A 144,179-nucleotide genomic window follows, 5' to 3' on the forward strand; every position below is an offset into this window, starting at 1 on the left:
TATTTACACATCACACTTCCGTATATTCATAATGACTATATACATCACATACACATAACTACACACTGTAACGGAGTAATGCACACTTCACCTATGAATAAATTTCACTGTATCCGGATGGAATGACCAACGGAGACAGGGAGGAAGAGCTCAAACCACTCAAACCAGAAGGTAGAATAATATGGGGAGACGTGCGACGTGTTAGTTTCTATGAAGCCATGACCTTAGGCGTGAGACGTGGATAAGGCGAGTGAGGAAGCATTTCTTCCTGGAGGCACGAACTGAGGTAACACATAAATAAAAAATGTCCTAAGTTAAGGTGATATCGTATCAAGATATAATACCAAAATATACATATTTCTGGAACAGGTTAGTGTTGGAAGACATTCTACCCATACGAGTGCGTGTTGGTACAATGACTGCTAACATTACGACGTAAAATGTGGGCTGGAAGAAGTTTTATTACCAACATTAGGTACTGAAAGAAGCTCCACTTCTGACACTAAAGTACACGCCATTAAAAACATCCACGCCACAAGAACAGCGGTCTGGCCCGGCAGGCAACCCATTCCCGTACGAGAGTTCCATCAACAATAATAACAGTACCGAGATCCATCGCAAGAACAGAGTCAAGGCGGCCGGAGTGTGGTCTGAGCAACAGGTGTAGCCATTGGCACGCCAGGCAGAGACGGGAGGTGTACACACACACACACACACACACACACACTAGCTCCTAACATGACATACACGCTCAATAGAAGCATGACGCTCATGGCTGGCGGGTGTACAGAAACTTTCTCATGTCCGGCGGTGACTCAACCCATTACCCGCCACAGACGCCTAGCCACAATACATCTTAATCTTTCGCGTGTACAAGGCAGACGAAAACTTACAACTTTCCCCCGTGGGTCGGGCACATGACTGGTAAATACAAGACGATCTAAACTGAGAGCATTTGTCATTAAAGCCGGTGATGTAGCAATAACGAGACAGGATTACATGATTCCCTTACGGATAACAGGATGGGAATGCAATAGTGAGACAGGATACAATTCGGAGAGGTAGCGGCGTTTCTGTGAACCTAGCATTTAAACCAAACGATTGACCCCTCACACTCAAAGACTTGGAAAATGTGAGGAATTTAACTGATGAAACCCAGGACGAAGCCGGAGGAAGTGGGTGCATGGCACAGATAAGATCCTTCTGATGACTTCGTTTTCTTTTCAAACACTTCAACATCGCTCCAGCAAGGATATGACCGGGTTGTGAAATGGCGGTAATGGGGTGACCAACATTATTCTATCTTCCTTGAGAGTGTTTAGATTACGAAACAATTAACTGGACGCTCTTAACTTCTTGAACTATAATGCAGATTATTCTCACACCCGTATAACCAGTTCTAAGTCGAGAACTTTTGTTAACATAAATGAAATTATATATATTTATATGTTACAGCAAACTGGCATGGCTGGTAAAATTAATTGTAATTAATCTCACTGGTCACTAAAATCTGGGGCATGAGAAGCAAAACACTATTAAGATAAGGTCTTTGAAAAAAAACAATTCAAGGATCTTCTCTCGAGATAGATAAGACGGTATGTACTATAAAACTAAAGCTAAAAATGATAACAGAGCATGGGAAGATATTACAGCAAAAATGTAATGTAATTCTGAACGATGAAGTTCGCTTAGAAAATTAGGCTTAGAATAAAGATCCTATATATATATATATATATATATATATATATATATATATATATATATATATATATATATATATATATTTTTTTTTTTTTTTTATACTTTGTCGCTGTCTCCCGCGTTTGCGAGGTAGCGCAAGGAAACAGACGAAAGAAATGGCCCAACCCCCCCCATACACATGTACATACATACGTCCACACACGCAATATACATACCTACACAGCTTTCCATGGTTTACCCCAGACGCTTCACATGCCTTGATTCAATCCACTGACAGCACGTCAACCCCTGTATACCACATCGCTCCAATTCACTCTATTCCTTGCCCTCCTTTCACCCTCCTGCATGTTCAGGCCCCGATCACACAAAATCCTTTTCACTCCATCTTTCCACCTCCAATTTGGTCTCCCTCTTCTCCTCGTTCCCTCCACCTCCGACACATATATCCTCTTGGTCAATCTTTCCTCACTCATTCTCTCCATGTGCCCAAACCATTTCAAAACACCCTCTTCTGCTCTCTCAACCACGCTCTTTTTATTTCCACACATCCCTCTTACCCTTACGTTACTTACTCGATCAAACCACCTCACACCACACATTGTCCTCAAACATCTCATTTCCAGCACATCCATCCTCCTGCGCACAACTCTATCCATAGCCCACGCCTCGCAACCATACAACATTGTTGGAACCACTATTCCTTCAAACATACCCATTTTTGCTTTCCGGGATAATGTTCTCGACTTCCACACATTTTTCAAGGCTCCCAAAATTTTCGCCCCCTCCCCCACCCTATGATCCACTTCCGCTTCCATGGTTCCATCCGCTGACAGATCCACTCCCAGATATCTAAAACATTTCACTTCCTCCAGCCTCTCACCATTCAAACTCACCTCCCAATTGACTTGACCCTCAACCCTACTGTACCTAATAACCTTGCTCTTATTGACATTTACTCTTAACTTTCTTCTTCCACACACTTTACCAAACTCCGTCACCAGCTTCTGCAGTTTCTCACATGAATCCGCCACCAGCGCTGTATCATATATATATATATATATATATATATATATATATAAGCCTATAACAGGCAGCTAATTCACTGACCAGCCCTTAGGAGCAAATGAATAGCTGAGTTGACTTTGGGCACACAGCTGTATCCACGATTCGAACACTGGTGAATCAGACTCAGCAGCGACGCAAACCATAACACCACGGAAGCCTGTTAGGCCACTTGGCCATGTCCGAAATAGCGCAGTCAATTATTATTCATTATTTTTTTCTCTTTTTTTTGGGGGGGAGGGTAAGTTTTCGACAGAGAGTAACTGAGTCATTTAGAAGATTTGCCCACACAACATACAAGTATCAACAGGGCTTTTCAAAGGATCCATCCTTCGTCCCGCGGGCGAATACATTTCCATGGGTCACGTACACTGGAGAGGGTCAAACTCTCCTCACCCCCTGTGTGCGTGAGTGCGCCATGGAGACGTGGAATCCTTGAATGATAAGAGACAAATCTCTTGACATAATAGAAGTCAGAACTTTCGCTTTGAGGAGAAAAATATACAGAATTTGACGGAGCTTATTGTATGAAGTTAGCACGTCTAGTTTAACAGAGAAAATCACTTAGAGGTTATGTGAGAACAGAACAAGCTAAAAAAAGAAAAAAAAAGAACTTGAGTAGTGAGGTCAGTGTAGCAAGTAGAACAACCTGTTATCGTATATAACAAAGAGAACACGAAACTCTACAAAAGTAGCGGAATAATCTACAAATTGCCAGAGGTATGCGAACATCGCATTATACGATACTGGGAAGAAACTGCTACTTCGAGAGGGAGGGAAACCATTCATCCAATGCAGACGACATTAATGGGTCATCACCCACTTAACATTGTTAAGAATCTACGAGGGGCTACCCCTTTGTGCCGCGGGAGGGAATCCCTGTAACCTAAACACATCAACGACAGTAATCTCGTTAACAGTGTCCGGATCTAGAATGGCGGAAACCATCTACCTACGGGTTTCACAATGTATATATTTAGTTTTAACTCGCAAATCACATTGTGTCTGGTCACCAGGTGGCGGAACTACACGAAGAAGCCACACCCAACCTAATACCGACCCAAACGTACTATGGCTTCTTGGAGAGAGAGAGAGAGAGAGAGAGAGAGAGAGAGAGAGAGAGAGAGAGAGAGAGAGAGAGAGAGAGAGAGAGATACGGAATCATCTTAGACAAACAAGATAAACCAGTTTTTTTTTTCCATAAACCTTTCGTGTTCTTTTTTCGAGGGGGGGACTACATAAGGATAAGGAAGAAGAGCTGGGTAAGGAAGACCAGTTCTTGTTGCTTTCCTTCGCGTCAGCACAGCTCGTCTTGATGCACTGCTGCCGCTTCTCCTCCTCTTCCGCACTAGAATTACTTTAGTGCAAATCTTAAAATTTGCTTCGTCCAGTTGACGTTGGTCGTGAAGCCATGCGTCTGCCTCGAGAGATCGCTCTGGGATACCAAACTTCCTCCCTGATGTCTCCCTGATCAGTCAGGCTACTTTGAGCTGTCTGTGTAGGTGGGAGCGTAACTCTTCAGCAAAGTTAAATAAGTTCTGCAGGTCGTTAGCTGGTTAATATCATTTGGGCTTTAAGCCTATCGACTGCCTGGGTCAGGGAGGCCGTTTGGGCAAGTTATACACCTGTCTAAATATCATGAACATCTTCCTCAGGTGTTCATGATGATACTAAGCCCATACACGCTCTCTATATCTCTATATGGGCCTTCTTCTGTAGTACTTTTGTCCTAAAGCAGTGGTTCTCTGCCTTTGGGGAGCTGTGCCTCCCTACCATTCTAGAATCCATTGGTGCCTTAAAAAGCAGGATTTTTCAAGAGACCCAGTTTCATAGATTCTATTGCCCTTCTAGACTGGATAAATGAATATAAAAAATTTGCATTTGTGAGAACGTTCAATATTTTACTACAAAAAAGAATTATGAATTTGTATTAAAAAAATGTCACACAATTACATCATGTATACTTAAATTACCCTTTTCAAAAAACAAAAACAATGGATACTATTGAATCTTTTTTTTTTAAGATTGTCACTTAAAAACTTGACAGCACACGTTTATAGCGACCAAGTAATCAATGCATTTGCTATAGAAATAAAGAAAATACAAACCAAAATATAAACCTATAGCAAGCCTAATGATCTACCATACAAGAATAAACTCTAGAGTCTTAAAACTCCATTACGTGGTCCATATCAGTTCATAATTCTGGCAGCTCTCACTCCACGTATGCAAAGCACATATCAAATTCGGTGTTGATTAATCAGGTCCTGTTCAATGATGAGAAATGATTCCTGACTGGAAGGTTGAAACTCTACCTTCCACAACTCTCTGCAGATATCATATATCTCACACTTGTGCATTGGGGAATGTCAGAATGACAGGGAAAAAAATAAGAATAGAGCTAATAATGACATTCTTCAAGGTCATATTACTCTCCAGACTTGAATACTGTGCTAACGATATTTCTCAAGGTGAGAGAAAACGTCTTTCGAAAAAGGAAAAAGATAAATAAATCCAGCACTAAGTCTGTTGGTTGTTTCTGGGCTTTAGGCCCATCAAACTGCCAGGGCCATTAAGGCCGTCAACGTCAAGTTACTACATCCACCAACCGAAATATCTTCAACACCTTCTTTAGGTGTTAATGATACTTCTCATCACCACATACACTCTCACTACGCATGTGGCTCTGGGCTCACTTCGTCAAATTTCAGAATTACGGAGAACGACAGAAATCGCTCATAGCAAGCGAAACCCCTTAAGGTAAATAAACTTATAGATGGAAAATCACAGGAGGCATTATCTCCATTCTACTGCACACGAAATACATTTGATATTTTGAAACAAACAGAACGATGAAAAGTCAAACAAGAGTCCTGGGCCAGATGGTATTGATGCGAGGGTCTTGAAAGAATGTAAGGAGAACCAAATGTTCCGCTTTTAAATGTGCTTAAGCAGTCTCTGGAATCAGGTGTAGTTCCTAAGCATTGGAGGACAGCAAATGTCGTTCCCATTTTTTAAGAAAGGAGATAGAGCTACTGCCTCCAATTATCGTCCTATCAGCTTGATATCTATTGTGGAAAGATTTCTCGAGTCAATTATAGCGGACAAAATATGGGAACACTTGGAGAATCATGGTCTGATGAGTGACTCTTAACATGGGTTCACAAAAGGGAAATCATGTCTCAGTAACATTCTCTCTTTCTTTAATAAATTCTAAACTGTTGATCAGGGTTAAGGTTAATCAAGGCTTTTGACAGAGTACCTCATGAGCATCTGCTTGAAAAAATAGCGGCACACGGCATTGGGGTTTGTGTATTTAATTGGATTAGGTCGTGGCTCACTGACAGAAAACAGAGGGTCTTCATCAACGGAGTTACATCGGACTGGGGCAGTGTAGCCAGTGGTGTTCCTCAAGGGTCAGTCTTGGGACCGCTCTTGTTCATCATATATACTAACGATTTGGATATAGGAATAACCAGCGACATAAAAAGTAAACTTGCCGATGATATAAAAATAGGGACCGTATTTGACTCGGATGAAAATTCAGTGAATTTGTAGAGGGACTTAAATAGATTATCAGAATGGGCGGGTACATGGGAAAATGGAATTCAACATGGATAAATGCAAGGCACTTAATGTGGGTAAAGACAGGAACACTGATTACATATTGGGCAATATTGCTATTGGTAAAACACAATGCGAAAGAGATTTAGGAGTACTGGTGAGCAAGGACCTTAAGCCGCAGCAACAATGTATCATTGTGTAATAAGACTAATAGGATGTGAGGGTTCATTCATAGGACTGTTAGCAATAAAACTCTACGAGTATTATTGCAACTTTATCTTGCGTTGGTGAGACCATACGCGATAGTTTTGGGCTATATACTATGCAGTTGATATAGATCGTTTAAAGAGAACACAAAGGCGAATGACAAAAATGATCCCTGGAATTAGAAACCTCAGTTATGAAGAAAGTCTAAAAAGATTGAATTTACACTCACTTAAGAGGAGGAGGGCTAGAGGGGATATGATTTAAGTCTTTAAATAAACGAAGGGCGTTGACAAAGGTAACATGAATAAAGTCCTTAGAATGGCGCCACCAGATAGGACAAGAAATAATGGGTTTAAATTAGAAAAAAAATAGATTCAGGACGGACGAAGGTAACTACTAGTTCGGGAATAGGGTAGTAAATCTATGGAACAAGCTGTCAAGTACAGTCGTGGAAGTTAGGTCTTTAGGTACCTTTAAACGAAGGTTGGATGACGTGTTTATGGGTTCAAGCGGTTGGTGGACAGACTCAGGACCTGCCTAACATGGGCCAACAGGCCTCTTCCAGTGTCCTCACTTCTTGATGTTCTTATGAAACCATTACCTGCATGCACAACACTTATGGAAGACTTTATAATAACACAATTAAAATCAAAAAGGTGTCATAAACATCTGGGCTCCGAAACCATTACTCCCTCCTTAGGCCGGTGTGTGTGTGTGTGTGTGTGTGTGTGTGTGTGTGTGTGTGTGTGTGTGTGTCCCCGCATACATACATAGGAATAAAGACATGGTACATATACACATGGCTGAGACATGGGCAACACGACTGGAAAACTCTCTCTTTCCGTAACACAAATAGTAATCACTCCCCACAAGCATTAGAAATATCATGGACCACACCATACAGAATTACCTATGAAGCAACGAGACACTTCACAAGTCCACCTACAGGTTCCTCAAACTGCCTGAATGATAAACGAACACTACAGCTTGGTCCTAAACCTAGCCGATGTAGATAAGGATCCCTAAAATCAATGTAAGGTACATATTGACTGATAGATATGTAAATACATGTCATTACTAGCCACTTAGTATTCACAGCAGAGTTCCAGGCTCAACAGGACAGCAACAGGAACTATTTGATATCCAGGCCATCCGCCACAAAGTTAATCAACAAATATGCAAAATGAAATCTGGTTCACAGTATTATACAGGCGAGAGAAAGTTAAGCCTATGATTGTGACAAATAATCTATGAATCCAGCTAATCTACATATGCCTACCCAAAACTTATCGCAGTTCCGTATTAGTATTACAGCATCGATACGTCCATCTATATACAGGTAACATATTAGCCTATTCTACCCACATACAGACAGGGGCCATAAGCTAGCTGTCTGCTGTCCAACTCATGGTCAAGTGTTTGGTTTTATCTCAGAAGTACTGATAGTGTATTAGGGTTTGTATATTACTGCCTGTATGTCTTCAATCAGTGATTGGAAACAAAGACTAACTATATATATATATATATATATATATATATATATATATATATATATATATATATATATATATATATATATGGCTTTTTTCATACATATTCGCCATCTCCCGCGTCAGTGAGGTAGCGCAAAGGACAGAGGACTGAATCTTAGAGGGAATATCTTCCTTGGCCCCCTTCTCCGTTCCTTCTTTTGGAAATTAAACCAGGAAACTACTAAGGTGATAATTCAAACCCATGAGTGATTATTTTATGTACAATCAACCCTATTGGTGAGTTATATGGCGGTAAGACTCTGCTTCCTAAACCAGAACTCAGCTAACTCAACAAAATGCTCAGTTCTATGAATACACTTGTCAATCTGCCTAGTCAATGACATGAGAAGTGAACCTATGGTTTGCAGTAGGGTAGTCAAGAGGAATAACACGACAAACCCACTGTACATCGCCAAGTGGTTGTACACAAGACTAGCACCTTCAAGCCTGAGGGAAGCCAGCACATAAAGTAACACTTTAAGGCCACGCCCTTCATTTCCCGCATTGGTGATATTTAAAGGCTAGAACCCACACCCTTCACGTGACAATAACATTTAGAGGTCATGATATCCATGTCCAGTGTTGGTAATACCGAAAGTTTAAAGGTATAAACAAGTCGCATTAAACAATATTTCGAGAGTAAATCTTTAATACTGTATGTGAAGGATGTCAAAATATCATATGTAATCTGGCAAGCTGCCGGTATTCAACCAGCTGCAGTACTCACAGACAGACTGAGTCTTTTTATGGAGTGGTGACTGGGCTGGACCAACGACAAAGGACTATCTGTCTAAAATTCCATTTTTGGATAATAATAGCAAAAACTACTCTTTTTGGTGAGTTAACTACATCTTAATCATAATAAACGTACAGGATACAGCTATATCGAAGTCATCTTTTAGGGTTACTCGTATTTTGTAGTAAAAAGTTAAAACATGGAATCATTCATATACTTCGCGTTAATCCTTTTAAATGTGATTACCCACTAAGTTCAGTACGGGGAGGAGTATTATATTCCTAAAGCCCCATCTCTAATGTGTGATTATTATATTTGACAAGGGAGAGTCGTGTTTTCCCTCCTCTTAACCTTGCATATATGTACCAAGTCTTTAGTCTTAGGTGTTACTGTAGTCACACAGACAGCAGCCTCAGACAGGTGCGCGTGCCCAAATACGCCATGTACATGCAAAAAACGTATAAGGTCTACAGAAAGTCACTAGACACGATCAGGTAGGCTGCTCAAGTGCAGCACAAACCCTGGGAAACGATATTAACAACTTACCCATCGCTGTCGCCTCATAGTGAAATAGTTGTCGTCCGACTTCTTCCTGTCCGTCTTCCTTTCCAAGCTGCATGTCTCCAGCTTGTCTTTTCTTTTCCTCATGCTCACAAACAGATTTGATTTGATCCTCTCTTGTATATCACTCACTGCAGAAGACATCTTGAGTACCACTTAAACGTTACAAGAAATATAAGTACATTTAGCCCTAGCGATGTAACTACGCTTTTTCACTGACGAAACGCGGGAGGGAAAAGCTCGACGTCTCTCCTTCTACACCGACTACCCAATACTGGCAGGCGCTGGCTTGCGCTGGAGTAAGGTGCATTGGTCATACATAAACATTACAAAGTTTGGACATATCATGCCCTCAGCTGAAGAAGAGAGTATCCAAATGTCTTTTGAAATAATCTAAACATTCCTGGACTAGTCATATTGATGCATGATATCAGAAAACGACTATAAATAAGAGGGTTAAAAGAATATGTGGCACCATCGCCTCAGGTAATCCCACAGACACCTGCACCAATCGCGACGAAAACTTTACGACACCAACAGCTGGAGCGACCAATGTCTTTTCTGCTGCCCTGTCATCATTACGGAATCGTCGATGACACTTTGTGCTGACTAAGGTCAAATTCGAGAGTTTGTTAGCTCAAATATACGAGAATGCGGCTGCGCGTCCGTTGTTGCCATGACGCTAACAGCAGGCAGGATCTTTAAACAATCAATACGTACAGTTGCGCTCTATTATCTTCCGTTGTAAACCAAAGGTTCCAAAGATTATCGAGTCTATAATATTACCTCAGAATGCAGTCCATCATCTGTCCATGACAAGCAACAATATTCAAAGATTCAGCACCATGACTTATTTCCACATTACAATAATAGAAGTTTCAAAATCGCAGTCGGCCATATTCTACAACAATGATTTCCAAATTTTTTCGAGTCATTCCACTTCTTCACATGACTGCGATCATGGTACCAACTCCCTGAGACTCCAAAACAACGCTCCACTGTGGTCATCATCATCTCTCTCTCTCTCTCTCTCTCTCTCTCTCTCTCTCTCTCTCTCTCTCTCTCTCTCTCTCTCTCTCTCTCTCTCTCTCTCTCTGTCTCTCTCTCTGTCTCTCTCTCTCTCTCTCTCTCTCTCTCTCTCTCTCTCTCTCTCTCTCTCTCTCTCTCTCTCTCTCCAAGCAGTTCATTATTACATTATCACTTATAATTTCCAATACCTACAAAAATCAACGAGAGGACAATAACATTCATACACTTGAAAGTCTTTCAAAGTCGATGCAAAAGAAAACAAGGGTTTGTGAAATCGTTGGGGGTTGAATGGTACAGATTTTGGATTTTGTTCATCACCGAGGGGACATGGTAGATCACGCTGCAGAAAACTGTCTTTCCACAAACTCTCTTGGCATACTCAAGTAGATGAATACAATCATATCCTATTAAAAAAAAAAAAAAAATCCTCCAGCCTCTCTCAAGGAAATATTCCACATTTCGTCTGCAATACTGACGTTATGACGTCTCTGAAATTGCCAAATCCAACCCCGCCAAGGGGAGGCCATGACTCCAACCCCCCTACCCCACCCTTGGGAACCAATGCTCTAATATATATATATATATATATATATATATATATATATATATATATATATATATATATATATATATATATATATATATATATATATATATATCAGACCAGACATCTGATATATATATGTCTGATCATTATCTTGTGGAGGCTAAGGTGAAGATTAGTATGGGTTTTCAGAAAAGAGGAGTGAATGTTGGGGTGAAGAAGGTGGTGAGAGTAAGTGAGCTTGGGAAGGAGACCTGTGTGTGGAAGTACCAGGAGAGACTGTGTACAGAATGGAAAAAGGTGAGAACAATGGAAGTAAGGGGAGTGGGGGAGGAATGGGATGTATTTAGGGAATCAGTGATGGATTGCGCAAAAGATGCTTGTGGCATGAGAAGAGTGGGAGGTGGGATGTTTAGAAAGGGTAGTGAGTGGTGGGATGAAGAAGTAAGAGTATTAGTGAAAGAGAAGAGAGAGGCATTTGGACGATTTTTGCAGGGAAAAAATGCAATTGAGTGGGAGAAGTATAAAAGAAAGAGACAGGAGGTCAAGAGAAAGGTGCAAGAGGTGAAAAAAAGGGCAAATGAGAGTTGGGGTGAGAGAGTATCATTAAATTTTAGGGAGAATAAAAAGATGTTCTGGAAGGAGGTAAATAGGGTGCGTAAGACAAGGGAGCAAATGGGAACTTCAGTGAAGGGCGTAAATGGGGAGGTGATAACAAGTAGTGGTGATGTGAGAAGGAGATGGAATGAGTATTTTGAAGGTTTGTTGAATGTGTCTGATGACAGAGTGGCAGATATAGGGTGTTTTGGTCGAGGTGGTGTGCAAAGTGAGAGGGTTAGGGAAAATGATTTGGTAAACAGAGAAGAGGTAGTAAAAGCTTTGCGGAAGATGAAAGCCGGCAAGGCAGCAGGTTTGGATGGTATTGCAGTGGAATTTATTAAAAAAGGGGGTGACTGTATTGTTGACTGGTTGGTAAGGTTATTTAATGTATGTATGACTCATGGTGAGGTGCCTGAGGATTGGCGGAATGCGTGCATAGTGCCATTGTACAAAGGCAAAGGGGATAAGAGTGAGTGCTCAAATTACAGAGGTATAAGTTTGTTGAGTATTCCTGGTAAATTATATGGGAGGGTATTGATTGAGAGGGTGAAGGCATGTACAGAGCATCAGATTGGGGAAGAGCAGTGCGGTTTCAGAAGTGGTAGAGGATGTGTGGATCAGGTGTTTGCTTTGAAGAATGTATGTGAGAAATACTTAGAAAAGCAAATGGATTTGTATGTAGCATTTATGGATCTGGAGAAGGCATATGATAGAGTTGACAGAGATGCTCTGTGGAAGGTATTAAGAATATATGGTGTGGGAGGCAAGTTGTTAGAAGCAGTGAAAAGTTTTTATCGAGGATGTAAGGCATGTGTACGTGTAGGAAGAAAGGAAAGTGATTGGTTCTCAGCGAATGTAGGTTTGCGGCAGGGGTGTGTGATGTCTCCATGGTTGTTTAATTTGTTTATGGATGGGGTTGTTAGGGAGGTAAATGCAAGAGTCCTGGAAAGAGGGGCAAGTATGAAGTCTGTTGGGGATGAGAGAGCTTGGGAAGTGAGTCAGTTGTTGTTCGCTGATGATACAGCGCTGGTGGCTGATTCATGTGAGAAACTGCAGAAGCTGGTGACTGAGTTTGGTAAAGTGTGTGGAAGAAGAAAGTTAAGAGTAAATGTGAATAAGAGCAAGGTTATTAGGTACAGTAGGGTTGAGGGTCAAATCAATTGGGAGGTGAGTTTGAATGGAGAAAAACTGGAGGAAGTGAAGTGTTTTAGATATCTGGGAGTGGATCTGTCAGCGGATGGAACCATGGAAGCGGAAGTGGATCATAGGGTGGGGGAGGGGGCGAAAATTTTGGGAGCCTTGAAAAATGTGTGGAAGTCGAGAGCATTATCTCGGAAAGCAAAAATGGGTATGTTTGAAGGAATAGTGGTTCCAACAATGTTGTATGGTTGCGAGGCGTGGGCTATGGATAGAGTTGTGCGCAGGAGGATGGATGTGCTGGAAATGAGATGTTTGAGGACAATGTGTGGTGTGAGGTGGTTTGATCGAGTAAGTAACGTAAGGGTAAGAGAGATGTGTGGAAATAAAAAGAGCGTGGTTGAGAGAGCAGAAGAGGGTGTTTTGAAATGGTTTGGGCACATGGAGAGAATGAGTGAGGAAAGATTGACCAAGAGGATATATGTGTCGGAGGTGGAGGGAACGAGGAGAAGAGGGAGACCAAATTGGAGGTGGAAAGATGGAGTGAAAAAGATTTTGTGCGATCGGGGCCTGAACATGCAGGAGGGTGAAAGGAGGGCAAGGAATAGAGTGAATTGGAGCGATGTGGTATACAGGGGTTGACGTGCTGTCAGTGGATTGAATCAAGGCATGTGAAGCGTCTGGGGTAAACCATGGAAAGCTGTGTAGGTATGTATATTTGCGTGTGTGGACGTGTGTATGTACATGTGTATGGGGGGGGGGGGGTTGGGCCAATTTCTTTCGTCTGTTTCCTTGCGCTACCTCGCAAACGCGGGAGACAGCGACAAAGTATAAAAGAAAAAAAAAAAAAAAAAAAAAAAAAAAAAAAATATATATATATATATATATATATATATATATATATATATATATATATATATATATATATATATATATATATATATATATATATATATTGTATGGATTTAAGAATCATCGGCGCAATCTATCCGCCTGCGAAGACTTTTGCGTGTAATACGATTATTCATCATTGTTAACTTTGGAATTTCTAAAAATTGTTATCACAGTTTAGTGATTCGGTCACCACAATGTCAGCTGGGCATCACGGACTGTTCTTATCTTCCGAAGCCCTTCCTGAATCTGTACATTAAGACATGGGTCTGGAAACATTTTTTTTTTTTTTTCAACATTGGAAATATTATCAAAGAATAAATCTTCATCAGCTGGGTTAGTATGGAAACGAGACTTTACTGTTCTGCTGGCTCTGTACTCTGCAATAAGGTTGTGGCTACGTGTACGTTCGCCGGCGTCTCCTTATTCTGCAAGTCGTATCTGACACCGACGTACCTTTAAAGAGCGAAATGTCTTTGGGTACGCCTACGTGCCCTTGAGCTAAGACGCCACAGGTACGCCGACTATCGCTTAGCCAAGTGACTACAGATATGCCGATTTCGTATTCAATTTTACTATTGTACGCCAACGTACCATTAAGTGGCTACGGATTCATCGACCGACCCTCTTTGTTCGCTACGCATACCCTTAAGCCTTAGTAAGTGGCTAAGGGTACGCTGACTCTCCATGCACTGTTTCGCTGTCGTGCATCAAGTGCATCAAAGAAAACGAATCCATTTCAAAAGATCAGATATCATACTGTACTAAAAAAGTATTCATCTAACATCCCAGCATTAATGCCCAATACAACATTTTAGAGAATTCATTTAGAGGTCAGAAAAGATGCATATTAATACATTAGCATTATACACAGACTACGTCCTAGTAAAGTGGTTTCCAACTTTTGTGAAGTGATGACCCAATATTGCTAGTTTCTCTTTTTCAATGATTGGGAAGTAGAGTGAATTCTTGCTCCAAGACTTGATGTCCAATAACCTATGCCTTGACAGATGCATTCAACTCCTACCCGGAAACTTTACAGTCTCACTCAAATAGTTGAATAACAGAAGTGGCTTGTCTCTTTGTCTTTAATCTTATCCGTAGGAGTTAGAAGACGCTATAAATGACAATGCCATTAGACAACCACCAGCCATTGGTGTAGAAAAGGAAAGCTTGATGCTCTGAGCCCATGTCTTTGAATAACACGTTGAATACATGCGAAATGACACAATTCAGAGTTGTCCAAAACCCGCTGGCGTGACATGGGGCAGAGTTCTGGATACCAGTGAATTCCAAGTATTCATCGATATAGCCACCATTTTCACCCTGGCCCAAAATAAAAGTTTTGAATCCTGCAATGCAGGTGCCATTCAGCATACGCTCCAACCACATTCTCCTACAAGAACTTTTCGTCATTGAGGTAATCTTATCTACCATATCCTCGACCTTCGTGGAGGCCTCAAGATGGAAGCAAAGCTCAAGTTCTTTCTTTGAACTTGCCTACGTGAACGTACCTAATAACGACTGACAACCGAGGGCAACATGAAACGTCTGTGGGGTTCATCTAATTGAAGAGCGAACAGCATGAATGGAGCAGCCTTTACCTCACAGTTTCCCTGCTCCTTGTTAGTCTTAGACACTTTTAAAATACAACACTATTGTGCTGAAGGACAGGCATACCTGCTTTTCTTTTACTGTCCTACCCAAGGGGGTGGCTAGCCACTTCCTAAGAAAACAGCATAAATAATAACGTTTCACCAGTAATAAGAGGTTTCTTTTGTTTCACTATTTCAAGTAACATTGGACATTAGACTTCAATTTCATATCTTTCAGTTGAATTGTTCCCGTGTGAACTAATATCAAGCACTTCAAACCTGCTTTCAAGTACATGAAGGAGAGAATGTTTGTCCCTGTGTTCTGGATGAGTCTTCTTGAGCTGAAGACTCATTCTCACGGGACTCCTCACTCAATTAGTAAAGTCAACCGATAATTCATTACATCTTCACAGAATGCTTCTCTGTTCTCGTCATCCATTATCATAAGATCAACCTGGGGGAGGAAATCCTTATATACATGAGAGAAATAAATAAAAGTTCTAGAAAAGATAGAAAAATAAAACGCGTTCACGGAAGCAAGATTAACGTGCATTCAGCCTTTCAAAGATTGAAAATTGCAACACAACGGGATACAGATTCGGGTAAAATGAAACAAACAATTCTTACAATGAAATAAGGCAGCCACTTACATAACCAAGATGGGTAAACAACCAATCATCCGGAGGAAGCTATGGCACAACACAGGATACACTCCCACATAGAACATTACACACACAATAAAGTTACTGTAGATTACAATTCATTCCCTCACTTTATCAAACAATCAGCCATCCAAGTACGCACTCCCCACGTGCCAATCAGACTGTGACCGGGTTAAAGATATCCAATGTTGCTACCTGCCACGAGCCAAAATACTCGTATATGGTGAACCAACCTCTATATTCTTGAATGATTGTGTGAATATAACGAATGTAGAGAATCAATTATCATGGTCATTCAGATGATCATAATTGAACCTATGACGACGACTATGGCCCGTCCAGGAAATTCACCAAGGCCCATCGACTGGGAACCACTGTACTATTGGGATCAGACATACAAGAGGAGAACAGAACAGGATATTTCACTTTAGAAACAAAACCTCTGGCCTTCAACGCGCTTATTTACGCATGCAATATAAATACGTTTTAATATCTCACGAATATAAAATTATAAAAAAACATGAAAACGGTTGTCAACACTAATGGAAAGACACGACTTGCCAACTCAAACAATCACGCCTCATTTCTTGTTACCAGTTATGATTTTATTTCATACTTCGTGAATTAATGGATTTTTACACCTTTTGGATAAGTTAAAGTGTAGGCCTATAGACTACAGCCGCCCATGGATGTGCTATCCTCCTAAGGTGAGTGAAGTGGTGGTCTGAACCATCTTACATCCTTCATTTCAGTAGATTGTAAGCAGCAGCTGTCCAAGGAAGCACTCCTTTCCTTACTTGAGAGCTGGAAACATTTTACGTGTCAGTAGGTTATTACAGCAGTTCCCAAGGAAAGTATAACTTCCATGTCAGTTGGTTGTTACATCAGCTGCCCAAGAAAGCACACCCTGCATATCATTAGACTGCTAAAGCAGCTGCCCAGGGTAGTACTACCCTCTTAACTTAGGAGTGCAGCCCAGAGGTCATTTTTCACCCTCAACCTTGTCAGTAACTTGCAGCCAGCCACCCTGAGAGGTAATATCCTACTGCCCTAAGAGTGTAAGTGAAGACAGGAACCAGGATGGATGGTCTCGCTTTCTGGGTCATTACCAAGTATCAGGCTAATCATAAGGTACCTACTTGCATAATACACCTTTCCACTTCATACTTTTCATCCATAGGTTGAACAGGATTACCTGGATAGAAATGGAGGTTGTGGTTATGCCTACCTAATTCTGTACAGCTGAACTGTAGTACTGAAATTTAAGGAGACAAAAGTGAAAATTAAATTGACATAGACAAAAATTATATATTTTTGTCCTGAAACTTGTGTGGTGAAAATTACATTGAGTTCTATAAGCAAAAATTTTTGTTTGCTAATGACTAACCCAAGTGATTGCTTGCACAATGAGATACTGGAGAGGTCTATCCCCAAGAAAGAATACTGCTGCATGTTGTAGAGAACAACTACGAGGGGCAGGAAATTCTCTCCTGCATTACTTAAGGCTCAATCATGTGTTCTTTGCACTACCTACATGCTTGTGTAGTAAGTGACGAACATCTATGAAAACAGAAAATACCTAAGACATGAATATGTACGGCAATGAGAGGAAGGAATGCAAGTTGAAAAATGCAGAGTAAAACATATGAGTTAATAAAAACGAGGAATATCTATATGCCCCAAATATGCTTCAATGACAGCAGCCCCTACAAATCCCAAACAGTAGAGAGAGGTTGGTCACAACGATACCTTTGTATATTGCACTGAAAAAGCCATAAAGGCAATCTGTGAAGAGAGAATGAAATTCTGAATGTTAAGAGAGTTAAGGATATTTTGAAACACTCAAGATCGTAAAACTTAGAGTACTGGGGTGAAATTTCAGGGTTAGAAGTCACACTTCTTATGGAGTTATCTACCTATAACTCTGTATTCTTTCATAAATATCCACTATTTCCTGCATGGCTAAAGTAGCATTATGAACAAATGAATGAGCTCGTAGGAGAGAAAAAAAGGCTGGTTCTTTTTTTTTTTACTATCATTCTTATACAGCTTCTCCATTTCTCGTGTTACCAAGGTAGTGTCAAATACAAAGGACTGAGCCTTAGAGGGAAAAAAATCCTAACTTAGCCACCTTCTCTGTTCCTTCTTTTGGAAAAGTATAAACTGGAGGGGAGGATTTTCAGCACCCTGCTCCTACCCCTTTTAGTCCCCTTCTTTGGCATGCAGGGAATACATGGGAAGTATTCTTTCTCCCCATCCTTCTTTTATTAAGTAATAAAAGAGGGGAAGATTTCCAGCCCCTGCGATGCCTTCTACTTGCTGGATATACTTAAGCAGTATTCTTCTCCCCTATCCCAAGGGATAAGACATTTTTTCATGATTGTTCACAGTTCCCTGCTTTAACAAGCAACACACAAACAATAGCCATATTTCTTAATATCCACTCTCTTAACTATTGTGTATAATGTATTTAACCCACAGATAACAACCCTTAGGCTATCCTATGGTTTATTTTGACTGCATTACATGCCCTGGTTCAGCTCTTTAATAGCATGTTACCCTCATTACACATCATCCTATTATTTATCAATCTATATCTGATCCCCATTCTCTTTAGGAACTCCAAGCAAAGGGATGGCCACAGCAAAATTCTTCATTAATCCCTGTCCTTACATGCCTCCCTCACGTAAATCACTCCTAGCTTACGTCCTCCTTCAGTACTCTTCCACTCTATTTCCCCATGTCACAGGTGGTCATCCTCTCACACCAACCCCTTTAAGTGTACTATCATACACTTTCCTTGTAAACTCTCCATCTTGCAAAGCTCTCTTGCATCCCCTCATTACTTTGTTCATTCCCTCTAGTCATACCACATGCTCCTCTCAAATAATTTCCAGTTTGAATTCTTAACCTCTGTGACTTATCACATAGGTAGGAGTCAGGTGGCCTGTACTGTCCGTCAGTCCTTTCTTCACTTCCAAGTGCACCCCTCAAGCCTCCTAAATGCATGTATCATGTGTAATTACCTATTTGTCCTCTGGATTTTGCACCCATGAGTCTACATCTCTTGAAAGGCATCTACTATCATACATCCTTTAAAAGTTTTGTATGTTGTCCTTATTTACAATATTCTCAGAGTTTATTCGTTATCACCCTCTTGCATAGTACCTCTTTACACATTTCAAAAAAAATTTTGGGTGTCTGATCTATACATCTTTCAAAGCACTGTTCACTGTCTACATCATCAGTCTAGTTTAAAAACTGAAAACACTGATCATGTAACCCCTAAGTTTCTTTCTTCCAACTTCAAGCCTTTCCATATGTGCATAACTAACTATTTGCATTGTACATGGAGGGATTCATATCAAACACTTAACTTCTGCCTTAACCAAATCCTTCAGAAAATGTCCTAAAAATTTAGTTCATGTAATGAATGAGGTAGCAGTTGGTTGGCAGACACAGACCTTAAAGGTATATTACTGGTTCTACCCACATGAGTATCAGAAGGGTTAGTGATGATTGCCTAGTGAGCCAGCTCTTTAGTGGTTACAAAGAGGCACTCCTCTGACCCAGGTAGCTGTCTTTTTGCCTCAGCCACACATGGACTGCTGGCATTCTGTCCACAAACATACAATCTCTCCTTGTCGCACATAAAACCTGGCAACACTTTTACACATTCCATTTTTTCTGTTTTTCTGCAGTGACTCACATGCACGAGCAATAGATAATAGGTAGAAACATTAGGTAGTAATAGTAGTAGGTTGGAACATTAGGTAGACCCAACTGGTAGTAGCAGTTGGTAGGGCCATTAAGTAGGAGCCTCTGAAAACACTGCACTAGAGTTGCCCTTTGCTGGCCTGCACTAGAGTTGCCCTTTGCTGGCCTGGCCTGTTAAGGGTGTCACTTAAAACCAAGAAGCAGCACAGGAGTTCACTATTTATAGACATTCTTTTGCCATGGCCACCCCTCATTAAAAGGAGTTCCTAAATGAAATGGGCATCAGAGATATAGATAGATAGGTAACCATTTGCTTTCCAAGATGAGCTTGATGAAACTACTTATTAACCATGAGACGATCATCTCCAAGCATCTGTGAAAGCACACCCCTGATGACTTGATATTTTCAAGACTGAATTTTTCTAAACCCAAAAAAACACTATCATATGTTTCATTATTTCCTATAACAAACACTTTAAATGTTCAGTTAATTTTCATATGAAGTTAAAAATCAATACAAACATTATATAAGCACTATCTAGGCATTTTATAAAAACCTTGAGCATAAAGACCATTCTGAGTGTTGTAATGTTATATAATCAAGAGCCAATCATACCTTCACAACCACTCAAAAGTATATCTCACCCCATCTAATTTGATGCATGACAAACCAGACATGAGAAAATATCAAGTGCATGAATCTGGCCTCAAAGTCTACCATGATCACTCTGTTATAGCTGGGATAAGGTTTATTATATTTGTTTTGATAACCATTTTTCACCCAAAACTTTTCTTTCCTGTGAATCACTGATAAATCCTTCCACAGACTCCACCTAGGAACCACTGCTTTAGGAAAGAACATTTTTCTCCTTATGGCAAAGAATCTGCCAAAGTAAAACTGGCAGTGAAAAAGAAACACTGATTACCACCACCTCTCCTTGTCCTTTCACATTTATGCAATCCGGTTCATCTTTATTGTAACATTCTAAAATTGCAGCTCTTCATGCATGCATAATAGTTGCTTATACTTGCAGCTCTTTTTAATCTTATATTTAAAGATAAAAACTTCATTTGCATCATAAGCTATCCTCATCATCAAACATTAACACATGAACTTCCCTGGCTTAAAAAGGATGATAAAAACTAACATACACTTAATTTTTGTTTTATCAATCACGCACGCTCATACATCTTTTTGCACATACATTTTATAAAGTTAATAATAGAAAACATGGCAATGTCGTGAAGCTCTGACGGTTCAAACTCTTCTCTACTGCTTTGATTTCTTCTTTGGCTGTAATGACAAACATATTTTCAACCTTGAGTAAACTTTTAAACCAATAATCTGTTATGTATACAAGTAATTCAACAGAACATTAAAATCAATACAATAGAAATACAAGTAAAACGAAGTACATGTAAGTAAAAGTATGAAAATTTCCTCTCAAAAAAAAAAAAAAAAAAAAAAAAAAAAAAAAAAAAAAAGTGAATTTACGTGAAGCTTCAGTTTAATTAAAAGAATATAAGCAATACTTTGTTTAATGACAAATGAAATGTTTCTAAACATACATGTGTTGCATATATAAAAACTAAGCCTTGAAAAAACATATAAATCAAAACTGGGAGTCAAAAACAATTCTAGGCCAAATCACATACAAATTGAGTGTACTGCTAATAAAACCAATTTTCTTCAAAACTGCGATACAAAATATGGCTATTGACCATTATCTCAAATTGCCTATTTAGCTTAATCTTAAGCAAAATGATCATAAAATGCCAAGCCTCATATGGTTCCTGTTCTTTAGTTAAAAAAAAGTCATAACACATTTCAATATCATAGCTTACACCTATTAAAGAATAGTGTATATCACATGAAACTATTAATATACTGTGCAACCATGCAGATAATCCTTTGAATTAATTGCTCTTACTGGTCAAAAAGGGGCTTCTAAGTTTTGAAAAGCCAATTTTTCATGGCTATCAATCCAACTTTATCTCTGATAACTGTTCCCTCTGGGCACTTCCATTAAGGGAGTGGCCACAGCAAAAGATGAATAGACTGAAAAGCCAATTTTCAATAGGTGGGCAGAGCTAATACATAAGTGACATGTGGTACCTAAGAAAGCCCTCCTTACCTATGATAAAAGGTTCTTTGGACATCAAAATTTGCTCAAAGCACCTTGACAATATCCCTTGTAAAAGAAGAAAAAAGTAACCCTCACCATTCCTCTCTAATATCTGCTCTGTTATTCCATATCCTCTCTCTATGAACTCTTCTGCAGCTGGAACTACAGTTACAGGTAAAAGCATCTAAAATTCCAAACTGGATTGTTGCAGTTTTCATGAACAACCCCCTGTACGGCAATGATGAAAGCTGACTAGTTGGTCCACCTCAACCTGAATGTGCCAATAAACCAGTACCTTGGTCTAAGCAACTTTCATTTTTGGCACTGTGATGGGTGGTTGGATAGTATAAAGCTGGGGCGGTGGTGAATGGGCTGTTCAATCTGTCATGGGAAGTGAAACCACTGGGGCTGGTTCCACTAACCCCAAAGACCAGAACACCACTTAGGACCAAGATCGACAGTACTGGTCACCAACAAATTTCTCCGTCGCTTCCAAGTGCAGCGAGTTGCCAAATGACTGGGGCTTCATCCTACGAAGCAGAATGGGAATGAGTCAATCCCCATCCAATCCTCATCTTGACTGATACAAGTTGCAGTTGTTTCCACCCACTAATGAACCCCTTCCTTTTCAACCCTTGTGGCAAGATGGGGTAGAGTGCCAGAGATTCCTTAATGCTCTGTCCAAGGTGAAATTTACTGGCTGCATTGGATGAACCATCACAGAGGTTGGGCGAGTGATGCCCCCAATCAACATATGGGTCTGATGAAGGCAGGCACTTCTGTCCTGTTGATACACAGGAGCAGCAATGACCACCTCTGGTTTGAATGCAGGGACAACATAGAAAGTCAGGTGAAGGTACAATCCTTGTGAACAGTATTTGGAGTCCTGTAAGGAGCCATCCTTTGATAAGGACATTCCCTAGGGCCAGGTGAGGGCAACAAATATATAAATTAACTCAACTCAGAATCCAACCAGATCATCCAGGACCCCTGAGCTTAGAAGCTGTTTTTACCAAAGCAGTCCAGCAATTTTTGCACTAATTCCATGCCAGCACTGCCTAGGCAACTCGTCTTGTAACAAAAGGTAATTCCACAAAACCATGGAGTACACAAGGGACAGCTAAGGGAGTCCAGGTTCCCTCTGCTGAGCGAGCATGGTGGTGTCGATGACTTCAGCAAAAATGTGGCCGAGCATCCTAGCGCAACACATTTCATCAAAGGGTTGGCCTACAACAATATCATACCGATAAAGGAGTGTCAGATGTCAGAAGCTAATCACACTGTCTGTAAAAAGACAGCTACAAAGCTTTCAATGAGCAACATCTAAAGAGAAAGAATGGAGTGGGAAGGTTCCTCTTCAACATTAAACATGTATTCAGGTCCTGTTGGCTAACTGTAAATGATGGATCATCCTTTCAGGGGAGGCAATGAAAAGACTTGGGGAGGGGTAGGCCAGCCAGCCCACTGTCACTCCTGTGTCGCATCGACGAAGTCTCTATAACAACATATTGCAGGCATTTGATGGCACTTTGGGACATGTGGTCGGGATGGATCAGACCAACCTCATTCCTCAGGGGGTTGCACTATCCATATGAGGTAAGGAATTTTTGCACTAATTCCATGTCAGCACTGCCTGGTCAACTTGTCTTGGAACAAAAGGTAGCTCTACAAAAGCATGGAGCACACATGAGATAGCTCAGGGAGTCCAGGTTCCCTCAGCTAAGTAAGCATGGTGCATGGGTGGAATTGATGGCTATTTGAAAAAAATGTGGCTGAACATCCAAGTGCATCACATTTCAACAAAGGGTTGGCCTACAACGTCCTACTGGTTGAGGACCGTCAGACCTCAGAAGCTAATTCACACTGTCTGTAAAGAGATAGCTAGGAAGCTTTCAAAGAGCAACATCTAATGAGAAACAGTGAGTGGGAAGGTTCCTTTTCATCACTAAGCATGTACACAGATCCAACAGGTTATGGAATATAGCTTGGTCCTATTGAATAACTGTAAATGATGGCGAGTCACTTCAGGCGGAGGGGAGTGAAAGGATGTGGGGAAGGGCAGGCCAGCCCACGGTCACTCCTGTGTCACAATGACAAAGTCTCTAAAACAATACATTGCATGTATTTGATGGTGTTTGGGGACATGTGGCCAACATGGACAAGACCAAGTTCATTCATCTGAGGGTTGCACTATCCACCTGAGGTAAGGAAAACAATGGGTAAGTAGGCATTGTCTCAAGGCCGAGATGTGAATCATTGATAGCAACCATCAAGGATGAGTCTACAGCCAACACCATCAGTATCTTGAGGAAGAAGAAACACCTCTTCGGAGCCCACCTTCAAAGAATGAAAGGCAAGCAACAGAGGACCATGGAAGTACACTCCGCAATCCCAGGGAGTCACCATGAAATACGAGATTGGCTGGGGAACACCCCACGGTGTTCTTAGATATTGGAATACCCAGGAAAGCTGTCCTCATGACACAACTTTTAAATAAGGTGCAAGGGAAACTGAAGGAAGGGGTCTATCACACACCAAGGTGCCACCAGGTCCTTGGGTACATACAAAGCATGCTCCAAAGCCATACTACCCACACCAACATCAAGTTGGTACCATGGAGAACGAGGGACACACTGGTTCCTTCTCCAAGAACATGTAACAGTATTGACTAATACATAAAATACACGACTGTACACAAAACTTATGCTTTCAAATGATGTTCAAGGATATAATGACATTCAATTCTGGGTCAGATTTAACCCCGTGCCAAGCACTCTACTAAGCTTAGTGGTCAATTAAGGCAACCATCATTAACTGCTCATACTAAACCAACAAGTAAGGACAACACCTCTAACAGACAGAGGGCCACCACTCCCTGATATCTAAAACACTTCACTTCCTCCAGTTTTTCTTCAATCAAGTTCACATCCCAACTTGTCCCTCAACCATGCTGAACCTAATAATCTTGCTCTTATTCACATTTACTCTCAACTTTCTCCTTTCACTAACTTTTCCAAACTCAGACACTAACTTCTGCAGTTTCACACTCAAATCAGCCACAAGTGCTGTATCATTGGCAAACAAAAACCGACTCACTTCCTAGGCCCTCTCAACCACAACAGACTACATAATTGCCCCTCTCTCCAAAGCTCTTGCATTTACCTCCCTAACACCCAATCCATAAACAAATTACACAACCATAGGGATATTACACACCCCTGCTGCAGATCGACCTTTACTGGGAACCAGTTACTCCCCTCTTCCTACTCATACACATGCCTTACACTGCTTCTAGCAGCTTACCTCCCAAACTGTAAACTCTAAAACATTTTACAAAAGTATCTTTATCAACCATATCCTATGCCTTCTCCAGATCCATAAAAGCTACATGGAAATCCATCAGTTTTTCTTAGTATTTCTCACATATTCTTCAAAGCAAACATCTGATCCACAAGTCCTCTACTACTTCTGAAACCACTCTCCTCCTCCCAAATCTGATGGTCTGTACCAGCTTTCACCCTCCCATAAAATCTTCCAATACTGAACAAACTTATGCCTGTGTAGTCTGAACACTCAACCTTTATCCCCCTTTGCCTATGTACAATGGCACTAATCTGGGATTATGCTAATCCTCAGGCACTTCACAAAGATCTATACATACATTGAATATTCTTACCAACCAATCAACAACACAGTCACCCCCTTTTTTGATAAATTAAACTGCAATGCCGCCTTGACAGATCTCATCTTCCGCAAGGCTTTCACCACCTCTTCTCTCTTCACCAAACCACTCTCCCCGATTCTCTCACCTCGCACACCACCCTAAACAAAACACCCTACATCTGCCATTCTATCATCAAACACTTTCAACAAACCTTCAAAATACTCACTCCATCTTCTCACTTCATCATAACCTGTTCTCAGTTTCCCCCTTCACTGATGTTCCCATTTGTTCTCTTGTCTTATGCATGTTATATACCTCCTTCCAAAACACCTCTCACCCCAATTCTCATATGCCCTCTTTTTCAACACTTGCAACTTCCACTTGACTTCCTGCCATTTCCTCTTATACATCTCCTAGTCATTTGCACTCCCTTGCAAGTATCGTCAAAATGCCTCTCTTTTCTCTTTCACTAACAACTTTACTTCTTCATCCCACCACTAACTACCCTTTCTAATCTTCCTACCTTTCTCGTGTCACATGCATCGCTTGCACATGCCATCACTGCTTCCTTAAGTACATCCCATTCCTCACCTACTCCCCTCACGTCATATGCTATCACCTTTGCAAGGTAGTGCCAGAAATCATACATATGTACATAAACACAAACATACATGTGCATATACATACATATATATATAATTTTCCAAAAGAAGGAACACAGAAGGGGGCCAAGAGAGGATATTCCCTCAAAGGCTCAGCTCTCTGTTCTTAGCGCTACCTCGCTAATGCAGATGGCGAATAATGTGAAAAAAAAAAAGAAAAAAATATACACATGTACCCACCCACAGGAAACAGTATTGCCACCCCCTGCGTTAGTGAGATAGCACCAGAAAACAGACAAAAAATAGGCTACATCTGCTCACACTCATTCTCTAGTTGTCATGTGTAAACATCAAAACCACAGCTTCCTATTCACAACCAGGCCCCAGAGACCTTTCCATGGTTTACCACGGACGTTTCACATGCCCAAGTCTCAAACTTACTGGTGAGTCCTCAACCTCATCCTCTTCCTCCTCATCTTCACCTTCTTCCTCAGCCAATTCATCCATGTCATCTTCACCTATTATGTTGGTTTCTGTCTGGTGTGTTCCACTCAGGTAGACTGGGCCCTTGCCTTTAGTCAGGTGAAATGTGGCAACCTGGTCTTCAATGAGGATCTGAAACAAATGTGAAAAGAATATTGACTGAAATAAAAACAATCACAGAAAAATAGTTCAGGTATTACTTTGTAAATTTTTTCTTCCTTAATTGCTCACCAATTTCCATAATCAATAAGGTAGTGGCAGGATCAGGAGAATAGCCTCATTTTGTTACTTTTTTATCATTTGTCCTTAAATTTTGTGTACATATGTTCTACGCATCTGTATTACACATACAGTACTCACATGCGACAGCACATGTAGTATGGCCTACCATTCACGTATGTGAATTCATAGCACTGAGCACTTTACCTTAGTTTTTCTCTAGAACATGCCTATCCATCTACTTTTGTAGAAGCTAACTTTCCTCTGCAGTGTATACTTTTCTTGAATCCTAGGAATTCTTAATTCTTCTCAGGCTGAGGTTTGTAGGTGACAGGCATCCATATTGTTTAAGGTTGAATTGATACCACCCAAATTCTTGGGTAGTAAATTATATCAACATGCACAAATTCAGCCATTTCAGTACAAACATACGAGAAGATATTAAAAAATCTTTCCTGGAAGCATCTCTGCTGCAAGTCAATTTCTCACGGATATGGAATCCATCACCGTTAAAGTTAACGGTAATCTACTTTACAAAAAGTAAACCCAATCTTATGAGTGAGGCCGAGATGGAAACTTTACATGCAGCAAATCACTGGTAAGACAGTACAGTATGTTTCTCGAGATTTTATCCCCATTTTCGTAAGGAATGTAGTCAACAAGTCTCACCGAGGAACATAAATTCCCTTATTACGCTGAATCCTAAAATACTATTCTCTAAGCTCTGATTTACAGGGCTGTATCTACAACAATAATCGAGGATCAGGTGTTTATAAGTAGTAGTTGCCAGACTCAGCCTGTGTGTATTTATACTGAAAGTGAAAAGTCACCTTCAGTGAGAGAATAATGTCTTCTCAAAAAATTCCTCACAAAGGAATCTATCATATCTCTGCTCCCAAGTGCTGTGCCATGAAAGAGGTCCTATGGTTATACATAATAAAAATAATAACCTCATATGCCATCCGTAAAAACAAAGATGAAGTACTCCAATGTTCATTTAAAACCACTCATATGTACAACCATTTTCTCTCCACTGGCACTAATTCCATTACAATGGCACTAAACTTAAAATCTTACATGTACACTACAGAACACCAGAAATTCCCAAAGATCCTAACTACTGACTATCATATACTTTACCTAAAGCCATAAATCATGTTTCAGCTTTTTCATCCCACAGAACTTCTTCAGTAACCTAGCAAAAATCTATTCTAAATCCCCTTCCCTTCATAATTCATCCCATTCTTTAACAAATCCTTTTTAATGCATTCAGAAGCAAAAAAGTTAATACTGTTACCTTAAAGAATCTTAATCTCTTCCATGGGGGAAGTAATCTTTCTTTCATATCCCTGGGGATTGGGGAGAAACCCTATAAACCATGTAACATAATATCTATCCCATTGTTAAGAAATGCTTTGTACAAGGTTAATAGAGAAGATCTGCATTTTCTTCACTGGATACCACATATTCATCAGGCAAAAACATACTTCACCTATGTATGAAACATTGAAATATAGTGCTGCACTATCCTGGCATGTCAACACTCACATCTACATTTGTGACGTACGAGCCACCTGTCTTAGAGACACAGATGGGGATCTTGTGCTTTTTATCATTATACCCAAGTACCTCAAGTTCCACAACATTCGCCTCTCCTTCTTTGGCATCAGCACCCAACACCACCTGTGTTAAAGTAAATCATTACTATCATTCAGTTAAATGGGTTAACTTCATTAATGGACATCATAATCCATAAGCAACTGAAGAAATTCAGTAAAATAGGTTAACTTTAAAACTGGGCACCATAATTAATAAACAAATGAATAATTAATGTATCAATCATTACATATTTTCACTCAAAACCAAGGAACATATCCATTCAGTACAATTTGAACTTGCAGTGGAAAACTGGAAACTTCTACACCAAATCCTTACAATTAAGAAGACACGAAAAGTATTCAACACAAAATGCAGTTAGCTAATCATGTATTCATCATTTCCAAACAATGGATGCCTTAATGCAAGTCCTAAACTCTAACAAAAATAATAATGCTATACATGCAGCACATTATCTCAAACCATACCTGTCTTATAGATAAAGTGTGTGTTGTGACAGTGCAGTCCACAGTGTTCTCGGTGGCTGTGCCCTCCCATTTCTGTTCCTTGTGAGCATCATCAAGGGTAACACCTGAGTTTATGTACAAGAAAAAACAATTAAAACCGCAATGTACTGATGCATTTATTAGGTTATGCCTCTAAAGCCAAAACTTGATCAATGTTTAATCAACACGTACTGGTATATCATCTAACTAAAAGGGGCCTTTTTTTTTTTTTTTTTAAATCTAAGGTAATTCAACGAATTAGTATACAATTATTATAAATAAATGTACATTCACCATAGACAGAGACAGCTAAAGCTAAGCCCATTCCCCTTTCCCTAATCTTGGAGTGCCCCAAGTTTTGGTTTCATGGATTAATAAGATACACATGCTCGTTCAATACAGAACAAAACAGGGTTCTGAACAAGATGGTACTCCTTTCTGTTTTTTGACAGTGATGCAGCATAGGTTAAAGTGACTTCTCAATTGAGGTGTAGCAACTTTCACATGGAGTCTGAAAACAACTATAAAAATAAATATAAATGCACACAAACACAGACATTTGCCTCACTATGCCATTTCAAGATTACAACGCAAGTGAAAAGTCTAGTCACCTTTGGCACAGCAATATCTGGGAGTACAGTCTGGTCAAAGAACGTCTTCCTCCAAAGGAGCCTGCCTTTCCCTGCTACTAAGTGAGCATAGCCTTGAGCTAAAAGAGCCTTTAGAAAGGTCTTGGGTAACAAGGATTTTCATTGAAAATGATACCAGGGTAACTATAAAAAGTATATAAAATACTATACAGGGAAAGACATAGCATCAATGAATCATGGCACATGTAGTGGTCATGGAAAACCATAGTAAAGTCTGTGGTACCTGGTTGTGGTCAAAGGGTTCTGATTTTGATGCATCACACAGGACAGCTTGAGTGGATGTGAGCAAATGAGGCCATTTCATCATCTATTTCTGGCACTACTTCACTAATGCTAGATACAGGAAACGTGTGAGGCATGATAAATATACAACCTCAGGACATCAAGGATGCACTCCACTCAGGAGCAGGAAAATAATAAACCCCTTTTAGGGCAAGAAAATCCTTCACAAGACTACTCCCTTCCATTCAACAACAGTGAAACAGCTTTCCTGAAGATGTCACTTGTGCCACAGTGCAACTATTAGTAGAAGTCCAATAACACACGTGTGTGCAATATTACGTTTATATATAAATAATTTTCATACATGATCGCCGTTTCCTGCATAAACAAAGTAGCACCAATGTATATATATATATATATATATATATATATATATATATATATATATATATATATATATATATATATATATATATATGGCCAACCCTATGATGAGAGTTCATGAAGGAAACCAGCAGCAGAGATAGACAGATTATCTAGTCCTTATCCCAACATTTTCCCCTCTCCTTCTTAACCCTCCTAAATATCATATTATTGAAAAATACGAAATCTTAGTGCTACTGAAAACCCCCAGTCAGATCCTTACTCTTTTTACAAACCACACGAGACCCAAATTCCTAAAGCTATCCGACTATCATTTCAGCTACATATACGAGTTTTTCTGAGATTCTGTTGATTTTGTTTAAAAAGCATGTTATCTGACCAAAATATAAGTCAAACTCTTCCTAGTATCGCCTTACTAAACAAAAAAAATAATAATGAATCTACGGGTGCCCGAAGTGCCCCACAGTTGCCCCACGTGAAAATGTGTAGTGAGCAATGCAGTGGTAAGTTCACCATAAAGTTAGCTTTAAAACCTCACACACCCTCACATTAGAATGAACCCTTGCTTGAGATTGCTTTACCTTCTCACTGTATCATGGGGCTATTCTGCGTGGCGAACTTATCACAAAGGGAACATAATAAGGTGAGGATAAACATTCATCATTTTACAAACTATCCTATGAGGCAACAGGCCACTTTGATCACGGCAGCAATTCGGTGCCTTAATCTCTGCAAATAATTATGTTCCATGAGCACTGCAAAGCAAAATCACTCAATTATCCGGTTAAGAGCGATAATGAGCTAAATTAGACTTTTACCAAAATCTTACTAGACGCCTCTTATCGAGAACTACCAGTTCAAGCTATTTGTAATACATCCCTGCTAGTTCAGCGTGGGCATCACTAACAAAGAATTAGAACTTAGCCCAAGCACATGGCCCATACAAGCTAACCATAATCATCATTTCAACTAATTCTTACATGTGCTCTAAACAGCCAAAATTACAGCTACATACAGCAGAAAGCGCTAAATTCACTAGCACGAGAGGGACAAGCCAAACGCATCAGAGTTCCAAACCCTCATGCCGGCTCATATTTCGTCCCCTTAAATCACCCAATCACTTTGCCTTGGGCTATTATTCGAATCTCCTTCTAAAGCCAAACACAATATCTTTCGTCTTACCCCAGAAAAACGACTTTTCCACTCCTCCTCTCATCTTAATTCGTGTGGTAGTCTTCACCTTCGGGCAGCACCGAAGCAACACAGCACGTGCGATTATCGAGGAAGGACTGTCAACAACGTGCTAGACGCCAATATCAAAAGCCATCGTACGTTAGATAGAAAGTGATTAACAAGCTGTATTCCCAACTGACAACACTCGGCTAATAAGCTTTATTTGCACTTAACAAGGACCAAGTATGAAGTGGGAAGGTGTATAATCTGAGATTTACCTTTAACACTTGAATGTATTCAAGTTTTTCTTTCAACTGATTGTTTTAACTCGTTGACGGCAAGTGACCCCTGCAGTAAGTCAGTTTAAAGCCCAAATAACGAGCGAACCAACCACAGCTAGTAAAAAATTTGAAAATATAAATGATTATGTACGAACATCCATCATCTTGGCTTACGTTAACGTCTATTCAGTAGTTGGCAGTCATATAATTTAACATCATACGTTCTTACACCCATAACGGATCATAATTTTCGACTGAAAATATATTTTCAGAAAGGAATAATATTCTTATTAAATAAAATACCTTGGGATTTAAGAGTAAATGTTTTCTGCTGACGTAAAAGAAAGAATTTAGTGAAGAACTACCTCTTCGTAAGGAACGATCAGGCAATTACATGCAGGCACACAAAATGGTGTACAGTGTATACACACACACACACATGTATATATATATATATATATATATATATATATATATATATATATATATATATATATATATATATATGAGACAGGTTAGCAGCTATGACTAGGAGGATAGACATGATCACAACTCAAGTTTCTTAAGCTGATAATGTCAAGAATGCATAGTCATTTGAGATCATATAAATATGTAAGAATGGTTGAAACAAGAAACAATAAAAAAAAAGCACGTACAAAAAAAGACACTATGTATTTAGTGACAGAAGTAACAGACAGCAAACGTTAATAAACATTGATGAGACAAATACCACGGTATATAGAATATAAAAGGTTTACGATAATAAAGAATCTTTGAAAAATGTAACCCAACGAATACTAACTTCCTTAATGTACCGTACAAGTCAGTAATTGCAAATAGCTGATGACAGGCACAAAGAATCCAATAAAGGACCTGGAAGATGCGCTGGATGAATTACGATGGTGGAAACCCTCGACTTGCTCACTGGAAACAAAGAGAGACTGAAAACAAATAGTCCATATAATTTCTGGGTCACAACAAACCTAAGTAGACCAGTTCTTTGAGGTCGAAAAGGACTCCAAATAAGAGGCCTTACAAGGGAAACAAAAAAAAAAAAAAAATCAGAAAAGACGTAAGAGTTTCGGATCCAAGTTCTGCAAAACTCTTACACAATAGTTTCAGTGCTGTAATCTGTTTGAACTTGATCCTGTCCCCAATGCTCCTGTGATTAGTTGTTTACATTGAGAAAGGAATTAGACCAATACCGAGATGACTGCAACAATAAGTACTTTCAAGAAACCTCTGGTGTATCATTACTTTCCAAAAGAACGAAATGAGAGAACCATGCCAGGATTTTCTAAAAACGTTCATTTGTACCAGATGAATACGCAAGAAAGAGAAAATAGCCCATTTAGTGCAACAAATGCCTACATTTTTTCTTTAAAAACTATCAGCTATCTTAGGGCACACCGTATCTGCTTAAACTCCACTCGTCTTTTCCTGCATTATTGCTATAATGGTCACATCCATCATTACTCCGAACCTGACTTCATTACATATATCACTTCTCTATCTCAAATCTATAATCGCTCAGCATGAGAATCTTATTTGTGGAATTCCTACTTTTGTCATTTAAGATTATAGAGATTTCTACCATGTCTTTAATCGTAAAGCTAACCTCAAATGAGTATAAATCACTCCTTAAGTCTTTCGAGGTATATCATGATAGCCACGATATGTAATTCTACCGAAAATAATTGTTGCCCGTCAATCATTTTTTCCTATATTTTCTGCATTTCTTTCATCAGATTGGACTCCACTATCCAGCGCCATACTGTATTCCAAAACTGGAATGACTCTGTGCAAATCTGCTGCAGCTTCCATTCTCCTTTTATTCAAAGACCATTTTTACAAATGCTAAAATTTTAAAGACCTATCTATGCTCTAAGTCTCATTTCACTGTTTCAGTTGGAGACATTTATGTACATTTTCTAAATCCTTTATGCTATCTGGTTACCATTAAACCGTATCCTTATCTTTGTGTTCAAGTATTGCTTCTCGGGCATCTTTTACCTCCACTTTTCGCCACTTATATTTCCGTTAGATTTTGCAATGATATGAGTATTCATCTTATGATAAATTTCTGTGTTGTCAATCAATTTCTTACATTCCCATTCTAAAGAACAGAGCATTAAATTTCTCTTTGACTGGCAAGTGTGATGGCTATACCTGCGCAAGCACCAAGCGGCGTCTACTCTTCTCCCTCGTCCAGGAACTTACTGAATATTGTTACTAATCTCCTTCCTATTTCACAATTAGATTCCTTAATTCTTTTTTCCCATATCATAATGTATCTTGAGCTTTTATAGAATTAAATCGCATAATTTTTATATTTTCAACTTTCAGTAAGCATGTTATTCAATGAACTGTACAGTATAATCCTTTTAATATAGTGTTTTTTTTACCCATATTCTTAACTCTATCATGCTTTGATATCACGAACATAATCCTACATCCAATCATATTATTATTTCTTTATATATCTTGAGCTAGATTTCAAATTCTTGAATATGAACAAAGCTCAATATGCCGAAAGCTACATTTGTTATCATACATCACTCATACCACCGAGACTACCGTATGCTACATAAGAGCATCGTACGCTTGACAGACTAAATTCGTTTTGTTCTATGGATCAGTTGTCCGCTGCTTCCCGCCACAATGACGTCACTTCCGTCCATACTGGATCTTTCAGTCGTTATATCAAGGAAATTCAAGTTAACGTTCGTTAGAATGGGGCCGCATGGATCCTGAGCAAGATGGTGCTCGAATGTTGAGATTTCAAACATGAATTTGGGAAGACGCCAAGTGCATAACGTTTTCTGTGTGCATATGTATCCTAAGGATGCTTTCTCATACATGAAAATGTGTATTCTTTTTAACATACGTTTCAAAATACACCCTTCGTTCATATACTTACAAACTGTATTATTCTATCGCAATACAGCGTTGTACACCGCAGCACTATATAGTGCATTTTTTTTTTCATTCGACGCAAAATTTGATTGTATTGGTTATCATAAGCTTGTCCTCCTACTGTTAAGTCGTAAAGTAGAATGTACAAGATGGTTATCGTCCCGCAAGAAAGCGGTCAGGATTTTTCGGATCACCTCCAGGCTCGTTCCCGCCAACCCCAGCGTTTTTCTATGCTAGGCTGGATTAGGTTTGTAGCCTAAGCGAACCCAACCCAACGCCCAAGAAAACGTTGAAGGGAGGGGGGACTGGGGGGACTGGGGGGAATCAGTGGGTAATCCGGATTTTCTTTCATAAAACGTTTATGCAAAGCTAGGTTAAAGTTGGGCTTGGTTTCACTTTGGTGACGAAGGACTGTCTTGATTTCACTATTTGACCCCGTTACCTGATTGGTGCCATGAGTAATGCACGATACTATTAAATCCCAAGTAGAATCTGCACTGTTAATCCGTAACATTTGTTTCATTTTAGTACTGGGCGCGAGGAGAATCTCTGGGGCCCGTCCATACTATCATCCATGTGACCCAAAATACCTTGCAAGATGTTTCCTTTGGAGTCAAACAATGCCGTATTCCCCTGTGGCCCCAGCTGAAACAATTACAGCCAAGGTGAGACGCGGGAGAGACAGAAGCTGTTAACATATTGAATGTACGAGCACGACTGCGCCCTCAACAGTCCGGACCAAGAGGGGAAAAGACGAACTACGTAATTTGGCTCGCTGACGCCTTCGATGTACAGTTCCTGATGAATGAGACGCACAGGTGAAGGGTGTCCTCTAATATTTGTACATAGGATTGAATAATCGTCCATATAGAGATGTCAGAAGTATATATAGTCGCAGTGTATTACAGAAGAGAACGCAGCTACTGTGATACCGGACGCCCGACTGTGTATCCTAGCATCACATACTACACAAGTACGACATTCACTCCTCATGCCACAGTTATCAAAAGACAGACCATAAGTAAACAAAATGGCATTAAAATCTTTGCCAGCAACAGCTTCGGACAAGAGATGAATATATTTCCACCCTTTACAAGCAATTTAACCGAACATACGCTAAGCGTCACCTGCAGTCATCCACCCCGTCAAAAGCAAATATGAATCAAACCTGCAAAAGACAGCGCCAAAAACAACTACTACCTTCCTGACAAACACTTACATTTAAACTTACAAACGTACTTGCAAACGAAACAAAACTTCTCTAAGAATTTCATCTGAACATCCTTAACTCAGTTCACTGCAACAATAATAAAAAAAAAAAAACTCGCGTAAACTACACGGATAAAAACATGGGTCTGGAGTCGGAGCCATTTTCATTTCCTCTTCGCACATATGTTCATTTGGGGTATAATCTTACTTTAGAGATAAAAAATAGTCTATCAGTTCAGGGTGAACAGCTTGCGACCCCCCCGAGAAACACTGAAACTCAAGGCCTCAAGCGCCCACCGATTTACTAAGGATGGACGACGTTATCGTGGTGAGGAAGGGAATCACCTTACTGCAGAAGATTAATGTTTTCCAAGCAAGGGAGGCTTTTCCATCTGCCATGTTCTCTACCTCGACTCCTAATCTTGCCAAATACGACAGGTGCCGGCACACCTTGGGTCACATATGCAGATACAACCAAGAGCAGAACATGAGACTAAGAGCTGCCCCAACCCCTGTGCCCTTGAATCTAGAAACCTTCAGCCATGCTATAAAGAAATTAAAGAAAAAATATTATCGACCTTCAGCAATGCTATATCAGATGCCCGATATTTAGTAACATGAGCAGTACGAGTTAGCATCAAGGACTCCCAAGACGGAAGATGGAGCTGGGGAGCTTCTCACATACCTGGTCTCCCTTCTTACCTACAGTCCTAATGGTCACTTGGACACCGAAAACAACTCCGATTCTCTTAGGTAAGACTGAAGTCTCTGACAACACATTAACAAGTATGATGAATTAATTTTTAAAGTATTATAAGAATGCAACGATGACAATACCATCTTTTGAATTTCCCCATCTTTGGCACCACTTACCTTCTTTGCCTCTTCTTGTCTTTACGAGGTGTGAGATGCTTCCAGATCACAAATAAGCAGAACACGACCCAAACTCTTACAAAAAAAAAAAAAATTGGAGGGCCCATATATGATTTTTTAAAGGAAAAACCTAACACTCGAAGATGGACAATCTCACCCGTGTGAACATTCGTTTCAAACTGAATAAAAACGGTATCGCAAATTCGCAATCGCAACCCTTTAATTGAACTATCAAAAAAATCTTACACAGATCAAATGATTTGACCTTTTCTGCCATGAAAAAAAGGTAACGCTGGAGAAACCATTTCCTAAGCATTTTAAAAGCATAGCAAAATTAAGACCTGAAAGTTATCAGTCATACCTCAGTACAAATACTACTGGATTATCATCACTATTCTGAACAAATAAAATCCTGTATTGTAAGCCAAACCTCTAAGGACCCAAATCAACTATTTCCAAGGTATTAAGATCAAGGTAAGCAGAAGTGCTTTTCATACGTGTAATATCTGCATTGACATGATAATTTGCCACAATTTCCAGCAGAAAGCCTCATCAAAGACCATCAATTTCTCTGTTGCCTGGTTTTCTCGTGAGCTCAAAACAAAGAAACAGTTGCCAAAAACAAATAGTTTCTAAATTCAGACAAAAATATGAAATGTTTTCATTTAAACAAATATTTAACTTGCTGTAGAATTCCCAAGACATTCTGTTTCACCTTGATTCTTCATCGAGGTAACAATTGGACCGCTAAACATTGATTATATTCTATACTTATGACTAGCAATGCAAATAATACTGGAATGATAATACTAAAATTATAATTTTTTTTTTTTTTTATACTAATCGCCATTTCCCGCATTAGCGAGGTAGCGTTAAGAACAGAGGATGAGGACTGGGCCTTTGAGGGAATATCCTCACCTGGCCCCTTTCTCTGTTTCTTCTTTTGGAAAAAAAAAAAAAAAAAAAAAAATGAGGGGAGGATTTCCAGCCTCCCGCTCCCTTCCCTTTTAGTCGCCTTCTACGACACGCAGGGTATACGTGGGAAGTATTCTTTCTCCCCTATCCCCAGGGATAGGGGAGAAAATTATAATAATACTACTTAATTATCCATCAAGTAGTACTCTCCTCTTTTTAGTTATTGCATCTATTTACTCATGAATTAGTTCTCATATATAAATCTTGAATAGTTTATTTCATGGTCTAAAACCATGTAAAAGTTGTTGAAATGAATAACTGTTCATTCTGTGCCAGAAACATTGACGATACGAGTCAGTTCAACTCCATAACAACCTTACAGCTTTTGGAAGCAAACTGCGGTGCATTCAGATTGCTTAATGATAAAAAGAGCATTACTTTGCGCGGATCCTACTTATCACACTTACGAAAAGTATCACGTTGTACCAAAAAATTTACTTAAATATTGAAAGACGCTGTTAAGAGCATAAACTTTATGCAGAAGTAGGACTTATGCGATTCCCAAGCAGCACTTCTACGCTTTTATTTGAACTTTGAAGTCTGATTGACATGCACCCGAATGTGACTGTTGTCATGACAACGAAGAATGTAAATAAACATAGACGGCTTTTCTTATTTCTTTATAAGGCTAAGTACAATTTTCATTTAATTTGTTGACAATTTTATAATATATTACCCAATATCAGATAACCAGTTTCTTAGATTTATATTTTTTGAGTGTTTATATTTGGTACAACACTTGAATAGATTTACTAAAGTTCAGTTGATTGTTACGTACAATTTGTACCTAGCTTCACAAAAACTAACGAGTGCCTTATTCCTACCACTAGATGGAGAAGAACTTGTTTAACACCAAAATGGGAGAAAAGTAGGTCTTTCAGTTGTGATCAGATCAGATTTACACACAGTTTGATAAAATATGCTACTTTCTAATAACAGGCTTAGTGTGTTAGCATTGGGATAAGAAATAAATTCGCTGTTAGCGAAAACGAATGTTTATAGCAGAATTTAGTACAGCTTTTATCTAGAATCTGTATTGTAAACATAGATGTATATTTTTATGAAATTTTGCTTACAATTTTTGTGGTATAGTCCTTTTTACATTAGATAATATGTAATATGCTAAAGGTTAAGATTAATGGGGAGTTTTTAGATATAAAAATGTGATTCATACGAATTATTAGTGTGACCTTAGGTAGTAATGACAAGTGACGTAAAGCTAATACAGCTCTTCTCACTAAAATAGAAATTTATAAAGGTGAACAGAATTCAAAGGAGAAGGAGATTTGGGATTAAGAAATCTGTTAATAATGAAAGATGACTTCGAATGTATTTTATGGGAACACCTTATTTTGCTGACCGATGAAAATCATATGAGGATTTGTTTTACACACTAAACTGTAAGTAGTTGGTGGTAGGCATCCGCCAACCACGTTTTACGACTGCAAAGTGTCAGGAGTGGAAGAGCACAATATATGTATTGAACCAGCTCTGCAGTGGCTGTTATGTTCATCTGCCAGTCTTGGTCACCTGTTTGATCCAAGTGAAATCAGTCTCCATTTACATCTTCATACATGAAATGCTCCTGTTGTACCCAGTCCCATTTTATTCTGTTGGCATCATTTGAAATATCTCTAGCCCTAATCATTTCTCTCACCTTATCTGTCCTTGTCTTCTGCAATTTGCCTCTTTTCATCGAACTTTTGTGTATAAAAGTTGTTGACTTTGATGTGTATTGTAATCTGCGTATTAGACAGCCTTTATTGATATTTTCATTGCCACGTATGAGAGCTTACTGAACATTAATGCATATTTTGGGGGGAATTAGATTTACTGAATTGGAGTCCCTAACACTGCAGGTTGATAAATGGAAGGAACTAATAATTTGTTGGAGTACTCTAAGTGGCAGAAGGGGAGATTTAGTTGCTATTTGCCGGCAGTTATGAATTTTCATAGGCAACATTCAGTATCATCTAAGTATACTTCTACTTTTTTGTGCAGTAAGGGATAACTCCAAAAAATTTTGCTCTGCAACTTTGTATAGATGAAAACTATTACACATTATCATAGTTATGTAAAGATTAGCTTCCTGTATATTTTTTACATCATATTAATGGATGTCAATTTGATCAGTACAATATTTTATTTATTCCATATTTTTAATGGCATTCTAGATATTGTTTCAATACTGTTGTTAGTGTTACTAAAGTATACTGTATTTTAGTTCTGAAACCTGTTTCAAGATGCATGATGATACTCACCTGTTATATGATGAAGTTGCTGAAGAAAAGGGCAGTAGAGTGTTGGGAAACAACAAGTTTTGTAATCATATTCTACTAGTATAAGTCACATACAGTGTATCCCAAACTTTAATAAGCTACATTTTCTCCAGCTGAGCAAACAGGAATCTAATTAAGAATTTATGTTTTAGTGATCGATGGCTCACGGCACATCATGACCCTCTTGCAACCCTTTATACGTTTAGTTCCTGTATGGCTTTAGCAGACCTACATGGAGATGGAGAATCAAAGCTCATAATTGCTGACCTTGGCACAGGAGCATACAACATGAAGCTGAAGGTGAGATTTATAGTGTATCCATTTAAGTTTCTATATCTTTGATGCCATGTACATTTTAAGAATTTTCTCAGTGGAGGTAAGGCATGATAGAAAAGTCTTAGGATGCCCTGTCAAACAAACCTTTCTATTAAGCTCCATCCCTTTCACTTTTTTGTGTGTCCCTTCCCCAGTATATTCCCTTACTTTCCTGTCCCATGATGTTAGCATCTTTGCCTTAGTCTTTTACATTCTCTTATTCTCATATCTGCGTTCTTTGCAAACCTATGTTTTTGCAGCCTCAGCATAACCAAACGTCTTCAAAGAATGTTGTTTAATCAGCTCTATGACACCACATGCTATGACTTTTCTTCTTTCTAATATCCCATGTCTCTTACACACCAGCACTATTTATTCCAGTCCATCTATCAGTAATGTGAGAAAACCTCAAGATAGCTAATTCCAGCAGCATGTGTTCTAGAACTAGCTGCTCTGCTCCAAGTTCATGTTTCAAGCATGTAAATTAGGGTTGACAGAGTTATGCTGCCCCTCATTCCTTTTCTTTAACATACAGTCTTATTTTTTCTTTCATAATTTTCCTCAAGGAGCTAGTCACCTTCCTGCCTTGAACAGATTTCTCCTTCATTTCTTTTTCCATTGTTTTGTTTACATAATGCTGAACCCAGATTCTTGACTTCTCCAGCTTCTTCCAGCAGTTCAACACTTATTCTTAACCTTTTGTTACAGCTCACATTAGTTATTTTTTTAGGCTCAGGCAATCACATTATCAAGCTAGATAAAGAGCATTTTGATGATAACAATCTTTGATAAAAAGGTGATGATGAAATCATTCATGGTATATGTATATGTATATATATATTGTTATTATTATACTTAATTGCTGTTCTTCACGTTGGTGAGGTAGCACCTGGAAACAGATGAAGAATGGCCCATCCACTCATATACACATATATATATGCATATATACATAAATGCCCATACATACATACATATACATATCAACATAAACCTAGATATACATACACAGACATATACATATATACACATATACATATTCATACTTGCTTGCCTTCATCCATTCCTGTCGCTACCCCCACCACACAGGAAATAGCAGCCCCCTCAGCAAGGTAGCGCCAGGAAAAGCCATAAAGGCCACATTCATTCACTCTGTCTTTAGCTGTCATGTGTAATGCACTGAAACCACAGCTCCCAGTCCACATCCAGGCCCCACATACCTTTCCATGGTTTACCCCAGATGCTTCACATCCCCTGGTTCAGTCCATTGATAGCATGTCGACTCTGTTATACCACAGTATACTCTATTTCTTGCACACCTTTCACCCTCCTGTATCTTCAGGCTGCGATCACTCAAAATCATTTCACTCCATCCTTCCACCTCCAGTTTGGTCTCCCGCTTCTCCCTGTTCTCCCCACCTCTAACACATAAATCTTCTTTGTCAATCTTTCGTCACTAATTCTCTCCATATGTCCAAACCATTTTAACACACCCTCTTCTGCTTTCTCAACCACACTCTTTTTATTACCACACATCTCTCTTACCCTATCATTACTTAATCGGACCACCTCACACCATGTACTGTCTTCAAACATCTCATTTCTAACACACCCACCCTCCTCCATACAACCCTATCTATAGCCCATGCCTTGCAACCATACAACATTGTTTGAATTATTTTTCCTTCAAACACACCCATTTTTGCTTTCCAAGATAATGTTATCTCCTTCCACATTTTCTTCATGGCTCACAGAACCTTCACCCCCTCCCCCACCCTGTGACTCGCTTCCACTTCCATGCAGATTTGCGTTTATGTGTATATATTTGTATATGAGTGGATGGGTCTTTCTTTGTCTATTTTCTGGCACTACCTTGCTAATGCTAGAAACAGCGATCAAGGATACTGGATAAAAGATATAGATAATATATATTGGAGGTGGAAAGATGGAGTGAAAAAGATTTTGAGTGATCGGGGACTGAACATGCAGGAGGGTGAAAGGCGTGCAAGGAATAGAGTGAATTGGAACGATATGGTATACCAGGGTTGACGTGCTGTCAGTGGATTGAACCAGGGCATGTGAAGCGTCTAGGGTAAACCATGGAAAGTTCTGTGGGGTCTGGATGTAGAAAGGGAGCTGTGGTTTCGGTGTATTATTACATGATAGCTAGAGACTGAATGTGAATGAATGGGGCCTTTGTTGTCTTTTCCTAGCACTACCTCACATACATTTGGGGGGAGGGGGTAGTTATTTTATTTGTGGCGGGTTGGCGATGGGAATGAATAAAGGCAGACAGTATGAATTATGTGCATGTGTATATATGTATATGTCTTGTGTGTGTATATATATGTATATGTTGAGATGTATAGGTATGTATATTTGCATGTGTGGACATGTATGTTTATGCATGTGTATGTGGGTGGGTTGGGCCATTCTTTCGTCTGTTTCCTTGCGCTACCTCGCTAATGCGGGAGACAGCGACAAAGCAAAATAAATAAATATATATATATATATATATATATATATATATATATATATATATATATATATATATATATATATATATATATATATGGATCTGGAGAAGGCATATGATAGAGTTGATAGAGATGCTCTGTGGAAGGTATTAAGAATATATGGTGTGGGAGGCAAGTTGTTAGAAGCAGTGAAAAGTTTTTATCGAGGATGTAAGGCATGTGTACGTGTAGGAAGAGAGGAAAGTGAATGTAGGTTTGCGGCAGGGGTGTGTGATGTCTCCATGGTTGTTTAATTTGTTTATGGATGGGTTGTTAGGGAGGTGAATGCAAGAGTTTTGGAAAGAGGGGCAAGTATGAAGTCTGTTGTGGATGAGAGAGCTTGGGAAGTGAGTCAGTAGTTGTTCGCTGATGATACAGCGCTGGTGGCTGATTCATGTGAGAAACTGCAGAAGCTGGTGACTGAGTTTGGTAAAGTGTGTGAAAGAAGAAAGTTAAGAGTAAATGTGAATAAGAGCAAGGTTATTAGGTACAGTAGGGTTGAGGGTCAAGTCAATTGGGAGGTATGTTTGAATGGAAAAAAACTGGAGGAAGTAAAGTGTTTTGGATATCTGGGAGTGGATCTGGCAGCGGATGGAACCATGGAAGCAGAAGTGAATCATAGGGTGGGGGAGGGGGCGAAAATCCTGGGAGCCTTGAAGAATGTGTGGAAGTCGAGAAATTATCTCGGAAAGCAAAAATGGGTATGTTTGAAGGAATAGTGGTTCCAACAATGTTGTATGGTTGCGAGGCATGGGCTATGGATAGAGTTGTGCGCAGGAGGGTGGATGTGCTGGAAATGAGATGTTTGAGGACAATGTGTGGTGTGAGGTGGTTTGATCGAGTAAGTAATGTAAGGGTAAGAGAGATGTGTGGAAATAAAAAGAGCGTGGTTGAGAGAGTAGAAGAGGGTGTTTTGAAATGGTTTGGGCACATGGAGAGAATGAGTGAGGAAAGATTGACCAAGAGGATATATGTGTCGGAGGTGGAGGGAACGAGGAGAAGAGGGAGACCAAATTGGAGGTGGAAAGATGGAGTGGAAAAGATTTTGTGTGATCGGGGCCTGAACATGCAGGAGGGTGAAAGGAGGGCAAGGAATAGAGTGAATTGGAGCGATGTGGTATACCGGGGTTGACGTGCTGTCAGTGGATTGAATCAGGGCATGTGAGGCGTCTGGGGTAAACCATGGAAAGCTGTGTAGGTATGTATATTTGCGTGTGTGGACGTATGTATATACATGTGTATGGGGGGGGGTTGGGCCATTTCTTTCGTCTGTTTCCTTGCGCTACCTCGCAAACGCGGGAGACAGCGACAAAGTATAATAAAAAAAAAAAAAAAAAAATATATATATATATATATATATATATATATATATATATATATATATATATATATATATATATATATATATACATATATATATGTGTGTGTGTGTGTGTGTGTGTGTGTGTATGTATACAGTATTGCAAGTCTTGCAGTTCATTTTACATTAGTAGGCCTCCTTGCACTAGACTTGTATGTAATGTCTCAGTGCATGTTTATGTATATATTTATTTTAGTTATATGACTGTATCAGATTACAGTATTTATGCTGATTCTATAATATTCTTGTCATTCCTCCAGAAGGAAAGTTTTTATTATCTGATATCTTTGTTCCTTTGTGACCTATTAATACTTAGGGAAAATTGAATGTCACCATTAAAATGCTTAAGTTGAAAGTGAAAAAAAGATATATGATGAATGTACATCTGTCAATTTCTTTAGGTCTACAGGGGAACTAGCTTGATGTCAGAAAATACACTGATTGACCTTCCAACAGGAGTCATAACCTTCCACATGGACACTACAGAACCTCGTGTACCAGGTAAGTATATACAAGAAAGATATTTAAAGAGATGGCTTTTATTCATCAGTTGTTTCTTGGTCAATGTACTAGTTTAAGAAAAACATTTCATTTTCAGTCATTTTTAATGAATGAATTAATTTGAGGTAGTAATACCTGCATAATTTTATTTCAGATTTATGATGACATTAATGGATATTGAAACCTGTAGATACAGAAGACATGAAATAAGGGATATCACTTATGTTGAAGTACTGTTCCAAAAATTTTTCGTTCAATACTTTCTTGTCTTAGAAAAGCAAAGAGTGGATTTTGTCTTTTAGGTTCACCTTGAATTTTATTAGTTCATATGGAATATGATAGTGAAAATTAGAAAGTATCAAAACTATAGTAATGAATTAGATTATGTTCCAAAAGGGATTTTTTTTTTAGATGAGAGAAGAAAACCTTTCATGGTTTAAGGAATTTACCATTTTAGGTTTTTTAGATTAGCTCTTTAAGTGCTGGCCAGGCAAAAAAGTGTCTCTCCAGGATGGGCAATAGTAGCATGCTTGAATTATTAGGAAAAATGTTTAGCCATTTGAATAGCCACAACCACTTAAACTTATAGCTAGGCATAAAATATCTTGCCTTGCTCCAGCAACCCAGAGCATCAGCCTTCAATCTCATTTTTCTCTGTTTTGCTTGGATACTGAGACTTTTTTTTAATATCTATTCAAAATCAGTTTCTTCATGGTCTCATGATATGTCCAAATCATACTAGCTGTCATCGCCATCCATGACCCACAATATCTTATCTGCTTGACATATACTTGCAGAGTGGGGCATTTGTGGAGTACACAACCTATTCCTGCCATGGTTATCTAGAAGCAACTGAGACATTTGAGGATTTTCTGAACTGGCTCATTAGAGTTGCAGGTGACACATTGCATATATATATTGATTGTCTAAGGAAAACATAGGCCTATTCACTGTGGTTGGGAAAATTTGAAAGCATATTCATGCATACAGGTATATGCTAAACAAATTTCCTACAGTGCATGTGTGACTTCTCTATGGCATGTTGATTTATAGGTAACTGAAAGGCTTCAGTATTTCACTATGGGCTCATTAGGATGGCAGGCAAAATATGATATCTGTATATATTGTTAGAAAGCACCATTCTATTCTGATGTGGTTGGGAAAGTGCATAAAGTATATAGTATATGTGCTTTGAACTTTCTCAGTCAAACATATATATTCATATATGGTAGTTTTAACGATGTTATATGGTTGCAAGACATGGGGTGTAGATAGGGTTGTACGGAGGTGGGTGGATGTGTTGGAAATGAAATGTTTGAGGACAATATGTGGTGTGAGGTGTTTTGATCGAGTGAATAATGAAAGGGTAAGAGATGTGTGGAAATAAAAAGAGTGTGGTTGAGAGAGCAGAAGAGGGTGTTTTAAAATGGTTTGGACATATGGAGAGAATGAGTAAGGAAAGATTGACAAAGAGGATATATGTGTCAGAGGTGGAGGGAAGAAGGAGAAATGGGAGACCAAATTGGAGGTGGAAGGATGGAGTTAAAAAGATTTTGAGCAATTGAGGCCTGAACATACCAGAGGTTGAGAGGCGTGCAAGGAATAGAGTGAATTGGAATGATGTGGTATACCGGGGTTGATGTGCTGTCAGTGAACTGAACTGGGGCATGGGAAGCATCTTGCGTAAACCTTGGAAAGGTCTGTGAGGCTCCAGGAGAACAGACAGAAAAGGCCACATTTGTTCACACTTAGTCTCTAGCTGTCATGCGTAATGCACCAAAACCACAGCTCCCTATCCTCATCCAGGCTCCACAGACCTTTCCATGGTTTACCCCAGGCATTTTACGTGCCCTGGTTCAGTCCATTGACAGCACATTGACCCCAGTATAACACATTTTTCCAATTCACTCTACGCCATGCATGCCTTTCACCCTCAAGCATGTTCCGGCTCTGATTGGTCAAAATCCTTTTCACTCCATCTTTCCATCTCCAATTGGTCTCCCGGTTCTCCTTGTTCCATCCATTTTTGACACACACCTTAGTCAACTTTTCCTCACTCATTCTCTCCATATGTCCAAACAATTTCAGCACACCCTATTTTGCTCTCTCAACCATACTCTTTTCATTACCTTTTCACTACTTACTCAATCAAATCAACTCATGCCACATAATGCCCTCAAACATTTCATTTCCAACACATCCACCCTCCTCTGCACAACCCTATCTATATCCCATGCTTTGGAACCATATGATATTGCTGGAACTACCATCCTTCAAACATACCCATTTTTGTTCTCTGCGATAAAGTTCTATCTTTACATACATTCTTCATCACTCCCAGAACCTATATATGTATGTGAGACTGTTTGTAAAGGGTTGATCACATGGCACAGGAGTTATTTTTAGCAGATTTCCCTTATTAACACTTGCTGATCTTTGCATTTACCACCCCTGACCCCACCCCCACTACCGATCTCAACACACCTCTTCCCAAGAGAAACCTTTCTGAAACCATGTTACTCATAGAAATGTACGTCATGCTAACATACATCAGACATGGCCTCCATCCATCATGAGAAACAAACAAACACAAAATAGACCCCACACAAGATCTCTCCCACTTATTCTGTCATTACTCAACCTAAGACAAAAGATGTTTGATCCTTGATGGCCAACACAAACCCAGCACAGATGAAACTTCAGTATCCCTTTTTGAGATCATTGAATTTTGTGGGATTCCCATCAAGGGATCCTTCAGCTACAACAAAAAGAACGACTTGTACTGATATTAATTTCGTATTCTTTATTTAGCTGTTGCTGTTGCATCTGGGAGCTACATTTACATCTACAAAAACCTTCGACCTTATTTCAAGTTTACATTGCCTACTCTAGAGGTCAATCCCACAGAATTTGATGCTTGGAGTCAGGTAAATAAATCATTTATTTGTGTTTCTATTCACACCGTATGCAGTACACAAGATGCAGACACAAGATGACACATGAGATTTTGTAAATAGCAGGAGATTCCCTCCAAGGGAAGTTCTCCAAGGCCAAAGTTCTCTGGGGGTATCCTTCTTTTAGGGGAACTTTCCAGCATCCCAAAGATATGTAATATGACTGGTTGAGTGGGGCTTAAGAAGTGTGACCTTTTGCCATGGATGATTAAGAGTTCATCCCTATCATCCGTCATTTACTGTGTTTTCTAGTTTTCATCTTCCCAATAGTGTAGGTGAACTCTAAAAAATCATATTGATGATCATATATCATAGATGGTAGATGCAGTTGGAGGTTAAGTGCATTTTCTTAAGGACATAAATAACCAAAGGCCAAAGGATGCAGATCACAAAAATTAACTTGAATGAAAATACTTATTTTTGCACTCAAACAGCTGATGCTTGTAAAACTCATGCCTTATATTCCTATTTGTCAGAGCAGTTAGACCCAGACAAAAAAATGCCCAGCTTCTCAAGAAAAGAAAAAAAGAATCACCTTTGCCAATAAAAGTTAACTTTTGTGGACCAGCTATTCATGGCCCTCAAGAGCAAAATAATGTCAGGTTTTATTCCTTTGGTTAGGATCAACTTACACTATGAATACTGGCAGATCATTAAAAAATACTGGCTATAGAAAAGCCAGGTGTGCTATTACCCTCTTTAAGATGGGTTGAATGATTTTAGTAATAAATGTCGATAGACAAGGAGTGGATAGACACAAGGCAGAGGAAATGTGGGAGAGAGAGAAGCCAGACAATGATCAGATGAGCAAAACAAGAAGAAAGAAAGCACTTCATATGTTTATTAAGAACTAGTTTTTGGTGAAAAACAGATAATCACGTGAAAGACTTAGGTAAAGAAGCTGTTGATACAGATGATGGTACATGTGAAGAGATATATTTAAAGTTTCAGAGCATATTTACGTTAGATGACCCAGAACTTCCAATGCTACGGGATTAGCAGTAAGTTGATACCTAGAAAACACTGACATAAAACCTCTAGAAGGAAGAAGGTTTATGAAAAAGTTTGACCCTTTCAAGAATGTGGACTAGACTCTCACTTTTCCCTCAACAGACCACTGTGGATGTTGTTTGAGACTTCGTTTGAAGAGTTATTGTGCCAGTAGAATAGAGGAGAACTAACATGATACTCATCTTTAGGGGAGGTGATAGGGAGGCAATCCTCAGCTACAGACCTTTGTCACAAAAAAGGCATGGTTTGCACAATATTTGAGAAGATAATCAGAAAACAGAAGGAGGATTATTTAACTATCAGGAACTACTCATGTGAAAAACAGCATTGTTTTGTAAAGAGATCATGCGTGATGAAACGCTTAAACTTTTAAATGAGAATAGCAATGTCTTATGAATAAGAGGCGTTTAGACAGGCTATGTATTCTTGAACTGTTAGACTGCCTTTGGTACCATTTTTTATAGAAAACAGACAGAGCATTTAGATTTGCAGGCCGGTGCAAGATAAGGAATGATAGAATAGACTGAAAGCTATGTACCTGAGAGATAGTAAAAAGCACGTCAGGGAATGTCTTTAAGCTGGACAAGGGTTACAAGTGGAGTGCCTCTAGTCTTATTGCTGGAACTGCTATTATTTCTGCTCTTTCTAGATGATTTGATAGAAGAAATCATAATATATTAGACTGTTTGGTGATGTTGCCAGTATTTGAATGAATTTGAATGAAATGAGTGATAAACAGGGCAACATGTTTTAAAGAGATTTAAAATCCCTGGGGATAGGGGAGAAAGAATACTTCCCACGTATTCCCTGCATGTCATAGAAGGCGACTAAAAGGGGAGGGAGCGGGGGGCTGGAAATCTTCCCCTCTCGTTTTTTTTTAATTTTCCAAAACAAGGAACAGAGAAGGGGGCCAGGTGAGGATATTCCCTCCAAGGCCCAGTCCTCTGTTCTTAACACTACCTCGCTAATGCGGGAAATGGCGAATAGTTTAAAAAAAAAACAAAAAAAAAAACTGCGGTACAGGTCAGGTAACTGTACTGAAACTTATCCTTACCAAATGTGAGGTAACAGAGATAGGAGGAATAAAAGCAGACCAAACTGTTGCCACTATATTGGGAGAAAGATTTCAAGAAAAAGTTTTAGGGATTTGATTGAAGCTGGAATATATGTCAGCAATTTGATCTTATCACTTGAGTAAACACAGCACTGCCAGAATTAATAGAAGGGAGCTATAGATTAAGGAGGAAGATCCTCAGTCTGCCCACATTGGATGAAAAAGGATGAAGAGAGATATAATGGGGACCATGACGATGTTAAAATAGACTAGGCCTTTGAAACCTAATGCTGCTCCAAAATAGAGGAAAGGAAAGTATCAGGTACGGTGTGTAAGTGACAGGACAGAGGGATGGAACTTTAGAATATATTCTTTACCTTCCTGCGCGTTACAGAAGATGACCAGCCATTGAATACTGCAGGTCCACTTTGGCTCAGGTATCAGTTATGTGATTGACTGCAGTCACTTGCAGCATTTGATCCTCCCTGTGTAAATGAGAGAGTGGAATGTAATTCTTCATTTTGATTGACTGTCAGTTAAAGTATATAAGTATTGGTTTTGATTTCCCAGGCCCGAGATGAACTACTAGATGTGAGTATGCTGTATGAGATTCTAGATTCACTGAGACAGGAAGTAGGAGAGTGTGGCCTTACTACACGGTCTCAGCGGTTTCTTATGTGCCCTGACCATGGGAGTCAGGCAACCTTCCTTGATCAGCATAAGGGATTCCTTCTGAAACGTCAGGTAAGTTGAAGATTTTCTGTAATTAGCTTATTTATTATTTGCTCACATGAAGATTCTTGAGAAGAAACCCTTATTTATGTACTTAGAAAATAGGAGGTTTACTATAAACTTTCATGTCTCATACTATCCTTCAGTATTTTTTTTTGTTATCCTGTATTAATTCTTTCTATTCAATTTTCCAACATGTACTTTTTCCATTGTGTATCTATTCTAACGGCACCTCCCACTCCAGCAGCCCATTCTTAGTGTGAATACTGTCACCTCAAGAAAGCTGACTAGAATTACTTATGTAACTTCTTTCCTGACTTTCTTTGGATAAATTACTGTCTCTTAAGTGTTGATGCCTCTGTCTCCACCAGATGCCTAGCAGAGGTTATTCTTGTGGGAATTGAAGCATTTATCTCCTCTTCCTCGAAGATGACCTCTTCATCCAGTTGATGGTTCAACCATTCTTGTTCTAAGGCCATTCAGGCAAGGGATCAGGCATATCGGGCTTGGAAGGACTCTCCTTACTCTGACTCCCATTCAGCTTTTATCTTTGCCTCTAATCTGTGCTAACACGTTATCCATGAGGTGAAGCGTTCCTTTATTCAAAGGAAGTGCGATCACCTCTCCTCGTTATCCCCTGATAGGTCTATCGGGTCTTTATCTCTGACAGTACTATAGCTGTCTCTTCCATAGACAGAGTAACTCTTTGGTGTCCATTTATCCTCTAACTCCACCTTGGATGACTCTAACATTCCTTCACCCTCTGATGCTTCTCTTACTTATCCTATGTCCTTTCCCGTAATCTCTTTTTGGACTGTCCAAAAATGCTTCTTTCCATGGACACAAGCAAGGTTTATGGTCCTGATGTACTGAAAGAGTATGCCTCTGAACTTGCACCTGTGCTGTCTTGTCTGTTCTCTTTCTGTTTAAAAACCAAAACTTTTCCTTCTCCCTAGAAGTATGCATTGATACATCCCATCCCTAAGAAGGGTAACCATTCTGACCCCTCTAACTATCATCCTATTGCTTTGACATCTTCCATTTCCATAGTCTTTGAAACCCTCCTCAACTCCTTTATTGTTAAACACCTTGAAACTCACTGTCTTCTCTTTGATCACCGATATGGCTTCTGTAAGGCGAAGTCAATTGGTGATATTCTTTCCTGTCTCACTAATGTCTAGCCATCATCCCTGAAAGATTTTGGGGAGTTATGTGTAGTTGCCCTTGACATATCTAAGGCTTTTAACAGGGTGTATTGGCATTGGGGTCTCATCTCTGAGCTCCCTTCTGTTAGGTTCCCTCCCTCACTTTGCTCCTTCACATTTAGCTCCCTCTCTGGCTGATCCATCTCTGTGGTTGTTGAAGGATCAGCTTCCCCCCTTTTCTCTATCAACAGCAGTGTAGCTGAAGGTTCTGTCCTGTCCCTTACAGTTTTTCTCCTTTTTTTAATGATTTCCTCTCCTTCACAAATACTCTAATGCACTCAACACTGTATTCATCCACATCTTTCAATTCTACTCCCTCTTCTCTCACTCAATCTGGAGCTCGTCTGGACGCAGCTTCCTCAGTAAATTCAGACTTGGACAGGATATCTCAATGGGGTTGACAAAATCTTGTTAAGTTCAATGCCTCCATCACCCAGTGTCTACCAATCTCTCTATTGACAACTCCTCACAACTCTCAACTCTCCTTTGACAGTTCTGTAATTCCACCTCTTGACTCATTGAACGTACTTGATATAATGTAACATCCACTCATTCTTGAAAACCCTATGTTATGGGAATTGCCAAGTCTATTAATAGGTGTCCTGTTTAGATGGTGAAACTTCTTTTCTGAATAGTTGCTTCGTTTATACAAGGGATTGATTTGTCCTTGTATGAGTACTCTCACATTTGGGGTGGTTTTATCTCTGCATCCTTACTTGACAGAGTTGAGTTGAAAGCAGTCTGTCTTATAGTCTGTCCCAGACTAACTTCCAAACTTGATCCCCTTGCCCTGCGCTGCGGTGTTTGCTCAGTCTCCCTCTTCTATAGGTATTACTTTGGTTTTTGCTCCGAGAGGTGGCTGCTTATGTGCCCACATCACTAGCTAGATCACACAATACTTGGCAAGCTGCTGCATCACATGATCATTGTGTGGCCATCAGCAACTTAAGGGTGGGCCGTTTTGATTCCTGCTTCTTTTTGTACACATCAAAGCTTTGGAGGCCTACTTTCTCAGTCTTTCCCAATAACTATAACCTGGCATATTTCAGAAAACAGATATTCCACTTTCTCAAAAATTCATATATACTTTCCATTGTCTTTTCTCTTTCCATTTCATTATTCTCTCTATATTTCATTTAAGGCCCGGCCTTGATGTGGATTTTTGCCCGTGACTGGAGTCTTTAACTTAGAAACAAAGTACTTGGCTTTCATTTTATTCTTATTTCTTACTGTGATTTGTGGGTGCCTAGTTCATATATGTGATCATAAGTACTTGCAGAATATTTCTTTTACAAATGTTTCAGGTATTACTAACATTTATGGTCACAGCTGAAGTATTCAAAGAGATTATTTATGCACTCTCCTATTCTGAATGCAAGAAAGGGCACAAAATCAGGTTGAAGACTAATAGGATGCCTATAAATCTTGTACTAAAAGGTTTATTAGTCATGGTAGGAGATGCTTAAAAGGGGAAAGGTGTAAACAAGGTGACTCATTCAGAGTGATTCAGTGCTTTGATGTATAGTTCTCTTTAGACTCGACTAACTATTGGTGTCACAACCTAAATACTTAGTTTGATGGCATTCCACTTAAAAGGCTTTGGATTACATAACCCTTGGTACCCATGCTCTGTCAGATAAGTGGCACTCTATACCATTATTACAGACTGTGGTGACATGTTTTTCCACTATGAAAAAGAGCCATGCTGAGGATGATGCCATTTCATGTCTAGTGTTGGGGACAGAGAGCGCAAATATTTTCATCTTGGATCCAGAAGCTTTTACAATTCTTAACAGTGTAAGTATATCAAAGAATTTAGATTAGTATTATTTTTTGTTTTGTTTTCATTGCTATCCATACTCTTCATTTGTGCCTTCACATGCACTGATTATAAATTCATAAGATAGAATACTAGGGCTTTTAAGGCTAGAGAATGCTTGTTGTATTGAGGATCTTGGCTGGATATGTATGTGTATGTATATATGAGTAGATGGGTCTGTTTCCTGGCGCTACTTTGCTGACATGGGAAATGGAGATGAAGTATGATTAGGAAATAAATGAATATATATATAGTTATTTATTATATTTTTTTTATTATACTTTGTCGCTGTCTCCCGCGTTTGCGAGGTAGCGAAGGAAACAGACGAAAGAAATGGCCCCCCCCCCCATACACATGTATATACATACGTCCACACACGCAAATATACATACCTACACAGCTTTCCATGGTTTACCCCAGACGCTTCACATGCCTTGATTCAATCCACTGACAGCACGTCAACCCCGGTATACCACATCGCTCCAATTCACTCTATTCCTTGCCCTCCTTTCACCCTCCTGCATGTTCAGGCCCCGATCACACAAAATCTTTTTCACTCCATCTTTCCACCTCCAATTTGGTCTCCCTCTTCTCCTTGTTCCCTCCACCTCCGACACATATATCCTCTTGGTCAATCTTTCCTCACTCATCCTCTCCATGTGCCCAAACCACTTCAAAACACCCTCTTCTGCTCTCTCAACCACGCTCTTTTTATTTCCACACATCTCTCTTACCCTTACGTTACTCACTCAATCAAACCACCTCACACCACACATTGTCCTCAAACATCTCATTTCCAGCACATCCATCCTCCTGCGCACAACTCTATCCATAGCCCACGCCTCGCAACCATACAACATTGTTGGAACCACTATTCCTTCAAACATACCCATTTTTGCTTTCCGAGATAATGTTCTCGACTTCCACACATTCTTCAAGGCCCCCAGGATTTTCGCCCCCTCCCCCACCCTATGATCCACTTCCGCTTCCATGGTTCCATCCGCTGCCAGATCCACTCCCAGATATCTAAAACACTTCACTTCCTCCAGTTTTTCTCCATTCAAACTCACCTCCCAATTGACTTGACCCTCAACCCTACTGTACCTAATAACCTTGCTCTTATTCACATTTACTCTTAACTTTCTTCTTCCACACACTTTTGCAAACTCAGTCACCAGCTTCTGCAGTTTCTCACATGAATCAGCCACCAGCGCTGTATCATCAGCGAACAACAACTGACTCACTTCCCAAGCTCTCTCATCCCCAACAGACTTCATACTTGCCCCTCTTTCCAAAACTCTTGCATTTACCTCCCTAACAACCCCATCCATAAACAAATTAAACAACCATGGAGACATCACACACCCCTGCCGCAAACCTACATTCACTGAGAACCAATCACTTTCCTCTCTTCCTACACGTACACATGCCTTACATCCTCGATAAAAACTTTTCACTGCTTCTAACAACTTTCCTCCCACACCATATATTCTTAATACCTTCCACAGAGCATCTCTATCAACTCTATCATATGCCTTCTCCAGATCCATAAATGCTACATACAAATCCATTTGCTTTTTTAAGTATTTCTCACATACATTCTTCAAAGCAAACACCTGATCCACACATCCTCTACCACTTCTGAAACCACACTGCTCTTCCCCAATCTGATGCTCTGTACATGCCTTCACCCTCTCAATCAATACCCTCCCATATAATTTACCAGGAATACTCAACAAACTTATACCTCTGTAATTTGAGCACTCACTCTTATCCCCTTTGCCTTTGTACAATGGCACTATGCACACATTCTGCCAATCCTCAGGCACCTCACCATGAGTCATACATACATTAAATAACCTTACCAACCAGTCAACAATACAGTCACCCCCTTTTTTAATAAATTCCACTGCAATACCATCCAAACCTGCTGCCTTGCCGGCTTTCATCTTCCGCAAAGCTTTCACTACCTCTTCTCTGTTTACCAAATCATTTTCCCTAACCCTCTCACTTTGCACACCACCTCGACCAAAACACCCTATACATATATCTATGTATTTTTTGCATTCAAGAAATTCTACACTGAAACAGGGAATAGTGATGCTGTTTTCCTATGTCTTAGCAGTAACCATTCTCTTAACCTAGATGAGTCTGCCAAGTGTCCCAGTGTTCCTGTCAGTGTCTGGTTTGTATGATGTCGAATACCGCATTATAGTGGCATGCCGCAATGGCCAGATTTACACTCTAAAGCGTGGGACAAAAATTGGCCGACCTACTGCTGAGCTAACATCCCAGCCAGTAGGTTTGCTGCGACGAGACAAGAGCATCATTGTAGCCACCATGGATCAAAACCTTCATTCTTTTAACAACAAGGTAACCCATTTTATGTTGTGCTTTACGTAATGAATATTTGAATTAATTTGATGGGTAATTTTGTGTATTTGATGCAGAATATAGAGAAGAAAGTCTTGATGGTTGACTGGTTTACTGCCATAAACCCATGTTTTAAGTCAGGAAAAGAATTTTTTAGTAATTATGAAAAAAAAATGAACCGCAAAATAAAAGATACAAGTAGGAATGATAACTGAGAGATAAATTATGTATGGAAGCAATAAGGTTTTTTTTCAGATTTTGTTGAATGAGAAAATTTATTGATATAGGTAGTGAATCATTTTGCCTCAGTCATCTGCCCATGAAGGTATTGCCATGAGGAAACTAAAGGGATTGTAATTTTTCAAGCTAGTTTTGTAGATCAAAGCTCCATAGTAGCTCCCTTGATGATTTACTACACTTTTATAGATACCCCACTATCCCTCAGATATTGCTAATTCCTTTTTTTATTATTTTCCCTTACATCTCTTACATGGGACAGTATAAGCTGATCTTTAATAACATCTATCTGTCTATATCTCTGATGCCTGTTCCCTCAGGGAACTCCCATCAAGGGTGGCCATGGCATCCCCACGCATTCTTCCATTATTTCTCTCCCCCTTTTATTCCTCCACCCTGTTTGCCCATGTCACAGTTGGGTCTTCCACTCACACCCACCCCTTTATTTGTACATACTATCATACACTCTCCCTGTAAACAAACTCCCAGTCTTGCATTCTTACCAAATGCCCAAACCACCTCGAAGTATTATATTTCATCCATTCTATCACTCCATAATTCACACCCTTTGCATTCTCTCATACACCCTTTCATTGTTTTCTTCATTCCATCTAGTCACACCACATACTCTTCTCTAATAACTCATTTCCACAGCCTGGATTTTTGACCTTTGTGATTCATTCCATACCCTTGTTTTGACTGCATTGATCAGGTTTGGGAAGACTATGCTGTCCCTCAATCCTCTCTTCACTTCCATACTTACATCTCTACTCTTCATTCTTCTATTAAGGGACCCAATGACTCTTCTACCTTGTACTGCTCTCTTCCTCATCTCTCCTTCCATATCACCACACTTACTTTAGATGCTTAAATTCTCTCACTTCTTTCAGTCTTTTCCCCCAATATTCATAGCACAGTTTAGTACACATTCTTCTTTCATTCTATATAGTTTTTACAAAATCTATACTTTCATTCTTTACTTTTACTTGTATTTACCTTCAATCACCTATGCTTACACACATTGTAAAACACACTTACAACCTTCTGCAACTCCTCTTCACTCTCGTTAAACAGTATAGTATCATCCTCAACCAGGCTTGCCACTAGCCACCATATCTCACTGCCACATTCCATCTCTGCATCCCTTTTCCCTAGTTTTGCTTTCACCTCTTATCACTTCATCCATATATATATGTATATTAAAAAGCCATGGTGCCATCACACAACCCTGTCTCACACCTACATGTATCCCAAAAGTTTTGCTCAGCTCTCCATCCACTCTTTCACATGCATTTGCTCCTCTATATAAGGCTTTCACACCATCCAACAGTTATCCTCCTATACCATATACCCTGAGCACATCTCACAAATCATTCCGCTCATTGTCATATGCTTTCTCTGGATCCATAACAGCTGAATACAACTTCTTACCTGTCGCTGAATACTTTTCCAGTCATCTTTACTACAAAAATCTGATCCACTCATTCCTTACCTTTCGTAAAACCCCCTTGTCTTTCGTTATTTTGCTTTCAGTCACTTCCATCACTTTATCAATTAATATTCTTGCATACACTTTTCCTGGTATACTTAACAGACTTATTCCCTATAATTGCTACATGCATCCATTGCACCTTTCCTTTGAATAAAGGAATGATAATAGCTTTCACCTGATCCTCAGGCACAACCTTTTGTTTCCATGTTAAGTTACATATGAGATGCATCCACTCTATCACACTTTCTACTCCATGCTTCAGCATTTCAGGCATATTCCCATCCACTCCAGTTGCCTTTCTTACCTTCACCCTTATTATGGCTCTTCTTATCTCCCTTTTTGCTATAAGCCCTTGCACTTGTATCCTCTTTCTTCCATCCTCCATACCAGTGCGTGTAAGAACTGCTGGCTCCCTTTCTTCCACATTCATCAGTTCTTTAAGATACTCTTTCCATCTTCCTTTCACTTCCTCCTTTTGATTCAGCAACTCTCCTTTCTTACTTCTCACATCAACATTTCCACTCTTATATCCACCTCTTTCCTTTTTCACCTCCTTCCAGTATAGTTTCGTATTTTCCTGAAACTTTCCATTTAAGTTCCTTCCAAATCTTCATCTACTCTTTCTTTGCTTTCCTCTATCAGCTTCTTAACTTTCCACTTCCATATCTTGTATTTTTCCTCCCTCCTATGCTGAACGTTGACTGATACATTCATATTGAGCAATCTACCATACCTTTTTCTTCTCTTCCACAGCATTTCTAATCTCTTCTGTCCACCCTGCATTGCCTATTTCATTCCTGTATCTCACTACCTTCTATCAGACTACTGATTCAACAACCTTTAATAGTATTTCTCAAAACATTGATTTAAACACCTCATTCACACATGACTGCTTTCCTACATTCACTGCACTTCCATAAAAGCTTTTAGTAACCTTCCTTTCATAATCCTCCCTGCATTTTTTCTGATTCATCTTCTTGCTTGCTAACACTTCTACCTCTCCATTTTCCCTTACACCATACCTCCCTTTCTCCCTGATCCTGATCCCCACTAGAACCATGAAATAGTCAGAATCTCCAAAGAATCCTCCCATGACTAGCATCTAGCACAGCTTTTCTCAATCTTTCATCCACTGCCACATAGTCAATCAAAGCCTTTTGCTCTTGTCTTCCATCATTCCTCTTCCATGTATATCTGAGGATCATCTTATGCTGAAAAAGGTGTTTGCAAGGAATAAGCCCCCATCAGCACAAATATCCACCAGATAACTTCCATTCTCATTTACTCCAAGCACTCCCCATTTACCAACTATCTCACCAATTTCATCACATCCAACTTTTGCATTCATGTCACCCAATATGACCACATTTCTCTCATTCTCAAAACCATGTCTACAGTCATTCAAATTTTTCCAGAATACCTTCATTTCATCCTCACCTTATGCAGTTTTCATATTCACAGGTGCATATACACAACCCATGCATACTTCACAATCCTAATCTTTCCTTTTCCCCACACTATTCTTGACCCATTCCATCCATACTCTGTAATACCCTCCCATACTCTTGGTGATAGCAGATTTGCACGTTCTTCTTCTCCTCTTCCCAATAATTTTCACTCATTCCTGTCCATACCACACATCCATCTATGCCCTTCCATAAGTTGCATTCATCATTTCCACTTTCACTCCACACACCCTGTCTAAGGATATGAGTTTCCCCAATCCCTGGCACATCCACACTAAAACTTTTAAACCTTTCCACAATCTCCCCCCTTTTACTCTCACCAACCATCCCATTTACATTCAGTGTCATCGCCCTCAATCGCTTGTCTCTTTTAACCCTTAGCACGACTGGTAAACTTCACTGCAGCTGCTTATCCTTTTGTGCATCACACTTGACAGGGCACTGGCAGAGAGCAACTCCAGCACAGTGTTTCCAGAGGCAGAGGCTCCAAAATTGCCAAAAAACTAAAAGTGACAGCACACCATAGGTGTTTGTGCAAACCTAAAAGTATTGCTCTGATGTAATTGGGCAATGCCTCCTACTTTACTTACGCCCCTAAGGGGTGTAATGATAAGTTCACCACAAGAAGATGGGGTTAGACTTGGATTTTCTAGTAAACTAGAGTATCCCCTTGAGGTGCTGAAACTTGATAACTTATTCCTGTTTCAAACTTCTTTACTTTGCACAGTAGTAGCACTTTTATAGCATATGCTTTTAAATCCCCTCCTTGATCAAACAGGATCCCCTCTCCAATTGCATTTTCCATGGAAGGTGGCTATCATGTGTATCACATGACTATCATGTGTACCGTGGATGGAAATTCATTTTGCGGTAATTATATGAATATGGGCCTCTTCAGGTCTGATAAAAGGAGATTCTGACTCCTATTTCTGGTCAACTGCTGCTTCCCCATTTCTACACAATAGCACATTCACCCCGAAACATCATAGATTAATTAGCTTCCAATTTGAATACTGTTTTTGGTTATGACCATATTGATTCTTAAGGCAATCTTTAGGCTTGTTCTTTAATTCACTACCCAGAAGATTTGAGTGTAGCTGATCCTGAAAAGAATGTTGGGTCTGACTAAAGGAAAGTTGAGCATCCATTATTTAGCTTTTTGTATGAAAGTGATTCATGATTCATGTGACCTGTGACTTAATTAAGTTTATGGTCATCAGTACATAGGGTAACTTGTTTTGCCTTCTCAGACTTTTCTCCAGCTTGTCTTTCTTATCTAGGAGGAGGAGTCTTGTGACCTCAAGTAGAGCTCAGAGACTTGAGAAATCCAGATGTTATTTTTGTGAAGGAGGCCTCAGATCTTATGAAAGAAGCCGTGAAGTATTTTCTTATCTTTATCTACTAGATCAGTTATTTTTTTCATTGGAATAGAAACTTCTTAGTCTGCTCAAGTTTGATAACTCTGTAGGATAGTATGGCTTTAGATTTCTTAGAAAGTGTGATTTTATCAACATTTCTTTGAAGATTTGTAGAATTGATAAATTTTGGGGAGTTTTAGACTACCTACAGAATCCGCACATGACCAAGGCAGATTTAAGTGTATGTGTTTCCCCTCTTATCAGGAATGCATTCGAAAAACACCTCTAACTTTTGAATTTGTTAACTTGAAACTTAACTTCATATGGAAAAATTTACTTAGATTGATTTGCATTAGATTTAACTTGGTGATCAATTGGTGCTACTGAATAGGTTTACATTGTCTTCCAGCTGCTGAGATTCTGGCTGACTGAAAAGAAATTGTTTCCTTGCTTCTAAGGTAGTTGAAGAAGATTATTTTGTCATCTAACATTTTTTAAACACAAGCATTATTAATTTAGATGTGTTTGTTTATGTGGGAATAACAGGGATGTGGGAGTCCTTGCCGACTAGCTTTGTATAGTAGATCCTGGTGGAAGAGAAATGGGTTTTCTGCTTGCTTACAAAGCAGTTGTGTCCTAGTATTGCCCATCTTTATGTAAATCAATTTTTGATTGGCTAATCTAACATTTCATATGTAAGATTTGGGATCCTGCCCCTAAAAAAAGCATGACTACCTTATTTGTAAAATTTTGGATCTTGTCATTTAGGTTAGGCATGAATACTTTATTGGCATGATATCCAAATGGTGGTCATCTTAAACTAAGCAATACTGAATCAACAGATGAGTCGTGTATTCACTCTTCTTATGAGCTGTGTCTAATTATGGACAACTTACTTGTAAAGCTTATTTCCTGTATTGGACAAGGCGAGCTTTTGAAGACCATGTGGTTTGTAATTCAGTCATCAGGCTTCATTATACTAAAATCTCTAACAGTTTGATAAAGATTAGCTGCACCAAGCATTATTCATAACTAAAATTTTGGGGCTTTGCCACTCAGGAGTTGATTTAAGAATATGCAACTAGTGCCACATCTTTCTAATTTGTGGCATAAGCTGATGTTCATTGAGACCTTATTTGGGTCTCTGTAAACATTGCTTGAGAGGGCTATTTACATTTAATGCATGTATGGTGCAAGTTTGGAAAATGTAATGCTTCTACTTTAGCCTTTGATGATTTATTGTGTATAGTAGTCTTTGCATTGGTAAAATGTCAAAAGCCTTTATCAATTCTCTTCATAATTTGCAGTAAAGTTAACAAGACATATGGCAAAAAACCTTCTTTGGGTATCTCTATGTTTTGAATGTAGGTAATTACAAACATGGCATAGGAAGTTAGATAGTTTATTAAATGCTAGTTGTCATAATCACTGAAGTGGTAAGTGGAGAATCTTTTAAAGCTTCAGGAAATTCAAGTATGAAAGAGATAACTTTCTAATCAACTTCATTTACTGTTTAGGGTAAACGCTTATGGTCCCTCAAGCTCCCAACACCTGTAACATGCATGGAAACTCTCGAGATCCGTACACTTGGCCTCACTTTGACTGCTCTAGGAATGGCTGACCATCGTGTCATGATTTATCGTGATAAACATTTAGTAGATACCATACACACAGAGGACAAGATATCTGCCATGAAGTTTGGTCGCTTTGGTCGAGAGGATAATACTTTAGTGCTGGTTATGAAAGGTATGGAGATTGTTACCCACTGATTTTCTGTGTACATTATGAAAAGATTTTTTTTTTTCAACCAAATATATACCTTTAACTCTTGTATGGCAGGATGGGGTCAGTAAACACATCACCATGTCTGAAAAAAGATTCTTCTGTATGAACTGATAGCCTGGCATACACAAAAAGTAATATAACTGCCAGTTTGTTGACCTTGTAGAGTTCTATCTAAGCAGAAAGAAATGTAGCTGACACATCTAGCAGCTCAAGATAAGAGGGGAGGTACTATTTCTCTCTTTCTGATGAACTTGGCTTTACACTGTTCTGTTACATACACAGGCACAGTATTGGTATTGAATTATATGAATATATTTAGAATTATTGCACCATCCACACTAAAAATGAGTGGCAGGTAGGAGTATGGCTGGTATGTATCACTGTTCTTATTTCTTACATTGGCACATTTGTAGAAATATTATACTTTTCATACTAATTGATAAACTTTCCACTGCTCTATGAATGATATTTCACATCAAAACACAAGGGGGTTCCTGACTTGCAAGTGTCCCACTATGAACACCTGTACATAAGAATGAGCTCCTAAAAACAGTATTTTACTCCTAGTCTGACATACAGTCAGTTACTTATACTTTAAGACTGCCAAACTATCTTTTTTCATTAAGTGTTATTTGATATGATGTTCCAGTAACTATTTACTTTGAAATATGATACCTAATGCATTATTTCATTAATATATAGGTATTTCCTCAAATTTAATGCATTTCTTTTTGTTTTCCAACTCATGAACAGATCAGTTGGTGAACAGGGTCCGGGAACCTAACCTGTTCATAACCCAGGGACCCCCTGAATGTTTGTAAATTCTAGCTCTGCTTACAATCCCCAGGATTACATAAAGAGAAAATTAGGCACAGTATACATAATTCTTCACCTATTCTTCTCCTCTTTCCTTAACATCTGATACTTATGATAAATATTCCCCACTCCTCACTCAAGTCATCCAACAATTTTGATTATTATTGTTTACCTACAGTGACAATTGTGGAGGTATTGAAGAGGAAAGATTATTTTTTTTGTGCCTGTCTGGAAACAACAGAACAGACCTCTATAGGCTAATAATATGATAAGTCTGGTGATATTCAAACAGATGTGGGGAAAGGTAAAACAATACAGGAAGTTGGGTGCTGTCCTGTAAGCCAACATCAAATGATGTTTGCAGCCATATAAGGGTTAGGAATCACCGTTTTCTCTTGTAATGCCCATGTTTTCTTCCTGATACATTATTCAAGTTTACAGTACGTTATTATTCATCAGTCATTTTCATAAATACTGCATACACTGTAGTAAACATAAGTATTCTTTGAAGAGAGAATTATATTTGCTGTTAGATAAGCCAGACTTTCTCTTCACTCCTAAAGTAGATAGTTTAAGACAGTAAGCATGAAGACTTAAACACTAAATTAGATAGTTTAAGACAGTAAACATGAAGACTTAAACACTTCAATGTATTTCTGGACCTAAGAATTTTATTGTTAGAGTTCTGAATTATTCTGTCAAATTATGTAAGCTGTTAAGGTGTTTACTGTCATTGTTGACCAAACTGTGGATGATATGTTACATAATCATGCTGATGTGTAGAAACTGCTTTTTGAGTGATGTGATGTACCTTAGTTATCTTGATATGAAAACTGTGTCAGAGAATTTAGATATGCCCCAAATGTGCAAGTACACTTCTGCTTCTAAAGGGTACATGACTTAAGAGGTAGGTGCTTGCATGTGTGATGAAGAATCTTTTCTTGAGCTATTTATATTTTATTACTTTTCTTGCATATTAAGTCAGGGTTGAAAATTCAGCCCAAGTAGATTAGAATTTTTAGTTATATACTATTTTGATATTCCCCTACCGATTATTGCTTTCATTAAAGTATGTACAGTAACACAATACTATGCTGCTGAAAATCGATTAGAATAAAATGTACTATAACTCATAGCAGTATTTTATATAATGATTGATATTTATCTTAGGTGGGGGTCTTCTTGTCAAAATACTTAAGCGAACTGCACGTTTTGAAATCGAGGAGACCCAAGGACCGTCCCAGGCTCTTGCTGTTAAGCTCAACATACCCAAGAAAACGAAACTGTTTGTTGATCAGACGATGCGTGAGAGAGAAAATTCAGTGTGTAAGTCTTCAGATTTGTATTTATTTTCCATGTTGAAATGAAGGATTGCATCCTAAACTTTAGGATTTTACCTCTGATTTTACCCTGTTAAGCTGTCAAAGTTCAAACCTGTTGTTCTTCCAGTTAAGAGGTTAAGCAGTGTGTGTTATACACATGTTCCTTTGTACTTTTTCATTGCAAATGGTTGTTGTTTGGCAAAATTTGTAACATTTCTGTTTGAGATGATATACATGTTGGTTGCTGGAATGAAATACACAGATACAAACCTTTTTTTTTCATTTTTCACAAAGTACTTGACAATGCATAACTCACGTGATGCTTTATCCTACATCGCAAGTTTCCTGTGGCCATGGATAGGGAAGTAAGAAAACTAATTTATATTCTGCATGTTGTAAGAGGTGGCTAATAGGGGCAGGAATTAGTGCTAGAGTCCTTCCCTCCTTGTACCGTCACTTTCCAAAGGAAAGAACAGAAGAAAGAGTCTAGAGAGGATTCCTCCCTGAAGATTCAGGCTAGGGTGTATGAATATTTGTGGATGTAACCCGAATTAGAAGAAGGGAGAGATAGGTACTGTGTTTTAGAACAATATCTTAGATCATCTGGCTTTAAGTGAAACGAAACTCAAAAGGAATAGGGAAGAATGGTTTGGAAAATGTCAGGGTAAAATCCAGGGGCAGTATGAGGATGAGGGCAAAGGAGGGGAAGTCACTTGAGTATGGAGGAGATGTGGGAATGTGTGAAAGAATTTAAAGAAGTTATTTCTAGACTGATATGGATGAGAAGGAGAATAGCCTATCAAAATTGGGTGATTGTCAATGTTGAAGTAACTAAAAGCATAAGAAATAAGGAAGACAGGAAGAAGCTGTCAAGTGTTTTAGTGAATATCTCATCCATGTACTCAACATTTCTGACATTACCCAGAAGACTCTTTGCCTTGGCATCTTTCCTGATTTAACATTCTGGTGATAGGTTGGATACAGAGGTGACACCCAAGTCCTTCTCACACACATTTATTTACAGTGATACATTTCTTGCCAGAATTTAGTCATATGAGGGCCATCTTTTACTGTATCTCATCTTAATTACTTTGCATTTCCTTGGGATGAACTTCAGCCATGTAACAGGCCAAAATGATTGTTATGATATCTTTACCAATTTTAAAATTTAGTTTGAATGTAACTAATTCCTTAGATTATGATAAGATAACAGCATCAACTTTACCTTTAACATTTAGATAGTAGAACTCTATTTACTGAATTTGATCATGTTTAGGACTTCTAACTATGAAATCTGCAGAAGCATTAATGTTTGGAAAAGATTCATCACTAATTTATTCAGTATAAATATATATATATATATATATATATATATATATATATATATATATATATATATATATATATATATATATTTTTTTTTTTTTTTTTTTTTTTTTTTTATACTTTGTCGCTGTCTCCCGCGTTTGCGAGGTAGCGCAAGGAAACAGACGAAAGAAATGGCCCAACCCCCCCCATACACATGTACATACACACGTCCACACACGCAAATATACATACCTACACAGCTTTCCTTGGTTTACCCCGGACGCTTCACATGCCTTGATTCAATCCACTGACAGCACGTCAACCCCTGTATACCACATCGCTCCAATTCACTCTATTCCTTGCCCTCCTTTCACCCTCCTGCATGTTCAGGCCCCGATCACACAAAATCCTTTTCACTCCATCTTTCCACCTCCAATTTGGTCTCCCTCTTCTCCTCGTTCCCTCCACCTCCGACACATATATCCTCTTGGTCAATCTTTCCTCACTCATTCTCTCCATGTGCCCAAACCATTTCAAAACACCCTCTTCTGCTCTCTCAACCACGCTCTTTTTATTTCCACACATCTCTCTTACCCTTACGTTACTTACTCGATCAAACCACCTCACACCACACATTGTCCTCAAACATCTCATTTCCAGCACATCCATCCTCCTGCGCACAACTCTATCCATAGCCCACGCCTCGCAACCATACAACATTGTTGGAACTACTATTCCTTCAAACATACCCATTTTTGCTTTCCGGGATAATGTTCTCGACTTCCACACATATATATATATATTTTTTTTTTTTTTTTCTTTTTTTATATATATATTTTATGATACATCCTTATTTTCTTTAATGGAAAAATTTATTTATTTAATATTTCTCAATTCATAATCTGTCTTGGTCTTTCCTCTACATAGCAAGGTTAATTATGTATGACTTTCTATGGATAGCATTACATTTTCACCTTCTCCATCATAACCAAGATAAGTCATGTTCCAACTTTACTCTTTTCTTGAATATCATATCAAAATATTTTTGCTTTCAGTGATGCATAGAGTGTTCCAACATGACTTGTACCGTCTGCGACTCAACACAGCCCGTGCTTATGTTCAGGCATTAGAAACAAGCAGCAATCCTGTATCTCTCTCTCAGACGGAGCCCCTTAAGCTGTCTGCACAGGTGGGTTTGCTTTCCTCTTCTTCATTTGTGGCTCTTATTGGCTTATTCTGCACTATCAAGAATGACTCATTTTCTCCTCTGCTTTCTTCAACTCCCATCCTCTAATCAGTCTCATTATAGAATTTTTACTCTCTTCTTTGTATAGCATGAATTTCGTTTGCATCTCACCTTTTTTCATCACTGGGATGGTCTACATCTGTTCAATTTAAACATTTCTTCATTTGGCACAAAGCGCATGGTGTGTAGAAGTCTGAGAGAGAACACAGAATGGTTACAAGGTAGGCCGAGAAAACCTCTATGAATTGTCTTTGGTCAGGGTTTGCAGGTCAGTTTTGATATGACATATGGCAGGAAGAACTTTATGAAATATGATTAGGTAATGAGATGAAATTCTTTTTTCAGGTTTTAGGACTGGGACCAACATTTAAACTTCGAGTTGAGCTGCAAAACACCTCCTCAGTGTCACCATCCCTACAGTTGGCAGTTATCTTCCATTGTGATGACCGTGTCTATAATGTTGACAAATCCTACATTCAGGTAATTAGTGTCTAAGTAACATATCTGTCAAAGCACTTTATACATCTTTGTCGGTGTAGTCTGCTATTTCATGGGGGTGGGGTGGTGACGGGAATGGATGAAAGCAGCAAGTATGAATATGTACATGTGTATCTATATGTATGTCTGAGTATTCAGATTTCAATTTTAGCCAAAGAATTACAAGTTATGTAATTTGTGAAATAGGTTTTTCTTTTAAAATTATGGTTTGGTGATGATGCAAGAGGCCTATTGAGTTAACAGTTCACTTCAAAGAATCTTTTATGAAACTACAGGGCCAATTTGAAGTAAACGTAGTAGGGATGGTCCTTGATTAGTCCCTTTTTCAAGACTGTGGCTGTTATCCCTGATCAGTATCTAGGATGCCTGCTGTTACTACAAGTTGAATTTTTTTCAGATATACAGAATCTTTGTTCTGAGGCATAGTTGCCTCAGATTTGAACTCATGCCATATGATTATGAGTTTTAACATATTACTGATTGCAAAATACATAGTTATCATAGATTTTCCTGATTACTGAGTATTAGTTATATTTTGACAAGTCACCTAATAAACTGGTGAATTCAAAGCCAGTTGAGTAATACAGGCTCATGTAAATCTCTAGTTGAGATTATCTTAGATGATTTTTTATTTTGGGCCAAAATTCTGTAGGGAGTGAGCCTGTTTGATCTTTGAGCAAGCTGTTGGATTCATTGTAGACTTGGAAATTTTACATTCATTCATTTTTGGAAGATTCAGGATTGTAGAGCCTGTTGTTGGCAGGGTTAGCTACTAGAAATGTCCTTAGGAGGGGTAGGGGTTAATTGTTTTTTATGGGAATTGCCTCTTTATTTAGTTTAAGTAAGCTAAGAATGAAACTGCCTTATTTCAAAGGAAGTTTTCCTTTGGGAGAAAGTGTTTCCTTGTCCAGTTTTTATACCTTGGTAGTACTTGAATTATACTGCTCAAGTTATCACATAAAAAGCTTTTGGCTAATTCTAGATCCCCTCAGGTACATGGAAAAACATTTCATAGTTGATTGGCAGAAAGATAGCATATGTTTAGAGAATGTATTACTCAGTTAGTGCTCATGACCTGTAAAAGAGTCAGATAGCTTTTGAAGTTCTAGCAGGACTTTTGCCAATAGATATTTGCCTAAAGACCTTCTCAGAGAAATGCAGCTGTAGGAAGATTGAGCCATGCTTGAACTTCAACTAGAGAAGAGTTTTCCATATGGTTGCCTTTTGGAGAAAATTAATTTGGAAATGTTGGTTCTACTGCTGGCGCTTCAAGAAATTTTTTATGACATTTCAGAAGTATGCTTTGAGCTGGTGAAATGCCTTTTTTTAAGCTTAGACCAATCATTTGCCCTCCACTGTTCTCATAGGAGTTTGGATCACCTTTGGGGTCCGAAACTGAGGGGATGATGTGGTTTAAGGATTGGCCAACATGATGTCATGGCACTTTGTGTGAAGTGGTTACAGCTTAGTTGGTGTTTACATCATTGTTTTAAAGCAGATTTTTTCAGACTCTCCTCAGAAGTTACATTTTTTCATGTATTTAGCAGGACAATGGCATATTCAGGCAGTGTGTTCATTGATAATCTTAAAAGCTACAAGAAGATCTACATTAGGTAAAGCAAAGTGAGGGAATTTAGCTTCCATTTTTTTTTTTCACTGACAAACCAAACCATTCAAGAAACTACAATAGCACAAGGTGTAATGTTCCTCTTTACCAATTGAAGGAAGCTTGCATTTGGTAGGATGTCTTCACTATTACAGTAAGGGCTGCAAGTGGGACTTCAGATAAGGTAAATAATCATCACAGTATTCATATTCATGTTAAAACTTTAGCTTGACTAGGGTGGAGAGGGTGATGTTTCCTGTTTCATATTCCCATCTTTACCTCTGAGACAAAATTCTGAATTTTTTCCTAATAAGTGATAGACAATATGACTGATTTATATTAAAACAGATTATTCATATTTCTGTTAGTATGATAATATCCTGTCTTAGGATCTAAACTAATCCTACCTGTATGCCATGCTTTTAAGGTTTGAGTTGTTATAAAAGATGGAAGTTTTACCTCTTATAGATGAAGCTGGGGGTGGACATAATGAAATTAACTTTCATATATTTGATGTGATATCACACTACCTGCTCAGAAAGGCTAATTATATATCAGAGAGATTTAGCTGTATATTCTATAGTTCTTGAATGTCTGAGACATCCTGTTTAATCTTTTCAGATTCCAATGCTTGTACCAGGCATAATTCATGTGGCAGAGACTCTCATTACTTGCATATCAGAGCTAGGAATATCAGACACTGTTCGTGTGTTTGTGGTGAAAGGAAAAGCATCACGGCCTCTACTTACTGCTGTTATTAACATGCCAGTTGCAGAAGTTTTTATGGGTTCCTAGAAGTGATCTAATTAAGTAGAAGTTCATATTAAACCTTTGGTAGGTAGAAAATTATTATTTTGTACAAATAATAAGCTTCATCATAGTGTTCACTTTAAAGATGCATTCCATATAACAGCACAATAAGAGAAATGAAGTAGCTATCTAGTCATTAGAATCTGAAGAAGAATCATAGTATACTTTTTAATGTTATCAAAGATGTTCGTTGTGTGCCTTGATTTTGAATGCTAAAAGTATGGCAAAGAGCATAGCTGAATATTGTTGTATCTGTTGTTAATGTTGAATAACTATTGATGGAAAATTAGTGCAGGTGTGATGAGAGATTATATCAGGTAAGAGAAAGACAGGTCTCACTACACAATAAATGGAAAGGAGTGAAAGCTGCCCTTGGTTCTAGAGTGAAACTGCCATTGATGCTGTATATAGAACATTGGTTTTGCCTCTGAGCTTTACTTCTGCACTTTGACAGGAACAAGGAATGGGTTAAGTGCCATTATCTGCCCTGTAAGTCAAGTATTTGACTATCCATGAAACGAAAGTCCAGATTGCAATAGTGTTCCAGAAACAACAAAGCAAAGAACCTGCTGCTGGTTTTTACTTCTTTTCTTTGCAAACAAATGGTAACAAAAACTTCCATAACTGCCATTGGTGACAGCACCATCACTTCAGTCCTCCCACCCAACAAGTATATATGATTGACATGTCTAAGTAAGAGCAAAAATAAAGAATTAGTAAGCTAGCAGTGCTTCCTTAGGGATTATAACTGTCTAACTGTGGAAGTGTCTCTCAGAGGTAGATACATGTACTTCTCTTCTCCTGTTGTTGAATGAGCTGTGATGATATTTCCTTTTTTAAATGGAAATTTGGTTACTGCCAATTTGCTTTCTTTGTCAAAATATCAGAAGCGCATTTAGAGATAATATGGCTTTTCATCCACATGATTACTGTACTCATCAATGCGATCATTTAATTTGTAGTAATGTACACTGAATTCCCTCAACCCTCACATGAAAAAAATAAAAAAAGAAAATCTTGATTCCCATAGTAAAGAGTTTTTTCAAAACTGATTACTCTGCTGGTTTTGTAAACAGAGTAGCCAATTTTATAATCAAAGCTTTGATTATAAATTTGATATAAATTTTGATAAGTTTACATACTGAGTTGCATGTTACCCCTCCAAAGGAAGTAATTTTACTGGATCACCATGTAAATAAATATCCATGGTACCCTGAATTATCCATAAAGAATAAGGGGTAGAATTGATGGATTTTAAATTAAGAACAGATATAATAATGTAAGCTTTTAATGCAAGAGGAATCTTGGCTCTTTCTTAGATGTAAAGCATCTTTCAAAAGATACCAATACTAGTAGCAACAGCACTTTCTAAGACAGATATGAATAACTGTGAAACTCTGAAGTTGACTTTCAATTCTCAAAAGCACTTTTTCTGAATATCTCAGAGAATAAGACAGTTCTAAAAGGATGGGTATTATTTAAGAGTCCACATATAAATAATTTTGCATTATCCAGCAAGAATAAGAGGCAGAATATAAGAATTCCAAATTAGGAACAGATATGATAATGTAAGATTTTGATGAAAGGAATCTTTGCTCATTGTAAGTTGTAAAGCTTCTCATAAAAGATACTAATACCTGTAGCAACACTTTCAAAGGCAGATATGAATCATTGTAAAACTCAGAAGTTGACTTTCCATTTCCAAAACTACTTTCTCTGGTGACCTTAATAAATAAGACTGTTCTAAAAGGATGGTTATCATATGTGAATCCACGCTGAAATAGTTTTGCACATGTATGAAGGCAGCATGTATGAATATGTACATGGGTATATATGTATATGTCTGTGTATGTATATGTATATATACGTTGAAATGTATAGGTATGTATATGTGCATGTGTGGATGTGTATGTATATACATGTGTATGTGGGTAGGTTGGGCCATTCTTTCGTCTGTTTCCTTGCGCTACCTCGCTAACGTGGGAGACAGCGACAAAGCAAAATAAATAAATGAATAAAAAAATGTAAATGAATCACCCAGTCAATTTCATGGACAAAACCTTTGAGAAACTTCTTCATGCATAAAGGCCAAGGATATTAAATTATTCAATAATTCATGAATAGACAGGCCTTCCAGTATCATGCTGAGATGTTGCAAGGCCACTAGGAAATTACTCATTACTTGGTGAAACTTTTAAGTGAGATGAACTTTCCAGCCTTGAGATGAGAAGTAGCAATGAGAAGGTTAGGTTAAGCTTGAAATAGGTAAGAAATTTAATTGAGGGTGTGAAGAATGGAGTCTCTAACCATAGAAGTGAGCAATATTGAAGACCCTGGACTGGCAATAAAGTTACATTGGGCTGTCAATTAAAGTCCTGGAATTATCCATACTGTTGATGGAGAAAATTTTGACATTCCAGGATACAACCTAACACACAGGACTGAGACAAACTATTCCTGTTAAAGACTAAGCAACAAAGATTCTTCTTGCCCAATGAAAAACAGAATTATTAAGAGCTTTAACATGGACTGAAATCTTGCCATAAAGCACCTAATTTTGTTTGGAATTAATCAAATATAAATTTTGTGGCCTCTTTTGTACTGTAACATTTTTGATACCTTCATAACCCTTGACATAATAAATTTCCTCCTTGAGTAGAAGTATATGGGTTCTTGAGAGACACCATGATATGCTGTACTGTATTGAAGTACAAGATAAATTTACCCCATACTCAAATCTGGTATGCAGTACTGTATAGAAGAATTAACTAAATTTACCCCATACCCAAATCTGGCAGAAGTATATTACAAAAGGTCTGTTCTCCAGTAAACACTTGGTAAGAGAAACCAATGAAAGACTTAGAATTGAAAATAGATTTAATTTGAAGAGTATAGTTTATTAGGATGTGTAGTAAACCATTGAGTATAGCTATAGTGTAATGGCAATCATTCTTTCTTAATTGAACTTTTTCCTGTTTAATTTAGGAGTTGGAATAACACCTGTGATTTTTCGAATTTCATAAAAATTCAACTATGGACTTTAACCATGAAAAAGTTCAACAGTTAAGTTCTTGTGTAATATGAACATGATTACAGTAATCATAATACTATGCCATGTAATGTTAACAGCTCTTCTTGCACTGAAGAAAGCTCCCATGCAAAAATGTTGAGTAGAAAGCATTGTATAGTTTTGACAATTATTTTAAGACTTTGAAATCAGGAACTGGAAGCAATATGTACACATGCTAGGGATTATGCAAATATCGTTATAAATATCTTCAGATAACATGATGGTACTTATTAGAATTTATAAGGTAGTGTGCATTTTCTGAATATTGCATTTGGATACATGTATCAGGTGCTCTGGAGTGATTGACTTATTTTCGTTAGCTATGAAAATATTTATCAAAGTGAAATCACAATTCTTTTATCATATTTCTTCTGAACTGAGATCAATAGAATCTTAAGCAGCTTAGTTGAGAGAAATTACAATGAATATTTGTATAGGGCTTTATCAAAATTACACATAAGTACTATTCTAGATACATGTGTATATATGTTATTTATTTATTCATGACTGCCACAGGATCCTTCTCTGAAAGGGTCTTGGAGGTATAATATATATATGTGAAGTGCACTGGATTTATCATATGTATTATTTATTATTTTATTATACTTTGTCGCTGTCTCCTGCGTTTGCGAGGTAGCGCAAGGAAACAGACGAAAGAAATGGCCCAACCCCCCCCCATACACATGTATATACATACGTCCACACACGCAAATATACATACCTACACAGCTTTCCATGGTTTACCCCAGACGCTTCACATGCCTTGATTCAATCCACTGACAGCACGTCAACCCCGGTATACCACATCGCTCCAATTCACTCTATTCCTTGCCCTCCTTTCACCCTCCTGCATGTTCAGGCCCCGATCACACAAAATCTTTTTCACTCCATCTTTCCACCTCCAATTTGGTCTCCCTCTTCTCGTTCCCTCCACCTCCGACACATATATCCTCTTGGTCAATCTTTCCTCACTCATTCTCTCCATGTGCCCAAACCACTTCAAAACACCCTCTTCTGCTCTCTCAACCACGCTCTTTTTATTTCCACACATCTCTCTTACCCTTACGTTACTCACTCGATCAAACCACCTCACACCACACATTGTCCTCAAACATCTCATTTCCAGCACATCCATCCTCCTGCGCACAACTCTATCCATAGCCCACGCCTCGCAACCATACAACATTGTTGGAACCACTATTCCTTCAAACATACCCATTTTTGCTTTCTGAGATAATGTTCTCGACTTCCACACATTCTTCAAGGCCCCCAGAATTTTCGCCCCCTCCCCCACCCTATGATCCACTATCATATGTATGTAGAAGAATTTATATTGATATTTATTGTTTTTAATAAATTTACTGATAAAACACATTTAGGTGTGTAATATACAACCAGGATTCGAGGGATATTTACAGTTTCAAAAAAGACTAAAGCTGAAACTTGGATTTATTTTTTTTGAATGATGTATTTTCATTATTCATAAAATAATTGAGAATTCTCCTGTAAAGTATTTAGAAAATACTGTAAATGATGTCTACATTATTAACTGTTACTTCCTATAGTAGCTCAACATGTCTGCAAAGCTGATGTTTGCTTCCAGAGATCCATTTTGGAGGAAATGTCTCAGAGCTGTTGGTGGTGGCTAAAAGTAAGCCATCAGGCTATGAAGTGTGCAGCACATGGAGAAGAACAGCAGTGTGGGATATGAGTTGGTTGAAGTTTGCACTAATATTGATTGAGGAGTGGGTGAAGGCCATACGAAGTCTAACAAAATACTCAGATATCCTGGAAGGCTACCGTTTCAGAGTTAGATAGGATAGTTGCAAGGTGATTGCGTACATTTGTACATGGTTGTGTTGTTATACTGAGATAAAGGATACGCCACACTGAGTAGCAGGGACAGGTGGACTCCTTTGAAGTAATAAGTTCTTTTGTTAAAGTGTGCTTTTTTTGTCATCTGACAATGATACATCTCACCACAGGTGACATTTCATTACAGTGTAATCTCAAGTGGATGAAATCCAGTAAGATTCTGCCAGATTCGTTGAACCTAATCTTTTGTTTTAGAAATCATGTTGATAGTCAGTTATTAATCCATTTTCTTCCAGGAATTCAATGATATTGTCTATAATCAATTATTGTTTCAAAGTTAGTGTTAGGTTCTGATAATACCATTTTGCTTAGAGTGCAGCAATATTATATCAGCTTTTGGTATGGTGAATGACCACGCATATGAGGCATAGTTTAGGATAGAGTGGATGAATTGTTTGTAGAGGATGTACATAAGTTTGTATATGTGCCGGAGAGTTATGCCTTCAAGAGGTGGCACTGAGAAAAGCAGCCCAACCCTGGAGACCCTTGCTGTGTACCTCAGCTTAGAATGCCAGTGTGCCCAACTGAAGTGTGAGAAGAGATTCACCAGTCAGCGTCCTGCCCCAGAGAAGTACAAGTTACTCTGTTCTTTCATAAAGGACACCCTTGAGCAATCCCTGGTAATGTTTTTTCTCCACTGGAAGATAAAATTTCAGCCACTGTTCTCCAGCTACTAATACAAGCTGACAACATTAACCTCAACCCAATACCACAAGAGTTTATTTGCCCTCAGTGCCTTACCCTCATCACCAAAAAGCACTACTCTGTCAGATGCTTCAGCTGCTTACAGTGGTGACAGCTTCAGTGCACATCACTGCCCTTCATAAAATACTTCTTAAAATCAAGAACATGCAACACCCACCCATGTGCAAACACTCATTTCACCCTCTTAAGATAGGGTCTCTTCAAGCAGTAGCACAAAATGCACAACTCCATGGAAACTCACTTACACACTAAGCATTATGAAATTCAGTAACTGCATTACAAAAGTACTCAACCTTCTTCGAGAGCATATACAAAGTCCTCATCCAGGAAACAAAACTTACATGCAGATCACTGCTACCCCCTTTATATTGTGAAACAACCCCAAGGCAAGACAGACAACAGGAAGTCATGATGTACACCACAACAACAAATTCACAGACACTGTTCCCAGGACAAAACAATACAAACATTGACAACACTCTTTAAATGCAATCCATGAAATTAATCTACACAGGATTAATTACAACATCCATCAACACTTATATACTTCCCCTTTCCACCTGCCTTCCGAGATACTCTTCCCAGTTGCAGAACCTGACTAACATGCCCAACAACCATGAGATTGCAGTGCCCATCATCCTGAACGGGTCAACACTTGCCCACAAAATCCCAAAGATGGACTACTTATTCATCAAATGCACCCATTCAACAACCTTAATGTATACAACCAGCCAACCGCCTCCAGCAGCCAAAACAATTTTCTTCGTAACTATTGACAACACACAACAAAACCCTCTAAATACAATCTCCCTTTCAATATGCTCAGTACTCAGTTCTTTACTAAAGTACTTGACCCCTTCCATCCAAACCACACCTTAACCAACAATCAAACCTCTAGTAGAAATTAAAACTTTCTCTACTTCACATGTCAACATCCTATAGTTAGGGATCCCCATTATCCAAACAAATAATACTAACAAAACATACACACACCGTAAAATACCAACAAGCACTAAACAACCACCTTCCTAATCCAGTCAAATTCCATCCAACCAAACATCCATCTGAAACAGCTGGCATTTATACGTTGCAATTTCTTGTCTGCTCTCTAGGCAACACCCACTCCCTCAAAATTTCAAACACTAATTCAACATGTTACAAGACCCTCTGGTTCAAGATGCAGCTTCCATATTGAACACTTACTTCTCAACTGACCTACACATATATACAAACAACATTAGTGCATTTCTTGACCTGTGTTCCTGCACATTGGAGGTGGTTAATTTCCTAAGCACAGTGGGAGCCTATGGAAAGGGATCGTAGAGCAAGAAAATAAGAACACCCAAGTGCTATTACGCTGGACTCCTCCTACACTTGGTTGCACTTCCGGTGAGAATTCACCTTTGGTGAGGGTGTAACACTATCAACAGATGGAAAGTTCATTACTTTCCTCTTCCTGTGTAGAATGCAGTCTTGAAGCTAAAAGGGGCCCCATAATAGGAGTCTTGGGGTTGCATGATAAAGTACAATACAGAGTCTGCAGGAAAGTAGTGAAAGTGACTGGAGAAGCAAGAGAAAGCAGCATGAAGGCAAGGCAAAGGCATATAAACTGGAAAACAGGACAAATGGGAGATGAAGTAAGAAAGAATCAAAGAACTTCAGAAGGAATGAGTTATTTTGGTATGATGTGAAGTATATGAGAACAGAACATATTGGAGTGACACTGAAGGGAGCAGATGGGGAAGAGGTAACAGGCAAAGAGGTGAAAAAGAAATGGAGAGAATATTTTGAAGGACTGTTGAGTGTGCTGGATAATAGGGTGGCAAATATGGTGTGTCTTGTAAGAAGGGAAGGATAAGTGAAAAATAATAAGATCATCCTCATGTCAGGAGAGGAGGAATGATGGGGAAGATGGAGATGAAAGTATGGAAAGAAAGAGGCTTTGGAGTAATGGAACCTGAACATTCAGGAGGGTGAAAGGTGTGCATGGGATAGAATAAACTGGACAGATGTGCTGTCAATGGGCTGAACCAGGGTATATGCCAAGGTCAGAGTAAACCATGGAATAGTCTGTGGATTGTAGGCTTTGGTTTCGTTACATTATAAATGAAAGCCAGAGTGAATGGGCCTCTTTACCTGATTCCTGATCTTGCAAAGGAGGGAGAAGCAATTAGGTAAATATATAAGAAAAAAAATGTGTATTTAAATAATCACCTTTCTCACAGTGAGGTAGCGTTAAGAATAAAGAATTGTCTCATCTTTACATGTCTTATCTCAAACTTATGTAAAATACATAAAATGGCCCCAGCGTTTATTTATAAAGTTTTTTGCAACACCAATGGCTTTTACTTACATGAAACAAGTATATGTATTATCTATGGAAAGAGGGGGAAAACAAATACAACATACATAGCATTGAAAGTGCTAAGAAGAGCAGTAGGTGGACTGAAAATTCTTCCCCTCTGCATTAACAATTTCTGAGAGGGAACTGAGGGCACAAAGCAATAATGTTTTTTCCTTGAAGGTTCAACTCTTGATGCTACCTGACAAGTATATGCATAATTATTATATAACCTACGTTCATAGCTAAATGAAAAAAAAATCTTCATAAACATCGTAATTCTAGAGAAATGAATCATTCGCCACACTTTAGAGTCATACAGCAGTTCCAATTTTGAACGTCTACTCATGAGCTACAGCAACAACTCACCACTCATGAGCTACAGCAACAACTCACCACTGTCATCCATATAATCAAGACCTACCCGATATCCGGTAAACCATTCTCACAGTTTAAGCAAAGTGGCTCTAGAAGCTTTTTCCCTAAATGTTTTGGCTACTGCACATCTGAGAACATAAAAAGGTACAACAGATGACCTGCAGCAACACAACTTATGATGAAATTAGGTTTTCAGAGATCTAAAGCACCCACAGTAAGACCTATAAATGAAAAACAACAACAGTATACATCATGAATTTATTAATTCATTCATCCTGACCCTACCTGTGTACAAAGCATCAAATATTACGATAAAGTTACCAGAGCAGTAACACGTCAAGCAATATAGGGTACACATTACAGCCACAATACCCAGATGCCTGACACATTTTTTTGCAGCATTTACAGGAAGGAATATGCAGATATGAGGTGCAATTTTCAGTAGCATTTGAAGCAACTGTGATTTCCATAATCTGAGAGAAAATACTCTTCCAATTTTCCACCACATAGTGATAGATAGTGCTTGACAAAATTATCCAAATGAGTTAAATAAAATTTACAGCAACAAAGTGATGGGATACAAGGTTTTGGTGAAGCACCATTCCAGTGAGATTCTGAATAAAAATGTTACACCAAGAAAGTATAAATAATGATTCAAACCTCTAATGTCCACATTCTTGTCACTATGTTAATAAATTACCATCATGAGCAAGTAGGGATTTTTGACCAAGTGCAATCTAAAATGCAATGCACCTCCAGTTCAAGGTTTAACTTACTTAAACCATGGATAAACAAATATAATGGTGAAATACTTATAAATTAATGATAACAAAACATCACAGACTAAATATAAATATAAGCTTGGTAAAATATAACTACAAAATATAACTTCTGAATAGGAAAATCTATTGAATTATATAGCAGCAAACAAACATTTTGTTGGAAATGTGCAGTACCATATAGCCATTCACAACAAAAATTTGTTGAGCAAAACTACTTTTTTCTCTAAATTAAGAAAAAAGCCATGCTATATTTAAAGTAAGGATGTCACAAAGTTTTCATATAAGCTTTCATGCATTTGCATATTAAACATCTCCAATCTATATTTAGGTGTGCAGAGCAAATCATACTCTAATCAAAATCAATGTACAAATGTTCTAGTGTTTACAAAACACCAGTACTTCATATGGCTTTTAGAAGAAGAGAATCATTTGCTTGAATATATCTGAATGAGGTTTTCTATAAAAACAGGATTCGCTAAATAAATGACTAAAGTGTATATTTGGAACTCAGTGGTTAATAATGACCTTGTTTCAGGTATGGAGCTTCTTAAATGAAAACATGTCATCAGATACTGGGTAACAGTGAAAACAGGAAATGAATTCTCCGACTTACTAAGTAATAACCCTCAGCAGAAATCACCTGGCACAGTTGAAGAGTTATTTAAGTTCTTGCTACTCATCTATATACAAATACACACCATTTTATATATATATATATATATATATATATATATATATATATATATATATATATATATGTAATATATATACGTAATATATATACGTAATATATATATATATATATATATATATATATATATATATATATATATATATATATATATATATATATATATATATCAGTTCTTCCACTTAACAACAATTTGTATTCTTAGGGGTAGTTATACTATTATGATAGAATCCTTTCCTAAAAATATGTTAGTTTGTCATAATGTGGCTGGGGTGTATAAGAGGGGAAAAGATCTAAGTTCAGGTGCACAAACAATGGTTCTAGCAGTTCCATAGTTGTTGGGAAAGATATGTGTTGTTAAGGTTACTTAAATTCATACTGTATTCTAAAATAAAATATGTACAGAAGAGAAACAGACAATTATAGTCTTCATATAATGCACCATATCGAAACTTAGGTTTAAAAATGTTTAAATTAATTAAGGTTGACTTAAATACTGACAGATATAAGGGCAAGGTTTTTGCATGACTGACTGACACTTGTTTAGCCAATCTGTTTTAACACTTACTTTATGAAATGGTCAGAATTAGTAGTGATCAAGGTACTTTCCAATGATATAAAATATAAAGTAAAAATGATGATGTCATTCTAACCGTTTCAAAAAGCCACAAACTATGACATACGCATAACCAGAAAGTCATACCACCATGATACCCAATATTTTTGTAATACATTTAAAAAGCCTGTGTGCAAAACATTTAATCAATTACCATATATTAGCATAATAGATGATCAGAAAATTCTGCCCTCTAGTGCTCTGAAGTTAAGAGTACTCCCTAAAAAGAGTGATCTGCTCCACTATATAACACCATGCCAGACTACAGCAGTCACAGTCCTACCACTGGGAACACACACACACTCACACACACACACATACAAGCCAAATACACACATATATGGCTATCATACAAACATCAGACAAATGAAAAATAGCAATCAGTAAGAATGTGTGCCTTTGATGGCCTTTGTGTATCAAACTGCTGAGGAATGGCTGCCATCTAAATAAAAGATAATCACTATTAATAGTCAACTGGTCTTCAAATGCTTTTCAGTATATTCTTCAGTTACTTCTGAAATATATCTCTACCAAAATAATTACACGAAAATGTTTCCCATATTTGATTATTTTTTTGTTTCATCTTCACATCAATAAATTCCAGGATCTGACAAACAAATATATGATGGACAGAAAACTGTTAATCAACTATCTATTAAAATTACAAAAATTCACCGTCTGTCTTGAGACATACATGAATAAACTGCCTAGAAAAAACAAACCCAGTATGGATAATTTACATATGAGGGATATACTTTCAAAAAATATGTCCAACTGTAATTTATCTACAAATATCCTCCTCACTATCATTCTGGTCCGAAAATGCATCAAGAAGGATATCAAAATTACATTTATAAATCACGAGGCAAAATATTTTGGCTTCACTTTATAGAACAGTAAGCGTAAATGAGAAAAGACTGCCACCATTTTTACTCTTAAGTCTCTAAATCTTTAGCTCTCATTAGGTGAGGGAAAACCATCGTCCATATATCATACACACAAAACCATGAGAACATATTCAATGTACCTCACAAATAAATAAACTACTGACCATAAGTAAATGGCAGAAAACTTGCTTAGCCAAAAAATTAGTTTTCTGAAGGCTTTATTTTCATAGGTTTCAGTTCCAATACCTGATGTCTTAATTCCACCAGTTAACACTAAGAATTTTCAGAGTTTATCTAATCAGTCTATTTCACAAAAAAATTCTGAATCACACAATGAAGTTCAATGGAATATGCATGACTTTTTATTTCCAGAGCATTTTTAAATTACTTTGAGTACAATAGTTAAAACCCTATTCATCATCAATTAACAATTTCTACAATTAAATCTCTAAAGTTAAACAAATCAACCCCAGTCTATGCCCCAATCTAGAGTTCACAAAGTCCATTGAAATTTCTGCTCCATCTCCCAAGCAAACACTTGTCTCAACAGCCCATAAAATATCTGGACGCTTTTTAATTCCTCCACGTTTGGGAAGAGATGGCCGCAGATAAATGGGCTGCAGCTTAGCGGCCCCCAGATTTGGAATGGGAAATGAGCCACTGGAGTGTGATATCAATGTTGTCTTTTTCCTTGCAGGATATAGAGTAACAACAGATTTCCCTGTCCTGGATGGCTGATAGGTTCCTGCAATACACATAAAATGAATAATGATATAATCCTGTGTTAATAAAGTTTAAAACAAATAGTTTGGCTTAACATCATAACAAAATGTAAATAATTCCTAATATTTTCTCTTATACCTTACGTTCCTCCCACTTTATCGAGATAGCGTCAGGAACAATAAAAAATGGGCTTCCTTTGCATGCATCCATTCTCTAGCTGTCATGTACAATGTAATGATGCTAAGCCAAACCTCACAGGTAGTTCCACGATTTACTTTGACCACTTAATATATTCTGGTTCAGCCCTGGAACATACTGCCCCCATGTAAAACATCAATATAATTCATTCTCTCCCATGCATGGCTTTCATGTTGCTAAATGTTCAGATCATGGAACCCTAAAGCCTCCATCATTCCAACTTTCCATCTTTATCTCCTCCACACCCTTCTTCCCTCCATTTTTGACATACAGATACTCTTAGTCAGTATTTTTTTGTTTATCCAAATGTCAGAACACTTTCTGCACACAGTGGTCAGCTCTCTCATTCCTTATATGATCAACCTACCTCAAACCATATATTCTTTGAACATTTTGTTTCCAATGTATCCATTCTCTTCATCTCTTTTGGGGTGATACAAGGCTCACATCCAAAATAACATACTTGGGACCACTTTATCTTCAAAAATGCCTCTCTTTGTCCTAACAGACAATGACCTCTGCCTTTATACACATTCCTTATCGCATCCACAACTTTAGCTCCTTCTCTTATCCTATGACTCCCTTTAGCATCCACTTCCTCTAGGTCCTCCCCAATCAAACTTACACTCAAACCATCCTGTCTCAAACCCCCCTGCTGCACCTCATTACCCTACTCTTGATTAATACACTCCTAGATTGTGTTTCCAGCTTCTATTGCCTCTCTTAAGTATGCAACTAATGATGTAACATCTGCATCACTTTCTTGCCCAAGGCAGTAACTGTCTGTATTTACTGTCATTCCACAGTAATCAGTGCTGGGACCACTAAAATATGAAATCATAAAAAACACCAAACATTATTTTTCAAAGTCTATATTATAAAAATGGAATAATTTCTCAGAAGCAAATACAATTAATCAAATGTGCAAGGAATAGAGTGAATTGGAGCGATGTGGTATACCGGGGTTGACGTGCTGTCAGTGGATTGAATCAAGGCATGTGAAGTGTCTGGGGTAAACCATGGAAAGTTGTGTAGGTATGTATATTTGCGTGTGTGGACGTATGTATATACATGTGTATGGGGGTGGGTTGGGCCACTTCTTTCGTCTGTTTCCTTGCGCTACCTCGCAAACGCGGGAGACAGCGACAAAGCAAAAAAAAAAAAAAATATATATATATATATATATATATATATATATATATATATATATATATATATATATATATATATATATATATATTTTCCCTGGGGATAGGGGACAAAGAATACTTCCCACGTATTCCCTGCGTGTCGTAAAAGGCGACTAAAAGGGGAGGGAGCGGGGGGCTGGAAATCCTCCCCTCTCGTTTTTTTTTTCCAAAAGAAGGAACAGAGAATTGTGCCAGGTGAGGGTATTCCCTCAAAGGCCCAGTCCTCTGTTCTTAACGCTACCTCGCTAATGCGGGAAATGGCGAACAGTTTGAAAAAAAAAAAATATATATATATATATATATATGTATTTCTTTCATACTATTCGCCATTTCCCGCGTTAGCGAGGTAGCATTAAGAACAGAGGACTGGACCTTTGAGGGAATATCCTCACCTGGCCCCCTTCTCTGTCCCTTTTTCTGGAAAATTAAAAAAAATCTAAGAGGGGAGGATTTCCAGCCCCCCACTCCCAAAATAACCATGTACATGATACTCAAAAGTAGTATCCTAGTAGATCCTAGTCTTCCTAATCTGGCTCATAAATGATAGATAACATGAATATGTGTGCTACACTTAGGAGCCTAGTTATATTCCCAATATTACAGGATATAATATATACAAAGCTGCTTAAGTGACACTTATGGATCTGATTAGTTTTACTTTTCTAAGTATCAGTTTTCTCGGATATGATTAAAAACAAACATACATTTGTGACCTACATTAGCCCTATAAAGAGTTTTCTATATACATTTAATACAATTTAGTACAATAAAACTGTACTTGTCACCAATATGTAGCATCAATTGTGAAGCAAACTACTTTATTTCCTCCACATTTATCATAATATGTCATCTGATTTAAGAGGTCCCATTTCCACGGTCCCATGGGTGGTTTTATGAGGACTCTCTACTTTTATTCAAAAAAGCAATGTATATGTAACCTGAAAACTCAAAACAATACCTTACTGATCCCCAAAGCCCTTTATGACAGCACTTGCATAGTTATCTGCATAACCCTATGTTCAGCATCACACTAGTTTTGTGGAAGTTAACAGTTAGTTCCCTCCAAGGTTGGAGTCACTAGTCTTTCAAATAATCATGATCTAGTAGAAACTCAGATCAATTTGAAATACTACTGAAAGACACAACCTAATATTCTATACTATAAAGTAAGTCCTTCACAACTCATAAAGAGATGACCCTTTAATGATAAAATCCACTTTATATATTGCAAAATCATGTAAGAGCAATGCCTTCTACCCATGAGGATAAGTTAGCTGTGCCTTCAACATCCAGGACCACTTCAGGAGGGGTATCAGGCATATATAGTACCTGAGAAGCTTCATGGCCTGTTAGGTAGGCTCCATGAACTGTTGAGTAAAAGCTTGGATGGCAGTGTTCCCCTGTAAATAAAACTGCTGGCTTGCTGCAGGTGGGCTGCATGTAAAGCAGTTGGGATATGTTAGTTATATCCACTTGTGATGCCCCAACTCCTGCAGCTGTATATGAACCCAGGGTAAATGGCTGTGACCACCAGGTTGGGTTGATACACCTCTCCGGCTTAGGTATAAAGGGGTCATTCAAAAACAGGCAAAGGATTCGGTGCACTTTTCTGAGACAACATCAAATGGAAGAGTTTCCATGTATTTGGCTTCTTCTCCTGATATCCATGCTAAGAGAAGTGTTTCAGTTACTTTGGAGAAAGTAAATCTTCTTGAACCAACGCTCATTCACTGGTTCATTGGGATCCATAGGGTCCCACAAACAAAGCACTTCAGACAAACCAGGACTTAGAAATGGCCTCTCATATTCTAAATATATTTTGTCCACCACACCAAAACATAGTCTATTTACAGAATCCATCTTGTAATCTGGCAATGGTGGATCAAACATCGTTTTTCCACTTTCCTTTAATACCCCTAATGGTAGGGTACATATTACATGATCAGCAAAAAACTTCTTCCCATTTTTACAAGTCACTTCCACCTTAGGTCGTAACTTCCTTGATGGAGAAGTAGAAAGAGATGCACTTCCACTTATGCATTCATAATGCATGTATAATGCACCAAAACCATAGCTCCCTTTCCACATCCAGGCCCTACAAAACTTTCCATGGTTTACCCCAGACGCTTCACATGCCCTGGTTCAATCCATTGACAGCACGTCGACCCAGTATACCACATCATTCCAATTCCTGGCAAGGTGATTCATGTCCAGGATGCTCTACTAGTCTTGTAATGGGGGCATGCAATGAACACAGCATGGTTCTTGTGTATTCAAATCTATGCCTCTTCCATTATCAGTGTGGTTAATAAACTTACAATTCAGAAGTTGTTTTAAATGGTACACTCTTTTACTTTAAGTCAAGGCTTGGAGTAATGACCAAACCAGTGCTACAGCAATACCAGGAATCTGTGCAAACTTATAACTTCTCACTCAAGAGAAGTCCATCTTTTCCCTGCTACTGACTGTAGTACTGCCTTGAAGCTGACAGCCCATAAAAGAGGCCCTAAGTTTATATAATTACTTACCTTGCCAGTCTCTGCCTACAGGAGGATACATCATGAGTGACAAGTCATTTATGGTGAGACTATCACTGGAAGTACTATTTAGTCAAATAACTTGTCATTCCAAAGGAGTCCACATTTTCCTGCTACAGTGGTATCACAGCCACTGGTTACAGGAACCTCTAGAGAGAAGTCCTGAGTGACAAGGACTCTTTCATAAAATTTTTCTGGGGTAACTGTGCAAGCAGTCCTAATTCTCTTTTTCTCTAACAAACTCACCAATTACTTCTTTAAAACCTAGTATTGTAAAAGTTCTAAAAATCAATCTTTTATTCTTTATATTAACTCCATTTTCAAAGGGGAAAATAAAAGTGAAAAACAAATCATATAACTAAGTCTATACTGCTTTTACTTCCTTTAGGTTTTGAAACTTACATTCTCTCGATTAGTCCCTTTTCATCTAGGGCATTTGGAAGGTCCCTCTTGTTCCCTAGGACTAGAACTGGGATGCCTGCCAACTGTGGTTTGTCTAGAAGGTTGTGCAGTTCATTTCGAGATGCTTCTATCTTTTCTGGATCAGCGGCATCTACCATATATCTGGAAAAGATGGTTTTCCAGTAAATACCAAAGAATTACAATACTTTCTGGTATCTTATGCCAACCAAACCCATACTGATTAGGTTCACAACATGTTATAAAAATGATAGTCTAACATATTCTACAAATATTTGTTTTATCATTACTATTCTGAGATAAAATAAAATGTTATGAAAATCTCATTCTTGGTGAATTCATCCATACAGAGAAAGAGTAAACTAACTTAGATCTACATATGGGGGAAAAAAATCATGGAGATTTAAGTTTCAGATATGTGCACAGAGAATGTTTTGCATCAGTTTAAAGGGACAAACAAACTATAAAAGTTGGACCTCATCTTCAGGTACAGAAACCTTGAAATCAACATTTTCTGTCAAACCTTGTTTGAGTAAAGCAATCCATTACTGTGTGAAATAAAAACTAGTCATAATATATATGTTCAAGAGGCCTCATGTCATTTCACTCACATGCAAAGACCCTATTCCTACCGAAAATTTGCTATCTGCAAGAAAAATTTACCATTATGCGGCCAGCATGGTAGCGTGCATATTACCTCCAAAGATGTAACGAGGCTTGCTGATTCCAATAATGAAGAGTTAAGCTATCTCACCTGGCCCATCAACTTCTAATCCTTAAGCTGATCCCTCTCCTACAACATCCATATGTGCCTAACCTGTGATGCTGTGGTGGTGACAGCTCTTTGTCAGAACATTCTCCTCTGGATGTCATCCTGCCTATGCCACATTCAGGTAATGTAAAGTCAGACCAAGCTGACCCATCCTCTCATTACATCATGTAGATCACCACTACAATCTCCCATCACCAAATTCAATTGTGCTAATGTTACTGCTTATGTGGACAAGTATGCATGTCAATTTTTGAAGTTTTATCCGACTGCAGAATACCAGTAAAGTATTACACTACTGTATAATATTCCATTTTGTAACTACAGAATTCTCACTGATACAGCCAGCAGTTTTCCAAAGCAAACTAGTTTCTATAAGAACAAGGGCCCCTTCTTCTCTTTGAAATATGGAAGAGTTTACTTCAATTTAAGCAAAATAAATTTCCAACAATTCATGAAAGTACAAACTTATGTTCATAGTTCAAAAAACTTTTCTGTGATGTTTCTTAATCATATAAGAATAGAGAATTTACTTAGAATACAGTTTGCAACAGTTCCTTTCCCTACACCTCAAAATTTCTGGAACTCTCTACCCTCTCCTGTCTTTCACAATATCAGTGAACTTGTACAATTTAAAAGCAGGTTTTCTCTTCCTCCAAATTTCATAAAACTTTCCCTTGTCTCTTGGGATGTCACTGAAATGGGATGTCACTGAAATGGGTCAGGTGTGCTCATAAGTTGGGGCTGGATTGGTGCAGCAAGTGTGGCTCTTTCTTAATGTGCACCAGAGTTTGTTGTTGTGGGTCTTGTGGTTCAGTGTGCTAAGGAAGGAGTATTGGTTTTCAGCTTGACTTTCAGAGATTAGGTCAATGATGATGTTATTAAGAAATTGGACTTATTCTTTGATTTTTGATGGAGAATGGTTTGGTGTGAGGTGGTTTCTTTGTTTTATGAGGTGTGTAATTTGTTGGGAGGAGTTTAAGTTATATTTCTTTCTATGTTATTGTGGCATGCGCTTTTCGCTGGCTTGGTTGGAGATAACAATTAAGTGTGGGATTGCAAGATGTAGAGACGGGAAATCATCTCTACTGAAGTTTTGGTTTTGTTTCCATGTCCTGTGTAAAGACTGGCCAGTCTGCTTTTCTGTAGTATTTGTAGGTATATGGTGGCTGTGTGGGTTGGGTTGGTCATGTGAAGTATACATACCTATACATCTCAATGTATACATATATATGCACACACAGACATATATATATACACATGTACATAATTCATACTGTCTGCCTTTATTCATTCCCATCGCCACCTCGCCACACATGGAATAACAACCCCCACCCCCCTCATTTGTGCGAGGTAGCGCTAGGAAAAGACAACAAAGGCCCCATTCGTTCACACTCAGTCTCTAGCTGTCATGTAATAATGCACCGAAACCACAGCTCCCTTTCCACATCCAAGCCCCACAGAACTTTCCATGGTTTACCCCAGACGCTTCACATGCCCTGGTTCAATCCAATGACAGCACATCAACCCCGGTATACCACATCGTTCCAATTCACTCTATTCCTTGCACGCCTTTCACCCTCCTGCATGTTCAGGCCCCGATCACTCAAAATCTTTTTCACTCCATCTTTCCACCTCCAATTTGGTCTCCCACTTCTCCTCGTTCCATCCACCTCTGACACATATATCCTCTTGGTCAATCTTTCCTCACTCATTCTCTCCATGTGACCAAACCATTTCAAAACACCCTCTTCTGCTCTCTCAACCACAATCTTTTTATTTCCACATATCTCTCTTACCCTTACATTACTTACTCGATCAAACCACCTCACACTACATATTGTCCTCAAACATCTCATTTCCAGAGAGCGTTATTGGATTACGTGTTAATTGATATGTGCGCGAAAGAGAGACTTTTGGATGTTTATGTGCTGAGAGGTGCAATTGGAGGGATGTCTGATCATTATCTTGTGGAGGCGAAGGTGAAGATTTGTAGGAATTTTCAGAAAAGAAGAGAGAATGTTGGGGTGAAGAGAATGGTGAGAGTAAGTGAGCTTGGGAAGGAGACTTGTGTGAGGAAGTACCAGGAGAGACTGAGTACTGAATGGAAAAAGGTGAGAACAAAGGAGGTAAGGGAAGTGGGGGAGGAATGGGATGTATTGAGGGAAGCAGTGATGGATTGCGCAAAAGATGCTTGTGGCATGACAAGCGTGGGAGATGGGTTGATTAGAAAGGGTAGCGAGTGGTGGGATGAAGAAGTAAGATTATTAGTGAAAGAGAAGAGAGAGGCATTTGGACGATTTTTGCAGGGAAATAATGCAAATGAGTGGGAGATGTATAAAAGAAAGAGGCAAGAGGTCAAGAAAAAGGTGCAAGAGGTAAAAAAGAGGGCAAATGAGATTTGGGGTGAGGGAGTATCATTAGATTTTAGGGAGAATAAAAAGATGTTTTGGAAGGAGGTAAATAAAGTGCATAAGACATGGGAGCAAATGGGAACTTCAGTGAAGGGGGCTAATGGGGAGGTGATAACAAGTAGTGGTGATGTGAGAAGGAGATGGAGTGAGTATTTTGAAGGTTTGTTGAATGTGTTTGATGATAGAGTGGCAGATCTAGGGTGTTTTGGTCGAGGTGGTGTGCAAAGTGAGAGGGTTAGGGAAAATGATTTGGTAAACAGAGAAGAGGTAGTAAAAGCTTTGCGCAAACAGAATGTATTTATGCATATTTTCTTGAATTTTGATTAGAACAGTATTATACACCATAAACACTGGTTCTGGCCAATTTCAGTATAATAAAGGAACATGTAGTGCTGGTGAGCAGATGGTGAAGCCTGGTGAGGTCGACTGCTGGAGGTGGTGAACTGGGAGTCTGGTTGGTCAGTTGCGTAGGATGAGGATACGGAAGGCTGCAGCTGATTTAGGAATAGTTTACCAAATGTATTGTGGTTGTGAGTGTTTGAGCCAAGCGAGATGGTGGACAATGAAATCCCCAGAGATGTGTGTTGGGTATACTGGTCAGGCTTTGCAGCTAGGAGTTCTTCTGGAGGGGAATGTGGTGCGGACAGGTATGAAGTGTTGATTATGTTGTAGTTAGCAGTGAGAAGTTTAACTGTTTTGGGCTGTCATTGTCCGTGAGCTATTTTGTGGAGTCAATGGTGTGGTTGTTTGTCTTGTCTTATGATTGTACAGGTGTAGAAAGGCAAGGTGGTGGATCTGGATGTGTGTGTGTTTTCTTGGAAGAGGGCTATGTGGACGTTACATTCTTGGAGTTGGTTGAGTGTTTTTGTGTGTCTGTTTCTGATGCCACTTGCAGGATACTTACTTTGTTAACCAAATCAATCAAGTATAATGTGGATAGAATAATGAGGACTATGAGAATACAAGTAGCTGAAACAGATTCTTTAAGTAATGAACATACACTAATGAATACAGACAAAAGGAAGATTAAGAAAATCACATTAAATGAGCTGTACAGAGAACTATTTTTGTATGACACGAAGTAAAAAGGTGAGAAATATTGCTAAAACAGCATACCCCAGCAGGTGAAACAGATAAAAGGAAGATCGAAACACTGGTACATATAAATATATGAGGAAAAATAAAACATGAAGATTAAAATCAATAGGGAAGGATAGTATGACAATGAGCATGAAAAGAGTATTTCATTGGAAGAATCTGTTGGGATGTCCAAGAGATTTTGATGTGTGAAGACAATTGTGCAAAAAAAAAAAAAAAGAAAAAAAATACATAATACAAGATACTTACGAACAGTGTACAAGAAAAATGAAAAAATTATTCGAAGTCCAATGCAGCAAGACATGAAATAATGTCATTTTCCATATGCTAATCAAAAAAATGGTACCGCAATCATTACTTACCATCCAACATTCAATTCTTAAAAATATATACATTTTTACAAAATATGTAAAACAAATAATACTCACACTATGGCATTTACACCTCGACAGTAACGTTCCCACATAGATCTAAACCGTGGCTGTCCTCCTATGTCCCAAACTTTAATGGTAACGTTACCCTTTGTGATCTTCCGCATGTTGAAACCCACTGTTGGGATCATATCTTCACTGAATTGTCCTGACTGGAAAGCCAAATAAAGCACATTATAACCAATATATCAAAATTATATATATACATTATATTCTTTTTTATTATATTTAGTTGGTCTCCCGCATTAGCGAGGTAGCACATGGAAACAGATGAAAGAATGGCCTATCTCATCCACATACACATGTATATACATAAACACCCAAACATGCACATATACATACCTATACATTTCAACGTATACATACAAATACATACACAGACATACACATATACACACCTGTACATATTCATACATGCTGCCTTCATCCATTCCTGCAACCACCCTGCCACACATGAAATAGCACCCCCTTCCCCCTGCACGTGCGCGAGGTAGCGCTAGGAAAAGACAACAAAGGCCACATTCATTCACACTCAGTCTCTAGCTGTCATGTGTAATGCACAGAAACCACAGCTCCCTTTCCACATCCAAGCCTACAAAACTTCCATGGTTTACCCTAGATGCTTCACACGCCCTGGTTCAATCCATTGACAGCGCGTTGACCCATCGTTCCAATTCACTCTATTCCTTGCACGCCTTTCACCCTCCTGTATGTTCAGGCCCTGATCGCTCAAAATCTTTTTCACTCCGTCCTTCCCCCTCCAATTTGGTCTCCCACTTCTCGTTTCCTCTACCTATGACACATATATCCTCTTTGTCAATCTTTCCTCACTCATTCTCTCCATGTGACCAAACCATTTCAATATACCCTCATCTCTCTCTCTCTCTCTCTCTCTCTCTCTCTCTCTCTCTCTCTCTCTATATATATATATATATATATATATATATATATATATATAAAGATATATATAAAAAGACTTATTCCTAAACTGCCTTGTGCTCTCCCCACAAAAACATACAGACAGCACAACTCTTCTTGATCAGTGGTCCCACCCCTAATAGATATGGCCAGCTGTCAGAGCACTGAGAGAACACCATACATGGAGATCCTTGTAATAGAGTATGACATGGTTGATAAGAGTTCCTTTGTGGAAATCACTATGAATATAAGATGTGTGAGGAAAGACACAAAAAGTAGTAAGGGGTTTTTATCAATAGCATGAGGCATGCATGAGTGGGAAGGGAAGAGGATGAATTGTTTCAAAAGAAGGTTCCTTCATAGATTTCAACAAAATCATTATCCAAGCCATTACAGAGCCATACTACAAAGACAGAGAGGGTAATATGACTCAAACTCCTCCCCAAAAGTTGTAGCCCTGATAAAGTAGAGAAGCATGCTCAAAGACCACTCACCACTGATACAGGCTCTAGAACATGTCCAAATCCAAAACACCACCATTAAACACCATTGGTGACCAAACTATTGAAAAGCAAAGAGCAAACTGGCACTCCTTCCTTAACATAATGAACCAAAAAACCAACAACAACCAAATTTAGGTGAACAATGAAAATACACCTAAACTATCCAGTCTTAACATATGAAAAACTTACTCAAAAAAACTTCCTTATCCCATAAAACAGATACATACTTCTAAAACATTTAAAAAAAAATCAACCACAAATAAACCAAACCCTAAACAGAATAATGATGAAAAACCCAGACAAAATCCACCCTGTCACAACTGTTGACTCACCTTTCACTCTCACTGACACTTACAACCCAATAATAACCCTAGGAAACTGTCTTGCAACAACAGAGCCTGACAACAGAATCCCAGGCCCAAACACACACCAAAAACAATTCCAGCTTACATAAAATCCTGAACACATGGAAACTTGCTTACATAGTATTCACCCAGAAACCTTTCAAACTGCCAAACTCCCCTTTCTCCTACCGCTGGTATCACCAATTTCTAAACTCAAAAAACCTGATCATCAATCAATTCAAATTCCTACTCTCATCCACACAGTTCATCCTGGAAGGCTTCAACCTGCCACAACCACCTTTGCAATCAGTGGAGGTAACAAATATCAACAAAGCATATCACAGTGTTCCCAAATGTATATCTTCACACAAAGATACTTGATACCATTATCCATTCAAAGGACAAAGGGTATCTAACCAGCTTCCTCTTACTATTGTGATGATAAACTTTCTTGTGTGGTAAATTATTTTCAGCTTTATGTTACATCACAAACTCATGTTCCAATATAATGAAAATGAGATATTTGTTTTGTAAGGAAGGAACACAAAAAACTTGAAAGGAAGAAAGGGTTGATACGGTTACAAACAGACTGTAACATGTAATTACCGGTACGAAACAAAAAAGAAAACCCATACAAAACAAAGAACTATTCATGTTTTGAGAAATATACACTCTCAAGCAGGTTTATACATGGTACAAACATCAAAAGCTGAAAGATATGTCGCAAGGATTGAAGAAATGAAGAGTGCAAGGGAATAAACTAAATATAAGGTACTTATCATCGACAGACAAAAGATGGATTCAAACAAATAATCTGCTGACAATTTCTAATTTCAACTGTTTTTCATACGATAAGGCCTAAGTATTACCCATTTGTGATGAATGGTGTAACCAATCAGCCTCACATTACATCATTCTTATTCACATTGTTTCCTACGTCGTGCTCATCACAATGTCTTAGGCCTAACTTATGCCTGCAAGCGATAAACACTATCTTATTTCCCTTAACTGACTCATTCACTCCTTTTGATTGTAAAAACATTTAATATTAACCCAAATCTCTAGCACCAAATTTCATTTATGCGTTGAATAGAGAAGAAAGAAAGCTATACTTTCTTCGTACCTTAAACTGTGCTTGCGACACGAAATACATCCCAATGGCAACGCCTTTAACTTACGGCAATAACATTGACGAAGGTCGTTTTGCCTGAGTACTGAAGGCCCACCAACGTTAGTTCCATCTCTTCCTTCCAAAAGAGGCTCTTGAACCAGTCTAATATTCTGTTGATCAACGCCAGCATCTTGCAGGGTCTTCTGTCACTGGTATATGCCAAATTCACCCTATTTCTCCCAGCGTATGACTAAACAGCAGCACCCAAACACCTATAGACGAAGTGACCGATATTTTGCCTCGTAGGATCGGCGATTTAAAAAACAAAAGAACATGCAATTTTGGTATCTCTAAGGGCAGAGATCTACTAGTCATCTGATTTTTAACGTTTCTGAATCTTTTATTTTTCTCTCAATTAATCATTGGACTACACTTTGTATCTTTCAGAGATGTGAAAATGGGCTCTTGACGGGATATCTCTTAATAAACTTTCTGGATACTCGAAACAGGTGAGTAATATCCCATGACTTTCGAAATTTTCTTTGAAAGGGTCATACAAAAATATAATCTGTTTATAATGAATTAACTAGTATAGGGATCTTTTACATATATTTGTAAAAATGGTATAAACAGAGATCTAAGTAAAACTTACGTAGGATCTGTTACGTCAAATTAATAAGGGAAGATGAATGCAGAATTAGCTTTATATGTAAAGCAAATGTGCTTTATAATATATTACCCAGTATGTATTTGCCTTCAAAGCCAGGGTTGGTATCATACTCATATCACAATCATCGATTACCTAGAAGCGAAATCTAAAGACAAACATAGATTGTTGCTCACGAAAAACATTGGAATCAAAGTTTATGTGAATGATTCACCGACTGTGTGACCATGAGTCATTCTCTACGCGAGTACACTCCTTCAATTTATTGTGTCTGAATCTTTTTCTTCTCTCTTCTGCATTTTTTTTACGTGCACACGTAATTATATTTTTGTATGTGCGAGTTCTACACTACTGATACAATCATTGAGACTCCTTTACATCGTATGCATTCAAACTTCCATCGCTTAGCTCATTCAGTATGACCACATCTCTCCCTGGCTATGCACGTATGTGTAACTGTGTGTGCATTTCCGTGCTTGTCTAATTACCTTTTTGTGGAGTTGAGAGAGTTCTATACTCGTGGTGCCCTAGATACTGAACTTTATGTATGACGAGACTTTGCCTCTTGGCAGGGGCAAGTGTATTGCGCTCACCACAAGGATATTTTGAGTTCAAAATAATTATTTGAGCGAGTTACGCTCTTCTTGCTACAACAGGTAATGTGTATTTATATACTGAATGTCAGCATCCCACATGTTGGTGGAACGGAGAGATACATCAACCAAAGACAAGCAAGGGACATTGACAGCCACTGTAATGCTCGTTCTCGAACCCTTCCGTTCTGATTCACAGGCAGCAGTACTTCCCAGGTCGTTGGCTGAATGCCATCTATTGCCTGTGCATATGCTTGTACATGCACGTATTTGTGGTTGTGTATGCATGTGTAAGCGCTTATCTGTGCTTGTGCACGAACGTGAACGTTTGTGTGCTTGTACTGTATGGTGATGGAGGTCTTCATTCATGCAGCCCCATCTCTTGAACTTTCTCCATTACAACACAGCCTTTTAAACTTCTTAAGGTTGCTTGCATTCACACTTTAGTTGATTCCATTCAACCATCCATTCTCACACCAGCAGAAGTACTTGTTTAAAAAGGAAAATGTGATTGGGTGATTCCCTACTCTTCTCTCCTCCATGGAAAGTAAATCAAGATATGTAACCTCTCACTGTAACTCAGTTCATTATAGTATCATTTTTATTGATTTCCCTGAACCCTCTTTGCGCTTCTTCAACAAGATGGAAGAGTTCTTACATTACCCATATCCTAATCTAGCTAGTAACCAGCCATTTTAAACTGTCCAAGTCACATGAAGGAACAGGCGTTTACCCTAACGTACGTCCTGACATGGTAGTGTGTACTGGGCCAGCCATGGGTGGACATGGGCTCAGGGCATGTGCACTAGCCTTTCTAGAAAGGATAAGGGAAATACTCCAGTGGGAGATGTATTCCTATGCTGCCGGATGACTGCTTCTCGGAGAGCTATAAAGGCGCATTCTATTCAAATGTTTACTGAAGGTTTGTGAATTTATCTGGGCCCAGAAATAGCACAGGGTTGTGTTTTGGATCTATACATGGATGGCTAGGCTCGACCCATATACACATTTGGGTAGGAATGGCACCATGTCGGATATTTCTTTGTATATTTCTCTGTCTGTCAAAGGTCAGTGACATTATTAAACGTCTCTGCAGGATCCTCACATGTGTTGTATGCTTTCTGACATTCGGTGAGCTATGGAAAATGAGTAAGCAGTGATTAAACCTCTTTGTTTAGTGAGGCAGAAAACTGGAACCTCAAAAAAATCAACCCTGTGATGTAGGGCAGACTAGTTCTGCTGCTGTCTACGATATACATGGCATGGCAGCAGGACCAGTTCAGCTCGTCATGTTCCTCTAGTGTGTGACCGATAACAGCTGGTGTGGGCGTATTCAGACACGACAGCTTCATGTTTGTATAAAAAGCTTTCTTTTTTCAATTTGTTGTTTCGTATGAATGGTATTATTCCTGTTCTTATATCTAATTCTAAATTAGAATGATCTATTATGATAGACACAAAGGTAGCTTTTGTATTGCCTTTTCAATACTTTTTTTGGAATTGTCACACTCCAGGAAGAGAATAAACAGTCGTAGTAATTGAAAGGATAATACGAAATCCTAGAGGCACAAAAGGACAGGTGCACAGCGCTTAAAAAGCCACTCAAGTTAAAAAAAAAACATGAAACGGATTTCATAGTAAGGACAGAAACGTACATATTGCCATATGTAAATACATAAAAAATACATACACACGCATGCGAATTTTACTGGATGCAGTCATGGAACCCGCTGAAGGTAGAATATCTGTTCTTGGTAGCAAAGTTAAATGCAGTGTACGGTAAAATACGCAGTGATAATAGTCGCAAAGACCATTCATAGTACCGTACTTCCAGGCTGGGGTCGTAGAAACATAACAATGAGATGAATTGACATTCTGAAATTGAAATAGATAGGAAGATATAAATAATATTTAGCTTAAATGATAAATCATTAGATAAAATAGGAAGATATGGAATGATTTATTTTATTGGACGATGAAAGTATATTGTGACTAAAGATAGATCGTCGCTTGACGCCACAGTTGCATCTCGGCCAGCTGATCGACCAAGCAAGATGGCAGGCACTCTCTCCGCTCTTGCTCGCAGGACTTTCTCGACCACCATTCGCAAAGCCGCTGTTAGTGCGGCAGAAGGACACGCCCATGATGGTAATTTTATGTATTTGTATTTATGTGATGAAAAGGCCCAAGGAAACGTCTGATATGATAGAGAATGCTTACCGGCCGAGGTCATTGCGTCATGAGAATTACAGTTTTCAGATACGGGAATTTTTCTCTCTAGTTTTATTATACGTCTTATATTATAATATCTGCAATCACTGCACTGAAGTTTGAAGTAGATTTTGGTAGAGCCAAGATGAAATTAACAAGTAATGACAAAAGTCAATTCACGATTTGGTCAATCATGAACATTTGCATAGAATGTTAGTTACTTATGGCTTTTCTATACAAGCTCCCCAAGATACATCTTAATCAGATTTATATACCTTCTGAATGTGCAATGGTTTTGATACTTGGTTATTGTACTTCTGACGTTGATATATATAAAGTCGGGTAGGTGATGAAGACTAAATTAGCTCACAAGGTTAGATTACACCAGAAATTAAGGTTTTGAAGTAGATTTAAAACTAACCCACACAAATCAGGGAAAGTCCAATCGTATAATGATATCTGAGAGACTGAATTTAATCAAACCTAACCAAAGCAAAGTATTACAGTTATTACCTGTTAGTAAATGATTAGATCAGCAGTGCATGGAGGTTAGCTTTGGATATTAGGTCTTGTCGGACACATACATCATCAGAACATGAATTCGCAGAAATGCAAGTAAAACACAGAAGGCAGTGCATCATAGGAATGGAGGTCTCTAGACAGAATTATGCATCAAAATAGCTTTGGTTATGAAGTGAACTCTTTTAGTGGTAGCCAGAGTTCTCCTCTGCCAGTGGCCTGTTGACGGTGAGGCATAAAGACTTAAGCGGCACTGGAAATTACTAGATATGGAGAGACTTTTATGTGATCACCCCCTTGGAACAGGCATCAGATATATATTTTGATATTTGTAATGTTTAGAGGATAGAATAAAGGTTGTGGAGCATTAGATTTTATAGTGGATAAGGTTATTGGGGTAAGGGTAATATCTCGGAAAATGAGGTCAGTTAATTTAAGTTTAGGTGAAACACCTGTTAAAAAGTCAACAGAACCTGTGAAAGTCTTACCTAATTTCCCTAGCAACCAAGAGTTATCGTAATATTCAATATCCTAGTTGAAAGAGATCAGACGCACCCATGATTGAGCATTGCACCAACTGCAGGTAAATGTTAGCAATCCAAGTCATGTTTTGTAACTTTTACTCAGTTCTCTAAATGTTACATTACCAGTGCAAAATAGAATTACTCATTAATCAAAGCTTCTGATGGTACAGCAAGTCAGTTGGGTACTTAAATGGGTACGGAAAGATAGATTGTCATGTGATAGTGGAAGCCATTCTCGAGAGGATCTTCACATAACAGTTTGTTACTTTAAGGGCTAAAAACGTTTGTGCAGTATTATCTTTGAAACTTGTGCGACTCTTATTTGATGAAATGTTGATACGTATGTGGAGAATAACCAAATCATATCTTTTAACTTAGAGTCTTAGACAAAACCTGATAGGGGCCAGATCTTTGAAGAGTAAGGCATATTTGGGGTTGTAGAAAAGAATATTAGAAATATCCAAAACCTTTATGTTTAGAAAATATTGGCCATACTTTTTTTTTTTTAATAGACACAAAGTATGTACAAATTGTAAAATGTAAGCCATATTTTGGCTGTTGTTATTGATGTATGACAAATTGTCAAATGTAAGCCATATTTTGGCTGGTGTTAGTGATGTACGCATGATACTCCAAGAGGTTTTACTGAATTGTGGTCATTGCATTGTTGTGTACACCAGAATAAGGTAAGTTGTGTCAGTAGGGGCAAAGCTGTTTTTAGTGTAGGGATATGTAGGTCCATATAGTGTAATGAAAAGAACATTTAAATCATACATATATTCAAACCATACAGAGAAAGGTACTTTATTCAGCTTACGCCTCCATATTCCACTTGTTTCCAAGCCCTTCCTTTTATACTGGTTCATCATCATTATAGGTACTGTATATTTCTAGCTTTATTTCCATGTAGGTTATAGATTCTACACTCAGTATTGTGAAAATCGTATGGAAGAAAAAATCACTGACTGTACAGAGCTCTTTCTAAGTTGAAACTGTGAGGGTTGTCTTGGCTGAAAGATAAGTAAAGTAGTGCTACAAAGTTAAGAAGTGATTAAGGACTGGCTTTTGTAAATCGTAAGCTCGCAACTTGTAAGGCAGCAGAGGAGTTGCAGGATAATGAAGGGGAAACAGTGAATGCAAACAAGTAGTTGAGTATGAAAACTAAGAAGAGCAAAATGTTGCTTATTGAGATGTAGAGTTACTTTTTAAGGGAAAGTTGGAAAGGGCTGAAAATCAAAAGTCTGGGGAATATTCTTAGTGAGTTTTATGAATTGATGAGATAGCTTAAGATGTTAGTGAAAGGGATGCATGTTATTAAGCTGATGAAGGTTACAAGAAGTAAAGGTAATGTGTAGTGATGAAATATGGACTAGAGTTGTTCAATCTGCTCAGCATAGCAAAATGGAGTGTAGGATTCAGGTAACAGAGTGATAGAGAGAGTGAAAGCTGGTGAGGTAGATCTGAAATTGGAATATGATGTAAGATGATTAGAATAAGTGAGTAATGAAGCTGTCATAATGAGTTATGGGTTAAAGAGAGAGTCTGTAAATGTGCCATGACGATTCACACTTACAGAAAGATTGTCTTTAGGAAAAGTAAGTATCTGTATATAAGGTAAAAGGAGTACTATCTTTATGTTGTGCAAACCATGAATTCAGTCGTAATGGACTCTAGACACTGAGTTATGGACTATAAAGGTTACAGATTTGGAGACTGCTGCATAGGTTATTACTACCCTGGTGAATGTCCTGTCACCTTTACTGTGATGATGATGTAACTGCAGCACGGAACACAGTCCATCACTGATATGCTCCCCTTTGGTAGTGAAGGGAACATGGAACTGTGTGATTCCCAATGGTGTTATTGATTGATCAATATAGTCTTTACAACAGTGGATGCGAGTCCCTTTGGTTTGGTCTGACTCCACCACAGTACTGCCCATCACTGATGTTCTATCTCTTGGCTGTGAAGGTTACTTCCATAGTGTCAAATTGAACACCACTAATGGTGTCTTAACCCTGATGGATGCTAGAGAGATGTGTGAGCTACTACATAGTTTCCAGCTCCATATGCTAAAACTTTCCATGAGGCACTTGAATCCTTTATGTTAAAGAATCACATTACTTTATCATGTCCAAGTTTGTTGTATAATTATTTCATAAATTGTAAGGTGAAGTGATTTACATTTCACCTTTAAGAAACAAAAATATATGTAGTTTTATCTCTGCTGCTGCTGCTGCAGAAACGTATTCTTTTATGTTCAAATCTAAACAGCAAGTGAATGACAGTACTTTCTTTACACTGACCTACACAGTACATCTCTAAGGCTCCACCTTGTTTTTGAATCCACCAATATACCACATTATCCACAACCCAGCTTTACTGTATTGTTTTTTAGGTTATCTATAAAACGTGATTTTATTTGCTTGAACAACTGTTTTAAGAATAATGGAATGTATCTGGAGTATGAATCCATGCACTGCAGCAAATACTGATTCATGATGATGTACTTCAACTTATTATGATTTACAGGTGGATCTAAGCCATGGAAGATGGTGTCTATTCTAGTAGCTTTTCCTGCCATTGGACTATGCATGGCAAATGCTTTTCTTACTGGGGAACACGAAGAAAGGCCTGAATTTGTTGAATATGAACACTTGCGTCTTCGCACCAGGGTAAGAGGTGTTTCACTTTTTTGATTGTGTTAAAAGTAATTCATACTTTGAATAAGAAAATATGCATCCTATTTTGGTTTTCTTTAGACATAACTCTTTTGGGTGAAAGATGCACTTTTGCATATTTTAAAAAAAAGATTATTGCTTTGTAGAAACAGGGTTCATCTGTAGTTGTTTCATGCATTTTACTTATTTCTTGTAGTAGTGCATTGATTAGTCTTTCTAACGTAGTTGCAGGGCTTTTGTGTTTTTTTATATATATTTTCAGTGTATTTTTATGGTGTTCTTGCAGATTTAATAACTTTAATTTTTCCTTGTTGAGAGGCTTTTAAGTTTTTAAAGTTTTCCTTTATCCCTTTAGTTTAATGCCATGCATAAATTACCATGTGTTGTTCCTTTTCTTTCTAGGTTGTAATGTTCAGGTTCTTCTAGCCTTTTATATTAGTTCATATGTTCCAGCCCCTTGATTATTCTCATGAAGTTCCTTTAATTGTATCTCTAACTTATTTCCATTTGTTTTGTGGTGACCATACAACATAGCAGTATTCAGTTTTGCTACTTATGAGTTAATTAAGTATTTTCTGAATGTCAGCAGTTGTTTTCAACCAGACTTTGCATCATGAGCAACATCACTGACTTTTTTTTTTCATTTTTAGGATGATGACTGGGATTCCATTTAATCCTGTTGCTGAATTTCTTGATTGATCAGTTACTCTACTTATTTAATTTTACAGTGATATCATCGTTTTTTATACGATTTATCTTTACTTTCTCCTGGCATTTTGAGATGAAGACTTATTTGTATTGTTCATTTAACTTTCTGCATACTTCTGAGAGGTCGTATTGGTACTTTTCTCCTACTTTTAATGGTCTGATTTCCTGTTTCTTGCTTTGGTCATGTATGAATAGTAACTGGGTTCCTGTCTATGTTATTTATGTAGCTTTCTTCATTCACATATAGTCCTTACCTATGGGATTGCTTGATTTATACATTAGCATTCATTATATTTTGATCAAGCTCTTTTCTTATTCACTTCATTGTTATATTTTTGAATAAATAACCATGACAAGGTGCAATGTGCCTTCTGATATATCTTTTCCTATGAATTACCATGTTCTGTTTTCTCTTATTTCATTTTGTGCTATTTTTGTCCATGGTTAGTATCAGCCATTGACTATTTTTCTTGCTTTCTGTAGATATATTTTTGTGTTTGCCATTTAAGTAATTGCCACAATAGTTCTCACTTGCATTGATTGCTTACCAGTTTGTTTTGCTGTGGTCAGTATTCATGTTGTTGAAATGTTTGTTATCTTTAATTGCTGTATTAAGTTCATATTCATCTATTTTCAGGCAGTATTCCAAATTCATTACATTATGCGATATGATAGATTGTCATTCACTTATTTATCTGAGAACAGTGCCGTGTCATTTGTAAAGATAAGATCTATCATGTTGTTTCTTTTTGTCAGTCTGTGGGTTACCTGTAAAGGGCTGGAAGGCTTACAAAGATTAATTAGCTTTTGGAATTATCTTTCATTTGTCTATATAATATTGTTTTCTTTGGTCTTATATCGATACTTAGCTTGTCTCCCCTGCCACTAGGTAAAATGGAAGTTAAAATAATCATAGCTGTGTAGGTATGTATATTTGCGTGTGTGGGCGTATGTATATACATGTGTATGGGGGGGGGGGGTTGGGCCATTTCTTTCGTCTGTTTCCTTGCGCTACCTCGCAAACGCGGGAGACAGCGACAAAGTATAATAAATAAAAAAAAAAAATATATTTATTTTGTGTATATCTAGGATGTTCACTGCAGTTAGTTCACATTTATTGTGATATCTTCATAATCTGCTTTCCTTCCATCTTACTGTGGACATGTTTTGCTCCATGTATAGTTTGAGTTTAGCTCTTATTTGCTCTGAACATTTCATGTTTTTCCAAGTTTGTGTAATCTTTTACTTACTAAACCACGTTTCTGTCTGTTGAGTAGGACTGTGTTCTCGTCTTGTTTACTTATTGATGTAACTTACTTTTATTCTTACTTTTTTGAACCAGGGGATGTGAAATGTCCAGGATTTAATGTTACTTTTTTTGAGCCAGGGTAAACCATAGAAAGGTCTGTGGGGCCTGGATGTGGATAGGGAGCTGTGGTTCCGGTGCGTTACACAGGACAGCTTGTGTATGGATGTGAGTGGATGGGGCCTTTCTTAGTCTGTTTCCTTGTGCTACTTCTTTGACAGAGGGTGTGGCGATGCTGTTTCCTGTGGCATGGGGTAGCGCTGGAAATGGATGAAGGCGGGCAAGTATGAATGTGTACATGTATGTGAGTGGATGTCTTTTTCTTTGCCAGTTTCCTGACACGACCTTACTAATGCAGGAAATGGCGATCAAGTATGAAAAAATCACCTTAGTTCTCATTCCTCCTTTATATGTCCTCAGCTGGGTTTGGGTATTTATGTGTTCATTTACATTTACATGTTTGGAGCTAGTTTGTTTCTTATTTTCAAAGGGACTTTCTTTGTTATGATTGTTTATTTTTTCACTTGTTTGAATCTTGTTTCTGCCAGAGATTACATACTTCAGGTACCTGCAATGATAGTTCTCTTGTTGTAGGGTTAGCTCATAATACTTGCCATATATCTTGCTTGATTCAGAAGAGTTCTCTAATGAAGCTACGTGTTTCCTTTGATTATCAGTCCTAGGTGATTTTGTCAATGTGCATTTATTGTTGTGTAGTGTATGCCAGCAAACTTTCACATATTCATTTTTTCAGAAATTACAGTCATTTATACTAATACTTTGTAGAAGTGATCTATTGATGGTCCTCTATCAAGTGTCTTCATTTCATGCTGATCCAACATCAGATATGGTTACCTCCGAGTAAAATGATCTCCAATTGGCTGAAATTTCATAAATCTTCGCAACAGAAACCACAAACGTTGAATCATTTGCTTTTTTTCTTGTCGTGAAAGGTCTCTATTATCCCCTCATTACTTTACTCAGATTCGATTTTCTTGTTAATGATGACTTTGAGATCTTTGATGTTCACATTCAGTCCCTCTTCCTGATTGATGGATGATCCTCTATCACATATCCTTATTTTGTGTCAGTCTGATGTCTGAGAGGGCCACCAGGGCAATTTAGCCTGGGATGCAACACAGGCCTACCTAAGAATAGACCTTTGAAGGTCTTACTGTTTCGTATTTATATTGTTTATCGTACAGGGCAGAACATTGAAGTCCCCCATTCTTCTTGCTAAGCCTCTAATTTTTTTTGTTTGTTGCCTTTCTGATGTATTCCCAAGAATATTCGATGATTTGATTATTATTTCTTCCAATACATGAGGCTTTTAGTTGTAAAATATTTTTTTATGTTAACAAGCTTAAATTACCTTCCCATATATCAGTATCTTCCCCCTTTTTTTTATTTTATTTTAACATATGGCTCAGCAATATTCAGTTTTGCTACTTAAATACATTCTAAAAAATTTTATTGTTAGCTTTCTTTCTCTCTTAATAAAGGGTCTCAGTTTTATTACCTTGATAATTTTTCTAGTCAGTTTGATGTGCTCCTTATATTCCAGCTTCTTGTTTCTGATAATTTCTAGAGCTTTGATGTTACCTCACTTTAGATCTCATTCTCTGTTGGGGCCTAGTAAATGGTCATCATTGGAGTGTTGTTCCTTGACTAATTTTTTCAAATTTTTCCTCTTGATTACCGTAATTTCTCTTCTGCACATTATAAAGTATAATACGGACATTTTGCATTTTTTCTGTGCCTCCCTGTTACTGAGAGTGGTGTCATCTGCAAAGCATGACTGTATTTTCTTTTGCTTTGCTGTTTGTCTCTAATTCCATTACCATATACAGCACTGAAACAAGTAACTGCTCCTTGTCACACTCCCCCAAAAATATCCTCTGATATGGTTTTGTTTGCTGGAAATTTAATTTTTTTTGTTCATTTTAAACCCTGAAAATGCATTCTAGTTGGCCTCTAATGTTTTGTTTGCTTCTTTGTTTACTTTCTCAAATGACTTAGCAAAGTATAGAGAAACTGAGTGTCATTGTGATGAGCAAGTATTGGGGTTTTTGTGCTTTTTTTGTGGCGTAGCTTAGTGTTAACCTACATTTATGTAATTATTTTTAAACAGGTGTTCCAATATGTTTTTTTTCATCATTTTCTGACATTTTCTTTTATTTGCGATATTAAGCTAATTGGTCAATACTCTTTATTTTATTAGCTTAGATCCTCCCTTGTGTATTGGTGGTGCATATGATGTTTTGTGAACATCTGCTATTTTGCTTTTTTCTATAAATTTGCTTCAGCATTGACATTAGTTACGTTTTTATCTTAAAGGGAGATAGTTGGACTGCCTACTTATCCTCCCCATGTACCTGAACCATTTCATTGCCCTGGTCAGCCCTCTTGATCAGACTGCACTAATCAGAACGCCTTTCCCTGACATTACCATTCGTTAGGATTACTGTACCTTCAAAACTATTTGTTACCTTAAATGTTACCATTTTTTTTCCTTAGTCTGGTCACAAATGTAAATCCTTTTCAAGACCAGCTTGAATGAAGTACAAGAGTGGTTGAAGAGTTAGAAAAGTTAGAAGAGAAGAGTAAATATATAAGAATTCCAAAGCAAGGGGAAACTTACCTTTTATATCATGGCAGGTTGTAGCATTCCTGTAAGACAGGAGATGGTAAAGAGTTGTGGAGCTTAGTGGTGAAGGGAATGAAATACAGAGAGCATGATATCACATTCTCAAGTTGCCACTGGCTGCACAGTAGTGATGTGATGCAGCAGCTTACTGAGTATTGTGGTCAAAAATGATTGGGTCACAGGTGCAGTCAAGTTTTAGGAGGGAAGGAGAACTGTTCAGCCTTGTGGTGTTGAAGAAGTGGGTCAAGTTTTAAGGTTATCCAAAGAGAGTTGATAAGTTGCATTGGTTTAGAATCAGTTCTGTGTAGTATTTATGTAGAACTAGAACCTTCCCAGATGTGAGAGCAGTTCTCCATTCGAGGATGAGTTATAGCTTATTATAATCTTAGCTGTTCAGAAGAGAAGAAATTCGGGTATATGAACTGGACTCATGGTTTCATAGAAGCACATAACCCCAAATAGGAGAGAGACAAGCTAAAGAATATTTATATACTAGAGAAAAGTAGAATATAATAGTCATAATAGTCAACAGAACATAATAGTCAAGGATAGGGAGTAGGGCTAAGGTGATGATGCTTAGTGAATTTCATAATGCATAAAAGTGTTTTAAGATGAAGGGCAACTGCAGACCAGCTGTCTGGTCCTTGTTGAGTATATGTCATTCGATTTTTTGGTGAAATTTTTAACCAATTTACTCGTTTCTCTTGTCCTCATACTTTTGTAACATGGTTGAGCACTGATTGACAGGTTATTCATTTTGTCATCTAACCTACCTGTTTCCTATTTTTACAGCAGAGTATCATTGAAGTTGCAGATAATCTAGAATTCTTATTTTTGTTCATTATGTTGAATAAGTTTATCTTCATTGTGGTTTTTGTCATTCACAGGGTAACATTGTGCCATGTTAGATGTAAATGTAATTAAGAGCATCTGTAATTTTAATTCTAACTTTTTCATTTACAGCGCTTCCCCTGGGGTGATGGTCAGAAATCTCTCTTTCACAATTCCCATGCAAATGCTCTTCCTGATGGCTATGAAGAAGATGATCATTAATACCCTTTCTGAAGATAAATTTGTTTCTTAATTTATGTGATTTCATGTCTTGTAATATCTCCATCTATTGTACATAATGCCATTGTAAATGTAGATAATGTCAAATTTGGATTTTTAAAGTGATGACATGAATGAATAAAATCAGTACCTTATAGCATTCTTTGTTTTCCTTTTGATTAGATTTTAATCATCAAAACCTTTATAGAACTCCCATTTGAGTGATGAAAACTTTTATTTGATATGAGATTAATGCATGTGTATGAGTGTGTACGTGTCTTCTTCGTCTTTTTCCTGGCGCTACGTCACTACTGCGGGAAATGGCGATCAATTATAATGAATGGTGAATGAAATGAGATGTACTTGTCTGTCTACTTTGATAGTTAAGCATTGCATGATGATAAACCGTATGAACTTTGCACATGATTATATGCAGAGGGTTTGCTGATATATACTCCCAGAGTTATGTAGAAATGATTTTTTAAATTGTTGTTTTCTAAGAACAGCCAGTAGATAGTTTACTGATAGAGAGTATAAAGTTATGCTCTCATTTGTAAGAAAATGGTTTACATTTGTGTTGATTCAGAATAACATGAAAGATGTACAAGTATGCCATGATGTTCCCAGATTATGGGCAAGATTTTTTTTAGACTTAATTGTCTTTTCTGCCTTCACACGATAGCATTAGGAACAGACAGACAAATGGTGTTATTTACTTACATCCACTATCTACCAGCTATGTACAAACACAGAACTTCTGCATGGTTGAGCAAGTTAATAGAACTTTATGTAACATTGTTCCAATTCATTTTATCAAGTGCAAGTCTCAAACCTTTGTTAATGTTGAGGAATCCATATCTGAAAGCTAATTTTACTCCACCATCCATCTCCTTTGTGTCCCTCTACTACTTCCTCCCTTTGTCTTGTACATCAGTCTCTTCACTTGTACTCTACAGGTATCTAAGCCTCTCATAACACCTTTATTGATCCATTCAATCAGACTATACTCAATATCATGCCTCTTCCTCACTCTCATTTCTTAACATGATAAACCCACCCCACTCCACTTAGGGTTTTAAGATATTTCATCTCCAGTACGGTCACCATATTTTCCTATGCATTCAAAGACCAAGATTCACATCCATAGAGCACTGTTAGGGTTACTATCTCTTCAAACGTAATCATCTTTGCCCTTATGTACCCTGACCTCTCCTATTAAACCCAGGAATGTAACACTTTTTCCTCTCAGAGACTCACTCCAGACTTTATGGTTCCATTGGCTGCCATGCCTACTCTTAGATATCTAAGGCTCTCCATTGCCTCTTGGTTCTCCCCATTTAAATTTACTTTAACCTCTGGAATCCTCTCACCAGAGCCATGGGAGACTTGCACTTTCCAGATGCAACAGACTTCACATGCCCACTAGAGCACTGCTTCCCTAATTACCTTCTACTCCTGTACTGCTGTTTACTCTCATCTTAAGCCATTTTTAACTTGATTTCTCATGGTATCTCTGTTTATGGGCTTTTATTCAAAGCTTATACTTTTTACCACTTCTCAGCACTTGTCGGGTAGACAGTTCTCTAATATAATCTGCTCCCAAGAATAAAGTATACATGGATGGTGATCTGTACTGTTCTGCTGTTAGAAATATACTGTATACAGATAGTTTGCAGGTGTATTGATATGCTTTGAAAATTATGTGGATAGTTCCATTATATATACAACTGTGCTTCAAAAATTATATGTAGATGGTTCACTGATACAGTTTGCTCCCAGAAATGAATGTAGATAGTTCTCTAAAATTCTGGTATGTTTTCTGAATTATATGTTAAGCACCATACTGCTCTGCCTTCAGAATTTAATGGTTCACCATTACATTGCTTGCTCCTAGAATTAAGTCAACAGCTTACTAATACAGTATCTTGTGCATCAGGAGTTCCATTGATTACAGCCATTCCCCAAGAACAATGTCTTATACAATGACTTTTAGAACAGGATTCGGATAAAAAGTCGTATATGGTGTCCCACAATCCAGTGTTTCACATATCAGTACTATGCCCATGAAAGAATACATTAGATAACGAATATGTTACATAAACTGTGCAGGCAATAGTGGGTGCAAGCGATCATTTGCTAGAGTGATCATTCACTGGTAAGTAGTGATGCCACCAAGATATATAGCACTATGCACATTGTTCCACTCAGCCTCCTGCTCCAAGAGTTCCTTCTTATCTTTATGTTCTCAAAGTAATTATTTGCTATCAGCTGGCTGCATCCCTGTAGAAGCCAGTCAAACCTACATGTGTTTTGTTGGGTTTGTAATCTGGAATGCTTACCTCATATGTAGTGTTATGTTGCCTTGTATGAGAGCACTAAATGACTGTTGTGCTTCTGGAAAGAAGAGAAGCAGGAACAGATACAGAGCTAAGATTTAGGTGTACTTTGGTGTTTTAATGCTGATCAATGTTTTGTTGATACGGTCAGTGCCTCCACCTGTCATACTAGCTCTAGGGAAACTTCTTGGATGAAGTTTTTGATGTACAATATTGAAACGATTAGAAGCATTTATTCTACATTAGGTAGAAGTTGTTGGTAGGTACATTAGATAGGAGCTTCTGGATTTTCCCTCTGCCAACTGCCTGTTAAGGGTGAGGCACTAAAGATGAATAAGCGGCACTGGAGTTCACCAGTTTTGGAGACTCTTGCTTTGACCACCCCTTTAAGAGAGTTCCTAGAATGAATGGGCATCAGAGATATAGATTCTTTATATAAAGGTGGTTTTGGTGCATTACACATTACAGCTAGAGACTGCGTGTGAACAAATGTGGCCTTTGTTGTCTATTCCTAGTGCTACCTCACAGGGGGAGGGGATGCCCTTTCATGTGTGGCAGGGTGGTGATGGGAATGGATGAAAAATTGAGGTACTTTGGAGTATTGATGATAGCAAAAAAACTTATGGATCTTACTCAACTGTGGCCACGTTTAACAAAAGAGAGGTAGAATAAGATCTTGTTCTTTTTCTGGCACTCCATTAACTGCTGAATTAGATTATAGGAGAATGAGTGATGATGGAGAAAATGAAAATCATTAAAAGTCTGGAAAGAAGACAAGGAGTTTGCTTCTGATAGCGTACTCCTTCAATTCTTATGGTACTGTGCATTTAAGCTAGATCCATTTTATGCTCATGGCATTCCTGAAAACCTGGGCTGATTGCTTTTTGGAAGCATTCTGTGGTGCAGCCCATCCCCCAAAAAGGAGACCCCTCTATCCCCTTCAAATATTGCTCCATTTACAAAGTTTTTGGAATTCTCTCTCTCTCTTTTTCTCATACACTTTAAATCCAATTCCTTTCTGATCTTGAATATGGATTTTACAGTGCTAAGTATACTTTGAGGGACAAGTCAATTGGGAGGTAAGTTTGAATGGAGAAAAACTGGAGGAAGTGAAGTGTTTTAAATATCTGGGAGTGGATTTGGCAGTGGATGGAACAATGGGAGTGGAAGCGAGTCACAGAGTAGGGGAGGGGATGAAAGTTCTGGGAGTGTTGAAAAATGTGTGGAAGGCGAGAACATTATCCTGGAAATCAGAAATGGGTATGTTTGTAGGAATAGTGGTTCCAACAATGTTATATGGTTGTGAGGCGTGGGCTATAGATAGGGTTGTGTGGAGGAGGGTAAATGTGTTGGAAATGAGATGTTTGAAGATAATATGTGGTGTGAGGTGGTTTGATCGAGTAAGTGATAAAAAGATAAGAGAGATGTGTGGTAATAAAAAGTGTGGTTGAGAGAGCAGGAGGGTGTATTGAAATGGTTTGGCCACATGGAGAGAATAAGTGAGGAAAGATTGACAAATAGGACATATGTGTCAGAGGTGGAGGGAACGAGAAGTGGGAGACCAATTTGGTGGAAGGATAGAGTGAAAAAGATTTTGATCGATCGGGTCCTGAACATGCAGGAGGGTGAAAGGCATGCAAGGAATAGAGTGAATTGAAATGATGTGGTATACCGGGGTCAACGTGCTGTCAATGGATTGAAACAGGGCATGTGAAGCGTCTTGGGTAAACCATGGAAAGTTTTGTGGGGCCTGGATGTGGAAAGGGAGCTGTGGTTTTGGTGCATTATACATGACAGCTAGAGACTGAATGTGAACGAATGTGGCCTTTGTTGTCTTTTCATAGTGCTACCTCGCGCGCGTGCAGGGGTAGGGGGTTGTCATTTCATGTGTGGCGGGGTGGTGACGGAAATTAATAAAAGCAGCAAGTATGAATTATGTACATGTGTATATATGTATATGTCTGTGTATGTATATATCTGTTTACATTGAAATGTATAGGTATGTATATGTGCGTGTGTGGACATGTATGTATGTACATATGTGTGTGGGTGGGCTGGGTCATTCTTTCGTCTGTTTCCTTGTGCTACCTCGCTAACGCTGGAGACAGCGACAAAGTATAATGAATAAATAGATAGGGATAATTGTGTCTCCTTTGGGAATTTCCACTAGCTTCTCACGGATTTTGGCCTTCGATGCCTCCAAAGCACCTAACAGCATGCGGAATAAATCTTTGCCTCAACTTCCCTTTGTTATTGTGGTAGACATCATGGAGTGACTTTCCCCTCTTACTCTATCAACAGCTTTGGCCCTATCACCTATTCTTTCTTTTTTCTCTATGAATGATCTTTCTTCAACTCTTTACCTTATTCACTCATGCCAGTGATTCTACCCGACAACTTCAAATCACTTTCCCTCCTCTTCCCCTAATACTTGCTCTCTTCATACTGAACATATTTTCTCTCTCAAGTTGGAGCTGTGCAATATCATGGGATGGTGAAGCAGTAAGCTGTTAGATTTAATAGTGCTAACACTCACTTTCTCCCATTATTTCCTTTTTAAAGAGTAACCTATTTCCCTTGGCTCATTTTGAAAACCACATTTCAACCTGTAATAACATGAACTTGGGCATAGCCATATTCTTTCCTGTATCACATAAAACCCATGTAAATCATTGCAAAGTTTGCTTCCCAAAGGCTAGGGGTGTTACATAGCTACCTTAATGATTTTTCTTTTGAGCTGCTATTACACATCTTTGGGATTTTATTCACCCGGGTATAGAGAGATTACTGTTCACATATCTTTGGTAGTTCTTTGTACACATTCCTATATGGAGCCTTCTTGGCATTTCAGTGATTCTGGTATCACCTCTTCAAACGTCCCTCTCTAATAAAGGAATGGCCACCCTGTTGATGCTTTTCTCTCTTCTCTCAGAAATTCTTTTACCCAATTTCTTCTTTTGCTGTATATACCTAGTCCAGATTATGAAATTTGGGAAGGGGTTGATTTTATATGAAAATTGTGTAACGAATGATCGCTGTGATTACATTTTCTTTAAGCCAAAGGCTCCACCTATGGACGTAAGTCATCGATGAAGCCAAGCTATGAAGAAAAACTTGAGAAAATGGATAAATAATAAAGAGAAAAGGGTAGTGTGACAATGTTTGAGGAAGTGGTAAGTATGCCATGGAAGAAGGGTAAAGTCAAAGCTGTCAGGAGACTGGAGAAGTAAAATATTCCAAATTTTAGTGATATTGGGACCCGTACTCCAGCTGGGATTTCAAAATTTCTCATCTAAGCTTCGGTATCCATCACCCCTACTTCTTGAAATGTCTCTTCCCTCAACCTGCAGTATCCATAGTGCCCGCAAAGATACTGTGAAGTAGTGACTACAAAGATACCGTGAAACATTGACAGCAAAGATACCATGAAATGTTGACCTCAAAGATACTGTGAAATATTAACTACAAAGATACAGTGAAATACTGACCGCATAGATAATGTGAAGCTGTGACCACAAAGATACCATGAAGTATAGACCACAAAGACGCCTTGATTTAGTGAACACAAAGATACCGTAAAGTACTGACTACATATGTACTGTGAAGTATTGACCACAAATTCACCGCGATGTATTGACCACAAAGATACCGTAAATTATGAAGAGATAGGTAGTATGTTTGAGGAAAGGAACCTGCATGTTTTGGCTGTGAGTGAAACGAAGATCAAGGGTAAAGGGGAAGCGTGGTTTGGGAATGTCTTGGGAGTAAAGTCGGGGTTAGCGAGAGGACAAGAGCAAGGGAAGAAGTAGCACTACTCCTGAAACAGGAGTGGTTGGAGTATGTGAGTGTAAAAAAATAAACTAGATTGATATGGGTAAAACTGAAAGTGGATGGAGAGAGATGGGTGATTATTGGTACATATTGGATGTTAATGTGCTGAGAGGTGCAACTGGAGGGATGTCTGATCATTATCTTGTGGAGGCGAAGGTGAAGATTTGTAGAGGTTTTCAGAAAAGAAGAGAATGTTGGGGTGAAGAGAGTGGTGAGAGTAAGTGAGCTTGGGAAGGAGACTTGTGTGAGGAAGTACCAGAAGAGACTGAGTACAGAATGGAAAAAGGTGATAACAAGGGACGCAAGGGGAGTGAGGGAGGAATGGGATGTATTTAGGGAAGCAGCAATGGCTTGTGCAAAGGATGCTTGTGGCATGAGAAGCGTGGGAGGTGGGCAGATTAGAGAGGGTAGTGAGTGGTGGGATGAAGAAGTAAGATTATTAGTGAAAGAGAAATGAGAGGCATTTGGACGATTTTTGCAGGGAAATAATGCAAACGACTGGGAAATGTATAAAAGAAAGAGGCAGGAGGTCAAGAGAAAGGTGCAAGAGGCGAAAAAGAGGGCAAATGGGAGTTCGGGTGAGAGAGTATCATTAAATTTTAGGGAGAATAAAAAGATGTTTTGGAAGGAGGTAAATAAAGTGCGTAAGACAAGGGAACAAATGGGAACATCAGTGAAGGGGGCAAATGGGGAGGTGATAACAAGTAGTGGTGATGTGAGAAGGAGAAAGGGTGAGTATTTTGAAGGTTTGCCGAATGTTTGATGACAGTGACAGATATAGGGTGTTTTGGTCGGGGTGGTGTGCAAAGTGAGAAGGTTAGGGAGAATGATATGGTAAACAGAGTAGAGGTAGTAAAAGCTTTGCGGAAGATGAAAGCTGGCAAGGCAGCGGGTTTGTATGGTATTGCAGTGGAATTTATTAAAAAGGGGGATGACTGTACTGTTGACTGGTTGGTAAGGTTATTTAATGTATGTATGACTCATGTTGAGGTGCCTGAGGACTGGCGGAATGCTTGCATAGTGCCATTGTACAAAGGCAAAGGGGATAAGAGTGAGTACTCAAATCACAGAGGTATAAGTTTGTTGAGTATTCTTGGGAAATTATATGGGAGGGTATTGACTGAGAGGGTGAAGGCATGTACAGAGCATTAGATTGGGGAAGAGTAGTGTGGTTTCAGAAGTGGTATAGGATGTGTGGATCAGGTATTTGCTTTGAGGAATGTATGTGAGAAATACTTTGAAAACCAAATGGATTTGTATGTAGCATTTATGGATCTGGAGAAGGCATATGATAGAGTTGATAGAGATGCTCTGTGGAAGGTATTAAGAATATATCGTGTGGGAGGTAAGTTGTTAGAAGCAGTGAAAAGTTTTTATCGAGGATGTAAGGCATGTGTACGTGTAGGAAGGGAGAAAAGTGATTGTTTCTCAGTGAATGTCGGTTTGCGGCAGGGGTGCGTAATGTCTCCATGGTTGTTTAATTTGTTTATGGATGGGGTTGTTAAGGAGGTGAATGAAAGAGTTTTGGAAAGAGGGGCAAGTATGCAGTCTGTTGTGGATGAAAGAGCTTGGGAAGTGAGTCATTTGTTTGCTGATGATACAACGCTGGTGGCTGATTCGTGCGAGAAAGTGCAGAAGCTGGTGACTGAGTTTGGTAAAGTGTGTGAAAGAAGAAAGATGAGAGTAAATGTGAACAAGAGCAAGGTTATTAGGTACAGCAGGGTTGAGGGACAAGTCAATTGGGAAGTAAGTTTGAATGGAGAAAAACTGGAGGAAGTGAAGTGTTTTAGATATCTGGGAGTGGATTTGGCAGCGGATGGAACCATGGAAGCGGAAGTGAATCATAGGGTGGGGGAGGGAGCGAAAGTTCTGGGAGCGTTGAAAAAGTGTGTGAAAGTCGAGAGCGGTATCTTGGAAAGCAAAAATGGGTATGTTTGAAGGAATAGTGGTTCCAACAATGTTATATGGTTGCGAGGCGTGGGCTATAGATAGAGTTGTGCGGAGGAGGGTGGATGTGCTGGAAATGAGATGTTTGACGGCAATATGTGGTGTCAGGTGGTTTGATCGGGTAAGTAATGAAAGGGTAAGAGAGATGTGTGGTAATAAAAAGAGTGTGGTTGAGAGAGCAGAAGAGAGTGTTTTGAAATGGTTTGGTCACATGGAGAGAATGAATGGGTAAAGATTAACAAAGGATACATGTGTAAGAGGTGGAGGGAACGAGGAGAAGTGGGAGACCAAATTGGAGGTGGAAAGATGGAGTGAAAAAGATTTTGAGTGATCGGGGCCTGAACATGCAGGAGGGTGAAAGGCATGCAAGGAATAGAGTGAATTGGAACGATGTGGTATACCGGGGTCGACGTGCTGTCAATGGATTGAAGCAGGGCATGTGAAGCGTCTGGGGTAAACCATGGAAAGTTTTGTGGGGCCTGGATGTGGAAAGGGAGCTGTGGTTTCGGTGCATTATACATGACAGCTAAAGACATACACATGTATATGCATGTGTATGTGGGTGGGTTGGGCCATTCTTTCGTCTTTTTCCTTGTGCTACCTCACTAACGCGGGAGACAGCGACAAAGTATAATAAATATAAATAAATGTATTATGAAGTATTGACCACGAAGACACCGTGATGTAGTGACCACACAGATATTGTAGAGTATTTTTGGCCGCAACGATACCGTGACATAGTAACAGAAAGATACCGTGAGGTAGTGACCACAAAGATACCATAAAGTATTGACCGCAAAGATCAGTCATGTCTGGGCCGCGCCAGGAATGTTTCGCTGTGCCGCGCGGAGAGCGACAGAGTGTCGAGGTGGGTCATTGTATGCGGCGCCTGTGTCCTAGTGGCGGCCCCCGACGTCTGTTCCGCGAAGCCCTCTCGCGTGGCATTGCCCGCCCGAGTATCACACAATTAAAATCAAAGCTCAGAAACACAATCAGAAGAAGGAGGAGGAGGAGCAAGAGTAAGAAAAAAAACACAAAATCATTATAAAAATATTAGGTCCCAGATAACCATATTGAGACTGGGGCGGATCGGAATGCCCATAAAATGTCTATAAAACCATGACATGAATAAGGTTTTGGGGAGCGGAAAGTATCACAAGAATACAGAATTGGTTTTTGATCCCGACATTCAAAGTCCACGGAGGGAGCGAAGACAGTGTTAAACATCCAGCTGCATCACAGGTGAGTGACTGCACCACCACATCACCCAATTAGGCTTTAAGGAGACGAGAGGTTCCGTGTTCCTCTGGCTCCGACAGACGACAAGGGCATGAAGCGTGTTCGGTATTTGTCAAGAGGGAGGCAGTTGTGTGATATTACTTGAGGGGGAGGGAGGAGGAGGGGATGTTTCTCTACGGGGGAAAACTGAAGCTTCGCGTTGTCTTTTGTTCTGGATTTCTGACGGGGGTAATCCGGTCGTCTGAAGTATCGGCTGCAGATCTTATTGTAATCTCCCCTGAAGTATGCCGGTCGGATATTTTGATCTTCTGCGAGCTAATTATCATGAGGGTAAATTGTCACACAGCTCAAACTCCACCGACGTCAAGAGAGTGAGAGAGGGAGAGAGAGAGAGAGTTGCGGACATAAGTTTACGACTTGCATATCAACTTTTGCTCCGGATGTTTGATGGATTATTTGAATCGTAAGAAGCATGCATTCTAATTTATGATCTTATGGAGTTTAGTATGTAGTAAAATTGTCATAAAACTGAAGATTTATAAACGACAAAGAACTGGGATCTTTTGTTCCGACTTGAGTAGAGTCGATTCAATCGTCGTACCAAGAACGTAGGGGCTCCACAGTCAATTTTCACTCATTTATGGATCGTATGTTAACATACGAAGTCGGAGTAACCTGGAGGAAAATGATCAAATGAAACGAAGTATTCAATCACCCTCTCCGTGAGAAAAAAAGGTAGATATTCAGTTGCTTTAAGGAAATTTAATGCAAAGTTCCGCCTTTATAATTTCCGAATTCATTCGTTATCTACAAGTAATGTTACAGCTAGTAACGAGAAATATTCTACAGGTACCACTACCCCGTTATGTCCAAGTCTTACTTCAAGGAATATCTGCAAGGAACACATGATACGGCTCAATGGTACCAGTTCCACTGAGACCTGGTCTCCCATGTACCCCCACGCCATTAGCCTAATCACGCAGTACCCGGCTAGCCACTGCCTCGCATAATTACTATGTGGCCGTTAGCAACTCAAGGGTGGGCCGTTGTGATGTCTCTTTCCTTCCCTAGACCGCTAAGCTTTAGAACTCTTTAGCTATTCATGTCTTCCCCAACAACCACGACATGTAAGCTGTTAGACAATCATTCGTTGATTTTTTTTTTTCATATATATATAGCTTTCAATCTCCTTTTCTTTCCGTAGCTGGAAATAAATTTCTATTACTTCTGACGCCAGGTAGATTTTCAGCCTAGTCAGAATAAGAAGTATCGTTGACGCCATTCCACACTGTCTTGGAGCACTCCATCTGCTTGTAGTCCGTCCAGTCTCTCAGGTCTATAGTTCGGTAACATTTCTTGGATTTCATCTCGCCATATATTTCTAAGTTTTCATGCTCGTCTTCTCACAATTGGTACAACGTGAAATGCTCCTTTAGGTGTTCCACTTTCATCCATTCGTTTCATATGCCCCAACCATCTCAACTTTGCTTGTGCAGGTCTTGTAATTAGTGATAGTGCCTTTAAGGTCTTTCTATTTTCTATGCATTTCGTATTCTGTTTAGCTCTGTTATGCCCAAGATGGTTTACGATGTCTTTCTTCCTGCCGGCAGCAATCTGTTTATATCAGCGGTGGTTGATGCTCCAGTTCCACATATTGAGGTTGGTATAAGTACTGTAAGGTGTTGATTGCGAGTCTTCTAGCATCTGTCGGACTGTGTTGCTCCTCTGATAATGGGGAAAATTAATGTCACTGTATACTCCATTCTATGAATCATTCTTATATTCTTTCAATTATTCTTATCTAAGGCTGAACAGATGACTCCAAGGCTTTGTTTGTGGTAGTCATTGCTGGTTTAAAACTTGCGTCTAAAAGTTCTACATATCTCCCAGATGCATTATACCCAAGACGTGATGTTATTCATTTTCAGTCCGCTGTCATTCTAATACCTCTGATACCAACTCTCGTATTTCCGTGGCTTCCTGAAGAGATTCTCAATTCGCTTCCCAGTGACGAATATCATATGCATATGGGAGCTGCTGCGATTGGTGAATCCTGATGTTAGTTTACATTACTCATTGATAGTCTTATGATCAGTAATGGGGGACATCACACTACCCTATTTCATTCCACTGGTTCTGTCAAACCATTTATTTTTCCTCTCTTCAGAAAGTGTATTCACTTGACTTATGCAGGGACTATAAGAACTCTTTATTGCTCTTAATGACTGGCCTTTTACTCCATAGTCTCACAAGCACGTCCATAACCAGCATCTCGAGACAGAATCAAAAGCTTTCTACTAGTCAACACGTAATATACTTAACGTCAAATTTCCAAACCTCTTCTATAATTTGCTAGATTGCAAAGATCACGTCTGTCGTTCCTCCCGTCTTTCAAGGACCATGTCACCATTCCTCGAACTGTATAGTTCTATGTCTCTACTTGTTCTTCTTTCCAACATTCTCTCAAATGCATGAATGATCACAGAAGTTCCCATATAGTTCTCATATTTTCCTAGGTCGCCCCATTTTCTTCCTTAAAGGCAAATTGTCTTCCTACTCCAGTTAGTGAGTAGTTTTCCAGCCCCCCAAACTTCATCTACAACACGCAACAACTGGACACAAGGTTGTAAGTGAACACCGTGTCCCGTTTTACCTGAGTGAGGTCATATGGGAGTTGTTAGGTCATCTTGCTGATTGAAAGGTTACATGACCTCATTACGTGCTTCTGATTCCGTATACACAATCTCTATTGTATTCATTCTCTCACGCCGTCGCTAGTTCTCTGAAGATGCGGTAATACACGAAAGCGCTTTGGATTATCATGTTTCCTTCTTCTAGTGGCGTTTCTGCATTCATGAAGTCACGTGTTTGTTGTGATTTCCTGCATACTCATATATAATGTCGATGGACAGACAAAATGTATATACACCACGGGTCAGGCTTCGAACCCTGGGTAGGGCGTCCGGGTACCTCGGCCACGCGGAGGTTAAAAGACATACACACAAGACTTCTAGTATAATACGCATGTTGCCATACTTGAACGCACCCAACCTCCATTCGGGTAGTCACTTGTTTACCAAATGGCGCTCGAGCTACGTCTCTTCATTGTATATCAACTGACTGTTGCCTTTCTTTCTTGTTTCTCCCCTGATAATATGGTCATTACACGAAAGTGCACTTGGAAAAACATGTTTCATTTCCCCGTGGATTAGAAGGAATTTACTCGATCACGCGCTCAACTGTGATCTTTTCCAATATATATATATATATATATATATATATATATATATATATATATATATATATATATAAGAACAAGATAAAGGGGACTGACTGTTACGATAGTAGGTAGGTAAGTTTTAACAGACAAAAAAGATATGAAAAGTACATGGTGTTCGATTTTTTGGCAACATCTCACGAGTTAGACGGTAGGGGGCGAGATGTCCTTTGTTTTGGACGAGGTGAGCTGAGAAATAGTCATAGTGATGAGGATTAGTGAGGAGAGAGGAGGCAGTTAAAGCCCTGAGTAAGAGAAAATGTAGCAAAGTGTCAGGGGTGGATGGAACTACAGATGAATTTCTCATGAGAGGGAGTGACGGTATTGATGACTGGATAGTTCTATAAATGTATGGTTCAGGGTGAAGCCTAGTTGAGGGCAGGAATGCTGCCCTTGTATAAAGCATACCTGGTAGTGTACATGGGAGAGTGGGGTGAGAGAGGGCAGCGCCGTGCTCAGATTTAGCTGGTTTCAGAAGTAGAGGGAATGTGGACCAGGTGTCTGCTTGAAGGATGGGCAGGTCTGGGAGGTGTATGGAGGAAGGAGTAACCGCTATGTAGCATTTATAGATCTGGGGAAATCGTATGATAGGGATGACGCAGTTGCTTTATGGACGACGCTCCGGATATGTGGTGTAAATGGAAAGTTATCATGTGCAGCGAAGAGTTTTTCTCCGATAAAAATGACATTATCAGAAAGGTTTAAGAGTGAGCATAGTTTCACTAAGACAGCCGAACAGGGTGTGCCGAGATAGTTTGGGCATATGGAGAAGATGAGTGAAGAGAGACTGACAAAGAGGATCATTGCGCCAGGAACGGAGGAAAAAAGGAGGAAGAGACAGAGGAGAAATGGAAGCATGGTAAAAGGAGGCTCTGGGGCATCGGGACCTGAATGTTCAGAAGAGCGAGAAGCATACATTTGGTAGAATGCACTGGAGCGAGGTGGTATATGTGGGGCGATGTGCTGTTACTGGGCTGAAACAGGGCACATAAAGCTATCAAGGGAAAATCGAAGGTGGAAGGATTGAGTGAAAAAGTATTTGAGCGGTCGGGTCCTGAACATGCAAGAGGGTGAAAGGCTTGCACTGAATAGAGTGAATTGGAACTACGTGGTATACTGGGGTCGACGTGCCGTCAATGGACCTGCACCATGGCATGTGAAGCGTCTGAGGTAAACAATGGCAAGGTCTGTGGGGCCTGGATGTGGATAGGGAGCTGTGGTTGTGGTGCATTACGCATGGCAGCTAGAAGATGGATGTGAAAGGATGTAGCCTTTCTTCGTATGTTTCCTAATGCTGACGCAAGGGGTGGCGATGCTGTTTTCTGCTGGGCAAGGAAGCGCCGGGAATGAATAAAGGCGAGCAGTTATGAATATGTACACGTGTATATATGTATGTGTATTTGTATGTGTATATACATATCCGTGTTTATGCGTATGTATGTATATATGTATATAGCGTATACGAGTGGATGGTTCTTTCTTCGTCTGTTTCCTGGCCCTACCTCGCTAACTCGGGAAACGGGTGGATGTGTTGGAAATGAGATGTTTGAGGACAATATGTGGTGCGAGTTGGTTTGATCGAGTAAGTAATGAAAGGGTAAGAGAGATGTGTGGTGATGAAAAGAGTGTGGTTGAGAGAGCAGAAGAGGGTGTTTTGAAATGGTTTGGTCACATGGAGAGAATGAGTGAGGAAAGATTGACAAAGAGGATATATGTGTCAGAGGTGGACGGAACGAGGAGAAGTGGGAGACCAAATTGGAGGTGGAAAGATGGAGTGAAAAAGATTTTGAGCGATCGGGTCCTGAACATGCAGGAGGGTGAAAGGCGTGCAAGGAACAGAGTGAATTGAAACGATGTGGTATACCGGGGTCGACGTGCTGTCATTGGATTGAACCAAGGCATGTGAAGCGTCTGGGGTAAAGCATGGAAAGCTTTGTGGGGCCTGGATGTGGAAAGGGAGCTGTGATGTCGGTGCATTATACATGACAGCTAGAGACTGAGTGCGAACGAATGTGGCCTTTGTTGTCTTTTCCTCGACAGCGACAAAGTATAATCATAATAGTATAATAATATATATAATCATTTCCAACTCATATATTATCATATATCCCAGCACATAACGCAGAATGCAGCAATGCTAATATTGTAGCGGAGCGCAACTTAGCCTTGGCGATGGTTAGGGGGTAGGCGAAGCTGCTGCCAATATATATATGGAGGATCGACACGAGTGCTGGCGGATTCTAGGAAACCAACATGAGCGACAGTCACTAGTGGAAGACTTGCTTACGGTCCGGAGGGAATCTAAGGGGATCACTATTGAGTACTGCCGATAACTACAGAGCAGACTATATATATATATATATATATATATATATATATATATATATATATATATATATATATATATATATATATATGAAATGACAACCCCCTCCCCCCGCACGAGCGCGAGGTAGCGCTAGGAAAAGACAACAAAGGCCACATTCGTTCACACTCCGTCTCTAGCTGTCATGTATAATGCACCGACACCACAGCTCCCTTTCCACATCCAGGCCCTACAAAACTTTCCATGGTTTACCCCAAACGCTTCACATGCCCTGGTTCAATCCATTGATAGCACGTCGACCCCGGTATACCACATCGTTCCAATTCACTCTATTCCTTGCACGCCTTTCACCCTCCTGCATGCTCAGGCCCAGATCGCTCAAAGTCTTTTTCACTCCATCCTTCCACCTCCAATTTGGTCTCTCACTCCTCGTTCCCTCCACCTCTGACACGTATATCCTCTTTGTCAATCTTTCCTCACTCATTCTCTCCATGTGACCAAACCATTTCAATACACCCTCTTCTGCTCTCTCAACCACACTCTTTTTATTACCATACATCTCTCTTACCCTTTCATTACTTACTCGATCAAACCACCTCACACCACATATTGTCCTCAAACATCTCATTTCCACCACATTTACCCTCCTCCGACAACCCTATCTATAGCCCATGCCTCGCAACCATATAACATTGTTGGCGCCACTATTCCTTCAAAGATATTCATTTTTACTTTCCGAGATAATGTTCTCGCCTTCCATACATTGTTCAACGCTCCCAGAACTTTCGCCTCCTCCCCCACCCTGTGACTCACTTCTGCTTCCATGGTTCCATCTGCTGCCAAATCCACTCCCAGATATCTAAAACACTTCACTTCCTCCTGTTTTTCTCCATTCAAACTTACCTTCCAATTGACTTGTCCCTCAACCCTACTGTATCTAATAACCTTGCTCTTGTTCACATTTACTCTCAGCTTTCTTCTTTCACACACTTTACCAAACTCAGTCACCAACTTCTGCAGTTTCTCACCCGAATCAGCCAACAGTGCTGTATCATCAGCGAATAGAAACTGACTCACTTCCCAAGCCCTCTCATCCACAACAGACTGCATACTTGCCCCTCTCTCCAAAACTCTTGCATTCACCTCCCTAACAACCCCATCCATAAACAAATTAAACAACCATGGAGACATTACGCACCCCTGCCGCAAACCGACATTCACTGAGAACCAATCACTTCCCTTTCTTCCTACTCGTACATATGCCTTACATCCTCGATAAAAAACTTTTCACTGCTTCTAACAACTTGCCTCCCACACCATATATTCTTAATACCTTCCACAGAGCATCTCTATCAACTCTATGTTATACCTTCTCTAGATCCATAAATGCTACATACAAATCCATCTGTTTTTCTAAGTATTTCTCACATACAGAGATGACATATCATGAGTGTTGGCGATATTTTGATTCCGACAGTGAAGAGTAACAATAATCTCCTCTTAACATACCAAAGAAAACTGTCTTTGCAAATCACAAAAAAACACTTTTAAGAGTTTGAAAAGAAAAAATTAGTGGTTGATGCGCGACTTAATCACATCATAACTTTGTATGATAATAAAGACGTCCGCGCGGAGTTGACGGCAAGATTAATGCGCGTGAATAAATTTAAACTTTGTTTCTTAAAAATTTCACTTCAATTATAAAAATGTGTTGCAATCGCAGGTTGTGTGCAGCAAGTCAAGCGTGCGGGCGGCGGCTACCGAGGCGACCAATGGCGGGGGATCTTTACCGTAAAGCTCTGATCTGATTGGTCGCCGAGTAGCCAATGATGATTAATGGAATTCCTCCGAAGACGTCAAAGCTAACACAGATGACACCGTACATGATGGAAGTCTAAACTGTTATGACTGGCATGCCAGATACCGCTTTTCCCTCATCCTCTTAAACTTATTTGATATCTATTCCGCTTTTCAAATCCCTCCAGGTTTTTTTGATGCTTCCGAGAAATATATCAGCGAGCGTCCTTGACGCTGGCAGTCGTCGAGGAGTCGTCAGGAGTAGATGAGAGCACGACATTTTTCCCGGGATGTGTTTGGGGTAGTTGGCCTCTGAGGCGGGCTGCTCGACGTAATATTTCAGATCTCAGTGTTCATTACGGAACCCAGGAGGACCGGCTGCTCACGCCCAGACCCGGATAATGGGAACCAACCTGACATATTGGGCTGCTTGCTCTACTCCCTCTCTCACTCTTTCTCTTCTTTAATCCTCAAGTGGCGTACATTTTCCACTGTTTCTCCCCGCATCCTCCCCTGCTTTCTAAATCATTCGTCATGTTTCTTTACGCCTGCCCCAACCCGATGGTTCCTGGCTGCCTCTCTGTGCACGCCCACGGTGGCTATATTTCTATCTCTCTAGCTATACTCCTCCTACACCAGGCATAGTCCTCGCTGTCCCTCTGTCCTTATGTAAGTCCATTCTCAACATCTCTCTCTCTCTCTCTCTCTCTCTCTCTCTCTCTCTCTCTCTCTCTCTCTCTCTCTCTCTCTCTCCACACACAGACTAGGTTGTCTTCTACGGACGCTCAGGCTCGCCTTGTCTACCTCCGTCCGTCCAGACTGTCTGTATCGACCTCTGTGTCCCACCAGACTAACTGTGTCGATTTCTCTGTCCCACAAGGCTGTCTGTATCGACCTCTGTCCACCCGACTGGCTGTGTCGATCTCTATGCCCCATCAGATTGGCTGTGTCAACTTCTGTGTCTCACAAGACTGGCTATTTTGACCTCTGTGTCTCAAGAGACTGGCTGTGTCGAAGTCTATGTCCGAATGATTATCTGTAACGATCTCTGTGTCCCATCATACTGGCTATGTCGACCTCTGTGTCCCATCAGACTGGCTATGTCGACACAAGACTGCCTGTGTCGAACTTTATGTCCAACCAGACTATCTGTGTCGACTTCTGTGTTCCACCAGACTGCCTGTGTCGACTTGTGTGTTTCACAAGACTGGCTGTGTCAACCTCTGTTCCACCACAATATCTGCGTCGGTCTCTGTGTTCTACCAGACTGGCTGTGTCGACTTATGTGTTTTACCAGACTATCTGTGTCGGTGTCTGTGTTCTACCAGGCTGGCTGTGTTGACCTCTGTGTTCCACGGGACTGGCTGTATCGATTTCTGTGTCCCAACAGACTGGCTGTATCGATCTCTGTGTTCCACCAGACTGGCTGTGTCGACCTTTGTACCCACCAGACTGGGTGCTATACACCCACTTTGCTGTTATATACTCTTCCTCTTCTGCTATATACTAGACTGTCACGTTACATACTAGCACTATCCTGCTATATACCACTCAGCTTCTACGGCTATACGCTACCAATCTTTTGCTATACATTCACACTATTCGACCATGCGCTCATACTATTTCGCTATATAATCATACCCCATCACTGTGCACTGACTATACTGATATATCATATCCCCCACACACTTGCTATACACCCTAGTCTCTGGCATATATATATGTGTATATATATGTGTATATATATATATATATATATATATATATATATATATATATATATATATATATATATATATTACGTTCAAAGAGTACCACATATTTTCAGTGTCATTTGATGAATTAGAATAACTCCCTTTTAAACCCACGTGACCACCTGTAATTCTTATTCGGGCCAGGTATTCGAAACCTTCCCAGAAATGCATAAAATTAGTGAAATTGAACGACTGAAATTCTGGTTGGGCCACCCAGGAGAAAGGGAGGGTGGTGGCCAAGCAGCATACGGCAGCATGGACAGCATATGGAAAGGGTTGGGAGGGAGAGAGGGAAAGGCCAGCATACAGGCATATTAAGGAGCACGAACAGTACAGTGTGGTATATAGGTATGGGTCAACACAGTACCCAGCGGAGTACGGAACAGCATAGGAGAACATAGAACAGCATGTAAAGCGTAGTGGTGAACCGAAGCCACATACTGATGGCACTTGGGTCAGCATAGGGCCTCACAGGAGAACGCAGGCTGATCCTTCACCAAAAGCATCTCCAGTCACATCTCCAGTTCACCCTCCCTTTCTTTATTTTCAGACCTGGTCTCTCGAAGGTCAACACTCCAACTGATGAAATGTCGCTCCTTTTGGCATCTTGTTTTCCTCTAATTCTTGCTTGAAACAATTCCACACTCCAGTGTTCTCCTCTCCCTCTGAATCTATGTCATCTCTTCTGTTCTCATCAAACGAGGTTTTCCAAGTGCTCCTCTTCCAACTTCAGGTGGACAAGGCATATGACCCAAACAGCATAATTTCTCGAGTCCTTAAGGACTTTGCCTCTGAGCTAGCTCATATCCCTGCTCGTCTATTTTGTCTGTGTCTAAATATTCATATATTTAGATTTTTTTCTTGGAAGCATGCCTTGGTGTAGCCGATCCCTAGGAAAAGAGACTGTTCTTACTCGTCATGCTATCGCCTCATCACTCTCACTACTGTCCTCAAAGTCTCGTAAACTTACTTAAACTCTCACGCTTCGTAAATATTTTAATCTCGTTCCTTTCGTTCAGATCATCAGTACAGCTTTCGCGGTGCAAATAGTGATCTTCATTCCTATGTGACTCGTCTCTGCTCCTTCTCTCTTGGCGATTTTGGTATATCATTTGTCGTTCCCTCATGGTTTCCACAGCATATGACAGAGTGGTGTATTGTTACACGTTATAATTGCTTGAGTAGTGTTAGGGTGCTTGGATGTGATGGTGAGGTCATCTGCATATGAGAGGACTTCCACACTGTGGTCTTTGGAAAAGCAGCTGGAGGCAATGCAAGGTGAAGAGCGTTGGAGAAAGAACTGGTCCATGGGGAACTCAGCTGTAGAGCTTGACGATTTTGGAGGCGAAGCTCTTGTAAATGCCTCCGGCTTGGAGACCAGGCCATGCAGTTGGGTAATCTTTTTTTTGTCATCTTTGTGGAGGCTGGTGTTCAGTATACTTTGTGCAGGTTTTGTGTGTATTGTGGAAGCTGAAATATTGAATCTTGAAGAAGCGCTGTGTGGGTGAGAGTGGGATGTTTTGGTTAAATATTCGTGGATAGATATTCTGAAGAGTTTAAATAATGACAGCATGATATATGGCGTTTGGAGGAAGGAGAGTTGGGTAGTTTGGAGGGTTTCAGGGTGTGTACTAGGCTGGAAAGTTTCCAGATGTCTGGAGTTTTGTTGTAAAACCAGGAGCGGTCAGAAATAACTGCAAGTGAAGAACAATTTACGTGTGGAAATTTGATATGTCATGAGCAACTCTCGTAGGGAAGTCGTTTAAGGTTGTGAATGCGTTGTGAGCGTCAGCAGGAGTAAAGGGTGGGTGAACAGTTGTTACGGGTTGGATTCTATCTATAATCTTCATCACTGCCCTGTTTAAGGATGTAAACATTACTGGCTAATTTTTGAGTGGCGTTTCGTAAGTATAATTGTGTGTTGTATGGAAGAATGGATGGTGTGCGTTTGTCCTAGAAGCGCTTCATATGCTGAGGGCTAGGCGGTGTGGAAGGTGTGGATTCTCTATACCGTTCTACATCATCACATATTCCATATAACTACAACACACTACGAGCGTAGAGATCTGAAAGTAATGTGGTTCATCTCAAGTACTTCTCGCAAAACGAACTTCCAAGCGATCACTTTTTCCCCCTCCTTCTCAGCTTCGCTGAACAGTCCCTGTAGAGTATGTCTGGTCATTACATACTGGTGGAACTTAACCTTCCTCAGCCAGCAAGGGCGGCGGCTCCCTGGCCCTCGGGCTGAGGGACAAGTAGAAGGAACTTGATGGAGGCTTGGTCCGTCGTACCACAGAATCATCGGAATTCAATTGAATTCGAGAGAGTCGGCGATCACCATAACTTGTCTACTGGCTCTACTGTGCCGACTAGAGATGATCAGTAGCGGCGTCTCTGTCTCTCTGTCTGTTTCTCTCTTTCTCTTTCCCTCAAGCCACAGGATCATCATCATCGAGCCAGGACCCAGGAGCCAACCAGCTGCCTTATACCAGATAGGAATCTAATAATTGTTAAGCTTTGTAAGTCTGATTTATTAATAAGTTTCCGAGTCTCATTGATGACGTGGTCTTTCTTCTTATCTTCGCCAGTGTGGATCGATGTTCACTGAAGCGATAAGTGACCAACTGGACTTTACCTTCTTCTTCTTCTTCCTCTTCTTCTTCTTCTTCTGTGAAGATGGCTCATGCCTGCAACAGCGTTGACCCTTCTATACACACACACACTTGTCACACCTGCGCTACCACGCTTGCCACACCTGCAGGACCACATTTGCCACACCTGCAGGACCACACTTGTCACACCTGCGCTACCACACTTGCCACACCGGCGGGACCACATTTGCCACCCCTGCGGGACGACATTTCCGACACCTGCAGGTTGTCTTCGCTCTTGGAGAGGTGAGTTTCATGGCACTTGGGCACGGCGGTATGATCCTCGAGCACGACGGTACGCTCTTCGAGCACGACGGTACGATCCTTGACCACGACTGTACAGCCCTTGAGCATCACGGTACGACCCTTGAATACGATGGCATGACCTTTAACCTAACCCTTAAAGGTCAGGTCAAAGACCAGGTCGTCATACTCAAGGGTCGTACTATCTTCCTCTAGCGTCGGGTATATCACTGCGTATACTCCAGCATATCATAACAGAATCACTATTCTCATTTCACCTTTCCCTGCTTCTCTACGAATCCCACGAATCCCCGTCAGTGGCCACGACTTCCAATATTCGTGAAGCTGTATGATTCAGGTCTCGTCAGAACCCTGCGGAACCCGATATATATATATATATATATATATATATATATATATATATATATATATATATATATATATATTCCTATATGCCATCAGTGTTGTTCGTTGTGGCTACCATCACTGCCTATATCATTCGTAGGTGAAAAATATTTCGATCCGTTGAATGTCGGGCGTTACTTTCTCACATCTTTATGGAGGCGGAGCTGCTGTGAGTCGGAAGCCAAGTGCTGCTACCGCTGCCTGCAGACACTCCCTCACTCTTTGACATGTTTCCATTTCGCTCCTCAGTTCAGACTCCGTTGATATGGTTCTGTCCAGCTTCACAGCAACACCATTCTCGCTCCGGGAATAAAAGAAAGTGTTCCTTTTTGTACACCAGATGTTCAGGTGAACGACACTAGTTCACCAGGTATTTAGACGAGCGACACTGGTTCATCAGGTGTTCAGATGAACGACACTGGTTCACAAGGTGTTTAGATGAACGATATTGGTTCACCAGGTGTTCAGATGAACGATACTGGTTCACCAGGCATTCAGATGAACGACGCCCATTCTTCATGTGTTCAAATGAGCGACAATGGTTCACTAAGTGTTCAGATGAGCGACATTAGTTCACCAGGTGTTCAAACGAACCCTCTGACGTCACAGTGAGCGAAAACCATCCGGGTGGGCGTCTGAAGGGAGTCGGGTGAGGAAGGATTGCTGAGATCCCGGAATCTCAATACGAAATCAGAACGAACCATCCGTCAAGCGCTACTGCACTGCCACACACTAGATGATCTCTGTACGTCGAGAGAGAGAGAGAGAGAGAGAGAGAGAGAGAGAGAGAGAGAGAGAGAGAGAGAGAGAGAGAGAAGGAGAGCTGGCTGTCAATGAGCTCCTCAACGAACAGCGAAACACCTGCTTTCGAAGCCGCGAGTTGGATGTCAAGGGTGGGTACCAGGAGACTCGTTCCTCTACACAGGGCCACACGATCACATACCGACCATTCCAGGCCCAGGCCAGTGGTCCGCTGCCTTTTTAAATTGCACTCCTGTTTGTTGCTCGCCGTTGCTGTAGGAATTTCTCCTTAAGTTTTACTGTTTGATTTAAGGCGAGATAGATCCTCGTGTCCAGATTGAAATTCCGAAAAACGGGTTCCGTCGTAATCAGACTGCAGTTGTATCCCCTTCCCCCTTGGGAGAGCGACGAACCGATGTTCTTTTTATTCTTTTTCATAACGGCCAAGAAATGTGTTTCAGGCGACATGTCGTGAGGTCTGTGTTGTACTGCGATCCCCACTCGGCAACGAGGGACCAACGGCGTTTAAAATGTGTCCCCTTTCCCTACTAGGGCCAAGCATGTCCAGCAGTTAGCAGAAGGAGTGTCCTGTAACTCCAGGTTGGAGGGAAGACTTCTTAAAAGACATTCGATTCTAGGAGGATGGAGCTGCCGTCCTGTCAGTGGGAGGCTTAAACTGATGCCTCAGGCTTACTCTAGGGAACCCGCGCTTTTAAGACAAATGTCTCTCGTATGCAAGGATGACCCGAACATGACTATGTATGTAGAGCATGACTATGTATGTAATTTTTTTCGTTGTCTTCATATAAATGGGGAAATAAATATTTCCCCATCCCTCTTGCTCTCATCTTTTCCTTTCTGTATCGTCTCTATCACTTCTCCCTGAAGACCAAGAAAGACAGGTAGGAGAGGAGAGAGAGACGCGGATACACAGAAGGAACGAGTGGGTGGAACACAAGACAGAGGATGATAGATAGACAGACATACATACATTACAGACACACCTCTTGCACTGACAGGCATTTCCGGCCATGGCCTCTCAGGAAAAGGGCATTTAGCATATAGAGAACTAATGACGCCGCCTACATTCCTTTTTCTTGGGTGGAGTAAGGGGTGTGGGCGGGATAAGGAGGGGAAAAAGAAAAGCGATGGTCAACGACAGGAAAGTGACGAAATAGGAGACTGTCGACGAACGTTCGTATGTATGATGTGGGGTTTTGATGTCTGCAAGTGGACGGTTGATTTCTGACGTCTTACATCCCAGTACTTAATTGTAAGTTGGTTTAGAATGGAGAGTATTTAAGGTAGGTAAGGATGTGTTCGCTGTGTATACTGATCGATGACTCGACCTTCCCCTCAGGGCTTTTGAGTCTCCGTGGGAACCATGTTTGTGTGTTGCTGATCGGGGTCTTGGATGTGTCTGTATCTAGTGTTTTCATTGTCTTCTAAGTTCCGTCAATTTCTGATTGTGGTCTTCCTGTTCGATTAATGATTATTCATCATAAGACGTAGATTGAGTAAAATGTCTTTGATGTAGGGATATATTTCACTGGTGGAGAATCTTAGTTACATATTTTGTATCCTTGGGAGCATCAGCGTATGAAAATCGTAGGCGAGGTGTGTAGGGGAGGGGGATTTGAGATGTGGTCTAATATAGGATCAGAGCATTTATAAAGGGTAATTCCTGCCTTACTGGGAGGAGCCTGAATCTACCGTACAGGCATGTCAGGAATGTTATACTTTCAGCAACTCTCTTGTCAATATGGTCGACAAATGAACCTTTTTCGTTAGTCTGTGGTTTAGTGTTGCATATCTCTTCTGGCATATCTGGTCTCCTTATATCATCTTGCTATCACTTTCCACTCTGCCCGTTGCCAGAGATATCAACCCCATCATGCTTGATCTCATTTCCCAGTTCCATTCGCATCTGCTGAGTCCTCGGATGCTTTCCCTGTTGGCAAGAAGTTGGTATACTTAGGAAGTTTGTTGTCGTAGACTGCTGTTGGTGTGGGGCGTCTTGGGCGAGAAAGACATCCTTGCTCATGTTCGTTACTGAAGGGAAGGGAAGGGAAGGAGGAGAGGTCTGTGCATTGTCGGTTATAAATAGCTCTGGTGACAGGACGCACCCTTGTGGAACCACCCCCCCCAACTGAGTAATGGGAATTCTGGTGATGTTGTTGTGTTTATTGCGGCCGTCCCGTGGTTGATGAAGTTACACGGTAATCTGCGGGTGATTCTTGGCGTGCCCGAGCTCGGCAGAGCTTGGTACGAAGGCTTCGCTGTATGTCTTCCTATTTCTCCGAGGATCGCCGTTTATTTTTTCCTTCTCCGCAGCTTTTGAGATTGAAGTAGATGGCGCTTCTCCCATTCCAGAAGTCAAGTTGACTGTGGTTCGTGAGCTTGTTGTTGCTTAATATAATTAGAGCTGTCTGATGTTGTTGTTGGGTCATGAGAAAAACATTGCGCTGTAGCCACAACAAACAATACGTGTTCCTCATCAACGAGTGAAAGACATTTTAGCAGACATCTGCTTCATTTAGGTTCGGATAGGTTCGTCACAGGCTTCACAGGCTGGGACGGGTTCAGAACAGGCTTCACAGGCTTGGACAGACACGGAACAGGCTTCATATATTCGGACAGGTTCGGGACAGGCTTTATAGGCTCGGACGGGTTCGGAAAGAGGCTCCACGGGTTCAGTCAACGTTCAACTCAGAAGGACACTGACGGACGACGGCGGAGCGAGGATGTTCACGAAGGCGGCGTCAGCAACACAGTTCTGGCTCACTCGTACAGTGCAGTGGTAACATCACTATTCCTCGATTTCTTTAAATGACTCTTTTAATCATAACTATGCGATTAATCATCAATCATCTGCTTTGCTTTTCAAAGCGCAACTTTTGCAATGTATCTACAACTGAATCCAAGCGGATTTGCCTAAAGGGAAACCTTTATATCAAGAACGTTTACCAGGATCTCACTTTGAAGTGGCGCAATCCAGCATACGAAGTTTCGAGCTGTCATCTTCATGGAGCTATGACGCTGACACACACATACACAAGAGATAGCGCCTCACGAATATAGACCTCCCTCCCTATACAATACAAATAGTAACCACATACACACACACACACACAGCTCGGAGGGCCACACTTTCAGACCTGAAATGTCTAAACGAAGCTCAGATTCTTAAAATTGGTCCCACATACATAGAGCCGAAGACGAGCTTCTAAATTTCATTAGTAATGTACAACCATGACACATGACCGTCTCTGTTATACACCTTTTTTCTTCTTCCACTCGCCATCCTGAAATGAGCTCGACGATCGACTTCGAAGGGAATGATACGACGTAGTAGGCTACCGACGCCCGAAACTGAGATCGAAGTCCACACGTCATAGACACACTACGGAAGCCTGACTCATTAGGACAGTCATTTCCGTCTGAGAAAATGCCTTCCCTTTACCGCCACACAACGAATGATAACGTGTGTGTGTGTGTGTGTGTGTGTGTGTGTGTGTGTGTGTGTGTAATCTGCACAATCTCTCTACCCTTGCTGGTGTGCTAGTCTAGGAGCTTTCCAAACCGTTCACCATTATGTGATGTATTGAGTTTACGAAGTCAAATTACACTGTAGTAGACCTGCTCCAACCATGAGTCTACCGTCACACCGCAACACTGCAAGGCACTGGCCAATGTGTCTGTCAGTCTTCACGGCCGCCATACACCGTGTCCATCCCCGCGGATGGAGGAGAACGAACGCTGTCCACGTATTATTTGCGCGTCGCTGAAGGCGGCGAAGAAAGGCTGGGGAGGGTGGGGCTGGAGATCCACTCCTCCTGTATCATTACTTTGGAAAGGAAAGGAGCAGAAGGAGGAGCCAAGCGAGGATTTGGTCTCTTAAGACTCTCAGTCGTCTGTCCCTGATGTTGTATGGAAAAGGCGAGAAAGGCCAGCTACCAGGTAATAGAAAATAGATAAATCTTTCAGTAAATTGCCAGCGATGGCTTCGGAACCAATCGTCAACATCTCGACATTCTTCAAAAAGATCCTCATGAAACTGTTCCTCAAAATCAAGAAACATTTGACAGACCTCTCACGATATATACCTTTGTATCACACAACATGATACTATCTACCTGTTCCACCTCCCTATGGAACAGAGAACTGGCTGATAAATAACGTGTGGGATCAAAAGAAATTCAGTTTCAAATCCTGTGTAATACAATTACGATCCTTCAATTCATACTTATCAAGCACGCATTAAATAACAACATGTATTACATGAAATATCTAACGTAGTCGTTACAAAGTTGGTTCTTGAGTTAGAAAAAAAAACCCACAATTACTTTTCACAAACTTAAAAACATTATGACATATTACGTAGTTATCCTACGGGTTAGTGACGAAACCTTACCTGTGAGACGATGTGTTTCCCTCCCTTCTGGTTGTGGTGGGTGCAGCTTGGGCGAAGCTCCGAGTTGATGGTCGTCTTGAAACTACAGCTAGTAACCAATAGACCTCACCCGCCGTCAACACACATCGCTCACAAACTAACACAAGAGTTCTCATAATACGTCTGTCCTGCCCACACTCAACATGGTCACTGAATATTTCCTTTACCCTCACATAGCGGAGTTAGAAGCTCCACATCAACACGTCTCTTAGACACTGTTCCTACTAAGGTGGGAAGATATACCGAGAAAGCGCAACTGCGGTGAATTCGTGTTGTTTTTAGGGTGACGTCGAGTGCCGCGTATTCAGCGTCATCTCACGGTGCGCGACCTAACTAAATTGACGATCATCAAGTAAGAGTACATTTGTCATCATAGAAAACAGTCATATGAATATGGATAACTAAAACACAAATATGTAATCGAGAGAAAGTGAAGCCACACTTATTTCTGATAAAAGATAATTTAATCTACTGATAATATACTTACAAATTTATTAATCAATAATATGTACGTTTTATTTCAGACATCGCTTTTCTTAGTGCTCATTTTGCTCTCATATATTTCATACTATACTCATCTTTCTTCATTTATATTCAATTCTTTGAACTCTCGAAAATGACGGTAAGATGAGAATGAAACCGCATATTCAGTCGATTTAATGTTAAAGTCAAAGAAATATTAATCCTTGTCTATATGTTAGTTATTCACAGATACTGAAATCATTACCTACAGAGTATAAATCAGGGACAATATCATTTATCTATTATATCCTATATTACATGAAGCCATGGATCAACTTATCAATTGATCATTATCAGTAAAGGTTACCTCCATAATTAACTGTACTCATCCTTAACGCTCATTTCTATGCATTTTCACACATGAAGCCATGGATCAACTTATCAATTGATCATTTTCAGTAAAGGTTACCTCCATAATTAACTGTACTCATCCTTAACGCTCATTTCTATGCATTTTCACATGAATAAAAAGTACTGCATGAGAACAAAATACCTGAATGCAAAACGTATCATATGAATTAGAAATACGACTGTGATGATGTTGGTCGTCATGGGAAACCATGGGATCTTTAATGATGTTTACGATCTGATTTCAGGCACACTCATGGGATCCACTTGAAGCCATGAGAACGCCAGATTGACAGACAATATGAAGACTGAAACCATTACAGCGTCACGCCCTGAAACAACGTAGATACTGCAGACGAAACACCCGTAGGTCGCGCCGCCAAGCGCCGCGACGCACAACTAAAGAGAATCTCACTTTCTTTTCGTTTATTCTAAGTGCCAGATGTTACTATTGAAGTTTGTGGAAGTTACACTTCCTCGGTATATCTTCTTGTTGTCAAACATCAGTAAAGAGTGTTTGTTATTAGATGATCTACCTTGTTGATCATATGAAATTCATTTGATTGTAATCATATCATTTATAATTATTTGATTGTAATCATATCATCTATAATTATTTGATTGTAATCATATTATCTATAATTGTTTGTGGTTGTATAACATCATTTTGTTGTAATATATTTCTAATTTGATTGCAAGTATATAATTAAAGTTTGTGAGTGCATGACCTGTTTTCTTGTTTCAGTGATTGATGACATGTGTTTGTTCTAACAGATTTCCTGATTGTTGTTGTACGATTTTTCTTGGTCCTATTAAAAAATTCATTATCCTTTATCACCGCAATTTCAATAACTTTTAATCTTGGAGATGCATTGTATAATAAAATCGTTCGCGTTGTTACCATTAACTGAATGCAGCTCTGTTTAAATCACACTTTACGTAAGATTTAAGGGATGTTCCCTGAAAATTGGTTTCACAATGACCCTTTGATACACTTTTTAAAAGAACAACTGGCATGAAGAGGAGGAGGAGGAGGAGGAGGAGGATGCGACCACAAGACATAACACTGGAACCTTAGCCCGGGAGGAAGTACCCCTATATGGCGAGCATGTTTTTAAGGCCAATATCAAATCTTTATAACCTACCCCGCGTTCGACGTCGCCAAAATGGTGCATATATACGTCGTCCGTGACCTTATACCCGGACGAAAGTGAGGATTATTGAGGAGAACAACTTAGTAGGGTTTCTTAGGACTAATTCTTATGGTTCTATTGCGACGAGTGATCCTTTTAGGAGAGGTGAAGGTGTGGCCATAATGATATGGTGAGGGATGTCGAGGACGTGTGTATGTGACGGAGGCTGTCTGTCATCTGGAGGGCTTCCTACACGCCTCAACCCACCAGGTGCTCCAGCCTGACTCAGGTAGTTCGGGGCCATATTGTTAAGGCCATATTGCTAGGACATATTGGTAGACCATATTATAAAGGGTCATATCGATAGATCCATAGTGTTAGGCAATGTTGCTAGACTACGTTAGAGGTCATAATGACAGACTACATTACTAAGACATATTGTTAGAATATATAAGGATCATATTGTTAGAGTAATAGTGTTAAATCTTATGACTAAAATCGTGTTGTTTAGACTATATTCTTAGGCCATACTGTTGTATTGTTGGAGCCATATTGTTTAGACCATAGTGCTGGGTCATATTATCAGAGTAATTTGATTAAAACCATATTGTTAGGTAAGATGTTAGGACATATTGTTAGGACATATTGTTAAGCCATTATGCTACACCGTATTGTTAGAGGGAACTGTTTGGCTAGATTGCTATCTCATTTGCTAAGCCTAATTAATATGGCCATTCTTGTTAGGTTAGTTGTTAGATCACGGCGTAAGGGTCATAATGCTAAGCTATAGTGTTGAGTCATATTGATTCGCCATATTGTTCATGGTAGGCCATAGTGTTGAGTCATATTGATTCGCCATATTGTTCATGGTAGGCCATAGTGTTGAGTTATATTGATTCGCCATATTGTTAATGGTAGGCCATAGTGTGAGTCATGTTGGTTCGCCATAGTGTTACTTTACATCATTAAACCAGTCTGTTGGGGTCGTTCTATCAAGCCATACTGTTAAACTATATCATCAAGATCTGTTATAAGGTGATATTATTTGGCCATATTGTTAGGATATTCTCAGGCCATATTGTTAGGATATTCTCAGGCCATATTGTTAGGATATTCTCAGGCCATATTGTTAGGATATTCTCAGGCCATATTGTTAGGATATTCTCAGGCCATATTGTTAGGATATTCTCAGGCCATATTGTTAGGATATTTCTCAGGCCATATTGTTAGGATATTCTCAGGCCATATTGTTAGGATATTCTCAGGCCATATTGTTAGGATATTCTCAGGCCATATTGTTAGGATATTCTCAGGCCATATTGTTAGGATATTTCTCAGGCCATATTGTTAGGATATTCTCAGGCCATATTGTTAGGATATTCTCAGGCCATATTGTTAGGATATTCTCAGGCCATATTGTTAGGAGTTAGAGAGCTGGTCTGGTTGCAACATAGAGAAGGGGGTACATGCTCGTTGTACAGGGAGGGAATACTTCCTTACTTACGTCATTGATAACACTTACGACGAGAGGGTTAGGGCTAGCGCGTAGCACTAACCGCAGGAAAATGTAGGGGTGCGTAGAACGAGTCGTGTGAGATACGTGTCGCTAAGTGTCATGTGTGAGGTGGGGAGAGAGAGAGAGAGAGAGAGAGAGAGAGAGAGAGAGAGAGAGAGAGAGAGAGAGAGAGAGAGAGAGAGAGAGAGAGAGAGAGAGAGAGAGAGAGAGAAGAATGAAAACGACCACCTGGGCCCCAAAGGAGTGAAGCTTGACATCCACCGAAAGTGATGGCTCACTGCTCAAACCGTCGCTAACCCTTCCGATACCCAAGCGGATAGTACTGGTAATATACCTCCCTGGTCGGTGGCTGTCTACCTACCTACCTACCTACCAGAGAGAGAGAGAGAGAGAGAGAGAGAGAGAGAGAGAGAGAGAGAGAGAGAGAGAGAGAGAGAGAGAGAGAGAGAGAGAGAAGAGCTCCCTCGCCACCCGAGGCAAAGGAACAAGTACACTAATCACCTGTTAATGACTGGCTGTAACCACACTTTTAATCTCCTAAACTAATCCTCGTCTTCACCTGTGCACACCTCCTGTCCTCGCCCAACGTAACAAAGGAGCTACTGCTTCTGTGTTCTGACCTCGGAACACGCAGCTGTTGCTGTGTCGTCTCCTCACCCGAAGCACGCTCGGGTCCCAGGAAGGGAGTAAAGTAAGGGGGAAGACATGACACACCATAGTAAGTGATAAAGACAAGATTTCTACATAATTTTATTGGCACATATTCACACAAGTCTTTCTAGCGGATCGTGATCTTTGAGGTTCAAATGATCAAAGTTGTGATGACCTAGTTGTAATGTTGTGATGATCTGGGCCCCTAGTGTTGTGTTAACGTGAGTCCTACTGTTGTGATGACCTGGGCCTGATGTTGGGATGACCTGGCCCTAATGTTGTGATGACCTGACCCTCACGTTGTGATGACCTGGCCCTAATGTTGTGATGACCTGACCTTAACGTTGTGATGACCTGGCCCTAATGTTGTGATGACCTGGCTTTTATATTGTGATAACTGATGAAATATTTGGCCAGTTGATGAATTGATGAACTGATTGGCTGAATAGATGATGTGATTTCTTTTCCTTATACACCGTCTGAGCTTGAAAAATGTATCAGATGACAAGCTGTTAAAATAGACGAGCGATTAATCAATTTTTCCTTCAATTCAGAGTTGATTCAGCGGCGGAGGGTCGTCTGCCTCAAGCACTGTGGAAATGTGAAGGTCAATCACTGTCAGGTGTTGTTTGTCACAGCTCCTGACCTGACGCCAAGCTCAGGTCAAAGGGTTTAGGGTGAGGTCAGGGGTCAACCGAAGAACTATTAATCATGAAAATGTAGCTGGGTGTACGAATCTATATGCCTCTCTCTCTCTCTCTCTCTCTCTCTCTCTCTCTCTCTCTCTCTCTCTCTCTCTCTCTCTCTCTCTCTCGTGTAGAGAGGAAAAAGTGCCTTTTATATAAGATTATCTAAGATGATAGATATTTCCTGTAGACTTCGGAACATATATACAGGGACAAAAGATTTCTATTCGTAAGAAATGTTCCTGTGTCACATGAAAGTTTCTCCCTATCTATACGTAGCCCGGCTTAGATACAAAAATGATTACCCTACGTGTACATGAGAGTTCTGTGCTGTTACGGACTAGCTTTGGAAACGGACATTCTATATTCCGATAGCATCTATAATCTATATATCTACAACACTCATCCTCGTGTGGCTAATCAGGGAATATCAACAGCCTCATACCGTGTAGGTACCACGGGGGAAAATCTCCGGTCTCAAACCTTGCGAATACCACAGGGGTTATCAGACCATATGTATAGATTGAGGAGGATGTGGAGGGGTGTGGTGGATACCTATGATCGTCTGAGAGACCATGGAATAACACAGAGACAAGGATGTGGACACTAGACTCGGCAGACGAAACATTGTGAGAACCATAGTGTCAGGAATGGGTGTCAAACTAGCTAATGACACCGTGGATAAGGCGGCTATGACACCGTGGATAAGACCGTGACGTGTGACACTGGAAGGTATATCTTATAAACACCGTCTCATCGCACATCAAGCAAAAGGGTAGAGGTGGCCAGCACCTCACCCCGACTTCTTGTTTATTCTCGAAGATGCCGAAGAAGAGAATTGATTATTCTCAGCCACCACCTCCATGGCTTTTCGTAAAGACAACGTTGTTTCAATCTTCTCCTTGCATCTTGAAATTCCCTTCCTCCCCCTTCCCCCCCGCGTGATTCTCCTCCCCCTCCTTCGCCATCATCTGTCTTCCTTACCCCCGTATAATTAGCCGATCGAAGTAACTTCATTAAGTGATCTTAGAGGCATATTAAGACGCTTCACAAAAAAGGGGTACCTCGGACAAGACCGAACGAGCCTCCAGGGGATTCGGGGTTCGACAGGGTGTCGGAACGGTTCGGACCGAACGTGCCTCTAGGGGTGGTTGGGGGTTCGACAGGGTGTCGGGGATGGTTTGGAGTTTTACAGGGTGTCAAGATGGTTCGGACCTAATGAGCCTGTAGGGAGGTTCGGGGTTTCGATAGGGTATCAGGATTGTTCAAAGAGGTTCCGAAAAGAGTGAACCCCTTGAGAGGATATTGTTCGATAGGGTGTCAGGACGGTCTGAATCGAGCGTGCCTCCAGAGAAGTTTGGGTTCGACAGGGTGTCGGGATGGTCCGAAACGAGCAAAGCTTCAGAGAGACTCGGGATTTAACGGGGCGCTGGGACAGTTCGGACCGAGCAAGCCTCCAGGGGAGGGGTTGGTTGGGGTTCGACAAGGTGTTGGGACGGTTTGGTTGGCCGTTCGGTCGGCCTTGACTGACTGACTATACCAGGTCTTGGGGCAGGTTATTCAGGGATGGACACCCCAGATAGTATAATTATTAATGACCTACCTGAGTTTCCTAAATGGCAAGGGTCTGTGATCATTAGGCAGGCCTGCTGATTGGTGGGATGTGGGAGGTGAGAATTAGCCCAGTGTGAGAGGAGGAACGTCCTCCTCGCTCATCAACTCTTGTCTTTGATAACAACAAATTAGTGAGCACACACACACGAGGGTCCGGCCGTCACCAGACAACTCGCTACAACACCTGGGCTTTATGGCGTCGCTTGGTTAAGTGGTCTGTGGCGGAGGGGTGCGCGGGGGTTCTTTCTCAACGGCGGGGTTTATAAAGCCACTTATTCAAGTGTGTGAAGGCCTAAGTGGGTCTGAGAACCTGGCTCGTAAAAAAAAGTTACTTGATAAAGTGGCTTACGAAATCACAAGTCGGGGTTTGACAACTTGGTTTATAGTGTCACTTGGCTTAAGCGTCTTTTGAAGTGGTGGATGGGTTTGATAGATAGGGTTATTAAGTGGTAAATATGTCCGAAGAGTTCGAAGGTTTAAGGGCTTGGTGTTTAAAGTAGGTGGGAAGGTCTGTAAAGTGGTTTTATATGACACATGGGCTTATAATGTAGCTTGCGGGATTTATGAAGTGGATTTTAGATGATACTTGGGTTTACAAAATAGATTGTGAGGTTCATAAAATGGTTTTTTTTTGGCGATATAGGTTTACAAAGCAGCTGGGGGGTTTATACACGTATTCATAAAGTAAATTCTGAAACTCGTATAGTGTCTTGTGATGTGTCTCGGTGGCTTTGAGGACTTACAACTTGTTTCATTAAGTGGTTCAGATGCTATACAGAATGGCTTTGGGAGGAAATGGGTGAATGTACCTACCAACTTGAGCCATAGTGGGGTTGGAATGTATAGGGTGGCCTAGAGTCATGACTAGACCCAAGGTATGAAATACAGATGGCTGGACTGATAGCTTGATGTCTTTGGATTTTAAGTTGTGATCCGTATGTAATTGAGTTTAAAAATTATTCTATGATATGGTAGGCGTTAAAGCACTGTGTTTTAAAGTGTTTTAAAATCATAGGCTTGAAGTGTTGGGTTTTTCAGAGCTGGTTTCAGTTTTAAGGACACGGGTTTAAAGTGTTGTTTCTAAGGTAGTACACTTTCAAATCATGGAACTGATATCGGGTCTTTAAGGAACAGTGATGTGAAAAGTGAAGGACAAGAACAAACTCCAGACCATGGCAGAGAGAACAGGTGTAGACATCCAAGATGCAGATCCACTGACAAAAGATAATGATAACAGTGTCCCATCAATGGGTAAATAATGCCTCACGACCACTACCGAATAAGGTAGTGGGGGTAGGATGAGACAAGCCTCCTCATGCGGAAAAGCGAGGGGAATGTGAATGAGGATTAGACGAATTGAAAGAATTGGTTAATAGATAAAGTTTAACAGCAAATAAACGAAGATACGAGAGTGATAAGATGCGAAACAATAATAAAGTGGTCGAAGAAGAATGAAGAGTGAGGAGATCCCTTTGTTATGAAAGAAAAGAAAAGAAAAAAGTAGATGCTATACTTGGTTTAACGTCAAATAAAAGACGTTATACCAGGTTTAACGTCAAAAGATATATATGCACCTGGTTTAATGCAAACGATAAAGATACTGTGCTTGGTTTAGTGTCAAATGGAAGATAGTAACCCTGATTTAATGACACATAAAAGATACTGCCACTGGCTTCATGTCAAATAAAAGATTAAACACCTTAGTTTAATGTCCAATAAAAGATAATACACTTGGATTAACATCAAATAAAAGATTAAACGTCTTGTTTAGTGTCCAGTGGAATAAGATATCCCAAAATTGTATGCCAAATGGAGGATGAAACAACTAATCTAGTGTCCAATAAAAGATAGTGCACCTCATGTAGTGTCCAAGATATTTCACCTAGTTCAGTGTCCAATCAAAGATAATACATCTGTGATTTAGTGTCTGAGGGAATACAACACAACTTATTTCCTAATTCAATGTCCAGTAAATGATAACACGGTTCGTTTAATGTCCACTGAAAGATAATGTACTTCATCATATGCCTATACAAAGACTAGACAATTGGTTCTATGTCAAACAAAAGCTGATCTACACTTCATTTAATGACAAATAAGAGATGATGCAATTAGTGCAAAGCCAATGATATGATGATCCCGTTGGCGTAGTGTTGAAAATTGGATAGAGAAATATCTTTTGTTTTAGGAGTGTGGCACTGTCATGCTAGATACAAATTTTGGAAATTTAGGGATGTGGAGTTTAATGGAAGGTTGAAGTCCTTAGTTCATGATATTCAGAAGAAGCAAATTGTTTGGTTCACTGCTAGAGAAAAAAAGAAAAATTGTGGGCGTAATACACTCAGCTGACACGGAGGGTGTGTAAGATGGTTCCTGGCCATCACCTCAACACTCCTGCGTCAGGAGGGTAGTGCTTCCCTGGGGCAGGCTGGTGTCTACATCCTACTGACACGGAGGGCGTGTAAGATGGTTCCTGGCCATCACCTCAACACTCCTGCGTCAGGAGGGTAGTGCTTCCCTGGGGCGGCTGCTGTCTCCAACCTACTCTCTGTATCTACTTTATGTAAATAGTATGTGCGTGTCTATCGCTTAGCTCTCACTGTTTCGCTCTCTCTCTCATATGGCTATATATATCTACCTCTCTATCTATCTATCTCTTTATCTATCTATCTATATATCAATCTATCTATCTATTTCTCCATCAGCATAGTTTCTATACACATTTCATGTCCACAATGACGGATACTTCCATCTGTGTCAGGATGACGAAGAGATCATCTGTATGTTTGGTAGAGATCAGATAGTCTTCATGTCCATCAGTAATCAGAAACCAAATCAACCAGTCATCAGATTTTAGAAACCAACTCCCCTAACGCATCTAGTCACTGAGATACTAGAAACTAGCCCCCCCCCCTAACGCACTCGGTTATTCAGACATTAGAAACCAGATCCCCTAACGCACCTAGTCATTTAGATATTAGAAACGAGCCCCCCTAACGCACCTAGTCACTTAGACATTAGAAACCAGCCCCCCTAACGCATTCAGTCACTCAGACATTAGAAACCAGCCCCCCTAACGCATCCAGTCACCCAGACATTAGAAACCAGCCCCCCTAACGCATTCAGTCACTCAGACATTAGAAACCAGCCCCTCTAACGCATCCAGTCACTTAGACATTAGAAACCACTCCATCATCGCGCGCGGGACATGAGTGGTCTCTCTTTTTTTTTTTTCTCTCTCTCTCTCTCTCTGCCGCGGGTGTCTGGGGGAAGCGGTCGAGTGTCATGTTCTCTGAGGCGCGGGAGTCATAGGGGCGTGAAGGTGGGCGTCGAACCCTCGCACTCGAACACAAGCTCGCGACGCCTCCTCCCCACCTGCCTCACCATTACCTCCTACACCGTCGGCGTCAGTCAGCCACTGAGGACGGGCCCGCCCCGCTACACCTCGCCAACCACATCTTTCTCTTCCCTCGTGTATTTCACCCTCCACAAACCCCGGCCACGCCTCCAGTCCCTCCCCCCCAATTACCAATTTAGCCTCCATTATAATTTTACGAGGCTGGAAGGCGGTAGTTAGGCAGGAGAAACGATTGTAAAGAGGCGGATAGAGGGTGGTGCGCGCGCAGCCCAAATGATAGGTTAGCGATGCGACCCTGAGGCTCAATTACCATAAGAATCGCTCACACCGAACTCCGGGGGTTTTTGATATTCCTCAAAGCTTATTTCTAAGCCTTTCTTTTTCTAAGTATTTTTCTAAGTTCTAGGATCATTTGGGAATATCTGAGGGGAAGGAGGCAGTTAGAAGCGTCTAGTCTTGAGCAGTTAAGAGAGGGACGCGGGAGAGGTCGTCTGTGGTCAAGGATTAGTACCACTGATTCGAGCTCTTTAGCGCTGAGTTGGCACCACTGACACCCGGCTATTTAGCGTCGGGGCGAGCGTGTTCGGCCCGCCCCGACACGGCTCCCGACCACCGTCCGTGTTCGGCCCGCCCCGACACGGCTCCCGACCACCGTCCGTGTTCGGCCAGCCCCGACACGGCTCTCGATCTACGTCCGTGTTCGGCCCGCCCCGACACGGCTCCCGACCATCGTCCGTGTTCGGCCGGCCCCGACACGGCTCCCGACCAACGTTCGTGTTCGGCCCGCCCCGACACGAGATATTTCCTCCACCTTCGGGATACTCCTCGTACCGTCGGGATATCCCTCGTACCGTCGGGATATTCCTCGTACCATCGAAATATTCCTCGCACTGTCAGGATGCCCATAGCACCCCTCACTGAATAAATCGGATTGTTTATGTCGTCTGAATATTCCTAATGCGTCCAA

At 39.6% G+C, this 144,179-nt stretch overlaps 6 protein-coding genes across 6 annotated transcripts in view; 2 read left to right on the forward strand and 4 right to left on the reverse strand.

Annotated features, from left to right (window-relative positions):
• The window catches only part of Rhp (GTP-Rho-binding protein rhophilin), a 117,317-nt gene extending 107,674 nt beyond the window's left edge, over positions 1 to 9,643 (reverse strand). Inside the window, exon 1 of the mRNA XM_071679304.1 lies at positions 9,349 to 9,643. Within this exon, the coding sequence (XP_071535405.1) occupies positions 9,349 to 9,507 (159 nt within the window). The 5' untranslated portion in view covers positions 9,508 to 9,643. The remainder of the gene's footprint in view (positions 1 to 9,348) is intronic.
• An 11,046-nt stretch (positions 9,644 to 20,689) lies between these two features.
• LOC139758151 (nucleoplasmin-like protein ANO39) lies at positions 20,690 to 31,328 on the reverse strand. Its single transcript, XM_071679307.1, has 5 exons — positions 31,173 to 31,328; positions 28,717 to 28,820; positions 28,181 to 28,315; positions 26,372 to 26,545; positions 20,690 to 20,832 (listed from the first exon to the last, which is right to left on the reverse strand). Exons 1-5 carry the CDS (start codon positions 31,204 to 31,206, stop codon positions 20,809 to 20,811), a joined length of 471 nt encoding a protein of 156 aa, XP_071535408.1. The 5' UTR covers positions 31,207 to 31,328; the 3' UTR covers positions 20,690 to 20,808.
• A 6,885-nt stretch (positions 31,329 to 38,213) lies between these two features.
• BBS1 (Bardet-Biedl syndrome 1) lies at positions 38,214 to 77,657 on the forward strand. The gene is made up of 12 exons (XM_071679308.1): positions 38,214 to 38,285; positions 39,849 to 39,996; positions 44,286 to 44,385; positions 47,197 to 47,312; positions 49,975 to 50,148; positions 53,007 to 53,138; positions 55,306 to 55,533; positions 61,604 to 61,832; positions 63,858 to 64,013; positions 66,373 to 66,506; positions 66,909 to 67,043; positions 69,289 to 77,657. The coding sequence occupies exons 1-12, from the start codon at positions 38,248 to 38,250 to the stop codon at positions 69,460 to 69,462; spliced, it is 1,764 nt and encodes a 587-aa protein (XP_071535409.1). The 5' UTR covers positions 38,214 to 38,247; the 3' UTR covers positions 69,463 to 77,657.
• A 433-nt stretch (positions 77,658 to 78,090) lies between these two features.
• Positions 78,091 to 93,759, reverse strand: Arl8 (ADP-ribosylation factor-like protein 8). The gene is made up of 4 exons (XM_071679309.1): positions 93,546 to 93,759; positions 90,600 to 90,754; positions 85,873 to 86,034; positions 78,091 to 81,567 (listed from the first exon to the last, which is right to left on the reverse strand). The coding sequence occupies exons 1-4, from the start codon at positions 93,666 to 93,668 to the stop codon at positions 81,447 to 81,449; spliced, it is 561 nt and encodes a 186-aa protein (XP_071535410.1). The 5' UTR covers positions 93,669 to 93,759; the 3' UTR covers positions 78,091 to 81,446.
• Positions 83,342 to 85,860, reverse strand: LOC139757977 (peroxisomal N(1)-acetyl-spermine/spermidine oxidase-like). The gene is made up of 2 exons (XM_071678913.1): positions 84,620 to 85,860; positions 83,342 to 84,550 (listed from the first exon to the last, which is right to left on the reverse strand). The coding sequence occupies exons 1-2, from the start codon at positions 85,019 to 85,021 to the stop codon at positions 84,167 to 84,169; spliced, it is 786 nt and encodes a 261-aa protein (XP_071535014.1). The 5' UTR covers positions 85,022 to 85,860; the 3' UTR covers positions 83,342 to 84,166.
• Positions 93,760 to 96,730: 2,971 nt separating the features above from the next.
• LOC139758154 (cytochrome c oxidase subunit 6A, mitochondrial-like) lies at positions 96,731 to 106,544 on the forward strand. The gene is made up of 3 exons (XM_071679310.1): positions 96,731 to 96,886; positions 100,525 to 100,667; positions 106,298 to 106,544. The coding sequence occupies exons 1-3, from the start codon at positions 96,793 to 96,795 to the stop codon at positions 106,385 to 106,387; spliced, it is 327 nt and encodes a 108-aa protein (XP_071535411.1). The 5' UTR covers positions 96,731 to 96,792; the 3' UTR covers positions 106,388 to 106,544.
• The last annotated feature ends 37,635 nt before the right edge of the window (positions 106,545 to 144,179 follow it).

This window comes from Panulirus ornatus, chromosome 29, assembly GCF_036320965.1.
Source record: "Panulirus ornatus isolate Po-2019 chromosome 29, ASM3632096v1, whole genome shotgun sequence".
Lineage (NCBI taxonomy): Eukaryota > Metazoa > Arthropoda > Malacostraca > Decapoda > Palinuridae > Panulirus > Panulirus ornatus.

What these genes read in the sequence shown, in the direction of transcription:
- LOC139758151 (XM_071679307.1), bottom strand. Translation starts at nt 31,206, where the DNA reads ATGAGAGGAGGAGTGGAAAAGTCGTTTTTCTGGG. An exon ending in GGAAAAGTCGTTTTTCTGGG is followed by an intron (nt 28,821 to 31,172) that starts GTAAGACGAAAG and finishes ACATAAACTCAG; the next exon opens with GTGTTACCCTTGATGATGCT. An exon ending in CGTACGTCACAAATGTAGAT is followed by an intron (nt 26,546 to 28,180) that starts GTGAGTGTTGAC and finishes CATTTGTTTCAG; the next exon opens with ATCCTCATTGAAGACCAGGT.
- BBS1 (XM_071679308.1), top strand. Translation starts at nt 38,248, where the DNA reads ATGGAGAAGAACTTGTTTAACACCAAAATGGGAGAAAA. An exon ending in CTTTTACAATTCTTAACAGT is followed by an intron (nt 53,139 to 55,305) that starts GTAAGTATATCA and finishes CTCTTAACCTAG; the next exon opens with ATGAGTCTGCCAAGTGTCCC. An exon ending in TTGACAAATCCTACATTCAG is followed by an intron (nt 67,044 to 69,288) that starts GTAATTAGTGTC and finishes TAATCTTTTCAG; the next exon opens with ATTCCAATGCTTGTACCAGG.
- LOC139757977 (XM_071678913.1), bottom strand. Translation starts at nt 85,021, where the DNA reads ATGTGGAAAGGGAGCTATGGTTTTGGTGCATTATACATGCATTATGAA. An exon ending in TTTACTTTCTCCAAAGTAAC is followed by an intron (nt 84,551 to 84,619) that starts TGAAACACTTCT and finishes TCCATTTGATGT; the next exon opens with TGTCTCAGAAAAGTGCACCG.
- Arl8 (XM_071679309.1), bottom strand. Translation starts at nt 93,668, where the DNA reads ATGCTGGCGTTGATCAACAGAATATTAGACTGGTTCAAGAGCCTCTTT. An exon ending in CCTTCGTCAATGTTATTGCC is followed by an intron (nt 90,755 to 93,545) that starts GTAAGTTAAAGG and finishes TTGGCTTTCCAG; the next exon opens with TCAGGACAATTCAGTGAAGA. An exon ending in AAGGGACTAATCGAGAGAAT is followed by an intron (nt 81,568 to 85,872) that starts GTAAGTTTCAAA and finishes TGTGTATTGCAG; the next exon opens with GAACCTATCAGCCATCCAGG.
- LOC139758154 (XM_071679310.1), top strand. Translation starts at nt 96,793, where the DNA reads ATGGCAGGCACTCTCTCCGCTCTTGCTCGCAGGACTTTCTCGACCACC. An exon ending in AGAAGGACACGCCCATGATG is followed by an intron (nt 96,887 to 100,524) that starts GTAATTTTATGT and finishes TATGATTTACAG; the next exon opens with GTGGATCTAAGCCATGGAAG. An exon ending in ACTTGCGTCTTCGCACCAGG is followed by an intron (nt 100,668 to 106,297) that starts GTAAGAGGTGTT and finishes TTTCATTTACAG; the next exon opens with CGCTTCCCCTGGGGTGATGG.